Here is a 144,179-nt window from a genome sequence, read left to right as displayed (position 1 = left end):
AAAAGATATTCTGGGTGTGATGATGCATGCCTGTAATCCCATAGTTGGGAGGCTGAGACAGAAGGATCACAGTTTGAGGCCAGTCTCAGCAATGTAGTGAGACTCTTAAAAACTTAGCAAACCTCTATCTCAAAATTAAAAAAAAATTTTTTTAGAAAGGGCTGGGGATATAGTTCAGAAGCAGAATATCCCTGGGTATTAAAAAAAGAAGAAGAAGAAGAAGAAGCCGGGCGTGGTGGCACATGCTTGTAATCCCAGCATTCAGGAGGCTGAGACCTGAGGATCGCAGTTTGCCTCAGCTACTTAGTGAGGCTCTCTGCAACTCAGTGAGACCCAGTTTCAAAATAAAGAATAAAAAATAGGGCAGGGGGTGTAGCTCGGAGGTCGAATGCCCCTGGGTTCCATCCCCAGACCTGCAAAAAAAAAAAAAAAAAAAAAAAAGAGCAAAACGTATTCTGAAAGCTGAAGTAGATGCATTGCTTGAGTCCAGAGGTTTGAGGCCAGGCTGGACAACATAGTGAGACTCTGTATCAAAATAAATAAAAAGCAAAAAGGAAAGAAAACCATACCTTATATTTATTTTAAAAAATCAAGCAAATGTGGCAGAAGATTAGTACCTGTGACACATGTATGCTTAGGACAAAAGGTTTTCTAAAAGATATACTTGGCCTTAATAGTTTCAGTGGAATGAAACAAACCATAAACTTCCCTGTATTTGCCCGCCTTTCTTTCTTTCCCTCTTTCCTTCTTTCTCCTTTCTTTCCCTCTTTCCTTCTTCTTTCTTTCCTTCTCTTTCTCTCCCCTCCCTTTCTTTCTTTCTTCCTTCCTTTCTTCCTTCCTTCCTTCCTTCCTTCCTTCCTTCCTTCCTTTCTTTCTTTCTTTCTTTCTTTCTTTCTTTCTTTCTTTCTTTCTTTCTTTCTTTCTTTCTTTCTTTCTTTCTTTTGGAACTAGAGATTGAACCCAGGGGTATTCTACCTCCAAGCTATGCTCCCAGCCCTAATTTTTATTCTTCATTTTGAAACAAGGTCTTACTAAGTTGTGGAGACCTCACTATGTAGCTGGTAGCTGAGGTTGGCTGAGAACTGTGATTCTCCTCTCTCAATCTCCTAAATACTGGGATTACAAGTGTGTGCCATCATTCCTGGCTTTATTCTTTATTTTTAAATTTTATTTATTTATTTATCTATTTATTGATTGATTGGTTTGTGGCACTGAGTATTGAACTCAGAGACATTCTGCCTCTGAGCTATACTTCCAGCCCTTTTTATTTATTGTATTATTTGGAAACAGGGTTTCAACTAAATTACTGACAGCTCCACTAAGTTGATGAGGCTGGCTTCTAACTTTTGATCCTCTGGTCTCCGCCTCTTGAGTACTGGGAATTATAAGCATGCACCACCATGCCCAGCTCTTTATTTATTTTTAGTTAAGTGTGTGTGTGTGTGTGTGTGTGTGTGTGTGTGTGTGTGTGTGTGTGTGTTGTTTCTGGGCACTGGACCCAGGGGCATTCTACCTCTGAGCTTTACCTCCAGCCCTATTTAATTAATTAATTTACTTTTATTTTGAAACAGGGTCTAAGTTGCAGAGGGCCTCACTAAGTTGCTGAGGCTGGCAGTGATCCTGTGATCCTCCTGTCTCAGCTTCCCAAATACCGGGATTAGCATGTGTAACCATACCACCCTTTTTTGTTTGCTTGTTATTTAAAGAAAGAAAATATAAATCTCTCTGTGTTATATATTGAAGCTGTTACATTGTGAATAACACAGATATTGAGTAAATGTTCTGACAATCAAAAAGTATTATTTAGCCAAGTATGGTGGCACATACTTGTATTCCAAGTACTTGAGAGACTGAGACAGGAGGATCACAAGTTCAAAGCCAGCCTCAGCAAACTTAGCAAGGCTCTCAGCAAACTAGTGAAACCCTGTTTCCAAATGAGAAATAAAAATTGGGCAGGGCGTTTAACTATTTAACTTGGAGATAGAATGCCCATGGGTTCAAGCCCCAGTACCACAAAACAAACAAACAAAACAAAACAAAACAAAACAAAGTAGTATTCAATCTAATGAAGAATTTTATTACATTATTATTGAAAGAATGAAGTTTTCTTATGTCTTAGTTGTTTTACTTTCATTTTATCCCTTAACAAAAATATCAAGCAACATTTATGGAATTATATTCACTCATCCATTATAAACATATGTTGCTATGAATACAAAAATTCAGAAAAATTTTATAAAAAGTATTCTGTGACAATCTACTGGCTATGTAGGATTTACAATAGGGAACATCTTACTCTTAACATTTTTATAATACACAAGAATTCTTTAAATCAGCAACACACAGACACTGGCAGATAGACAAATAATGACTGGAAATACTGAAAAGTGGTGTGTTATAAAAAATCTAGAATAAATGGTCCATGAGGAGTGCGGAGAAAGTGGCATGTCAGCTCAGCTAGGACAGGGAATCCAGGCTGGAGAGCATGAGGACACAAACATGGGCAACAGCCTTAGAATAAGAGAGGTTTACCCGATTTCAAGAGAGCACCATTTGACCTCTGGACTGCAGACGACTAGTCCCTCGACTGCCCATGGATCCTGGAGGACAACTACTCACGCAGGTCCCTGGCTTCCAGGTGAAATATCAGCTGTCCTTCATGTTTGATTTCAATCCACGGCTCTTCTTTTTCCTTCTCTACACCTCTAGTTCTCCGCAGATGACCCTCCTTCTCCTGCACACCCAGCCCAGTCAGTCGCCAAATCTTGGAAGCCACCTCCAAGCCACCTCTCCTCCTCTGTTCCCCCACAACACTGCCTCCATTCAAATTCTTACCTCTTCTCACCGAGATGTATATAACGGCCTCACAATCTGTTGTCTCCCCTTATCCTCTACCCTGTTGCTGGAGTGATCTTTCTACATCTTAACACGTCACACTTCTGTTTAAAATTATTTCAAGGGTCTCTGGTTTTCAGGGTCAAGTTTAGATCCTTTCCTTAGCACATTCCTGCCTGTCTCTGTAGCCTCAACCTTTCACAATCTGCCTACTGATATTCTCATTAAGCGCACACTGAAATTGTCCTGACTTTGCTGTTACTTCAAGCACTTTCTGTTCCTCTGTCTAGAATCCCCTTCCCATGTTACCCAACTTCTCCTTTCCCTTCAAGATTCAAGCCCAACCTGAATCTTATTTTTGGAAACCTCCCCGGGATCCTCCCTCCCTGCCCCTATTTTGTGGTACTGGAGATGGAATCTTGGTGGTAACCACCTCTGGGCTACGTCCCAGCCCTATTTTATTTTTTAAATTTTGAAAAAAAAACAGGGTTTCACTAAATTGTTCTTGCTAAGTTGCTGAGGCAGGCTTTGAAAACCATAAAAATCCTGTCTCAGTCTCCCAAATACTGGGATTACAGGCGTGTGCCACTACACTGTGGTACCTTTCTATGTGCTCCCGGGGATTAACTCAGCCTCTGCCCCGATACAGTTTATGTTGTGAATGCCTTTTACTTGTCTGAGTCTGTGTCATGCAAAGTCTGTGTCATACATTCATTTGTTTATCTTCTGTGCCAAGTGTGGAACCTGCCCGCGCCCCCCGCCCCACCCAAGCAGGCCTCATAAGTACTTGTTGAAATAATTTAATTTTTGTAGTTTTTGGAGTTGAGCCACAAGGTTTAGTGGGCCTCCGGAGGGAGAGATCAAAAGATGTGTCCGGGGCTCTGTCTTAGAGAGGAGAGCGATTTTGTGGTTTTGGACATGAGCAAGGAGGAGACAAAAGTTGCTCCACCAGCCTCACTTTTAGCTCACAGACCTAGCAGGCCCTTGGGGCAGAAAGGAGGAGAAAACTACATTTCCCGGCATGCCCTAGGCCCCGCGCCCTTTGCCCCCGCCTCTTCCTCACGGAAATGAGAGGAGCACTTCCGGGTCCGTCAGTCTCCGGGGCCGGCGGCGTTGGTTCGGCCCTTTCGGGCCCTGGTGGGAAGCTCCGCCTTCGCCTCGTTCTTTCTGGAAAGCGCGCTTTGATCTCGGCGGAGGGGGACAGGTACTTCCCGGGTGTTGGGGGCGCCGGCCGCACCTGAGCCGGGAGCCTCCTCCCTCTGGAGGCGGGGAGCCGCGGCGGGCGCGCCCGGCCCTCGGCGCTGGGCAGGGGAAGCCGGTTACCCGGGTGGTGGCCCCCGCGCCGACGTTTTGTCTCTTTTTTCTCCGATTGCAGCGTCCCCGGCGCCTGTGTGTCTCCATGGCCGACACGACCCCAAACGGCCCCCAAGGGGCGGGCGCGGTGGTAAGTGAGCCGGCTGGGGCGTCCTGGCGGCTGTGCCAGAGTTGGGAGGGAGCAGGAAGTGTGTGGCGAGGTCCCGAGGTGTTCCAGCAGCTCCGAGCTTTCTGGCCTGATATTATGAGTGGAAGTTGGGGTCGAGAGGGGAGAACGTAAGAAAAGCTACCGAGGGTGCTACAGGTTTGTTTCTGGCCGTCCCGGAGCAGGTGGCCTCACCTGCGTGCAGTGGAAATGGGACCACTGGCGTTTGCCAACGCCAGGTGTCCGATTGTCCTAGGGCCCAAGGTTGAAGATACCATCCGAGGTCGTACCTGGCCTCGCGGTGCACACGCGTGGCGGCGGGGAACCTTTGCGCCTACTGTATGCCATTACATTGAAATGACGCAAAGGAGAAAGCAGTCTGCTGTTGCTGCTTCTTCATTTTGTCTTTTATGAAGCTAAATACTGTGCTTTTATGATTTAAAATATTGTTTTTAAAGATGCCTAGCTGCAGCTTACTAATTCTTTGTACCCAAAGCGTAATTGTCCTCTAGTTTCAAATCTTAAGTGTGTGAATTGGATGAGTGATTTATTTATTTATTTTTTGGTGGTTCTGGGGGTGGAACCCAGAGGCTTTCTACCTCCAGGTTATACTTCCAGACCTATTTTATATTTTATTTGGAAACGGTCTCACTAAGTAGTTGAGGCTGGCTTTGAACCTGTGCGATCCTCCGGTCTCAGGCTCCCAAGCGAGGGGATTACAAGCGTGCCCTGCGGATGAGTTACTTTTTAAAAAACATTTTGCCAAAAAAAAAAAAAAAATCTATAAACACTTATTTTGCTGATTCATTTGAGAGTGTTTTTTATTAACCCACCAATACTTTTGTTATTCTTCCACTTGACCACAAAACAGTTACCACACTCGGGAAATTGGACATTGATACATGTTTTCAACTAATGTAAAATTCATGTTCTAATTTCCTTAATTATTCTCTAAAGCTCAGTCTCCTGAAGTCAGCCAGAAAGCATGCATTGCACTTCTTGGTCATATCTTATTAGTGTCTTTTAATCCAGCAGAGTTCTGTTGTCGTCTGCCCTTTTTTGTCTTTCAAGACAGTTCTCCAGAGTCCAGACCACTGGTTTAGCACAGTGTTCCTCAAACTGGAGTTACATGAGTGATTATCCTGTCCTTCTCAGTACATTATGTTTTTCTTTTTCTTTTTTTCTTTTTCTTTAATGCGGTACTGAGGATGGAACCCAGGGGCATTCTACCTCCGAGCGACACCTCCAGCCCTATTTTTTATTCTTTATTTTTTTGAAACAGAGTCTCACTGAGTTGCAAAGGGCCTTACTAAGTAGTGGATGCTGGCTGGGAACCGCGATCCTTCAGTCTCAGCCTCCCAGAAGCTGGATTACAAGCATGTGCCACCATGCCCGGCTTAGTACATTATATTTCAGGAAGCCTTTCATTTGATTCTGCCTTGTCACTGCCGAATTTTGAATTTGATTATATGATTAGGATGATGCCCACCAGATTCTTCATGGTAAAGGTACCTTTTTTCCCCTTTTGTGATGAAAAGATATTCTATGGCATGGTACCTAACTTAAATAATGTTAATGCAGACATCTAATACAAGCACACATGAGTGTATAACATGAAACAACAGCTTCAGCCAGGCATGGTGGTACAGGCTTATAATCTCAGTATTTAGGAGGTTGAGACCGGAGGAGCCATGGTGAATATCTTGCTCATAAACAGTTTTTTGCTTAAAGATCCATTAATGTATTTTGCCTGAACTATATATTACTGGTATGGTGGTTGGATGCGATATTCCTTTTGGCTGTTGTTTTGAAATGGGGTCTCATTTATGTCACCAGGTTGGTCTTGAACTCACAATGGGCTTAAGTTATTCTCCTGCCTCAGCCTCCCAAGTTACAGTGCCTACAGATGCATGCCACTAGGGCAGACCACTCTTAAAAATCTAAACTGCTATATTCAAGTATATAAGATGAAATGCATAGTTCAGTGATTTACCATAAAATGAACACTCTACACAAATAAACTTAAAAGAATATTCTAAATTTTAAACTGTGATATAGAATTGAGGTATTTGTAGAGAAACTGAGCACAGTAAACTAGATTAAATGATTCACGGCAGTCTAGCCCTTCTGTTTGACTGCCGTGAATCATTTAAATTTAGGGGAGTTGTTCTGGATGGAACCATAGGCATTTTTATATTTCTGAAATTACCTTCATATGATTAAAAAGGCTTGCAATAAAATGCCCTTGAATTTTACAGTATTTGCATTTCCCCCCCCCTTTTTGTGGGTCTGGGGATGGAACCCAGGGGCATTTGACCTCCAAGCTACACCCCCTGCTCTATTTTTTATTCTTTATTTTGAAACGGGATCTCACTAAGTTGCAGAGGGCTTCACTAAGTAGCTGAGGCTGTCTGCAAACCACGATTCTCCAGTTTCAGCCTCTCAAATGCTGGGATTACAAGTGTGAGCCACCACGCCAGCTGGTGTATTTGCATTTATCTTTAAAATTTTTTTTATGATTTTTCCTCCTGAGAGATAATGAAATTAAATTACTTAAAAAACATTGTAAACTTCAAATAGAACTGATCTTGAATTTTGAAATTAGTTTTATGAAAGTACCTTTTTTCTTTTTTTTTCTTTTTGGCACTTGGGATTGACTCAGGGGCATTCTACCTATGAGCTATACAACCAGCCTTATTTGTTTGTTTGTTTGTTTATTTGTTTATTTATTTATTTATTTATTTATTTATTTATTTACGGTGGCTAGAGCCCAGGGCCATTCTATATCTGAGCTACACCCCAGTGTAGTTTTATTCTTTTATTTTGAAACAGGGTCTCACTATGTAGCTGAGGCTGGCCACAAGCCTGCATCCTCCTGTCTCAACCTCCCAAGTACTAGGATTACAAGCCTGGCTGAAGATTTTGTTTATGTTATATACTCAGGTGTATTGATGTCTGCATTAACATTGTTTATGTATATGGTAGTGGAAAAATGTAAAAGCTTGTTCAGAATTTGAATATAAAGCACATTTAATAATAAAATAGTGTTTAAGTTCTTGGTTTAGTGGTAATGGATGTAAGCAGTAAAAGAAAGACAGAATGAGAAGAAAATGGTTATGGAAGTTTGCCATTTAGAAACTAGAGTAAGACTTATGGGGAAACTTTCAGAGGGCACAAGAGTCATATAATCAGGGGAGCAGGTACCATTTAATACCTGATAGCTATGTTTTGAACACCTATAGCTTGCTAGGCCCCTGTGTACCTAGGCAAATCATCCACACACTAACAAGTTCAATAGTAACTGTTAACACAATTTGACCTTTTATCCTTTCAAAGGTTTATTTAATCCAAACTGGATTTGTGTGAGACCTTTTTACGCAGCCCTGAGACCTACCTATTTGGGTTTGAGATTTTTCTAAGAATAGCCATTATGGTTCTCTTGAGAGCAATTAGTTCTTATTTAATGTTCTTTTAAAATAGAAGAAGCCAGTATTACAATGTTAAAGAAGATTAAGACAATTGTTAAATTTCTGTCTGGATTTCTTTTCCTAACTAGTCTTTTATTTTTGTTTTTTAATTTTTATTTTTTTATTTATTTTTTTTTAATTTTATTTTATTGGTGCACTGTATTCATACATCATAGTGGGATACAAACTTTTGTAGACATACATGCACACATCGCCCAGTCAGCCCCCACCCGATCCCCACCCCATTCTCTCCCCATCCCTCCCTCCCATGCTTGGCTTAGTGGTTGACATCTAGTATTATAGCAATTTATCCAAAATTACAAATGATAATCTCACATAACAGTTTCATTTGTCTGATACCAAGCTTTTGATGACTTAAAGATAACATTTCAATATTTCTTTTTGCTTTCTTTCTTACCAGAGAATATTTTTTTCTTTTTTTTAGGTGAAACTATCATATATTTATTTTTCAGAAAAAAATCTATCCTGATATGGAATATTGACTCTAGATACCCAAAACAATCTCGAAGCAAAAACAAAGCTAGAAGATGTATATTTTCTGATTTCAAACCATATAAAGCTACAATAATTGAAACAGTGTAGTACTCTTCTAAAGGCAGATATATAGACCATTGGAGTTAAATACAAGCCTAGAGCTAACTTCTTCCCTATATTGTCAAGTTATTTTTGACAAGGTTTCCACGAAGATTTGGTGGTGGAAATAATAATCTTTTAACTAAATATTGTTGAAAAATAATAATTACATGGAAAAGAATAAAATTGGACCCTTACCTAATCCCACATACAAGTATTAACTCAAACTAGATAAAAGACCTAAATATAAATCATAAGACTATAAACTTTTAGGAGAAAATCTGGGTCATAAAACCTCACAACATTGAAATTGGCAGTGATTTCTTGGATATGATTTCAATGGCACAGGCAACAGAAGAATATACAAACTCCCTAAAAAATAAAAGAAAATATTGTATATCCAAAGACAATGTAAACAGAGTTAAAAGTTACTAATAGAATTGGATAAAATATTTCCAAATGCTATATCTGAAGGTATATTAATATTCCAACTAGAAATCCTAAAAATTAACAACAATAAAGGCAAACAATACAATTTAGAGATAGGTAAAAGACTAACATAAATAATGAATCTCCACAGATAACCAATCTTAGTTGTCTGTTGGATGGAAACTCTTGTTTCTCTGGTTCTGGTGAGTGTTACCTATTTCTTCTTTGTAGTTAATCTCTTTGAGTATTTTCTCTAGCGCTGGTTTTGAAGACATAAATTCCTTCAGTTTCTGTTTGTCATGGAAGCTTCTTATTTCTCCATCTAATTTGATAGAAAGTTTTGCTGGATAGGAAATTTTTGGCTGGAAGTTGTTTTCTTTCAGAGTTTGGAATATGTTACTCCAAGCCCTTCTGGCTCTCATGACTTGGTTTGGGAAGTCTGGAGTGATTCTAATTGGTTTGCCTCTGAATGTCACTTGGCCCTTTGTTTTTGTTGCCTTTAAGATTCTCTGCCTGGCTTCCACATTGGTCATTTTGACAATTATATGGCGTGGGGATCCTCTTCTCCGATCCTGTCTAAAGGGAGTTCTATAAGTTTCCTGGATCTGTGTATCAACCTCTTGCTCTATATTTGGAAAATTTTCTGCTATTACTTCTTTGAAGAGATTGTTGATCCCTTTGGTATCACTTTCTTTTCCCTCCTCTATTCCAATTATTCTTAGGTTAGCTCTCTTAAGATGGGCCCATATTTCTTCAATGTCAGATTCCTGCTGTTGGATATCTTTTTCTAGATTAGAAACTATGCATTCATTTTTGGATTGCTCATCTTCTAAGAGCGAGATTCTGTTCTCCATGTGGTCTAATCGGTTGTTTGTGCTTTGAATTGAGGCCTTTACTTCATTAATTGCATCCTTTATCTCTTTTTGGCTCTCTCTGAGTTCTTTTCGAAGCACCTCTATTATTTCTACAGTTATTTTCCTGATTTGATCTTCTAGAAATCTCTGATTTTCTGTTTTATCAGGTTCTGATGTTGTGGGGTTGTGCACATTCATTACTTCAGTGTTATTCCTCTTTCCCATGATTTCAGAGGTTTGTGCCTTCTCTGGGTTCTTCCCTTGGGTCACTATGGCTTCACTTAAGGTGCTCTGGATCTCGAGTCTGTATTATCTCAGACCCTACTACTCCTTTACTGGGTTGTATCACAGAGTCTCCGACCCAGGGAGTCAATAGAGGCTGCTTTAAACTATGGGGGGGTGCCAGGTTGCATGCTCTCCTATGGTGTGATATCTCTGCCACCACCACTCCCTCACTGGGTCAAGTCCCAGGAGGCACAATACTGGGATTTCTCCTCTGTGGCCCGCAATTTGACTCACTGTTCTTGAGTACGTAGATGTAGCTGTACTGGACTCCGTGAATTCACTGCTGCTACCGCCGCCGGTGGCAATATGGCGCCTCTGCCACGCCCTCGGCCATGAGGCTGGCGTATTTTTTCTTCTCTGGTTTTGATTTCCACTCTGAATCCCTGCAGCGTGTGCTGAGCTCAGCCACTGGGAGCTTTAAATGCTGTCTGCGCCGAAAGATCCCGCCTGGCTGTTCCGCATCGGCTCACCTCGGCTTGCTGTAGCCGTCCGCTGAGTTCGCCGCTGCCGCCGGCAGTATGGCACTACTGCCGCGTCCTTGGGCGCGTGTGTCTCCTCTGTGGCCCTGAGCTCTGTTCTCAGTTCGCTTTCTCTCTGGAGCCTGGTGGTTTTTTTGTTTTTCTGGTGATGGTGTTTTCTGGCTATGAGAGGCGCTCTTTTTGTGGTAATGGAGCTATTTTTTTATTTTTTTTGATGCTGGGGATTGAACCAGGGATATTTTACCTCTGAGCTACATCTTCGGCCTTTTTTATTTTGAAACGTAAATATTTATTTCTAATTAGGGCCTTGTTAAGTTGCTGAGGCTAGCTTTGAACCTATGATCCTCCTGTCTCAACCTTCCAAGTACTCTTAGATTACCGACATGCACCACCACACACAGCTAGTCATTTTTATTTTTATTGTTAACTGGTACTTTTCTACTTATTTCTCTTTATTTAAGTACTTTCTGTGCTTTCCACATCAGTACTATAAAGGTAAGGTGTTTGGACTGGTCACTGAGCGTGTAGGTTTTCACTCAGTCTAAGAAACAAATGTTATGAAGTTGTTCAGATATTTTGTATAGGAATAAGTACATACTCTTCATACTTGATAATATCCTTAATTTGCAGACTTAGCTTACTCTGATATTTTTCTTTTTAAATCTAGCAATTCATGATGACCAATAAACTGGACACAGCAATGTGGCTTTCTCGCTTGTTCACAGTTTACTGCTCTGCTCTGTTTGTTTTGCCTCTTCTTGGGTATGTATTATACATACTTTTGACATTGATAGTTATTCAGTTTTTATAAAATGCCGTTTAGATGTAAGAATTGTTCAATTGTAAGAGTTTGGGAACAAATAAAGCAAATTCCATCTTAAGTCATTAGTCACCTAACTGTTAATTGGAGGGATCTCAGGATTTGTGAAACTAAATAAGCAAAGTGAAAAATCTAAGGAAAAATGGATGAATGGGATTGAGATAAGTTCATGGTTTTTATATTTTTTACATGTTTTTAACTTGATAGGAAAAATCACTGCTTTATGAAATTCAGTTGGTTATGTATACAAAGTGATGCTTCTAAGAAGGTAGTACAGGTTCAAGAAAATTTTTTCGATTGGCAATTAAGTGATTTAGGTGTTGTGCAATTATGATGCAATTCACTAAGGAGGAAGAGACATGGTAGCTGTTTATGTCTCATGATAACTTCTCCTGTGGTAATTTGCAGGTTGCATGAAGCAGCAAGCTTTTATCAACGTGCTTTGCTGGCAAATGCTCTTACCAGTGCTCTGAGGCTGCATCAAAGATTACCGCACTTCCAGTTAAGCAGAGCATTCCTGGCCCAGGCTTTGTTAGAGGACAGCTGCCACTACCTGTTGTATTCACTCATCTTTGTCAATTCCTACCCTGTTACGAGTATCCTTTTCTACTTTTTTCACAGTGAAATTAACAACTTAAACCTGTAGGTGATCTCTTGATTAGCTTTTTTCTTATAGGAAGGATGACAAAGGCATTCCATGAAGCTTTGGTTTGTTTGGTTTTTGGCACTTCATTTATATGAAGAAGATAGGTTTGTTGTAAGAATTTTTGACCGTAAAATTTGAAATATAAATTTGGAAGAGCTGATTTGGGTATTTTAAACTTTTGTCTATCAGTGTCCTAACCTCTGGAAGCTTCTCTATTAGCAGTGAATGTTGTGAGATTCAAATTCGAAGCACAAGCTTATGCACTTCGGAGGCTGAGACAGGAGGATCGTGCAGGTTCCAAGCCAGCCGCGCTGGCTTAAGAGACCCTGTTTCAAAAAAAAAAAAAAAGTATAAAATAGGTCTGGGAGTGTAGACCAGAGGTAGAAGGATTTCCAGGAACCCCAGTACCTCCTCCCAAAAATAAAAATTCTTGCCATTTTGAAATGCCATGGGAAGATACATACAAGGGTTCTTAGTTATGCTTTTTAGTAGCTTAAAATTTCTTTGAGGGGAGAAATAAAAATGAAAGAAACTATATTCCAGGTAATTAATATAGAGCAAATTGAACACATTGATCTTTTTTTTTTATTATTTCCTTGTGGTACTAGGACTTCGAGCTACACCCAGCCCTAGTTTTTATTCTCACTAAGTTGTGGAGGCCCTCACTAAGTAGCTGAGGCTGGCTGCAAACCTGTGATCTTCCTGTCTCAGCCTCCCAAGTACTGGGATTACAAGCGTGGGCCACCACGGATGGTGAACACACTGATTCTGAACTCTAAAACAATGCCTGGCAAAGGTCAGGCGCTCAGTTAAGTTTTGTTGAGTGAATTCTGAGGTTATATCAAATGAAACTTGAGTCTGTGAAGACAACCTTTCTGCTTTTCTGTGCACTTGTTTATTTGCTAAGCCCATTTCTCATGGTAATAGTAAAGTCTAAGGATTTCATATTCCTTATTTCACATTATTATGGGAGGGGGAGAGGGTAGTGAGCACTAGAATTAACATAAGCTAGTAATTGACAAGAAATGAGTCTTGATTCCTAAGGAAGTGGGTATTATGGTAATAAGGAAAGGTGGCCCAAAGTAATACCAGAAGCATTCAGAACTTTCTTCTTAAAAGAGTGGCCTTTGTTCTTACAAAAATGGCCTTGTATCAATAGCAGGTACTTAGGGTTAAAATTATAGACTTTTCACCCTTTATCTTTTCTAAATAGTTTAAAAATGTCAATTTCTTACTAAGAATTTCTTGCTGTGCCATACTCTTATAATCCCAGCTACTCAGGAAGTAGGATTGCAAGTTGGAAACCAGGTTGGGCAACTTATGAAGACTGTGTGTGTGTTTCCCTCCCCTTCTCTCTATATATATAGGTATTAAAAGGGCTGGGGATGTGGTACATCACTCCTGTGTTGGAATCCCAGTACTGCAAAAAAAAAAAAAAAAAAAAAAAATAGTGAATGAGCTGTAGAATGTTAGTAGTAAAAGACTCATTAGAAATCTCTAGGTTTGATTTCCACACAGTCATGTGATAAAAGCTGAGAATACCTCATAAGCTGAAGTTTTTGACAGAGCTAGGACTAGAACCCAGACATTTTGATTCCCATTTCAGGGTTCTGTTTTCAATACCTGATACTGCCTTTGTTGTTGAATTCGTCTTCAAGTCTGGAAATGCATCAGAGTTTAAATTGAGTTTAAGCCAAAACAGAGTTCCACAGTGGCTTTAAAGAGAGAATTGTCAGTTTCAAAGGGAGGCTGTGATTTAGTAAAAAATTTTTAAACTGTGTCCATGCGTGATATTCGGTAAATTGGCATTTTAATTTTTGTGAATGGCAGGAAAGAATTGCTCAGGATATATTAATTTGGAGAACTATATAATTAGAGAATTAGAGTTCTTTTAATTTAGGTATAGGTGGTCACCAGTTGGAAATTAGAAAAGGGTTCTAAATGAGTTATATAACAATGGATTTGGTACTCAGATTATATTATAGCAGTCACCATTTCCCCTCCATGCCAGGCCTTCAGCTAGTATAGAAAAGTAAAATGATTTGTTTCTTAGAAACTGCTAGTAATTTTAGGGCTAGTGTTTTGCTGTTCGTGATTGATTAACACAGTCTATATGATTTCCTTGAAATACTTGATAAGTTTTTGTTGCTGTTACCAACCTGGCAAATCTTAAGTTGGACAATGAGGTTTTTTGAACAATTTTTATTTTTCAGAAAGTTGCATGATGTATTTATCCATGGCATAGAGCCAGACTATTGGACTTAAGTATAAGGCTTAGGTCTGTAATTAAACTGATGAGACTTTCAGTGAATTATATACAAATCCAGATAAACACTGTCTTTTTAATTTTTACAAATTGACAACATGATTATAATAGTAGTTTGGGTACAGGTGGTACAGAATCTAAAAATAATGGAGTCTTTGTAGAAAAGAAATAACAAAAAGTCTTTAGTGGAGGGAAATTTGGGAATTATTCTTAAATCATTCTTAATGCTCCCATGGCTGTGAGGTATGTGAAATCACTGTACAGACTGTCTCTGAAGGCTATCGCTTGACGTTCCCAGGGTCAGAAGAATAGGGTTAATTCTTTGAGAGAGTCTGCATTCTAGTTACTTTAACAAATGTTGGCAGTGTTTTAACCAGTAGAAATAAGTAAAAACTTTTGGCCATTAATCTTCATAAAAATAATGGTAAGCTTTAGAAAGTGAAAATTTACTTCTTTATAATTAAGAACTTTGATTCAGAGTATATCAGTAAAACAAAAGCCATTCCACTGAACTCATTTTGCAAGAGTTTCAGATCTGTATATTTGAATATAATACAAAGCCTGTTTTGCAAAGGACTTTATAATTTTTAAATGTTTTCCTTAATTTTCTTCAGTGAGTATTTTCCCAGTCTTATTATTCTCTTTGCTTCATGCGGCTACATACACGAAAAAGGTCCTTGACGTAAGTAAAACAACTCCTGGATTATAGATAGTTGCCATGAATCTGAGTTTAAAACATTTCATCTGTAAAAGAAAATTGTTCTGTTGCTTACAAAAACTTGTTATGGATTATTGAGTGATTTGAAAGTCCTGAGTTTGAAAGTTTTTATTGCTGAAATGTTACAAATTAATATATTTTTTTAAAAGAATTGTACTTAAAATTAAGCCTCAGTTCCCAGAGGAATTTGTAAAATTCTAAATAGATCTCTTTATTTTTTAAAACTTGTATCTTCAGCCGGGAGTAGTGGTGCACACTTGTAATCCTTGCGCTTGGGAGGCGGAGACAGGAGGATCACGCTGGTTGAAAGCCAGCCTCGCTGGCTTAAGATACCCCGTTTCCAAATTTAAAAAAATATAAAAATAGGTCTGGGAGTGTAACCTGTAGGTAGAAGGGTTTCCAGGAACCCCAGTACCACCATCACTACCAACAACAAAAAGAAACAGAAAAAAACTTGTATCTTCTCAGTTTGATGAGTTGCCAGAGATCTTTTGTTTTGTGAATATGTAATTCTGACATATCAGAGAGATACTAAATATTTTATACTAAGAATTGCTTCTTTCTTGAAATTTAATACTGGCTAGAACATTAAGCCCAATAGAAGTATGCCAGGTATATTTACTGCATGTACACTGAAATTTGAATTAATATATCTAAATTTGTGCCTTGGATTGGACTCTGATCACAACAGCAATTAGGAGTCCATAATTTCTACTGTTAAGGAGTCACAGATAATTTTAACTGTGTTATTGGTTTGTTTGTTTGTTTGTGTTATTGGATAGATTTTGCTATGATCGGAGAGAAATAACATACCATTAGATAATTGGCTTTTGTTATATTACTGTTGAATATACTGCTTATCTAAAGAAAGCGAATACAATAGACCCTTGGTGTCCCTGGGTTCGAAATTGGCAAATTTAACTGATTGCAGATCAAAAAATTTTGGGAAAAAATATCTGTAATGACCATGCATAGACTCTTCTTTTTCTTATTTGTGATATGGGAGATTGAACCCAGGGGCATTCTACCTCTGAGCTATACCCCTAGGCCTTTTGAAAAAATTAATTTAATTTCTTTATTTTTGTGGTATTGGGGACTGAACCGAAGGGAATTCGACCTCTGAGCTATACCTTCAGTCCGTTTTATTTTTTATTTTGAAACAGGGTCTTGCTAAGCTAACACACACTGTTCTCCAACCTGTGATCCTCCTGTCTCAGCCTCCCAAGTACTGGGATTATAGGCATCCCTTGCCTGGCTAGATTTTTATCTTTAAAGAATACGGTACAATAACTATTTGTATGCTGTTTACACTATATTAGGAATTATAAGCAATCTAGAGATGATAAGTGTTAAGAGAGAATATGTTAGGTTACATGCAAATACTGTGCCATTTTAGATAAGGATTTTGAAAATCTGCAAATTTGGGGATCTGATAGGTGGCCCAGAACCATTCCCACAGGGATACTGAGTTACCAAAAAGAGTTTGTTATTTCTAATGTTTCTTTTTTGTTTGTTTGTTTTAGGCAAAGGGTTCAAGTAGTTTACCTCTCTTGAGATCTGTCCTGGATAAATTAAGTGCTAATCAACAAAATATTCTGAAATTCATTGCTTGTAATGAAATTTTCTTGATGCCCGCTACAGTTTTTATGCTTTTTAGGTAAGAATAAAAATATATTTCTTTTGGAGAATCTTTGACTAAATGAACATAATAAGGGTGCTAATTCAAATTTCATCTTTGCTTGAATTTGGAGTGTATCAAGATGCAGATCTAGATGTATCTTAACAATCACTTTAGTATAGTATTTCTTTTGAAATACCATTTAACATTTTAAAAATTACTTTCTAAATTACTGCTTTTTAAAGAGTCTTGGGAACCCTATTGTAGTCCATTCTTACCATTACTATGATGCTTTTACTTAAGCTAAAGAAAAATCTTTTAAAATGATTGGTCTTATAGTGATAGTTGTCTATTATTGTCTCCTTATTTTGTTTGTCTCTTTGGTATAGAAGTAATGCATGAATAAAGAAAGCTTTCCTTTTGAAAGTTGCAACACTAAAATAGATCTCTTCCTTTGAGTTTTAAAATAGTATACCTTTCTACCAGGATGACTACTTTTTCAATTTTTAATTTTATACCAACATTATAGATAAAAGCTAAAATATCATTTGATTATGAATCTTCATTGCAATTCTGTCCTCTCCTCAAAGGCAAGAAGTTTGATAATGTGTATATGTTTTTAATTCTTTAAAAATACTTGTGTAGCTGGGCGTGGTGGCGCACGCTTGTAATCCCCGCGCTTGGGAGGCAGAGACAGAAGGATTGCGCAGGTTCGAAGCCAGCCGCGCGCGCTGGCTTAGGAGACCCTGTTTCCAAATAAAAATGTAAAAATAGGTCTGGGAGTGTAGCCCGGAGGTAGAAGGGCTTCCAGGAACCCCAGTACCACCAAAAAAAAAAAAAAAAAAAAAATACTTGTGTAAATCTGTAGAAAATAGGTATTATTGTGGGTATTAGGTTTATTAATTTTTATTTTATATCACAAGTTTTATCATTTTGTTTATCTTGCTTTTGTGGTGCTGGGGATTAAACTGAGGGGCATTCTATCTCTGAGCTCCCCAGCCCTATTTTATTTAGAAACAGGGTCTCACCAAGTTGTGGAGGCTGTCTCCCAACCTGTGATTCTCCTGTTTTGGCCTACCAAGTACTAGGATTACAGGTGTGTGCCACTGTGCCCAGCTACAAGTATTATCATTTAGTAGTTGTCTGCACTTTGCTTTGTTTTCACTTATGTTTTTGTGAGCTGTTTGTTTGGCATATATGTCTGGTTTGTTTGTTTAATGATTGTAGTGAGTGTGCTATATTTTATTGCTCATACCCATGATGATGGACATTTGCTTCCAAATTATCTTCTTTTCCAATTATTGATACAGTTTACCTGATTATACTTAGGAGTTAGTTTTTTTTTTTCTAACACATATCAGAATTGATTTTGCTCTATGTAAGCTAAGTTCACTTTATGTTTAATAGACCATGTCAAAATGGCTTTTTAAAATCTGTATACCAATTTTTTATAATCTTGTTAATTTGTATAAACTGTTATGATCATAATATTATATTTTATGATTTTTAATATTTATTGCCTTAATTAACTAATGAGGTATTTATATACCTGACAGTTACTTTTCTGTATGTGTGTTTCTAGTTGGACCTAAGTATGCTCTACAGCTGAGCTATATTCCCAGCCATTTTTGTTTTTATTTTTTTGAAACTTGGTAAGTTGTTGAGACTGATCTTGATTTTGTAATCTTTATGTCTCAGCATCTCAAGTACTGGCATTATAGGCATGTATCACTGCACATGGCTAGTTACTCATTTCTTTAGCAGTCTCTTTTCAAACTTTTTGTAGATTTCCTTATGAATACATGTCTTCCATTCTTTTAAGTAATACTTTCCTCCAGAGAACTCTAGGCTTACTAAATGTTACTTAAACTGTGGGATCACAACTAGATTTTTTTTTTTCCTGCAGTACTGGGGATGGAACCTAGGGACATTCTACCTCCAAACTACACCCTAGCCCAATTTTTTATTCTTTATTTTGAAACAGGGTCTCACTAGTTGCAAAGGCCCTTACTAAGTAGCTGAGACTATTCACGAACCCAGATTCTCCTGTCTCAGACTCCCAAATGCTGGGATTACAAGCGTGCACCACCATGCCTGGCTAGATAACATCTTTTTTTGGGAAACCATCTGGTCCTGGGCTTTTTGTGATGGTAAGCTCTTTATTACTGTTTCAGTCTCTTTGATTGTTTTTGGTTTGTTTAAGTGTTCTATATCTTCTTGACTCCGTTTAGGAAGGTTGTATTTATCTAGAAAGTTGTCAATTTCCTCCAGACTTTCCATTTTGTTGGAGTATAGTTTTTCAAAGTAGTTTCTGATAATCCTCTGGATTCCTACACTATCAGTAGTAATTTCTCCTTTTTCATCCCTTAGCTTCATAATTTGGGTTGATTCTCTCTTTTTTTTTTAGTTAGGTTGGCTAGTGGTTTATCTATCTTGTTAATTTTTTCAAGAAACCAGCTTTTGGTTTTGTTGATTTTCTGTGTTGTTTTTTAATTCTCTATTTTGTTAATTTCTGCTCTAATTTTAATAATTTCCTGTCTTCTACTGGCTTTGGGGTTCAATTGTCCCTGCTTTTCAAGGGCTTTGAGTTGTGTTGTTAGGTTATTTATTTGAAGATTTTCTGTTTTTCTTATGTGAGCACTCAGTGTGATAAATTTTCCTCTTAATACTGCCTTCAAAGTGTCCCAGAGGTTTTGATATGTTGTATCTTTATTTTCATTTGTTTCTAGAAATTTCTTGATTTCATCTCTTACATCTTCTATGACCCATTCTTCATTCAGGAGTGTGGTGTTCAGTCTCCACATGTTTATGTTGTTTCTCTGGGTCTTCTCACAATTGATTTCTAGTTTGAAATGACACTGGGAAGTATGTAACATTTTTTAAATTTGCTAGTGCTCATTTTGTGTCCCAGGATGTGATCTGTTTTGGAGAAGGTTCCATGAGCAGCTGAGAAAAATGTAAACTCCGCTGTAGTTAGGTGAAATATTCTATATGTGTCCAACAGGTCCATTTGGTTAATGGTGTTCTTTAGTTCTGAGGCATCTTCACTGACCCTTTGTCTGGAAGATCGGTCTAGTGTTGTGAGAGGTGTGTTAAAGTCTCCCAGTATTATTGTATTGGGATTTATGTGTGACTTCATGTCACAAAGAGTTTGATTTATGAAAGTAGCTGCATCTATGTTTGGGGCATAGATGTTGATTATTGTTATTTCCTCTTGCTGGATTATTCCTTTTACCAGTAAAATATGACCTTCTTTGTCTCTTCTAATAAGTTTGGGTTTAAAGTCTAATTTGTCTGATATCATAGTTGCTACTCCTGCTTGTCTTCGAGTTCCATTGGCATGGATTACCTTTCTCCAGCCCTTTACCTTTAGTTTGTTCCTATCTTTACCTGTAAGGTGTGTTTCTTGTAAGCAGCAGATGGATGGATTCTGGTTTTTAATCCATTTTGCCACTTTATGTCTTTTTATTGGGGAGTTGAGGCCATTTACATTCAGTGTGATTATAGTGAGATAATTTTTAATTTCCAACATGTTAGGATTTTATTTCTGTTTGAGATACTGTTTATTCTTCTTTGCTTAGTTGTCTGCTGGATGGGAAATCTTGTTTCTCTGGTTCTGGCATGTATTACCTATTTTTTCTTTGCAGTTAATCCCCTTGAGTATTTTTTCTAGCGCTGGTTTTGAAGACATAAATTCCTTCAGTTTCTGTTTGTCATGGAAGCTTCTTATTTTCCCATCTAATTTGATAGATAGTTTTGCTGGGTAGGAAATTTTTGGCTGGAAGTTGTTTTCTTTCAGAGTTTGGAATATGTTACTCTACGCCCTTCTGGCTTTCATGGCTTGGTTTGGGAAGTCTGGAGTGATTCTAATTGGTTTGCCTCTCAATATCACTTTTTTGGCCTTTTGTTTTTGTTGCCTTTAAGATTCTCTCCTTGGCTTCCACATTAGTTATTTTGACAATTATGTGGTGTGGCGATCCTCTTCTCTGATCCTGTCTAAAGGGAGTTCTATAAGTTTCCTGGACCTGTGTATCGACCTCTTGCTCTATGGAAAATTTTCTGCTATCACTTCCTTGAAGAGATTATTGATCTCTTTGACCTTCTTTTCCCTCCTCTATTCCAATTATTCTTAGGTTAGTTCTCTTAAAATGGGCCCATATTTCTTCAATGTCAAATTCCTGCTGTTGGATTTTTTTTTTTCTAAATTAGAGACTATGCGTTCATTTTTAGAATGATCATCTTCTAGGAGCGAGATTCTATTCTCCATGTGGTCTAATCTGTTGTTTATACTTTGAATTGAGGCCTTTACTTCAATGATTGCATCCTTTATCTCTTTTAGACTCTCTGAATTCTTTTAGAAAGTCTTCTATTATTTCTACAGTTATTTTCCTGATTTGATCTTCTAGAGATCTCTGAATTTCTGTGTTATCAGGTTCTGATGTTGTGGGGTTGTGGGCATTCATTGCTCCATTGTTATTCCTCTTTTCCATGATTTCGGAAGTTTGTGCCTTCTCTGGGTTCTTCCCTTGGGTCACTACGACTTCATTTAAGGTGCTCTGGATTTCGAGTCTGTGGTATCTCAGTCACCACTACTCCTTTACTGGGTTGTATCGCAAAGTCTCATACTCAGGGAATCAATTGAAGCTGCTTTAGACCATGGGGGGCGCCAGGCTGGGCGTTCTCCCATGGGGAGCTGCAACTATGGTGTGATATCTCTGCCGCCGCCACTCCTCCACTGGGTTGGACTGTAAAAATCTCCAACCCAGGGAGACTATCTATGTAAGTCCCTGGGAGTGCAGTACTGAGATTTCTCCTTTAGGGGCTGCAATTTGACTCACGGTTGTTGAGTGCACTGATGGAGCTATAGTGGACTCGGTGAACTGGCTGCTGCTGCTGCTGGCAATATGACACCACTGCCACACCCTCGGCTGTGAGGCTGGTGTATTTCTTCTCTGGTTTTGAGCTCTACTCCGAGTCCCTGCAGGGTGTGATTAGCCCGGCCCCTGGGAGCTTTAGACGCTCCTTGCGCTAAAAAAAACTCCTGGAACCCACCCGGCTGTTCCGCAGCTGCTCACCTCAGCTCACTGTCTACCCCTCCTCTCTGGAGCCTGGTGGTTTGTTGAGTGTGCTGATCTGGAGCCGTCCGATGAATTCGCCACTGCTGCCGGCAGTATGGTGCTGCTGTTGCGTCCTCAGCCGTGAGGCCGGCGTATCTCCTCTCTGGTTTTGAGCTCCGTTCTGAGTCCTCCCTCCTCTTTGGAGCCTGGTGCTGCGGAGCAGCACTGCAGGCTGGTTTCTTTTTTGGTGTCTGGTTGTACTTCCAGCTCCCTTTTTCTTTGTCCCTTGTATTTACAGTTTTTATTTCTCTGCTGATGGTGTCTTCTGGCTATGAAAGGCGCTGATTTTGTGGTAATAGAGATCGATTGTTAGTGGGACTCGTAAACACCACTTTTCTCCGTTTCCATTTTCCCGGAAGTCGTGAATATTTTAATCCAGATTATTTTTTTAGGGAATTTTATATTTGGAGTTTCATAAGTCTTAATCTTTGGAGTATTATAATTGTGCTTTTAAACCTACCTAGTTAGTGTAGGCTATGTAAATTTGTTTGTCAGCCAGTATAGTTTTGAGTGTTTGTATGTAAAATTCTCACTTTTTTTTTTTTTTTTTTTTTTTGGTGGAACCCAGGGGCTATCTACCTCTGGGCTACACTCCCAGACCTGTTTTTATATTTTATTAGAAATAGGGTCTCACTAAGTTGCTGATATCCTCACTCACTCAGTAGTTGAGACTGGCTTCGAACCTGTATGATCTTCCTGTCTCAGCCTCCCAAGCGCTGGGATTCCAAACGTGCGCACCACACCCGGCTCCAATTACCCACTTTTTTTTTTTTTTTTTTTTGGTACTGGGGATGGAACCCTTCTACCTCCGGGCTACACTTCCAGACCTATTTTTTTTATATTTTTATTTGGAAACAGGATCTCTTAAGCCAGCACGGCTGGCTTTGAACCTGTGTGATCCTCCTGTCTCTGCCTCCCAAGCGTGAGGATTCTAAGTGTGCGCCACCATACCCAGCAATTACCCACCTTTTGAATATAAAGTTTTAATACTTTCTTTTATTAACTATAGTAATTTTGGAGGCATTATGCTTTTCTGACTTGTTTAATATATATATATATATATATATATATATATTTTTTTTTTTTTTTTTTTTTTTTTTTTTTTTTTGGTGGTACTGGGGTTGTAATCCATTCTACCTCCGGGCTATACTCCCAGACATATTTTATACTTTTTTATATTTGGAAACAGGGTCTCTTAAGCCAGCGCGGCTGGCTTCGAACCTGCTCAATCCTCCTGTCTCTGCCTCTCAAGTGTGGGGATGACAAGCGTGCGCCACCACGCCTCGCGATTTGTTTAGTATTTTAAAGTTTAAAAAGAAGTAGATAAAACTTAATAACATTTTACTTTTACCAATCATCTACATTCTTTTCTTAAGAATAACTTCAACCAAGCGTGTTGATGTATACCTGTAATCCTAGTACTTGGGAAGGTGAGACAGGAAGATCACAGATTTGAGAACAGCCTTAGCAACTTAGTGATGCCCTCTGCAACTTAGTGAGACTTTATTTATTTATTTATTTATTTATTTATTTATTTATTTATTTATTTTTGCAGTACTGAGGATTGAACCCGGGGGCATTCTACCTCCAAGCTACACCCCCAGCCCTATTTTTTATTCTTTACTTTGAAACAGGGTGTCATTGAGTTGCAAAGGGCCTCACTAAGTAACTGAGGCTGTCATTGAATCACAATCCTCTGGTCCCAGCCTCCGGAATGCTGGAATTACAAGCATTCACCACCACGCCCAGCTGTGAGACCCTGTTTTAAAATAAAAAATAAAATAGGGCTGGGTATGTAGCTCAGAAGCAGAATGTTCCTGGCTTCAGTCTCAGGTACCATTTTTAAAAAAGAATAACTTGGATTTAGATATAATAGATACTAATGACCATTTGATGAATGAAGACATACACATATTCTCCACTTGAACTGCCTATGAGTTTTGAGAGTATGCATATGATTTGGTAATATATATGTATATTTGTCACCTTATATTTGTTTATTTCAGTGGCCAAGGAAGTTTGCTCCAGCCTTTTATATATTACAGATTTCTAACTCTTCGATACTCTTCTAGAAGAAATCCATATTGTCGGTAAGTCAATGATTAGTTTAAATGTTTTAAGTATTGTTGAAATACAGTATTTGTACCTCTTCGAGCATATTTTAGCTAACAAAATTCAGAAGGAAAAAACGTTTTTACAAAATTAATTTCTAGGTCTTAGAATTTGCTGGGGTTATTGAGGAAGTGGTTAAATGCTGTGATTATAGTGGAGTCATGTCCTAATAAATCCATCATAAGTTGAAATATCACTAAGTTGAAAATGCATTTAATATCATGTTTAAGTGACTGACTGGTGGTTTTGGTTTCCTGCCATTGCACAGCATCACAAAATATTTGAGTATATTGCTAGCTTTGGAGATTAAAAAGACTAAAATATAGTTTCTAAAGAATGGGTATTGTTATTCCAGCATAAAATTGAAAAATTACAAGTCAAACTGCTATGAGTCTGGAAATCTCTCTTTAGAAATGGAGACCAGAGCTGGGTGTGGTGGCTCATGCTTGTAATCCCAGCACTTGGGAGGTTTGCAGCCAACTTCAGCTACTTAGTGAGGCCCTGTTTGAAAATAAAGAATAAAAAATATGGCTGAGGGTATAGCTTAGAGGTAGAATGCCTCTAGGTTCAGTCCTAGTATCTCAAAAAGAAAAAAAAGAAAAAATGAACCGGGCATGGTGGCTCACGCAGCATTCAGGAGGCGTAGAACAGAGGATTGTGGTTCACCTCACTGATAGCCTCAGCTACTTAGTGATGCCCTTTGCAACTCAATGAGACCCTGTCCCAAATTAAAGAATAAAGAATAGGGCTGAGGGTATAACCTGGAGGTAGAATGCCCCCTGGGTTCCATCTTCAGTTCTGCAAAAGAAAGAAAGGAAATGGAGACTAGAGTTATGTTGACCACTACCCTTGAGGAATTTGAAGATGTGTCCGACAAAAGTCCAGTTCTCAAGGAGCCTTCCTAGTTGAAGAAACAAAAACACATGTCAAATAATAATTTTAAAAAAGTAGTCCAGGTGGGGCGTGGTGGTTCACACTTGTAATCCCAGCATTCTGGAGGCGAAGGCTGGAGCATCCCAGTTCGTGGACAGCCTCAGCTACTTAGTGAGGCCCTCCAAAACTTAGTGAGACCCTTTTTCAAATTTAAGAATAAAGGCCGGGTGTGGTGGTGCACACTTGTAATCCCCGCGCTTGGGAGGCGGAGACAGGAGGATCACACTGGTTTGAAGCCAGCCTTGCTGGCTTAAAAGACCTTGTTTCCAAATAAAAATATTTAAAAAAAAAATAGGTCTGGGAGTGTAGCCCGGAGGTCGGGTTTCCAGGAACTCCAGTACCACAAAAAAAAAAAAAAAATTAAGAATAAAGCCTGATGTGGTGGCACACAATTGTAATCCCAGCACTTGCACTCGGGAGGCTGAAATAGGAGGATCGCAGTTTGAGAACCACCTCAGCTGCTTAGGCCCTTTGCAACTCATTGAGACCTTTTTTCAAAATAAAGAATGAATAAATTGGGCTGGGGGTATAGCTTGAAGGTAGAATGCCCCTGGGTTTCATTCCCAGTACTGCAAAAAAAAGTAAAAAAATAAAGAAAGAATATAAAATGGGGCCAGGGGTGTAGCTCAGATAGAATACCCTGGGTTCCATCCCCAGACCCCCCCCCCCGACACACACACAAGGAGTAGTTCAGGTAAAAGTATTCATAAGCCAATTTACAGTAATCCCCCTTACTGTAGTTATTCTTTGTGGTTTCAGTTACATGTGGTCAAAAATTACTAAGTGGGAAATTTCATAAGTAGTCAGTGTATAAGTTTTCAATGGCTTGCAGATCTGAGTAGGGTGATGAAATAATGTGCTATGTCCTATTGCCTCCTACCTTGGATGTGAATTATCTCTTTTTCCACTATATCATACTGTGCAATGCCTAATTTATAAATTAAGCTTTATTACAGGTGCATTTATAGAAAAAAAATACATAGGGTTCAGTACTAGCTGCGGTTTCAGGCATCTAGTGTAAGTCATGGAACATATCTCACTTGGAAAAGGGAGAACACTATATAAAGAATGAGTTCCCATATGTTTACTTTATCATATTACTATATGTAATCTATAGAAGGACAAGTCATAGGTAGACAAGGCTAGGAAAATTTCTCCAAATAGGTATTTAAATTTGTTCTGGAAGGATGAAAACCTTTGAATAGATAAAATGAGGGGGAAAGCATTTTAAGAAGAGAGAGATTAGGAGGGTAAGTTCAGAGGCAAGAAAGTACAAGCCATGTTTGGATGGGCATTGAGTTGATCCGTTTGACTAATGGAGATTCAGAATGGTGGCGTTGCTGAAACAGATTAAACAGGTATATTGGAGCCGTATAATAAAACTTCTAGGATTTCAGGATAAGTTTGGAATCTTTTAGTTTTTTATTGGTAAAAGGGAAAACCTTTTCTTGAGAGTGAAATGAAGTATTATTATTATTATTATTATTATTATTATTATTATTATTATATTTTCTGTGGGTCTGGGGATGGGACCCAGAGGCATTCAACCTCCGAGCTACACCTCCTGCCCTATTTTTTATTCATTATTTTGAAACAGGGTCTCACTAAGTTGCAGAGGGCCTCACTAAGTAAATGAGACTGACTGTGAACCGTGAAGCTCCCATCTCAGCCTCCCAAATACTGGGATTACAAGTGTACACCACCACACCTGGGCTTGAAGTATTATTTTTAAAGTACTTTAGACTATACTGGCATTTGATACATGCCTACCATCCTAGTTATTCAAGAAAGCTGATGAGGCAGGAGGGTCCTATGAGGCCATTAATTCAGAGCAAGCTTGAGTAACATATTGAGACCTTGCCTCTAAAAAACTATAAGCATTTAGACTCGATTAAATCTGTGAGATTATTAATAAGATCATTTATTATTTTATCTGGTTCTTTTGGGGGATTTTTATGCTATTTTGGGATAAAATATATTTTGGGATAAAATATTTTTGCAGTGTTTTCTGAAATAGAATTTACTTATTTTAGACATAGGTTCTTTTTTTCTTCTTGTGATACTGGGATTGTACTCAGGGATATTCTACCACTGACCTACACCCCAAAAAGACACTGGTGATGATTTTGAGGATTTCAGAGAGAGAGAGAGGAGAGGGAGAGGGAGAGGGAATGTATGTGTCAGAGAGAGAGAGAGAGGGAGAGGGGGAGGGGGAGGGAGGGAGGGAGGAAATGTGTCTGTTTTGTTATGTTATGTGCTATTATGTTATCTTAGAGACGGGTCTTATTACGTTGCCCAGGCTGGTCTCAAACTCCTGGGCTCAAGTGATCCTCCTGCTTCTGTTTCCTCTTAGCCTCCCAGGTGCTGGCACTACAGGTTCATGCTGCCTGCCCTGTCTTACTGTGGGTATATTTGGAGTCTTCCCTACAGTGCATTCTAGATTGATCTTTTCTTCAAATTCTTTATCGGCTGGGGTAAATTCCTTCATCAGTATTAGGTAGCATTATATTATTTTTTCTTTGTGTTTCTGAAAGAAAACTATTTTATCTTGCAGGAACTTGTTTAACGAACTGAGGATTGTTGTTGAACACATAATAATGAAGCCTGCCTGCCCACTGTTCGTGAGAAGACTTTGTCTCCAGAGCATTGCCTTTATAAGCAGACTGGCACCAACAGTTGCGTAGTTTAACTTCTAGTTAAGCTATGTATATAATATATGCATTATAGCAGCTGGGTATCTGATAGGGTATCCTAAATTCCAGTTGGTACACTGACCTCAATTCAGTTTACATAATTTACATCAATACATCTCTATAGAAAAATAACCATTTTCCTGGCATGTCAAATCAAGCCTTTTTAAATGTTTCTGAGAAAATTTTAATTGTGCTCTATTGCTAATAGTTAGAGAAATTTGTATGTAGTGAAAAATGTACCAAATATTTTAGATGCTGCTGTGCCTGTATCATGAAGTACATTTATTTCTTATAAAAACAGATGTGAAATTTCAAGCCAATCAGTAACCTGAATTTATATCTGGCATGAGTTCATTATGGTAATAGCATATGTGAATTTAGTATATTTTGAGACAGTATTCTTTTACCAGTCATTAATTCTGGTTGATTTTAATAAAAGCACTTCCCACTCTAATTTCAAATTGTTACTGATTTTGTGCTGCTTTACTAGGACAGATTTATTTTGGATGTAACATTATAAGAGGCATTTTATATGTGTCTTATTCTGTGACTTAAAATTTTATTTACATGTAAATTTTATTTACTTGTGTGGCTTTGAAATTTTTTTTTAGGGTTCCACTGTAAGCTGTTAGCCAATTGGATAAATATTTGGGGCGTGTGACTTTTTTACATAAGGAAGTGATAGTGATAGCCTTCCTTTCAGAGACCCATTGAGTAATGTTTCTTAACTAGGAAATCCTTTTACAAACATATGCAGATAGGCTTTTGTTATTATAGTCTGTAGAATTACTAAGTTCATATTCTTGACTTCAGTTTTCTTGGTTTCTTAGGCTTGAATTTTCCTAGACAATTGCAGCAGTCAAATGCCTTTTGAAAGGAATGTAACTGAAGATCGAGCATATGACTATACTCATATCTGTTCTGAAATAATAATGAAGAATATCTCGTAGATTACATGTTTACCCATCAAATCTGGTTTAAAAAGTTAAATGGAAAGGTTTATAGGTAAGGTCATCGGGAATGGGACTGGGAGGAGTTGTGGGGGAATAGTGTGCATTTCAGTCTTGTAATGCATAGATAAATTTGGAAGAATTGAATTGAACTATGATTTTTGGGTTGTGTGATGTATTAAATCCTGTTTCTTGAGCTCCCATCAGCTCCTTTCATTCTGATCTTTATTACTGTTGCATGATTGGAAATGTTAAAACATTGCACATTTTTAGTATAATGTAATGGTTTTTGTGACCAATTTTCTTCTGTCTGCATGTAATTTGGATTTCTCAAATATATTTGTTAGTAACTCATCAGTAACACCAGTTTTCCTTTTGTTCAACTTCCTAATCTATAGAAAGGTGATATTAAGATAGGTTGCCAGAAAACTTCTACTTGATAGTTTAATTGTAACCAGCTATTTTTCTATTTTTGTAATATTTATCCACTATGTTGGAGAAGCAACCTCATAATATACAGTTGAGAGAGAGAGAGAGAGAGAGAGAGAGAGAGAGAGAGAGAGAGAATGTGTGTGTGTGTGTGTGTGTGTGTGTGTGTGTGTGTGTGTGTGTGTGTTTAGCCTTATCACTATATATGTAATCTGATGGTTTTAAAAATTAAACTTTCTAGAGCAATAAAGTGACTAATGTTAAGTAAACACTGATTTCTAATGATGTCTAAGATATCTGTAATTATACTGAAATTTTGGCAGCTGAAGCCATATTTATTTTGAAGTGCTTTTTTTCTGCAGCTTTCTTTTTATCTTGAGATAATTTTAGATTTATAGAGGAGTTTCAAAAATAGTCCTGAGAGTTCTTGTCCTCTACTCAGCTTCCTCTAATGCTGACATCTTATGTAACTGGTAGAACATTTATCCACAGTAAAGTATTAACCCTGAAACATTATTATAAACTAAAATGCAAAACTTACTTGGATTTCAGCAGTTTTTCCATTTGTTTTGTGTGTGCACACTTATCTTAACCTCAATTTTCTTAAATACATTTCTGTTCTGAGTTTTACTTTATATTTTTAAATTACTACTGGTCAAAAAGATTTCTTTAAAGGAAACGATCCTTGTTGATTTTAATAAAAGTAATTTTAACTTTAAAACCATTATAATTTCAAATACTTTGATTTAAGTTGAGGCTTTTAAATCACATTGCAGGATTATGCTATTTCTGATATGCTCATGTTTAAATGGAAATATAATCCTTACAGGAGGGCATAATATGTAAATACTGTTAAATTCATGAAAAAGTAAATTTTACAACTTCAGCATTACTAGATGTTTAGTTTGCATGAAATTGTAGCTAAAAATTCTGCATCATGAATATGTAAAAGTAGTTGATTTGGCACCTGAAATTATCATGTTACATGTACACCTGTCAAATTTAAGGAAATATAATAGCAGTATAGAAAATGAAATGCAGTAGGAGAAATTAACTTTCTGCATAACTTATTTTTTCTTATAGACATAAAAGAAGTCAACATGCAGAGTATCTTAATTTTTTAGAAAGTGGTGTAGTGCCATTGTTTAGTAGACCCTGTTGGACAGACAGGTGGAAGCTCTATAAAAAACCTACATCATTCTAACAAGCATTCTATATTTCTTCTACCTACTTGATTAATTTAAACCATATTTAGCATTCAGCGCAGAGAAATGTCTTAAGTACAATTTGTATTTACATTTTCTTGGAATAAAATTTGCCAAGGTAGTTGGTCCTGGAAGAAAGCAAGAAAACAAGCTAACTCTTTAAAAAGTTAGTTTAGATATTTTAAAATATCCCTTACAGAGAATATCAAGGCAAACTAATAAATCAAGTTATAAAAGATTACTATGTTCTTTTAGATAAGATTTGCAAAGTTGTTAGTACTTATTTTTCTCTTAAAGGTCAGGATAAAAAATTCAGACTAGGTTTATAATTTGGGACATGAATATTACTTATCCTGGAAAGGATAATGAGTTTATAGGTAGTGGGACAATAGGACTGAGAGACACAATTTTTTGAAACATTTCAGGTGAGAGTGTGTGGAATTGATTTTGAGGGATTTTGGTACCCTTCTAATACTAAGGAATTTATTTTGATTAATAGTTATTTTAAAGCCTTCCTTCTGCCCTTTTGCTAACCTCAAAAGTCACCCAAACTTGATACTCAGAAATGAAAATCTCAAGGGAGAAAGTAACCACATACAAGTTATGTTTATAATCAGTAGGTGTCGCTTTCCTCAAGCCCTCCTCCCATTTTCACGCTGTGTGGGAAGGTTAAATGCCAATGCTGCTGGAAGAGCTGCGGCATCCATAAGAGGAAGGATCTGAATCCCTGTATTCACTAATGAACAAACACCTAGTTTGCATGTTTTATTTAGGGATGGGGGGGTGCTGGAGATTGAATCCAGGACCTCACTTTACCAGTGAGCCCATGCATACATTCTAAAAAGTATTGAAATGATCAAAAAAAAAGTACCCTGTCAATATGTGCTTTCTAGGAAAACAGTAACATAGACCACAAGTGGGAATGGCAGACAAATTATGGTCTCTTTGTTTTTCTCTCTCCATCCCAAGTGCCTAAATCACATAAACACATAAATTATGAAAGTGTTCCTTTTCCTTTGTTTTCAGATGTGTAAAAAAATTGTACTTAAGGTTTTTTCATCATTTTGTAGGTACACTAGACATAGTCAGTTTAACCTCTTAGATTTACACTTTTCATTTATTAAAATATCAAAATCTTAGCCGGGTATGGTGGCGTAAGCCTGTAATCTCAACATTCGGGAGGCTGAGACTAGAGGATCGCAGTTTGCGGACAACCTCAGCTACTTAGTGAGGTCCTCCGCAACTTAGTGAGATCCTGTTTCAAAATAAAGAATAAAAAATAGGGCAGGGGGTGTAGCTTGGAGGTTGAATGCCCCTGGGTTCCATCTCAAGACCTGCAAAAAAAAAAAAAAAAATCAAAATCTTTAGATATTATATCAGGATTGGTACCTAGATTTGGAAATTAAGTGAGGGTTGTATAAACAACTAGTTTTTCTTAGCACTGATTTTGGAATTCTTAGGGTCAAGAGAATTCCACAGAATCAATGATAGTATAGCTTAAAATATAGTATACCAAAGGCATAACTAAAAATCCAGGAATTATTTCCAGAGATTGTTTCAATGAGTAGTCCTCTTATATTCTGGGGGGAAAGTTATTGTTGGATCTGGTATTAAGAATAGGAGCTGCTAAAAGTTTTGAGGTTTCCGGTGGTAATTAATCTAGAAAATGTTTATGCTCTAAGGTGATACTCAGGTGGTTTATTTAGAAGGACCATGTTCCTGTGGGGGACTTTTTTAGAGTAGTAACTTTCCTTTTTTGTGCAGTACATGCAGGAAAACTGATCTACATTGAGTCTGAGGTGGCATGATAAAGGAAAAGTACAGTTTTTTTTTTTAATATATAATGCAGATTCTTTTTCTTAGGAAAAATTATAGATATCTTTGCTGGATTCTGATAATTAACTCATAACTTAAGAAGGGCCCAAGAATCATTTCACTTTCTTTTTCATAACCTTCTAAAGCTAATTTTTTTGATAGGCTCAGCACTTTGAAACTAATCTTTTTTCCTTGATCCATGACTATAGTTCCAAACTTTTACTACTTTTCTTCTTAACTTTAGGATACAACAATTCCTTTTGACATTGATTTTTGCCTATGTGTATTTGTAAGTTGAGACCAAATGAGCAAAACAGGTAACATATACATGTATGTATTGGAACAAATGTAAAAGGGTCACAAAGATTAGAAATAGTCATAAAAATCTGCTTGGTTTATAAATGCATTACTTCTGGTGCTCTACGTAATGGGATCCATTGAACTAAAACATCTGTATATACAGTATGTCAGCATTTCTTAGTAACTTCTCTTAAATCATTTTTAATAGCTAATATTGTATGGGTTGGGGAGTTACACTCTTCAGGCCAATACTATCCAGACTATATAAATTTCTAAAATAAATTGAAAAATTCATCATTCTCTTGTATTCGGGACCAAAGCACACATGCTAATGTAAGGCTCAGAGGGGAAATATAGTTTTCTTACATATTTGAGAAAATGTGAAGTCCTTTCAAGAAAATCTAATAAACATCATAATCATAGCCTGCTGACACTAAGGAAAAAGGACCCCATTCGCTTTTCTTTTATGCAGCGATTTACCAGTCCCTACTGATTTCCAAATTGGATCACTGCAGTAAATTATCCATGCTGGTACCTGTGAAAATAAGCCCTGGGATCCATATTTGTTTTGTGTTCTGCTTAAATCAGCAGGAATGATAAATTTGATGGTGTGAAATTGGAGGTATCAAGGGCTTTCTTCTGTGATTGAACAAAGTAATGTCTCCACTTGTAATTTATTGTGACCCTTTTTCACTGTATATGCTTTGTATGTCTAATATTTATTTCAATACAAATTAAATTGTATCTTCATCTATATTGTAATATCTGGGATTTTATTGATGTAAAAATCCAATTGTATAATAAAAATCTCTCTGGATTTAAGCAGATTTTAAAATGTTATGTTGCAAAAGCACATTTACAGTTAGAATTCACCTTTCCTTTGAGTCTTAATTGCCTTATTGTTAGAATAAGGTAAATTTGGATACTTCTTTTGTCCTCAGCCCAAAAAGAAGTGCTGTGATTTTGAAGTCTAATGTGAAACTGGAAAAATGTGGTATAAGGTGAAACAGAAAAAAGAAAAACTATATTGGGTAGTATCTTAGCTGTTTGCTTCCTCTATACTTTTGTCTAATGAAATTTATACCCTAGTGGATGAGTTATTTAAAACTCTAAAATGATTCACAATATATAGAATATCTAAAATCATTAGTCAGTAGGATAACATAGAGGAATATATTTCTCTTCCACAGTTTCGAATTGACATATTTATTTACTATGGCAAACGAGCTGGTACTAGTAATAACATTGTGCAAACGAGTTACACAAATCCTTGTCCATTTGGAAATTATAATGTAAAAGGCATTAAAGAAGTAATTATATAAAGGAAGTTCTTATGGCTGAAAAAATACTGAATTAACCAGTAAATAAATTATTTACTTGAGGGGAAAAATATTCAGCAGTCTGAGAAGTAGCCCTGTGTGGAGACCTGGGTTCAATCCCCAGCACTTGAAAAAAAAATTTTCCCCTAAGGATATTATAGAGAAAGGTCTAAGGAACATATACAATGTCAATTCATAGTACATTTCCTTTAGCATACAGGAATGTTTGGAGCAGTTTATAACATAATTCTGAACTTCAGGAAGGGGAAGATCATCTCGTTCTTTGAGGCTGGGTGGAAAGACAAAAGAAGTGGTCTGCTGAGGTCCTTCAGAGTAGGTGATGTCTCAACAAAGGTCTTTTTAAAGCTTGTAATCCCTATATTACTACTCTCAGAGGAAGACCCACAGCTCCACCCTCTTGGGCAAGATAGAGAAAAGGAGATTTTACTTTAATTCTCCTGTAGGAGATAATGTACCCAACTCTTCTTTTCTGAAAATATATGAGAGTGTGGGATTTTGATTGACATTCTCACCAGAAATAGAATAAATGGCAAATTTTCTTTCTGCAAATGAGGTGTTTTTTTTTTTTTAAGCAAAAGGGGTAATTTGGGGTTCTGCCATTAAACTAAGGATTTAATATTAGAATCATTGTCCTCATTAAATATTTTCAAATGATTAGATTGTGGGAATTAGTTGGATTTATTTCTGATTTTATTTTTAAACTTCTTTTTTTAAAAGACCAGTAAATTGTAGAATCTTTGAATTCTTGAGGTTAGCACAGGGTGTGATGGCACATGCTTGTAATCTCAGCATTTGGGAGGCTTTGCAACTCAGTGAGACACTGTTTCAAAGTAAAAAAAAAAAAAAAAAAATTGAAGTTTGAAGTGCTAAAACCATTATCTTGAGTCATAATATTTTGTTTAGGTTACACACTAAAAAACCCTAAGGATAAAACTGGCAGTGATCTAGAATAAAGTAGGGGTTTTTTTGTTGTTTTTTGTTGGTTTTTTTTGGTGGTGGTACTGGGGTTCCTGGAAACCCTTCTACCTCCGGGCTATGCTCCCAGACACCTATTTTTTATATTTTTATTTGGAAACAGGGTCTCTTAAGCCAGCAAGGCTGGCTTCAAACCTGTGATATCCTCCTGTCTCCACCTCCCAAGCACGGGGATTACAAGCGTGCCCCACAACGCCCGGCTAGGTATGTCTTTTTACATCATTAACTCCAAAAGATATAATCATATGTTTAGGTTTCTCTGAACTGAACTGAAATGAACTAATAGTTCTTAAACTCTGAACAATCGGATTCACATTTAGCAGTTCATTTTATAACAGTAATAAACACAGCATTTACTAACTCATTTCTTAAAAGAGTTTAAAGATTACCATATTATGTAGATGGCTAAGTTCCCTTTTTAGACTTTAGTACTAACTGAACTAATGATTTTTGTATGAACTTTATATTTCCTTTTCCAAAGGATAGTTCTTGGTAAAAAAAATAAAAAGCAAAGTAAACATTTGTTAAAGAAATATAGGAACAATTTTTAGGAAGATTATTTTAATCTGGCTCTTTTATATTTTTAGTTATGTGGCTATAATTACTAGAAACAATTTTTAAAAGTAAATATGTTTTTTCTTTGCATATTAATGTAATTGCAACAGTCAGAATCTATAAGGAAACTTTTTATGACTTTTAAATGTTCATTATACTTGCTCTAAAATGGTTTTGTGGCAGCCATAATTATATGCATATTTATGTTACTGATATGTTTTCAGTAATATTAAAATTTTTTGATCTTTTGAGATTAAAATACACAAATAACCTTGAAGCAGGCTTATAAAATCATTGTCTCTTTTGTGTATACTAATACGTATTTCATTTCAAAATTTTAGAACATTAGAGATTTAATTGTAAGCAGTCTGCCTCCTGGTGGTGAGATTTCTGAAAAATAAATCTAATAGCTCTCATTTTAACAAGTAATAAAAAACATTGGAAGGGGGGAAAAGACACATGGGTTGGCATGATTTAATCACCAGTCTGCACTGAGTAACCTAATATTAAGTGTTTCTTTACTCATGATTTCAGCCTATCAATAACATTAAAAGTTTCTAAATCAGTTATCTTTTGCTAATGATTAGTTTTGAAGATGCCTAAGTGAGCTAATGAGTTTTTTCTTATATGTCAAGCACAGGGACTTTTTTTTTTTAATCTCAGTGTAAGAACAAGAAACCAAAAATCTACAGATAAGTCAGTAGGAATTTTTGACTAATAATTGTAAAGGAAAAACGACTCATTAGAACTTTCATTCAGATTATATTCACTGAGTAAGTGCCCAGTTTTATATGCTAAGTGACATTCTCAGAAAACAGCCCATGGATGTTCTTTGGGTTAACATAATTTAGATATTCACGTGATTACTTTTGTGTAGATATTCACGTGATTACGTGTGTGTGTGTGTATATATATATAATCTTTGGTGGTACTGGGAATGGAACCCAGGGGCCTTCTACCTCTGGGCTACACTCCCAGACCTATTTTTCTATTTTATTTGGAAACAGGGTCTCTTAAGCCAGCTGAGGCTGGCTTCGAAATTGTGTGATACTCCTGTCTCAGCCTCCCAAGCCCAGGGATTACAAGCATGCACCACGCCTGGGTGGCTTTTTTTTTTTTTTTTTTTTTTTAAGGTGGTACTGGGATTGAACTCACCAGCATTCTGCCCCCATCTGAGCTATACCCTCAGACCTATTTTATTTTTTGAAACAGGTTTCACCAAGTTGTGGAGGGCCTCAATAATGGCTGAGGCTGTCCTTAAATCTGTGATCCTCCTATCTTCTCTTTATATGGATGTCTTAACTATGCCGGGACAAAAAATGTTTACCCATTACATCAAATACTCTTATTTTATTTTAATACAGTACTGACATCAGTAGAACTTAAAACTACTTAATTATTTTAGTTTCATTTCTGTATTGCTTTTAATTGACAGATTTTTCTAGCCCATTCATCTCTTTTACCTTTTAGTCCTATCATTAAGTAGAATATATAAAAAGCCTTTTGAAGGATGCAAAACAAGTTTGGATTACCATTATTAACCACTTAATAAATCAAGTTTAAGTCAAGGTACAAAGTCACATAATTTTTTGAGGATTTTTTTTCTTCATTTTTAAACAAGACTCTTAAAAAGAAACAAATGTCCAGGTGTTCATCTAGATATTTACTGTTATCCAGAAAAAATAAATACAAAGAACGTGTCACACATACAGATGAATTTAGGGGCCCTACCAAAAAATAGATTGGCCAAAGATAGGAATATTACAAGTAGTAGGAAGAAACCGTGGGCTTTAGTACATGGTTAACATGAAATCATTCAGGGATATGTGTGTGTGTGTTAATTATTGGGGATTGAACCCAGGGACATCCTACCTCTGAGCTTTATCCCCAGCATTATTATTATTTTTTAAACAGGTTCTCATTAAGTTATGGGGGAATTCACTAACTTGCTGGCACTGGCTGTGAACCTGCAATCCTGTTTCATCCTCCAGAGTACTGGGATTACAGGTGTGGGCCACCACACCTTGCTAAAATTATTTAAAAAACCAATTTAGAGCTGGGGATACAGAAATACGCCAGCTCAGTGGTAATAGTGCATGCTTAGTCTGCACAAGACAATTGGTTCCCAGCACCAAGTTTTGTTTTTTTTAAAAAATTGCCAATCGCACACTGTGGACCTAATATTACAACCAAATGTTAACATTATCAAGGAGTTACAAATACATAGAACATCAGGAGTAATGTTGGGAAGCCCACAAGTGGCTATTTCAACCTTTGAATATTCTTAGTTTCCCTGGACCTCAATTTCCTCATTTCTAAAATGTAGCTAATAGTGAATTACTTTAAGAATCATTTGAGATAGTGTATGTGAAAGAATTTGTATACTGCAAAGATTTATAGTAGTTAAATTAATTTTGTTACACATCTCATTTTACTCTTAGCTATAATGGATTCTTGGAATTTAAAGGACTGTCCCCTAAGTTACACTTGATAAGTCTGTGTGGGTTAAACTTTGTGACACCATGTTTTAAGTCAATACCATGCTATCCAAAAATAAAACTTTGAGGGCTGTGGTGTACCTCAGCATTTGTAAGGCCCTGTGTCCAGTCTCTGGCACTAAATAAATACACTTTGGACCTGTTAAGGGAACTTATTTTCTCCTATTAAAGTGCAAAGTCTATGTCAATATTCGGGGTTTTTTCCCCCTAGGCTCAAAATTCCAGAGCTTACACTAGAGATTAAAAACTAAACGTGCTAACGAAGGGTGCTATTACTTAGTAAAACAGGTCCACTTCTGTTAAGTTTAAGCACTCTTTCCAGAAGTACATCTTCAAAATCAGTAAATGACTAATAGGCCTCTCCAGAATGTACTCTTTTTTAACTATCCCCAAGTTAATACATAAAGATGCAAAAATAGTCCATGAAATGCTCGAAGCTCCATTTATCTGTAGTGTGTAGAGAAAACGATTCAGTTAGAATTCTATCTGTGTTAGGGATATGCTGAAATCCAGTTACTTGATTCCTAAGTGAGGGAAGCCCTCAGGAAGGAGCGCAGATAAGACCCTCGCTTACCACTGCAAGGCAGTGGTGGAACCTGGCCTGATCTCTAGAGCTTTGAAGTCTGATAGGCCTGGTTTCTGTCGCATTTTAGCTGTGTAGCCTCTCTTCTCTGTAAGATGGTATATTAGTACCCCATATTTTTGAGATGATAAAATGAGCTAAGATAGTGTTTAGCAGAGTGCTTCACATCTAAGGATCCAGTAAATTTTGGCAGTCATCATCACCAATCATCTGTAATTTAGAACAGTTCTGCCCCATTGACTAAACTGAGTGGCATAATTCCCCATGTACTCATCCCAAACAAAATAACTGTGATTATTCCTCAGATACTATATAATAATAATAATAATTTATATTTGTAATGATGGCCATTCACTGTTGTACACCCTATCCAGGAGGTGTAAATTTTTTTTAATTTTTTTTTTATTGGCGTATGTTGTTGAGTGCACTGATGGAGCTGTAGTGGTCTCAGTGAATTTGCTGTTGCTGCCGCCAATGGCAATATGGCAACACTGTCACGCCCTCGGCCGTGAGGCTGGCGTATTTCTTTTCTGTTTTTGAGCTCCACTCTGAGTCCCTGCAGGGTGTGCTGAGCCCAGCCCCTGGGAGCTTTAGATGCTCCCTGCGCTGAAAAGTCTGCCGAATTCCTCCCGGCTGATCCGCAGCCGCTCACCTCAGCTCGCTGTCCACCACTCCTTTCTGGAGCCTGGTGGGCTGTTGAGTGCTTTGGTCTGGAGCCGTCCGATGAATTTGCCGCTGCCACCGGCAGTATGGCGCTGCTGCTGCATCCTCGACCGTGAGGCTGGCATATCTCCTCTCTGGCTCACAGACCTAGATAAAGTAGTTACTAGTGAAGCCTGAGTTCTGAACACTTTTTTTTTTTTTTTTCGGTACTATGGATCGAACCCAGGGGCATTCTACCCCCAATCTACACCCCCAGCCCAATTTGTTATTCCTTATTTTGAAACAAGGTTTCACTACATTGAAGAGGACCTCAGTAAGTAGCTGAGGCTGGCCTCATCCTCCTGTCTCAGCCTCCCAAGTACTGGGATTACAAGCATGCAACACCACGCCTTGCCTGACACTTAAAGCTCCGTTCTGAGTCCCCCTCCTCTCTGGGGCCTGGTGCTGCAAAGGAAGATGGCGCCCGCGTCGCTCCGCGCCCCGGCTCCAGCTGCAGCTCTGCTGTCTGGTTTCTTTCTGGTGTCTCGTTTTTCTAGCCCTCTTTTTCTCTGTCCCTTGTATTTACATTTTTTTTGTTTCTCTGCTGATGGTGTTTTCTGGCTATGAAAGGAGCTGATTTTGTGGTAATAGAGATTGGTTGTTAGCGGGGCTTGTAAGCCCCGCTTTTCTCCGTCGCCATCTTCCCGGAAGTCTCTAAAATTTTGAATTGTTAGAGAAAGCCTAAATTTTGGAAGTTTAGTGGATCGTGGTGGTGCACACCTGTAATCTAGCGCTTGTGAGGCTGAGGAGGATCAGATCACAGGTTCAAGGACAGCTGAGCAACCTAGAGAGATCCTGTTTCAAAACAAAAAGCAAAAAAAGATGGCTGGGGGTATAGCTTAGAGGTAGAACACCCCTGGGTTCAATCCCCAAAACAAAAAAAAAATGTTTTTGGAAGTTACATGATACTGTGATATATCAAATTTTTAAGTGTCAGGTCGGGCATGGTGTTGCATGCTTGTAATCCCAGTGCTTGGGAGGCTGAGACAGGAGGATGAGGCCAGCCTCAGCTACTTAGTGAGGTCCTCTTCAGTGTAGTGAAACCTTGTTTCAAAATAAGGAATAACAAATTGGGCTGGGGGTGTAGCTTGGGGGTAGAATGCCCCTGGGTTCGATCCCTAGTATAAAAAAAAAAATAGTGTTCAGAACTCAGGGTTCACTAGTAACTACTTTATCTAGGTCTATGACCTTGGGTAACACATGTATCCATCATAAATACCTGTTTTCCCTTGGGAAATAGGAAGAGTAGTGCAGGACCTGAGTCATTAATGTATGTCTGATGGGATGCTTACTACTCCCTTCTGTTTTCCTAAGTTGATTGCTGCATCTCTAAAGGATACTTTAATAGAAAGGTAGTTTTTAAATGTTACCTAAGGTAATAAAGGAGAAAAATGTCAGTGCAATGAGAGATCTAATTGCATTTGATATTTTATCTAGAGGTCCATCCCCATGAGGACTTTCCCCTCTGCCTTATTCACACTGAAGTTCTAAAACCTGCCCACTGTCAACATTAGAGCCAGTTGGAACAGAGAAAGATTTATAGCTCCTTCTGAGACAGGACCCAAGGAGAGTAACAGTTGGCATATTAAGGAAAGAGTATAATAAAAGGAGAGAGAGAAGGGGTGAGGGGACACTGTCCAGTATAACTATAATGCAGCACAAATGCCAGCCAAATATGTAATTCTAACTTTTTTGGATCCACATTAAAATCAGTAAAAGGGGTTGGCGATGCTCAATGGTAAAGCATATGCTTAGCGTGCACAAGGACCAGGGTTCAGTTCCCATCACCACAACAAAACAAAGTGCCCTAAACTGAAAGAAACAGTTGAAACTTATAAGATGCCTTATTTAATTCAATATCCAAAATTCCACTTTAATAGCAATTAACATACAAATTAATACATTTCATTCTTTTTCTCCATACGGTTAGAAATGTGTATATTTTATTCTTACATCACATCTGAAGGGGGTCATTGGAGATTCTCTGGTGACTATGATATCACTACATGTTGCTCCCCAGAGCTTAGGACTAAGACCTCAGTGTCTCTGAATGGAACATAGGGACAAAAGACTGGATAAAAGCAGTAAACTGACTTCACTAGCTGGTGGACTTTGTGTGGTTTGATCCATGTAACCTGAAAATGAAATTGTGATTGGACGTTCTTGGGATTTTGTGTATATATTTAATTGTCTGATATTAAGACTGTTTTGCTGTAAACTATCTCTTCTATAATGTGGTACATTATTCTGCTTGGGTTATCATAACAAAATCCCATAGGCTGGGTGGCTTAAACAACAGAAAATTATTTTCCCCCAGTTCTGGAGCCTGAGAAGTCCAAGATCAATATGCTGGCAAGCTAGGTATATTTTGAGGCCTCTTGCTCTTGGTTTGCAGAATCTCAACATTGGCCTTTCCTTAGTGCGTGTATATGCAAGAGAACTGCTTTCTCTTTCAATGCCACCAGTCCTATTGGCTTAGGACACTGTTATAACCCCAATAAACCTTAATTATTTACTAAAAGCTCTTATCTCCAAATACAGTCCTATTGAGGGATAGGGCTTCAACATAAAAATTGGTGGGGGAACATAAGTCAGACCATAGTATCTGAGCCTTGTGGTAAGAATACATATGTAGAAAGTATGTTATGTGTGTGGGGGCACTGGTGATTAAACCCAGGACCACTCTTAATCACTGAGGTACACTCCCAACCCTTTGTATTTTTTATTTTGAGACAGGGTTTCACTAAATTGCTCAGACTAGTCTCGAACTTGGGATTTTCCTGCTTTAGCCTCCGAAGAAGTTGGGATTATAGGCATGTGCCATCACTCCCAGCTTGTTGAAAGTTTGTTTTTTTTTTTTTTTTTTTTGGTTTTGATACTGGGGGTTGAACCCAGAGGCATTCTACCTCTGAACTATACCCCCAGCCAGGTTTTTTTTTTTTTTCTCACTGAATTGCAAAGGGTCTCACTAAGTAGCTGAGGCTGTCCGTGAACTGTGATCCTCCTATCTCAGCCTCCCAAATGCTGGGATTACAAGCGTGTGCCACCACACCCAGCCCCTACTTTTTATTCTTTATTTTGAAATAGGGTCTCACTAAGTTGCAGAGGGCCTCACTAAGTAGCTGAGGCTGGCTGCAAACCTGCTATACTCCTGTGTCAGTCTCTCAAGAACTGGAATTGCAAGTGTGTGCCACCATGCCCAGCCTAGAAAGTATTTTACAAAAATAAAAGTAAAACCAGGCCTGGTGGCGCACGCTTGTAATCCCAGCATTTGGGAGGCTGAGACCTGGAGGATCGTGGTTCGCAGACAGCCTCAGCTACTTAGTTGAGGCCCTCTGCAACTCAGTGAGACCCGGTTTCAAAATAAAGAATAAAAAATAGGGGAAGGGGTGTGGCTCGGAGGTCAAATGCCCCTGGGTTCCATCCCCAGACCCGCAAAAAATAAATAAATGATGCAATGCAACTTGAGAGTATATCTGTGATGCAGCACTTTGGCCTGAGTTAAAGGATCTGGTGGTTTGATAGGGTGACTCTTCTGGTTATTGACAGGTAAGCTGAGACAAGTCACTGTTCTTCTAGTTTAGTCTTATCTATAAAAGAGATAATACTTTGGTCAGGGTTGTGTGTTAAAAACAATGGTTAATAAAATGACTTGTAAATTCTAGTGCTATTTAAAATGTTTGGAGTCACCAGGTTACCATGATTCACACATAGTAGGCACTGAATATTTTTATTTATTTATGTATTTATTGTGTTGTTGGGATTGAACCCAGGGACGTCTGCAGCTCTTTTTTATTTATTTGGAAACAGAGTCTCAGTAAGTTGCTTAGGGCCTAAGTTGCTGAGGTTGGCCCTAAACCTGTGATCCTTCTGTCTTAGTGTCCCAAGTACTGGAATTACAGGCCAGTGCTGCCATGTCCAGCCACTGAATATTTTTAAATAATGGTATATTTTTAGGTGATGTTACGTTTTTCATATGCACCAAATAGTGTAAACCTAAAACTCTCAATATGAGGGGCTTATATCATTTTTGAAAACGCATTAAACCATGTACATGTATGCTAATCCAGTTGTTAGAAGTATTACATCATCAGAATGTCTCAGAACCAATCTGTCAACAAACTATCAGTTATCCCTTTGAAATATATTCTGCATCAAGACTATCTTTACCAGCTTCATTTACCACCACAGACCATACCACCTTCATCTGTCACCTAGATTATTAAACTGTCTTACTCACTTTTCTACTTTTGCCACTTCCTTCCCCAGTTGATATAGCCAGACGTGGTGGCGCACGCTTGTAATCCCAGCATTCCAGAGGCTGAACCAGCGGACAGCCTCAGCTATCTAGTGAGGCTCTCTGCAACTTAGTGAGACCCTGTTTCAAATTAAAACTAGGGTAAGGGGTGTAGCTTGGAGGTTGAATACATATATATATATTGTGTATACACACACACACACACACACACACACACACACACACACACATTCTTTATTTTGAAACAATGTTTCACTAAGTGGCTGAACACCTCACTAAGTAGCTGAGGCTGTCTGTCCTCGAACCATGATCCTTTTGTCTCAGCGATCCTTTTGTCTCAGCCTCCTAAATGCTGGAATTACAACAAGCATGCACTACCATGCCCAGCTCCAGTTTATATTTTTGATGTAGTAACTGCAATGATCTCTTAAATGATACATCAGAACCTGTCTCCTCTGAAAAAAACTTTCAGTGGCCCCTACCCTCAGAGCCCTTGCAATGGCCTACAAATTTTTCCCCTGTGCTGGGGATCAAAACCATGACAGTACACATGATAGGAACGCACCACTCTGCTACATCCCCAGTCCCACAAGCACCACTTGATCATTTACCCCCTTGGTCCTCATCCTCATTTTCTACTTCCCACCCTCATTTACTGTGTTACTTCCTTGCTCCTTTTTTTTTTGGGGGGGGGTCTGGGGATGGAACCCAGGGGCATTTGACATCCAACCTACACCCGCTGCCCAATTTCTTTTTTTTTTTTATTTTATTGGTGCACTGTATTCATACGTCATAGTGGGATACAAACTTTTGTAGACATACATGCACACATCGCCCAGTCAGCCCCCACCAGATCTCTACCCCATTCTCTCCCCATCCCTCCTTCCCATGCTTGGCTTAGTGGTTGACATCTAGTATTATAGCAATTTATCCAAAATTAAAAATGATAATCTCACATAACAGTTTCATTTGTCTGATACCAAGCTTTTGATGACTTAAATATAACATTTCAATATTTCTTTTTGCTTTCTTTCTTACCAGAGAATATTTTTTTCTATTTTTTTAAGGTGGAACTATCATATATTTACATACTTATTTTTCAGGAAAAAAAATCTATCCTAATATGGAATATGGACTCTAGATACCAAAAACGATCTTGAAAAAGAACAAAGCTAGAAGATATATATTTTCTGATTTCAAACCATATAAAGCTACAATAATTGAAACAGTGTAGTAACTGTTCTAAAGGCAGATATATAAACCACTGGAGTTAAATAAAAGCCTAGAGCTAAATTCTTCCCTATATTGTCAAGTTATTTTTGACAAGGTTTCCACGAACATTTGGTGGTGGAAATAATAATCTTTTAACTAAATATTGTTGAAAATAATAATTACATAGAAAAGAATAAAATTGGACCCTTACCTAATCCCATATACAAATATTAACTCAAAATAGATATAAGACCTAAATATAAATCTTAAGACTATAAACTTTTAGAAGAAAATCTGGGTCATAAAACCTCACAACAATGAAATTGGCTGTGATTTCTCAGATATGATTTCAATGGCACAGGCAACAGAAGAGTGTACAAACTCCCTAAAAAATAAAAAAAAAATTGTATATCCAAAGACAATGTAAACAGAGTTAAGTTACTAATAGAATTGGATAAAATATTTCCAAATGCTATATCTGAAGGTATATTAATATTCCAACTAGAAATCCTAAAAATTAACAACAATAAAGGCAAACAATACCCTTTAGAGATAGGTAAAAGACTAACATATATAATGAATCTCCACAGATAACCAATCTTAGTTGTCTGTTGGATGGAAGATCTTCTTTCTCTGGTTCTGGTGTGTGTTACCTATTCTTTGTAGTTAATCTCTTTGAGTATTTTCTCTAGCGCTGGTTTTGAAGACAAATTCCTTCAGTTTCTGTTTGTCATGGGAGCTTCTTATTTCTCCATCTAATTTGATAGAAAGTTTTGCTGGGTAGGAAATTTTTGGCTGGAAGTTGTTTTCTTTCAGAGTTTGGAATATGTTACTCCAAGCCCTTCTGGCTCTCATGACTTGGTTTGGGAAGTCTGGAGTGATTCTAATTGGTTTGCCTCTGAATGTCACTTGGCCCTTTGTTTTTGTTGCCTTTAAGATTCTCTGCTTGGCTTCCACATTGGTCATTTTGACAATTATGTGGGGATCCTCTTCTCCGATCCTGTCTAAAGGGAGTTCTATAAGTTTCTTGGACCTGTGTATCGACCTCTTGCTCTATGTTTGGAAAATTTTCTGCTATCACTTCCTTGAAGAGATTATTGATCTCTTTGGTTTTACCTTCTTTTCCCTCCTCTATTCCAATTATTCTTAGGTTAGCTCTCTTAAAATGGGCCCATATTTCTTCAATGTCAAATTCCTGCTGCTGGATTATTTTTTTCTAAATTAGAGACTATATTTTTGGAATGATCATCTTCTAAGAGCGAGATTCTGTTCTCCATGTGGTCTAATCAGTTGTTTGTGCTTTGAATTGAGGCCTTTGCTTCATTAATTGCATCCTTTATCTCTTTTTGGCTCTCTCTGAATTCTTTTCGAAGCACCTCTATTATTTCTACAGTTATTTTCCTGATTTGATCTTCTAGAAATCTCTGATTTTCTGTTTTATCGGGTTCTGATGTTGTGGGGTTATGGGCATTCATTGCTCCAGTGTTATTCGTCTTTCCCATGATTTCGGAAGTTTGTGCCTTCTCTGGGTTCTTCGCTTGGGTCACTATGACTTCACTTAAGGTGCTTTGGATCTTGAGTCTGTAGTATCTCAGACCCCACTACTCCTTTACTGGGTTGTATCACAGAGTCTCCGACCCAGGGATTCGATAGAGGCTGCTTTAAACTATGGGGGGTGCCAGGTTGCACGTTCTCCTATGGTGTGATATCTCTGCCACCGCCACTCCTCCACTGGGTCAAGTCCCAGGGAGTACAGTACTGGGATTTCTCCTCTTTGGCCTGCAATTTGACTCACTGTTCTTGAGTAGGCAGATGTAGCTGTACTGGACTCAGTGAATTCGCTGCTGCTGCCGCCAGTGGCAATATGGTGCCGCTGACCTGCCCTCGGCTGTGAGGCTGGCGTATTTCTTCTTGGTTTTGATTTCCACTCTGAGTCCCTGCAGCGTGTGCTGAGCTCAGCCACTGGGAGCTTTAGATGCTCCCTGCGCCGAAAATTCCCGCCTGGCTGTTCCGCAGCAGCTCACCTCGGCTTGCTGTCGCCATCCGGTGAACTTGCCGCTGCTGCCGGCAGTAAAGCGCTGCTGCTGCGTCCTCAGGCGTGAGGCCGGTGTATCTCCTCTGTGGCTCTGAGCTCTGTTCTCAGTCCGCTTTCTCTCTGGAGCCTGGTGATTTTTTTGTTTCTCTGGTGATGGTGTTTTCTGGCTATGAAAGGCGCTGATTTTGTGGTAATGGAGATTAGTTGTTAGCGGGGCTCTTAAGCCCCGCTTTTCTCGGTCTCCATCTTCCCGGAAGTCCCCAATTTCTTATTCTTAATTTTGAAACGGTCTCAGTTGCGGAGTGCCTAAGTAGCTGAGGCTGTCCATGAACCGCGATCCTCCGGTCTCGGCCTCCCGAATGCTGGGATTACAAGCATGCACACCACGCCCGGCTTCCTTGCTCTTCTTGAATGAGCCAAGTTCACTCCTAGTCTGAGAACATAGTTACTGTTACCTCAAATGCTGTCCTTGATACCAGTTGATTCCTTCCTTTATCTCCTTCAGATCTTTATTCAAAGATCACCTTGGTAAGTTGTTCTAGCCTTCTACCTTAGGAAGCAGATTCACAAAGTAGGAAATTCCCCAGACTCTCTGAAAGTATGTTCAAAGTATGCTGGGCAGGCTAACCTGTTTAAACCCCACCTCTGCACTGGCATTTCATTCTTGCTTTATTTTTTCTCTGTAGTACTTACCATTGTCTTAAGTGTTTATCTTATAGCACATAGCATTGTTATACATGTTTACTTTTATCATGTCTCCCCCACCAGAGTACAATCTTCATTGCTAAAAGCCAGTCCTGGAACACAGTGGTCACTAAACATGCTGATTGTGTGTGTGTGTGTGTGTGTGGGGGGGGTGGTATTGGAGATTGACTCCTGGGGCATTCTACCTCTGAGCTATACCCCCAGCCCTATTTTATTTTTTATTTCAAAACAGGGTTTCATGAAATTGCTGAGGCTGGCCACAAACCTGCAGTCCTGTCTCAGCTTTCCAAATGCAAGCATGTGCCATCATGCCCAGCTGATAAATGTTTGAAACAGGAGTTTTTAGAAAGATACCAAGTAGTCAGAAGCTGGAAGGGGTGGTGAATCAGGATACACTTCCCTGGATTCTGTCCTTACTACCTCTGAAAACTGGATGGATTTTGCCACACTCCTCTTCCTTTATGGGAGCATAGTCTGTGAGATACCTTGCTTTGCTCATTACTTTCAAATTGTGGCCTCTCACAGATGTTCTGATGGATAGTAGGGCCTCTGTCACATGCTTGGGCCCTAGCTGCAAAGGAGACTGGAAAGTAAGTTCCAGCCTTCTACCTTAGGAAGCAGATTCATAAAGTAGGAAATTCCCCAGACTCTCTGAAAGTATGTTCAAAGTATGCTGGGCAGGCACAAGATATCATGACTGTCCTTCAGTGGTTCTGATTTCAATCATTAAAAAAAAAAAAAAAAACTCAGGAGAACTAAATATAGTTAGAAACTTTAATTCAGAATTTGTTTCCAGTAGCAACTATTAGTCTGTCTTTTTTGTTTTTCTTTGAGAGGGGTGTTAGTCTCTTATGTTGCCCAGGTAGGCCTCCTGCTTGTCTTCCCCACCACACCAAGTAGGTAAAACTGCAAGTGCTTGCTACTGAACACAGCTCCTCTCTGCCTTCAGATTTTTCTTCATTCTGGACCTTGTTTCTAAGCTCTAACAACTACATATTTTCCTTTGAACACTGAGTAAATATTAGTGCAAACCCACTGCCTAGAATATTGTTTGTAACTGTAAGTCCTTGACTAGGAATAGAGTGAACAAACACTTTCTTCTTGGGAAAGGATTAAGAATGTGAGTCCCTTCTCAGGAAAAGTGACAAGTGTGTAAAATATTGGGCTGTCATCTTAGGGTTCCTCACTACATTCAGCAGCTAGGCTAGTGGGAAGCCTGCTGCCCAGGTCCAGTGGCATATTGAGTTCTATGAAGTCTGATATTAGTTCACCATTTTTTCCCTGTAAGTCATCTATTTTTTTGTCTTTTGGCAAGTAGGAAGCAGGAATCAGTTTAGTTACTGAATTTGAAGCTTAGAATTCACTGTCATTACTGCAAAAGTCAGTTGCTGAAATAACAAGTAGCAGTTGCTATGGTGCCATTAGTAAATAATTCTTTTTGTACTCTGGCCTGTGATTGCAACTCATTTGCCACAGACATGTGGGTTTAATTATTTTTTTGAATCTTTGGTTTTTAGGTGTGTGTGTAGGGGTACTGGGAATGGAACCCAGGGGCATTCTACCTCCAAGTCTGCAGACTACGATCCTTCTGTCTCAGCCTCCAAAATCCTCGGATTACGTGCCTGGCTGTTTTTTAGCTTTTGAAAAAGCATTTTGCTCCTAATTTTTTAAATTTCCTTTTGTCTGGTTCTTTTCTGTTAAATTTTTCCATTTATTTCAGTTCCTTTGTAAAGGCTAATCACTCTTTAGTTTACTTCTGTTGTGCTTAGGAATGTGAAATACTTCAACTGATTTATCCCTTATAGTAACTAAGCCAAAGACTTGTCCAGGCCTTTTTACCATTTTACAGGCAGAGTGGAATCCTCCACTTATTTTTAGCCCTTTACAATCCATACCTTGGACCCCCTTCTCCAAGGTCTGCTGCTTCCTAGCCAGGAAACAAAGCAGGGACAACATTTTCTTGCCATTCCATTTTCTCTATAGCTGCTTGTGTCCAAAAGTAGATATGGTTATGGTCCCAGTCCTTGGGAGGCTGAAACAGGAGAATCACAGGCTCAAGGCCAGCCTTAGCAATTTTGTAAGCCCCTGTTCCTAAATAAAAAAGGGCTGGAGGTATGGAAGTTGTTACATGCCTTGGATCCAATTCCCTATATCCCCCACCCCCACCACCAAAAAGTAGATATGGCATACCTAAAATTAATACCAGAATTGACTCAATTCAGTGTCTGTTTTGAAAAGAACAAATGCTAAAAAAGTAAGGGCCTGGATATTTTGAGAGAGCAAATAATTTGTGTAAAATTTCACAGAAATGTATTTTGATTGATGTCAGGCAAAATGTTTCTAGCAAGCTACCCAAAGATAAGAAAAGGAATGTTGAAGGTGGTAGGAAAAAATGTACAAAATATGGAAACAAAGAAGCTATAGTGAAGTGTGTGTTCATGCCCTTGAAATAAGATGTCTTTGTAAAAGGTTGAAAATAGACTCAGAACTTAGCATTTGCCTTATCTTTTTTACCTTCCTATTCCCCTTTGTATATATGTAAGGCAAAAGATGAGGGATATTTTTGCCCCTTATTTCTTTCTATCTGATTCCCAATAGTGATGCAGTTGTGGGGATGTGGCTTTAGATGTGGAAAGAGTTGGTGTATAGGGAAAACTGTCAGTAATAAGATACATGTGTGAATAAGGTGACCTGAGGGGACAGGAGGGGGGAAGAGGGTGCACATGACGTACTTTAACAAACATAGCAAAGTCAATCACTAAGCCAAACATGGGAAGGAGGGAGGGGGATGGAGTATGTTGAGAACTGGGTAAGGGCTAATTGGGTGATGTGTGCATATATGCCTCCACCATCTTGTATCCCATTAAGATTTATGACTACAGTGCACCAATAAAAAATTTTAAAAAGAATAAAGAATAAAGGGATAAATGAAACATTTAGACTGCTTTACTGTTAAAATAAATATCATTGCCAGCGATGTCACAAATACTAAGAGAATAAAAAGTTTTTAAATGTAAAAAAATTAGACACGTGTGGAAATTTAAAATCTAAAAAATATACATACACATATTTGGTGGAAGCTGGTGAGCTTTGCTTTTAATATGTAGTGCTGAACTGTTCTTTTTCTCAACAGCAGTCTTCTTGACATCTGGGGGAGATAGTGTTCTCTTTTTGTGAGATTTTCCTGTGCATTGTAGGATTAGCAGCATCTCCAGACTCTACCCTGGAGATGCCAGTAACATACAGTTCTAACAACCAAAACTGTTTCCAGACAATGCCAAGAGCCGCCCCTGACTGACAACCACATTGCAAAGGTGACCTGTGACTGGGTAGGGAAATATAGGGCCCTGAGGTGGGGCAGGCAGGACAATAAGCCCTTAAGGGCAAAAGTACAAGGTTATATGAGTATATGGATAAAATGGAGGAGACGAGGAAAGCTGAGTGGAATCTTTGGGACAGAACATACTGATTCCTAAAAAAGAAGGAAAGGATCTTAGAGGCTGAGAGGGTCTTAGGAATGTAGGTCAAAAGTTGGTCACCTTGCTCCTAGAAATTTAATTTTGTTTATTTAGAGGGAAGGAGAGTTGATCAGAAAAAGAAGTAGAAATGCATTGAAAAGCTCTTAATAGGGCAGAAATTGGGTGGTTTGCACAGAAATAGCTCCCCCCCTTTTTTTGGACTGGGGATTGAACCCAGGGGCATTCTACCTCTGAGCTACACCCCCAGCCCTATTTTTTATTCTTTATTTTTGAAACAGGGCCTAAGTTGCAGAGGGCCTCAGTAGCTGAGGCTGGCTGACAACCTACAATCCTCTGGTGTCCACCTTCCAAGTATCACAAGCAGGGGCTGGGATTACGAGCATGAGTTGTCACGCCTGTCTTAGCCTTAATCCCTTACCCCATTCCTATTCCTCCCAATGAAGGAGCCTAGGGGCTAGAGGAGAATGAAAACAGGGGATTTGTAGGGTTTCATTCCTTCATTCCCTCACATCCATCCTGTGTTCCATGTCTTCTAATATACACTTAATACTAAGGACAAAAAGATGAAGCAGCAGGTGGATCACAGGTGTGAAGTCACCTGGGCAAGCTTAGCAAGGCTCTCAGCAACTCTGCGAGAGGCTCTCCAAATAAAAGATAAAATAGGGCTGGGGTGTAGCTCAAAAGTAGAATGCCTCTGAGTTCAATCCCTACCCCCTCCCTCCCCATCTCTCTCTCTCTCTCTCTCTCTCTCTCACACACACACACACACATACACACACTCTGTCTAAAGATATTCACAGATGATTAGGCAAAACAAATGAAACCAGTTTGAGACTCTCAGTTCAAAAGCCTCCTATTTTCTATACTTGGTACTTTTACAAACTTCAGTCCCTTCAGGTATCAGCCTCTTTAGTTTAGTTTGTTTGTTTTGTTTTATTTTTGTGGTACTGAGGATGGAACCCAGGGGCAATCTACCTCCAAGCTACACCTCCAGCCCTATTTTTTTATTTTTTTATTTTGAAACAGGGCCTCACTGAGTTGCAAAGGGCTTTACTAGGTCGTAGCTGAGGCTGTCCTCGAACTGTGATTCTCTTGTCTCAGCCTCCAAATGCTGGGATTACAACCATGCGTCACCATGCTCGGCTGCCTCTTTAGTTTTCATAAGTTTCATGCCAGGCATTGAGATTAGTCATTTAAAACAAGTTCGCCGGACGTGGTGGCGCACGCTTGTAATCCCCGCGCTTGGGAGGCAGAGACAGGAGGATCACGCAGGTTTGAAGCCAGCCGCGCGCGCTGGCTTAGGAGACCCTGTTTAAAAAAAAAAAAAAAAATGTAAAAATAGGTCTGGGAGTGGGAGTGTAGCCCGGAGGTAGAAGGGCTTCCAGGAACCCCAGTACCATAAAAAAAAAAAAGAAGAAAAGAAAAGAAAAGAAAAGAAAGAAAGAAAGAAAGAAAGAAAGAGTAAGTTCAACTTTAGTTCAAAAACACACTACCCTTTGGGGCAAACTAGGATTGTTCAGACACCCCAACCCATGTGCCTTGTCTTATAATGGTGAGGTTAGGAGGATCAAGAAGGAAAACAGGAAATACCCTTAAGTGGCTGGCTGGTAAGGTTGCTGTCCCCTTTCTGCAGGTCACTGTGGCTTATGCAGATCTTCGTTAATGGGGAGGCATGGGGATCCCAACAGGTCCCACTGGGGGAAAACTCAACCTCAGGCCGCCCTCTGTGCTTTAATAAAGCCCTTGCAAGATCTACAGTCAGCTGACTCACTGCTGGCAGCATTGAACACTAATCTTCTGACACATACATACCTCTTGTTCCATGTTGTGTTCCACAGCAAGACTACATGCCTCAATCTCATTGCATACCCAGCACTGCAGAAATAAAAGACTACACAGAATAAGAGCTATTTGTGATATATATATACACACACATATATATATATACACATATATATGTATATATACACATATGTGTTTATATATATATATATATATCCAACAAAGATTTTGTTTTTAGACTATGTAAATAGCGTACAGAAATCAGTAAGAAAAGAGGCACCTAAAAGAAGGTAAGAGTTTTGAATAGGATACGAAGAGGAGATCTAAATGGCCAGTACAATTTTTTCAAAAGGTGTCCAACCTCATTTATTGTCAAGGAAATGAAAATTAAAATTGCAATGCCAAGCCACTCCATACTCACACAGTGATTAAAGTAAAAAGAGTAACAAATGATTGTACACTTGTGAGCAAACAAAATTTTCAAACAGTGCTCTTGGGAGGGTACTTTGGAAAACTACTAATAACTGCTAATGCTGGAAGTGTGCGTACTTTGTAAACCAGTCATTTTGGTCCTAGGAATACATCCTTCAGAAATGCATACGTTTATGCTGGGAGTGATGGTACATGTTTGCAATGCCAGTACTCGGGAGGCTGAGACAGGAGCATCGCAGGTTTCAGACTAGACTCGTCAGTTTAGCAAGGCCCTTCGCAACTTAGCCCCTGTTTCAAAATAGGGCTGGGGATGTAACTCAGAGGTGGAACATTCCTGGGTTCAATCCCCAGTACCCACCCCCCCAATGCATACACGTATCCAACATAATTTATTTGATAGCCCCAAACTAGAAGCTACATACATGCTCATAGACAGTAGGATAAATTGAGAGATATTAATACCATGGAATCCTGTCTAGCAACTAGAAAGAACATAAAATAGATGAGTCTCAGAAACACAAGGTTGAGATAAAGAAGCTGAGCCAAAGGAGTTTGCAGTGTGTAAGTCATGCTTACACAGTCCCCAGACAGGCAGAGTCTATGTTGTTAGAAGGAGAATTAATGGTATACTTTCAGGGCAGGAGAGTAACTAGAAGAGAGGATTCTGGGAAGCTGGCCATGCTGGGTCTGTTTTGTTTACTAGTGGAAATTCTTAAAGTTGTGCCTTTAAGAGTTATATCTTCAGCTGAGCGTGGTGGTACTCCAGCCGAGCGTGGTGGTGCACACCGCACTTGGGAGGCGGAGACAGGAGGATCACGCTGGTTCGAAGCCAGCCCCGCTGGCTTCAGAGACCCTGTTTCCAAAAATAAAAAAGTATAAAATAGGTCTGGAGCCGGGCGTGGTGGCGCACACTTGTAATCCTAGCATTCGGAAGGCTGAGACCAGAGGATCGCGGTTCGCGGACAGCCTCAGCTACTTAGTGAGGCCCTCTGCAACTCAGTGAGACCCGGTTTCAAAATAAAGAATAAAAAAATAGGGCAGGGGCTGTAGCTCGGAGGTCAAATGCCCCTGGGTTCCATCCCCAGACCCGCAAAAAATAAAAAATAAATAAAATAATAATTTAAAAAAAAAAAAAAGGTCTGAAAGTTTAGCCCGGAGATAAAAGGACTTCCAGGAACCCTAGTACCACCAGGAAAAAAAAAAAAAAAAAAAAAAAAAAAAAAAAAAAAAAAAGAGTTGTATCTTCTATGTGTACTTAAAAAAAAAACTTAAAAACTTGATGAGAATTTCTTTTGGTATTCTACTTATGGCTTTGGGGAGGGAACCGACTCTTCCTTCAAATGCTGTCCTCTCTAAAAGTACCAAAATTGGGCTGGGGATATAGCTCAGTGGTAGAATATGTGTGTAGCATGTGTGAGGCCCTGAGTTTAACCTCCATTACCACAATAAATAAAGATAGGTAAGTAAGTAAATAAATAATAAATAAATGTACCAAATCTCCCTTTGTCCTCAGCTTATTTTGCTCAAGGACAAATATTATCCAACAGTTCAGTCTCTCTTGCCCTCGGGATTGTTTAGTAATAACTCCATTTTCCCCACTGTAATCCCAGTGTTATTCACTAGCCTCTAAGAAAAGTGTGTGTGTTAGGAAGAAATAAAGTGTATATAAGTGTGTGTGTGTGTGTGTGTGTGTGTGTGTGTGTGTGTGTGTGTGTTTACCCTATCTTCCAGGGGTTATTAGAAAAGCTAAGAGTTGAATAAGACCCAGGAGTATGGTGATCATTGGAGAAATCATCCTTTTATTCCTAGTATGGAAAAGAGTGAACCTAAGTTTAATGGTGGTAAAGTATTATATGATTATTTCACAGAATAAACAAACCAGAGAAACCCACAAGCAACTTCAAAGGTAATGTCCAGGGTAGAGGGAACCCATAAGAACTACCCAACCTTTTCTTTCCTCCTTATAAACACTCACTCAAGCACATAGATTTGGGGCCAGAGAAACTGATCCCATGTTTCATCCCATTCTTGTTGAATGAAATGGGGGGGCGGGGACTCCTCTCTGAAAAATGGAGATTGGCAATCTGGTCTGAAACCATGTCAACTCCAAATTTCACTTATTTTGTTTAGGCAGGAGAAGTTCGCCTATATGTGCAAAGTGTCTGTGTAGATCAATTTTACCTCTGACTGGTTATATAGCAGAAAGTGATACCCTTGAGTATGACCAGATAATTCTCCTTTTTGTCTATGTGTAAGCCTTGTCTTAAAGTGTTTCCTGCAGGCAAAAGGAACAGGATGTCAACAAATGTATTTTTGTTAAAATTAATCCTATGTTCTTGGTAAGCCTCAGGATAAAGCCACTCACTTTATTTTCTAGTGGATTATCTAAATCAGTTTTCCACATAACCAGCCAAGTCTGTCTCAAGATATGAATCATTTTTGTCAAAGCTATAGATGGGATGAAACCAAGGAATAGTTGGCTCAATTTTTTTTTATTTTTTATTTTTTGTTGGTACTGGGGTTCCTGGAAACCCTTCTACCTCTGGGCTACACTCCCAGACCTATTTTTTTATACTTTTTATTTTGGAAACAGGGTCTTTTAAGCCAGTGTGACTGGCTTCGAACCTGCGTAGTCCTCCTGTCTCCACCTCCCAAGCGCGGGGATTACAAGCGTGTGCCACCACGCCTGGCTAGTTGGCTCAATTTTAGAAGCAAGTTTCTGAAAAATGATAGAACTTCAGACTTAATGGAATACCCAGTAGGAATTATAGTGTATGGAAGTAAAAATGACACTTGTAATTCATGTTTACAAAGTCCCCAAATAAGCAAAATCTATGTTGTTAGAGGGAGAATTAATGGTGTACTTCTATTTTCATCTCTCTGACCTAATAGTTCCCTGTATTTAAGGATTTATTATATCACAAATCCTCATGAAACTCAACAATATAAAATCATGTTGTTCACACATAAAATGATGTTTAAAAATATAGGGAAATGCTCATTTTATTTATTTATTTATTTATTTATTTATTTATTTATTTATTTATTGTGGTACTGGGTGTGGAACCCAGGGGCTTTTCAACCTCCGGGCTATACTCCCAGACCTATTTTATACTTTATTTGGAAACAGGGTCTCACTAAGTAGCTGAGGCTGGGAAATGCTCATTCTTGACCTACATAACAGAAAACAAGGAGAGAACATACTGTCCTTCACAGCTTTTGAAATACATGTTTTCTTCAAAGGATAAATACCCACTGACTTCTAAAGTAAAAATCAGTGCTTAAAAAGCACTTAATTTCTTCATCTAGAACTTGTTAATGAATGGGATAATGCACACAGAGGGTCTGCTATCAGCAAATGTTACTACTGGTGCTATCACTAGCTGAAATGACCTATGTGATTATTTTTAAATTTTCTGTAACCTCCAATAGAAAATGAGCTCTATGATTCTGGGTTCTTACCTATTCAATACATATAGACAGCTGCTGAATATGTCTCATGGAACATATAAGTAAAATCTCTTAGTAAGGATTGGATTTCTCAAAGAATTCAGAATCGGGAAATTCCCCTAAGCAACTCTCAAAATTGACATTACCTTAATCTTTAGATTTAGGGAGGAAATTTTCATTTATTTGTTTTTTGGTGTTTGAAATTGAGTCTAGGGGTATTCACCAACCTATGAGCTATATCCCCCGCCTTATTTTGAAACAGGGTCTTGCTAAATTGCTGAGGCTTTTAATCCAAGTATTTTAATCCAAGTCTGTTGAGACATTATTATGTGAAACAGCATTGTGGAGTGTTAAAATAGCAGCATAACCCATTTTATTCAGACTTATTTGGTTAATCAAAGCTACTGGAGGTTTATAAAAATTATATGTCTAAATCAAGTTACACTGCAACTATACCATGACAAAGGAGGGTAGGGAAAAAACTTACTACCATCATGGCTGTTATTGAAATTATTTTAACAACCACTCCAGTTTTTTTGTTTGTTTGTTTATAGCCGGGTATTAAGCCCAGGGGCATTCTACTTACAAGCTACATCCCCAACCCTTTTTCTTTTTTTCTTTTGAAACAGGGTCTCACTAAATTTGCTGAAGCTGGCCTTCAACCTGTAATCTCCTGTTTTAGCCTCCCGAGTATTGAAATTACAGGCTTATGCCACTGCACCCAGCTCACATGTATTTTAAAATGTTTATCACAAAAGGATGTATATTACTCTGAGATTTCAAAATAGACTTAAAGTGAAATAAAAATCCTACTGCACAAAATAAAAACAAAAAGCAAGGCCAGGCGTGGTAGTACATGCCTGTACTCCCAGTACTTGGGAGGCTGAGACAAGAGGATAGTAGGTTTGAGGTCAGTCTCAGCAATTTAGCCAGACCCTCAGCAACTTAGACCCTGTTCCAAACAATTTTCTTTTGTGTGGTACTGTGGATGGAACCCAGGGGCCTTCTACCTCTGGTCTCTGCCCCACCCTATTGTATTTTTTATCTGGAAACTGAATCCCTAAATTGCTGAGACCTTCACTAAGTTGCTAAGGCTGACTTCTTTCAAACCTGCGATCCTCCTATCTCAGCCTCCCAAGTACTAGGATTATAGATGTGTGCACCACACCTGGCTCCAAAATTGTAAAAATGTAATAAAATGGGGCTGGGGGTCTAGCTAAGATGTAGACTGCCTAGGTTCAATTCCAAGTACCAAAAAACCACCACCAACAACAATGAAAGAAACAAAAACCTGAACCTAAGCAACTTTGCTCAATCTCAATTAAAATGACAGTTGGAACCAGGCAGGACCACATTAAGAATTCAAAGCGTTAGGTTAATTTTGTTCAGAAAGAATTATTCATAAAGGTTAATAGTTTACATGCATTTACTATAAAGTTACAGAGACAAATTTTTATGCATTTTTATCATAAAGATGAATTTATTAAACTTGCTGATTACCAGTCTTGTGGTAATTTATTGACTTCATTTGTCTGAATATATATATATATATATAACATACATATGATTCTTTTAAAATTAGGAACATACTGATTAATTTTCCCTTGAAATAGTTATTTTGTAGTTATATGATTAAGCCACTCAAGAGTAACCTTATTTATTTTTGTGGCACTGGGGATGAAACCCAGGGGCCTTCTACTTCCGAGCTATGCTCCCAGACCTATTTTAGACTTTATTTCAAACCAGGATCTCACTAAGTTACTGAGAGCCTCACTAAGTAGCTGAGGCTGGCTTCAAACCTGCCATATCCTCCTGTCTTAGCCTCCCAAGTACTGGGATTACAAGGGTGCACCACCAAACTGGGTGATCAGACTAACTTTTAAACAAAACATCATGTATTCTATTCAATTTGTTTATGTCAGTATTTGTTTATCCCTTTGGACAAAGTAATAGAGAAATAGGATTCTTGCATCACGTTCATAATTTTCTATGAGACAGAAAGCAAAGTAATAATTTTAAACACTGCTAACTGGACGGTGGCACATGCTTTTAATCCCAGTACTTGGGAGATTGAGACAAGAGGATCGCAGGTTCGAGGCCAGCCTCAGCAATTTAGACCTTGTTTTCAAGTAAAATAAGGGCTGAGTTTGTAGAACAGAGGCAGAACACCCCTGGGTTAAATACTTATACTCTATTGGGGCGGGGGCGGTAAAAGGTTTGAAGAAAAGTACACATGGCAACGAGATTAAAAAAAAAAAAAGTCCATGCTAATTATAATGTGGTCAAAGGCTACTCTTGAAATTGAACTAAGACCTGAAAGTGAATGTCAGTGTTCGGATTTCTTTCTCACTAGGATCAGAAACCTCTACAGTTTCGTTTGCCTCACGAACATACAGTTTTATCCCGTTCACAAATAAAGCGAGTTAAGTGACTCCGAAGTGTATACTTGCATTCATGGCCCTGGTTACACAAGGATGTAGGGAGGAAAACATTGCGCGGTGGAGTTTATCTCTCGGGGGAATGATTCGGGGAACCTTTCTTTTTCCTTCGCACCTTTCTTCCCAGTTTCAACACCAGGCTTCGGAGCCAAGTAAAAGAAAAGTAGGCGACACTCCCCTAGCTGTCACTTCTCCCAGGTAATTTGCAAACAATCCGCACGAAGACTTGCAGGCAAGCGCAAGTTCGTGCGGAAGAGCACCGCGCAAACGCCACCATCGAGGTCACGCCCCACCTGGGCCGGGGAGGCCCGCGATTCGCCGCCGCCGCCGCTTACGTCACTTCCGCTGCCTCTCGGGCGGGCGTCGCTAAAAGACATTGCAACTTCCGGGTCGCGGAGGCCGCCGGCGGCGGCGCAGACGTCCGCGTTCGCCGCTGTCCGGTCTATGGAGTCAGTTGGTGCCGGCGGCGGCGCGGAGGCAGGAGGCGGTGTCCGCGTAGGGGCCTCTGCCCCGCCAGGATGTTACCGGGCTTGGCCGCCGCCGTCGCGGCCCACAGATGTAGCTGGTCGTCCCTGCGCCGGCTCCAGCTGCGCTGCAGGGCTGCGGCCCGCAGCTCCGGCCACCGCCAGGGTGAGTGTCCTCCGCTGCCCACAGGGCCCAGCGGGTCGTGGCGCTCGGGCCTCGCCCCGGGCAGTCGCTGTCCGGCCCTCTCCCCACCCGAGTCCTCCATTCGGGCCTCCGCCTGTCCGGGTCAGCCTGCCCATCCTCAAGGATCCCGACAGGTCACCGGATCCTGGCCCTGCGCGCTGCCCGCAGCCTGGCTCGGCCCCCGAGGGCGGGGTTACACCGCCGAAGCCGACCACTGTGTACCAAACAAATGTGACGTGCGCGTCGCGGTGTCTGGGGACGATCCATCTAGTCAGTGGGTAATGGCGGATTCTGCAAAGTTCCGGGGTCTCTTGCACGCGCGAACTCACCTGCATTTAACACTTTGGCGGAGGTGTTCTTTCGCTGCTCTTTTCTTTTACTCAGTCTCCTTTTTTTTAATACTTTAAATGAAAAATGGGGGGGGGCGTCACACGGATTACAGATCTTTAGCAAGTATGGGGTGCTCCCCACCACCATCAGTCATTGAACAATCCCGGCTTTGGAAACGCAAAACAACTCGTCAGTTCCTGTGAGCAGTCGTTTTTGTTGAGAAAGTGTCTGCTGGAACTGTAACTCCAAAAAGAGGTGGTTGATGAGAGTTTTTGTCACCTTCAGTGTTCTTCTCTGATTCAAATTTAAGTTGTTCGAGACGTCTCGAAATGATACCTTCGTTTGAGTTGTGTCTTGTCACCGAGAACCAATAGGAACCCCGAGGTAGAAGACAGAACTAAATTCGCCCCGATCTAATCCCCCAGATTCTTGGCAATATAGAGAGTATTTACAGAAACATTTCTCAAGACTTCGTGTTTAAAAAACTTGTGCCTTGTTTGTGACTTCCCAATAAAAAACAAGTTGCTGTCATTTAAGTTTTTAAGTGGTACAAGCTATATGCTGTGCAAGTTAATTTAAATATTTACCTGTCTTTTGTTTTCAATAAATGTAAAAACCAGCTCATAACATACCAAGTGGATTTAACAGTAGCGTTCTTGATGCCTTTTGGCACTTAAGAGAAAAAACTGTTGAGTTTTACCAGAATGGACATAATACCTAATTGTCTCCCCGCCCCAATTGTTTTTCGAATAGAATGAGTCACCTGGTTATATACTGTACTCCAAATTCCAAGTAAAATTTCCAAATACCTGATTGTCTCATGAGAGGAATGAGTCACCTGGTCATATACTGTACTCCAAAATCCCAAGTAAAATTTCTAATATAATTGCTTCTTTTGACCAAGCAGTTTTTGGTATTTTACACTGACATTGCATACAGTGGCTGTTAAATTTATTCTAAACTTTCCTTTAAGTGTTGGCCGAAGAAGTTGAAATAGTATAATTTGTAATCCCTGTTGTCTTTAGCTGTCATCATATTGAGAATTGTATGCTATGTCTCATCCATCTGTGAAACACAGATAATAATTACCTATTTAACCAGTCAGAATGACTTTGCAAAGTTCTTTGGAATGCTATTACTACAGAAAATTAAAATGCGTTTTCACACCTAAAAAACACCTACTAGATTTTTAAAATAGCCTTGTTAGTGGATATTTAATACTGAAATGCGAAAGGGCAGCTATAATTATAGTAAAATTAACATTTAGAAAAAGTACTGAATTGAATGCATATGAGAAGAAAAGCCTATTTGAACAGCTTTGGGGGGAAAAATCTAAAAACATGTTTGAAAACAAGTTTTGTGTTTTGCTTCTAAAGTGCTTATGTGGCTGAGAAAGGCTTCTAGAAAACGAGAGAGGATATTTTGAGGGAAGCAGTTGCTTGGCTTGCATAAAATGAGAAGCCCCTCTTAAGGGCAAAAAAGAAACCAGTATTCAAGCGCAGTGATGTCCAAAAGAAATGGTAAACCTATTTAAATAATCAAAAATAGATGATATATTCAAAATATTTCAATGTATAATCATAAAGATTATTGAGCTGTTTTACCTTCTCTTTTTGTATTAAGTCTTTAATATACAGTTGGAGGGTAGTGATGGGGGTTGACCCAGGTGTATTTTAATTCTGAGCTACACTCCCAGCCTTTTTTATTTTTAAATAGGATCGTGCTAATCCAGAGTGTGTTTTATGTTTACAATACATCTCTGTTTGCACTAACCTTACTTCATGTGCTCAGTGCCCAGAGGCTACTGGATAGCGTTGTAATAGAGTTAGTATCCCTAATTTATAAAGAATTTTTGCAAAATAATGTATTTTCCAGTAAAGAAATAGAGAGTCCAAAAACAGTTCCAGTGGCCAATAGAAATGCACAAATGTAGCCAGGTGTGGTGGTACACACATGTAATCCCAATACTTGGGAGGCTGAGTCAGGAGAATCACAGGTTCATGGCCAGCCTCAGCTACTTAGTGAGGTCTTCCCCAACTTAGTGAGACCTTATATTAAAATAAAAAAAAAAAATAGGGCTGGGGATGTAGCTCAGGTAGAATGCCTCTGGGTTCAATCCCCAATACTGCAAAAAAAAAAAAAATGTACAAATGTTCCATAGTCATAGATAGGTGTTTAAAGAACTTACTCCTCATTGCCTGTCTTGTTTTGGCTGTTTTTTTTTATAATGATAGTACTCCATAATGAGGATGCAGGAAGAGAGGAGCTCTCTTAATACTGAATTTAGAACATATAGTTGAACAGTATTTTGGGAGGTTGGTTTTTTTTTTTTTTTATGTTTTTGTGGTACAAGGGATTCAATCTAGAGGCATTCTACCTCTGAGCTACACCCCCAGCCCTATTTTATTTTTTATTTTGAAACAAGTTCTAAGTACCAGAGCGCCTCACTAAGTAGCTGAGGCTGGCCATGAACCTGCAATCCTCCTCTCAGCCTCTCAAGTACTAGGATTACAAGGATTACAAGCATGCACCACCACACTGGACTGTAATTCTTTGTATAAAAAATAACTTAAAAAATTTACACCCTCCAACTTAACAATTTCATTTAAAAGAATTTACCTTTTTAAGAATTAGATATGTATTAAAAATTCTTCTGTACAGAGAACTTCAAGAATCAGATACATTAAAGTATGTACACAAAATACTTAATGTATTAGTAGGTAAAACTGTAGAAAAATATAGTAAAAATGTTTATTGTGATATTAACCATAGGTTTCTCTAAAAATACTTTTCATTATCTTTGTGTTTTTCATATGATCTACAGTAAACATATACTAATAAAAATGTTAGTGTCTATATTAAGTACATACTTTTTAAAAGAAAACTTCCTTTGGTATTACGTAAAGTACATATTTATTTTTTCATTTATTTATACCTTGCCTCATTTAACTAAATTTGAGATAGGAAGATGCTTCGCTAAATACTGTGTGCCACAAAGTTGTAGTGAGGTCAAAGAAAATCTGATCTTCTCTGCCATAGTGGGGTGACTATAGTTAATAATTGTGTATTTTATATTTCAGTGTAGCTAAAAGGATTTTGAATATTATCACAGCATAAACATGATTCGTGTTTGAGGTGAGAGATATGCTAATTACCTTGCTTTTACCATCACACAATGTATATGTGTATCAAAACATCATTTTGTACCCAATGATATGTACAATTATGTGTCAATTAAAAAGAAATTAAACTTAATAATAGTTAAAAATACTACGTGCCAAGTTAATAGATACATGATTTTTTTAAATCTGAGATTAATAAAAGTATAGTATAATGCTAAGTAAAAAAATTAAAGAAATTAAACCTTTGTATATTATTTCTATCTGTAATATTTATTATCATAAGAAAAGTAGACTGAGAACTTAGCTTTTATTCCCAGCAGAAATCCCTTACTCCCAACCTCTTTAAATAACTGAGAACGTTTATAGTTATAAAAGACCATTTAACAGGCTGACAGCATGATTCTGTGTAGAACAAGTTGATACTAGAATTTCTTATACTTCCCTGTAAAGTGAAGCTAACTATACTATGTACCTCATAGGGTTTTTGTGAGTGAGGCTCATTCAGCAAAAATGTCAGGCATTGTCACTGTGATAATATGTGCTGAACGAGGTGCTGAACGAGGTAGACAGTTTCCAGCTGTAATTAAGAAAGCATATCTAAAGTGCTATAAAGAAAAGAAAAAATGAGTGATGGGCTAAAAATTAGCTGGGGAGGGGGGCATTTCATTACCTGTGCTGGCCTAGGACTCCAGCTTTTCTAGGGGGTGAGCCAGGGTATGAAAGAAGAAAGCGAAAAGCCAGGGGAACAGCCATTCAGACAGAGTGAAAGAGGAACCATGAGCAGTATTTTGGAACTGAAAGAGACCCATTGTGCCTGGGAATAAGGTGTTTGGGATGAAATGAAGTTTGAGAGTTGTTAGAGCCTTTTAAGCCACAAGCTTAAAAACAAAAAGCAGGGTTTTACTGTGGATAATGGATTGGAAAAGATAAAGTGTGGCTAAGGAAATCATTAGGAGGCTAATTACAGTTTTCAAGACAAGCAAGGTTGTTATAGGGCCATGGTAGTTAGCGATGGAGATGGAGAAAAATAGGTAGATTTGAGAGAGGTTTGGGGGTATAAAATTGAAAATATGTAAAGCCTTTAGCACAATATGTGGTACTTGATAAGCCCTCAGTATGTTAAATGTTTTTACTTTTTCTAAGCAAATGTCAAATAGAATTAAGATAGTAGGGATGCATGCCAAGATGCAATATGGAAAATTAATTTTCTTACCCCCCAAAAAAGGATGACTTGTTCCTTACTCTGTTCTGAAAAAAGCCCACATCAGCCATAGTCCTCTAGCCTGAACTACTTGGTCTGTATCCTGAGTGGATCAATAGGCAGGATTTCTCTGTAGTTTTGGTTGGCTGAAAGATATAAGTAATCTAGAGATAGTGTGTTGGTATTGTATTGACTGTAACACAAGACATAATGATGATATTAAGAAGGCCTTGAAGTCCCAGATAATTTAGCAGTGGATATATTTTTACTTTCTTCTTCATGCTGACATGTTTATTTTTTCCCAAGGTCACAAAGGCTTATGCCTATGTTTAATTTTAAGAATTTGATGAATTTTTTATTTTTACAAATGTCTTTCATACATTAAATGATGTATATATTTTATTTATTTATTTATTTATTTATTTATTTATTTATTTATTTATTTATTTATTGTGTGTCTGGGGATGGAACCCAGGGGCATTCGACCTCCGAGCTACACCCCCTGCCCTATTTTTTATTCTTTATTTTGAAACCGGGTCTCACTGAGTTGCAGAGGGCCTCACTAAGTAGCTGAGGCTGTCTGCAAACCACGATCCTCTGGTCTCAGCCTCCCAAATGCTGGGATTACAAGTGTGCACCACCAAGCCTGGCTATAAATGATGTATATATTTTAGATGTATAACATGGTATTTTTTATTTTTTCTTTGTATTGGTGCATTACAGTCATGCCTCTTAATGGGGTACAAGATGGTGGAGGCATACATGCACACATCACTCAGCCCTTACCCAATTCCCACCCCATTCCCTTCCTTGGTATGTTTGTGAATGTACATAGGGAATTTCCTTCTTTCCTCTGCAAATCCTCCTCAGTTGGGTCTCCTTATTTGCTCATCTATAGTTTCTCCTTTTTTGTCCAGAATTCCTCCTATGACCCATTTTCTCCTTAGGTTTGATATATTAGGTAGAGCGTCTAATTTTTTATTTTTTGTGACTGACTAATCTCACTTAGCATAATGTTCTCCAGTTCTATCCATTTCCCTGAAAATGATGCAATTTTGTTCTTTATGGCTGAGTAAAATTCCATTGTGTACATATCCCATAGTTTTGTAATCCATTCATCTGTTGATGGACATCTTGGCTGATTCCATAGTTTGGCAATGGTGAATTGTGCGGCTATGAACATAGATACACATGCATTAGTTTGGTAGTTGGGTTTCCTTTCTTTTAGGTAGATACCTAGAATTGGTATTGCTGGGTCATATGGTAGGTTCGTTTCCATTCTTCTGAGGATCCTCTATACTGTTTTCTGAAGTGGTTGCACTAATTTGCAATCCCACCAATAATGTAGAGTTCCCACTTCTCCACATCCTCTCCAGCATTTGTTGTTTGTGTTTAGAATGATTGCCATTCTAATTGGAGTTAGGTGAAATCTCAGGGTAGTTTTGATTTGCATCTCTCTTGCTAGTGATGTTGAACATTTTTTTTTTATTGGCCATTTGAATTTCTTCTTTTGTGAAGTGTCTATTTAGTTCACTTACCCATTTTTTGATTGAGTTGTTTGTTTTCTTAGTGCTGAGTTTCTTGAGTTCTCTGTATATTCTAGGAATTAGTCCTCTATTGGAGGAATAGTTGGCAAAAATTTTCTCCCATTCTGTTGGCTCTGTTGAGGTTCTTGGTAGTTTCCTTTGCTTCACAGAAGCTCTTCAGTTTAATGCAATCATATGTATTGATCCGCCATTTAGTTTCTTGTGCCTTTGGGGTCTTGTTGAGAAAGTTTTTACTTGTGCCTGTGTGTTGCAGTGTTAGACCTATGTCCTCTTCAAGGAGCTTCAAGGTCTCTGGTCTAATTTCTAAGTCTTCGATCCATTTTGAATTGACTCTTGTGCAGGATGAGAAAGTGGGGTTTATTTCCATTTTTCTACATATGGTTAACCAGTTTTGCCAACACCATTTCTTGAAGAGGCTGTCTCAGTGTAGGTTTTTAGCCCCTTTGTAAAAAATCAATGGTCTATAAGTGTGCGGATTTGTTTGAGTCTTTTATTCTGCTCCATTGATCTATGCATCTGTTTTGTGTGCCAATACTGTGCTGTTTTTATTACTATGGCTTTGTAGTATGGTTTAACTCAGGTATTGTGATTCTTCCTGCTTGGTTTTTGTTGGTGAGAACTACTTTGGCTATGCTGAGTTTTTTGTTTCAAATGAATTTAAGGATTGATTTTTCTATGTCTGTGAGGAATGACCTTTGTAATTTAATGGGTTTTGTGTTGAATCTGTAGATCACTTTTTGTAAGTATGGCCATTTCAGTGATATTTATTCTGTCTATCCAAGAACAACGGAGATCTTTCCATTATCTAAGGTCTTCTTCATTTTCTTTTTTTAATGTTTTATAATTTTTTTTAGAAGTCTTTTACCTTCTTGGTTAAGTTTATTTCTTTTTTTATTGTAGTACTAGGATGGAACCCAGGGGCATTCTACCTCCGAGCTGCATCCCAGCCCGCCCGCCCGCCCTTCCTTTCTTTCTTTCTTTCTTTCTTTCTTTCTTTCTTTTCTTTCTTTCTTTTTTTTTTTTTTTGTGGTACTGGAGGTGCAACTCAGGGGCTTTTCTACTTCCAGGCTATACTCCCAGACTTATTTTATATTTTATTTGGAAATGGTCTCACCAAGTTGTTGAGAGCCTAAATAGCTGAGGCTATCTTCAAACCTGTGTGATACTCCTGTCTGAGTCTCACAAGTGCTGGGATTACAAGCGTGTGCCACCATGCCCGGCTTTTATTCTTTATTTTGAAACAGGGTCTTAATGAGTTTCAAAGGGCCTCACTAAGTAGCTGAGGCTATCCATGAACCCAGATCCTCCTGTCTCAGCCTCCCAAATGCTAGGATTACAAGCATTTGCCACCACGCCTGGCTGGTTAAGTTTATTTCTAAGTATTTTAATTTTTTTGTGGATATCCTGAGTGGAAGTGTTTTCTGAATTTTTTTTTCCAGTGGGTTTATGATTGGAATACAGAAAAGCTTCTGATTTTTTAAGATTGATTTTGTATCCCATATAACCCCATGCTGAATTTGTTGATCAGCTGTATAAGCCTTTTGATTGAGTTTGTTGGGTCTTCTTAGTATCATATCATCTGCAAATAGCAAAAGTTTGAGTTCTTTTTTTCCTGTCTGTACTCCTTTGATTTCCTTTTCTTGCCTTATTGCTCTAACTAGAGTCTCAACTACTATATTGAAAAGAAGTGGTGATAATGGACATCTTTGTCTTGTTCCTGTTTTTAGGGGGAATTCTCAAAGGTTTTTTCTTCCCATTTAATATGATGTTGGCTGTGGGTCTATTGTAGATGATGTCCAAGTACATTCCTTCTATTCTGATTCTCTGCAGTGCTTTTATCATATATGGATGTTGGATTTTGTCATATGCTTTTTCAGCATGTATTGAAATGATCATGTGATTTTTTTTCTTTGGTTCTGTAAATAAAAATTATGTAAAATCCAGATATTTTACTAGTTACATTTTTAATTGTTGAAATAATACTATATTAGTCTTCGGCTTTTTTTTTTTTTTTGGTGGTACTGGGGTTCCTGGAAGCCCTTCTACCTCCAGGCTACACTCCCAGACCTATTTTTTTACATTTTTGAAACAGGGTCTCCTAAGCCAGCACGTGCGGCTGGCTTCGAACCTGCGTGATCCTCCTGTCTGTGCCTCCCAAGCGCAGGGATTACAAGCATGCGCCACCACGCCGGGCCAGTCTTTGGCTTTTTTATGTAACATTATAATATATGTGCATTTCTCTTCTACTAAAAGCTTTTAATGAGTGCATAATGAAAATATAGAAATCTGCCATAACTTAAGCATTTTTCTGTCAGAAACCATTTAAGCTGTTTTTTTTTCCTGTGAATAGTCTGTTATATACATTGTGTATTGTATATTGTGACCTCCTTTAAAAATAAGTATAATATAGGTGTATAGCACACTCTTGTTATCTCAGTACTTGGGAGGCTGAGACAGGAGGATCACAGATTCCAGGCCAGCCTCAGCAACTTAGCTTCTTAGTGAGACTCTGTTTTAAAATAAAATAGGGCTGGGGGTACAATTCAGAGGTAGAATGCCCCTGAGTTGAATCCCCAATATAAAAAATGAAAACAAAAACAAGTACCACACATACCAAGATAAAGAGTATAACAGTTACTTATTTTTTATATGTTAGTGCTTTAGAAATTTTTTTGGGGAAAATTAATGAAATAGCATGGTCCTGAATTTAGCCAGAAATAAACTCAAACTGTAAGAAATCTGTTTGTATTTAGCTATTATTGCAGAACCAACATGAACAGTAGACTGGCTTGGCAGTTTGCATGAGAGAAAACTGCTGTTTCCATGAAGGCCAGATTTTCTCTGAAAGCCAGAGTAAGTAGTAGGTGACAAACTAGGGAGAGGACAAGTGGTGGTGAGTACCAGTGGTCATTAGGAGCTGCAGAGGTGATAACAGTAAAATAATAGCAGAGCATTGTGACTAGACCAGTGATTTTTGTCACTAGAGTGATAAGGTACCAGTACCTCTGCAGTCTTGATGAAAAACAGCCCTTGTACATCAGCAGTAAGAAAGACCTTGTCCAGGTCAGTAGAAGAGTAAGTGCCAAACTAAAGACTAATATTCTATATGTGGCATTTTTCATTTATTTATACATATTTTGGTACTGAGGATTGAACCCAGGGGTATCCTACCTCTGAGCTACCCCCAGCCCTTTTGTTTTTTTTGTTTTGAAACAAGTTCACTAAGTTGCTGAGACAGGCCTCTAACTGCAGTCCTTGTGTCTGCCTCCCAAGTCCTGGGATAACAGATGTGCACCATCGAACCCAGCTTGTGTGTCCTATTTTAGACATCACCTTGAAGAAAGGGTATTAATAAGGGGTAAATTATTTTTACTCTATTCCTGCCAGCTTTCAACAAATGGTTGTGTTTCTGCTGCTATGTGTGCTATGTGGTAGATGTTAATGTTTCATCGCATCAAATCTGGTCTTGTATAGCTTTTTAGTATATGAACAGGTTTCAATCTGGTATTAATGTCAAATTTATACATTTTTTTGATACTAGAGATTGAACCCAGGCGTGTTCTACCTCTGAGCTACGTACCCAGCCCTGGTTTTGTTTTGAAACAGGGTCTCACTAAATTGCTAAGGACCTCACTAAATTGCTGAGGCTGTTTTTGAACCTGGGATCCTTCTGTCTCAGCCTCCTAAGTACTGGGATTACAGACATATGCTACTATACCTAGTGTGGTGTATTTTTTTTTTTTTTTTGTAGGTCTGGGGATGGAACCCAGGGGCATTTGGCCTCCCGAGCTACACCCCCTGCCCAATATTTTAGTCTTTATTTTGAAACAGGGTCTCACTGAGTTGCAGAGGGCCTCACTAAGTAGCTGAGGCTGTCCGTGAACCACGATCTACTGGTCTTGGCCTCCCAAATGCTGGGATTACAAGCGTGCGCCACCATGCCCAGCCTGGTTTATTCTTTTAAAGTTGCTGATGTATACTTTTAAAAGTTGCTGATACGCTTGTAATTCCTGGGCTTGTGAGGAGGAGACAGGAGGATCACGCAGGTTCAATGGAAACGGCTTAAGAGACCCTGTTTCCAAATAAAAAGTATAAAATAGGTCTGGGAATGTAGCCTGGAGATAGAAGGGTTTCCAGGAACCCCAGTACCACCAAGAAGAAGGAGAAGGAGAAGGAGGGAGAGGGGGAGGAGGAATTACTGAAGTTAAAAATTAAAGACTTTTCACAATAGCTAGCAAGTGAACTAATATTACTCCAATAGTGTCAGCAGGATTTGAAGAGACCCCCTACTGGCCAAAAATGGGGCAATTTGAGTCTGATTTAGAATAACTGAAATAGATTGAGCTAATGAATTCTCTGAGCTATTAAAACAAGATTTTTCTTGATTTCAGAAGGCACACACATGCACATACATGAATGAGATTTTTGAAGGATCATTATTAAGTAGTTAGAAAACCTTCAACTCTTACTCAATCTTCCATTCTTGGAAAAATTAGATTATTTATGATTAAATGATTTTATTATTTCACCTAGAAGTTTAGAAAATATAAATTGTATCTAGGCAGAGATTTTTGAGCCCTTTAAAAACAATAAACAAGAAAATAGTTCACAGGAGAATAAAGACATTTACTTTTCTTCTGCTTCAGTGCATTTGTGGAATATATTTTCCTCTAGTGTTTTAGCCTTTAAAGCCTATAGTCAACCCAGATGCAGTGGCTGAAGTGCTTTGTAATTAGTCTTTTATTTTTCCCTTAATAAAAGTTTCCTTATACTGAAGCATTTCACTAAATGCTGATCTAATTATCTGATTAAAAATTAGTAACAAGCCGGGCATGGTGGTGCATGCTTGTAATCCCAGCATTCGGGAGACTGAGACCAGAGTATCGCGGTTCGCCGACAGCCTCAGCTACTTAGTGAGACCCTCTGCAACTCAGTGAGACCCTGTTTCAAAATAAAGAATAATAAAATAGGGCAGGGGCTGTAGCTCGGAGGTTGAATTCCCCTGAGTTCCATCCCAGACCCGGGGGGGAAAAAATTAGTGACAATATGAATGACTGATTAATGTAATTCACTTGTTGATTGAAAAATGCATCTCTAGCTAGTAAAAAGAGAATGAGATAATTGTGAGTAGTAAACCTTACTGACCTATCCTTAGTCCTCTATTCTGGAAAATACATTATGCCAACCTTTTTTTTTTTTTTTTTTTTACACAATACTGTGGATTGAACCCAGGGGCATTCTACCCTGTTTTTTATTCTTTGTTTTTTATACAGGGACTACTAAGTTGCAGAGGGCCTCACTAAAGCCCTCTGAGGTTGGGCGCAAACCTATGATCTTCTTGTTTCAGCCTCCCAAGTACTAGGATTACAGGCATGTGCCACTATGCCCGGCTTTTCTGCCAACCTTTTTTTTAAGCATGTAATTGCCAACAAAATAGAGTATCTATTACATACTGGATACTTTTCAGAAGAAAAACTGAAAAGCTGTCTGTAGTTTTTCTTTACAAAATGTTGTCTTTGTATATCTAGGGAGATACCACCAGAGGAGAAGGTAGCTTATTAATTGTGCACCTGGGAGTCAGTTTAAAACTAAAATATTTTCTTTTTCTTTTAGAATGGCAGAATTTAGTGACAGCTGGAAGCTTTGCATACATGGTTCCATATAGTCATCCACATATTTGTGTTCTTGGTCAAGTGAAGTTGTATTCTACAAATGTTCAAAAAGAAGGACAGGGATCACAGACGCCTCTCAGAGTGGAAAAAGTACCATCATTTGATGAAACAGGTATGTGTAAACTTTAAAATACTGTTTTTCTATATTCTTGGATATAATTATATCTTTCTTAAATGCTTGTTAGAATTTGTAAAACTAGCTAGACTAATGTTTTCTTTGTGGGAACTATTAAACTGCTGATTTAATTTCTTTTATTACTTAATTTTTTATTCAATTACATTTTTTCTAGGAATTTATCCACTTAAACTAAATTTTTAACATTTTGATAAAAGTTTATATATTGTTTATTCATAGTTGCATCTGTAGGCATGTCCTTTTTTCATTTCAAATGATTTTTGTCTTTTTCAATTGTCTCAGAGCTTTCTTTTATTTTTTAAGTGTTTTTTTTACTTTGAATCATTGTAGTTGTGTGTTTATTTTATTTTTATTTTTAATGTGCGGTACTGGGGATGGAACCCAGGAGCATTCTACCTCTGAGCTACACCCCCAAGCCCTATTTTTTATTCTTTATTTTGAAACAGGGTCTCACTAAGTTGCAGAGGGCCTCACTAAGTAGCTGAGGCTGTCCGCAAACCACAATTCTCTGTTTTAGCCTCCTGAATGCTGGGATTACAAGTGTGCGCCACCATGCCTGGCTATAATTGTATGTTTATTTCTTGTTTCATACTTTTTACTCTAATTATAGCCTCCTTTCTGCTTTATGTTCTTATCCTGCTTGTGTGTGTGTGTGTGTGTGTGTGTGTTAATGGGAATTGAATGCAGGGGCATTCTTTCACTGAGCTAAACCCACAGCCCTTTTTAATTTTTTTAATTTTTTAATTAAATTTTTTTTGTGTGTGTGTGGTACTGGGGGTGGAACCCAGGGGCTTTTCTATCTCTGGGCTATACTCCCAGACCTATTTTATACTTTATTTGGAAAAAGGGTCTCACTAAGTAGCTGAGGCTGGCATCGAACCTGTGTGATCCTCCTGTCTTAGCTTTCCAAGTGCAGGGATTACAAGCGTGCAGCACCATGCCTGGCCTTTTTTTTTTTTTTTTGGGAAACAGTCTTGCTGGGTTGCTGAAGTCTAGTTACTCTCTGAGGCTATACTCGAACTTGCAATCCTCCTATCTTGGCCTTTCAGCTACTGGTATTATAGGCATGTGCCACCATGCCTGGCTTGTTATTTTACCTGTCAGTTAAAAAATTTGCTCAGTAATATTGAGCCTTTCTTTTCTGAACTAGGCAATTTTACTATGATAACACATCCCACAAGTCATGCATTTTTATTATTTGTGGTTCTAAACACTATTTCTATTGTGCTTTTTTTTACTTTTTAGCTTTTAAATTATGATTTTAAAATTCCAGGTGGAAGGAATTTTTCTAGCTATCTTTTATATTAAACTTAATTGAATTGTTACAAAATGTGGTTTGTGTGAGTCACTCTTAAATTTGTTGATAACTTTTTTTTTTTTTTTTTGGTACTGATAGTAGTGTTAAAAGCACAGGAGGTTGCCAGGCGTGGTGGTACATGTTTGTAATCTCAGCATTTGGGAGGCTGAGACAGGAAGATGGCGGTTTGAGGACAGCCTCAACTACTACTTAGGCCCTTTGCAACTCAGTGAGACCCTGTTTTTAAAGAAAGAGTAAAAGATAGAGCTAGGGGTGTAGCTCGGAGGTAGAATGTTCCTGGGTTCCATCCCAGTACTGCAAAAAAAAAAAAAATAAAAAATAAAAAAGTACAGGAGGTGGAACAGTAGGCAGGCCAAGCGTCTGTTTAGGAATTTTCACTGTGTTTTATAGGCAGTGAATGTATTGGTGTATTTTAATTAGGGGAAGTACTTGGTAAGATTTAAGATTTTAGGTAGATAACTAATTACATAGTGGTAAACATTGCAAAGATGGGATACTAAAAGCAGAGGTACAACTGAGAGGTAGGCTATGCTAATAGCAGTTTTTAAAGGAGTAGATGAAATGAGATTTAGGAGCTGAATAATTAGGACTTGGTGATTGGATTTAGGGAATGAGGGGACAGTCGAGTGAAAGATATGCTTGATTACTGTTGGACTACTTTGGTGCACACTGTATAAATGATTTAAGAAATTAAAATAAAAATGAGAGAATATTTTAATGAGACGATGATGATTTGGTTTTGGACATCTGAATTGTAGGTGGCTATGGCACATTTTAACAGAAGCAGGGACCCGTTGGTGGTCAGGTATTGAAAAATCCCAGGTATCACCCATCCTGTTACGCTGTTGTGAGACATTATTGCTCTGGCTGGATTACTGCAGTAGTCTTCTTTCTGGGTTCCTGCTTCCACTCTTGTTCTTTTTAATCCTTATTTTCTGTGGTCTTTCTAAAAATAGGTCATGTTACTTCCTTGATTAAAACTTTTCATTGGCTTTTAGTTACCCACAGAAAAAAGTCTAGACTGCTAAAATAAAATTAAAATTCATTAACCCGGCTCTCAGTTCTCCCTTGCTGTTCTGGCCCCATTATTCAGTTCTGTTTTCTTTTTCTACCCTCTTACTTGCTCATTATGTTGCAGCCTAACCAGTCTCCTTTTGGTTCTTAGAAAATACCAAACGTATTCTAGTTATACAGCTTTGGCTGTAGTTGCTTTCTTTTCTCAAGGTGCCCCTCTTCGCGTGGCTGACCACTCTGGTCATTCACATCTGAGGTTAAATGTCAGCTCTGCACAGAGTTGGATTTTAATCATTTAGTCTAAAGTCCCACCCATCCATATTGGTATTGCCATTTATTTATTTATTTATCTATCTATCTATTTATTTATTTATTTATTTGAGGGGGTAATTGAGGATTGAGCCCAGGACTTTCTATTCTGAATTATACCCCCCAGCCCCTTTTGGGTTTTCTTTTGAAACAAGGTTTCAAAAGAAAGTTTCTGAGCCTGGCCTTGAACCAGTGATCCTCCTGTCTCAGCTCCCCAAGTACTAAAATTATAGGGGTTTGCATTGACGCCCAGCTAATATTACCCTAATTAAATAGTCTACATAGGTAACACTCCTGATTGATATTGTCAGCATTTTATTTATTTATTTCTCTTCCACTTGTTACAGGTCTCATGACATCAGGAATCTCAGTACAGTGATTTACACACATCGAGGGCTTATTAAATATGTGTAAATCAGTGAATGTTGGAGTTCTGACCTGGAGATAAAGATTTGGAGTTGTTAGCTCCAGACAGATAATAACTGAAACCATGGGCATGTGTTTGAGACACACCATGAATAGGTAGAGTGAAAAGATAAGATCTTTTAGTACAAAATCCCCCAAACAAGTGGGGCCGGTGGAGCCCACAGAAGAGACTTAAGAGATGGCTGGAGGAAAACCAAGGAGTATGTGGTATGAGTGAAGAGGGGTTGAAAATAATAAACATTCCAAGACTAACTTTCCCATAGTTGGAAGTCTTTCACAGAAGATTTTATTGACTCAGTGAGAAACTGGGTTCATGTTAAAAAAGTCTTTTTTTTTTTTTTTTTTACTTTTTTCTTAAGTTTGGGTTTAAGTACTCAGCTATTTTCTTCTGTTTTGATGGAGAATTGCTTGTTTATATACTGATTGAGCGTTAGATATAGGATAATGAAATGAAGAGTATAGTGAGTCCTTATGTTCTAGAATTAAGGGTGCTTTTAGAACAGAGCAAAAAAAGAAGAAACATGATGAAATAATAAAATTAAAGGTAAAATATAATGATGTTCTTAGGTAAACAGATAAGCAAAAATACTCAATGTTGGTTTTACGATGCAGAATCTTTAAATTTGACATCCATGACTAGGCTTCTTTTTTTTCTGTTCACTGTTAGTCTATTTTCTTATATTTGAAATACAATGTTTATTGACAGTTTTATTTTGGGCTCTATTTTTCAAGATTTGCTTAGGCCAAATTAAACCTTGTTAGCCATCACATAGATACCAAGTAATTGCTTGATTGAAAGGTAATTTGTGTACTTAAGGGTTTGAGATTGACTTTTGAATAATTCAAATCACATGGTAGTCAGAAATAGCTCATTAGGAAGCAGAGACTTGCTAAGGCATCTTAAAATTTTAAGGAGCATTCAGATGTTTTAAATTTTAGTGAAATTAGTTGTAATTTTCCTAATGACAGCAGATGTGTGGCAAACGGCCAGAATTTGGGATTAAAACAAATACCTGGAGATATTCATGGATAGAATATCTGGTTACCTATTGAAACCATAATGATTTTGTTCCAGTGGTACAGTGTGAGTTTATTAAGATGGTGGTGTGCAAAATAAGTATTCAAAAATGTGTTTGGGCCATTTACTAACATTCTTGTTTGTGCTTCATAGCACTATATTTAGTAACATCTAGACAGTTTGTAACAAGAAGAATATTCAGAAGTATCCGGCTTAGAGCAACTCATGTGATTTGTTTTGATGATCATTGTGGAAATAACTGCTGTTTCTGAAGATTTTGACAGTAAATTTCAGTTTTTCAAATACTATATGGTGAAACATTATTCTTTTACCCCTTTCACTCCATTTTTGCAAAATTTTAAAATATTGGTTGTAGGTTTTATAAATGAAGATGCTTTAGAATTTCCTACTTTGTAGTAGTAATAGTAGTCACATAATTCCTTAACTCCTCAATGTCCGGTGTTACAGGCTGTAGTTATTCTGTAAGTAGAAATGCTTTTAAACCTATCTTTGATGAACTAATATGCCATCATAACCTGCTTAGGATTTGGTTTAGTAGTTAAAGTCTTGAGGTTTTTGTATAGCTGTAGTAGTTGAAATATACTGTATAAAGCCATTTTCCCACTAGTTTTCACTGAAAAAAATTGCCAAGAAATATACTAAAACTTACATGTAAAGGCCTTTTTTTCTTGTTATTTCAAAGAGAATTTTGACTTTGTTAGTGCCTAGCATGTTGGTGTTCAATTTCTTCATATAAGGCTGTACAGAAGGAGGCCAGTGAATAGATAAAACTTAGATGTCACTGTGAATACATGGCTTAAGGCATCTATAGTATTTCACACTACAATGATAGATAAAATATAAAAGTAGAAATTAAAGACAGAGGTAGGCTAAATGAAGAAACATACCCATGTCATATCCAAGAAACGGAACAGAGACATGTTGGCTCTTGGTCTGTGAGCAGCATTGGCAGCTAGGAGTTTGTTTAATGCAAAGGATCTACGAGTGCTGTGTAAATAGCCAGGTAGTTTGAAGTCAGGCTCACTATTTGAACTTACCCACCCATCCTCATCCAAGGAAGCTGGGCACTACCAGGGGCTGTGGCTTATAGGAAGTTATAGGCCTAGGGAGGCAAGGAGACTAGTAACTGAAACCTGCTGTGTGCTAGCTTGGAGACTGGATTGAGGGTTGGAATTTATTTTCTATTATTTAATAATTTTTGCAGTGCTGTGGATCAAAGCCGGAGTGCTCTACCACTGGGTTCCCCACTCCTGTCCCAGGAGTAGGAATTTCAAACTGGCAATATGAGAACTGGTTCCAGAGAGGGATTAGACTGAGCTCTGAGCATGACGGCATGAAGAGGGGTGAAAGGATATATTTTATTCAAAGTAAGATTGCAAATTCTGAAATTTAAAAATAGATAAGGAGTCCTAATTCTAAGAAAGCCAAGAAAACCAACAAATACTGTCATGAAATGAAAATAGTGGCTTGAGTTGCATTAAAATAAGTTTAGTATCCTCGTGATGAGTAAGAGAATTTGAAACCCAAACTAGTGGAAATAAAATCAAAACAAATAAATATGAAAAGGAGACTACTAGAATTATTAGGAACGAAGCATAGTCACTAAAATACAATTTTAGTAGGTTAAATGATTATAGTTGTAGGAGAACTCGTAAATTGAAATGCATTTTGAAGGCACCTAGGAAAGCAAAAAGGTTTTCAAAAAAAAATGACATTTAAGAGGCTTGAAGCTCTAGCTTATTTGTAATAGTCATTTCATAGAGAGGAGGATAGAGAAATGGTAGAGAAGCAATATACTGGAAGATGATGGATGAGAATTGTTGTGAATTTGAAAAAAACAGGGCTCTTCAATCACAAGTACATTTTGAAAAATCTACCCTAGACACCTTGTAGAAAAGCTACAGATAGAAATAAATATCCAGAAAACCCAATTTATAGGGCGACCAGAGTGGTGTGTGTCTAGTTGTTTTGTTTTGTTTCAGCTGTTGCTGTTTTGAAGTAGACTTTTATTTGTAATTGCACACAGAAAACAAAAAGAACAGTGCTTTCAAGTATTATCTGTGAAAAAGAGCATGAAGAAAAATAAATGCTAACCTAAGGCCAGGCGTGGTGGCCCTGAACTTGGGAGGCGGAGACAGGAGGATCGCGCAGGTTCGAAGCCAGCCTCACTGGTTTAAGAGACCCTGTTTCCAAATAAAAAAATATAAAAATAGGTCTGGGAGTGTAGCCCGGAGGTAGAAGGGTTCCATCCCCAGTACCACCAAAAATAAATAAGTAAACAAATAAATGCTAACCTAGAATTTATACTGATGTAGATTATCATTCTAAAGTAAAAGCAAGAATCAACACAATATCTCACCTGTAAAGATGTCGCTAACCAACCCATCCACATTATAAAAGAAAACTATTAAAGCATATATTTTTGTAAGATACAGAATAACCCCAGGGGGAAGAACAAAGTGATAAGATATAAAAGAGACAATGAAGAACAAGAAATGGAAAAGTTGTGTTGCTAAAATTAATTGTTGGTAATAGAAATAATAAAAATATTTAATATCAAAATTTCAATCAAAGAGTAGTAGGATGAAAGATTTTAAGTTTTTTTCCTTATTCTAGAGGAATATAGGTAATGATAACTTTATAGATATTAGATTTACAGAAATGTAGATGTTAGAAATATAACTGTATACATTCCAAACCAGCAATTGAGGAATGTTGTGAGAGGAGGATTTTGAAAATTTGATCAGTCTAACAGAAGGTGAAATAAAAATAAAAGCAAAGAAAAAAGAATGGCAAAATGAAAACAGTAAGGTGACAGAAGTCCAAATTGTACCACAATCCAGTGGTTAGACTTGATGCGTTCCATGTCACTTAAATGCACTCATGTTGTAAACATGTGGAAACAGTTAGCTTTTATTTTATTCTGTGCTCTCTCTTGCAATTTACCACTCGACTTAAATCTTTTCTGTCCTCCCTATTTTTGGTACTAGGAATTGAACCCAGGGGCTCTCTATCTCTAAGCTATACTGTCACCAAGTTTCTGAGGGTTTTCCTAAGAACCTGTGATCCTTTTGTCTTCACCTCCCAAGTACTGGCATTACAGGTGTGCAAACACTGTGCTGGGCTTGAACTTTTCCTTCTTCCTTCTTCTTCTTTTCAGTACTGGGGATTGAACCCAGGGGCATTCTACCTCTAAGCTACACCCCCACCTCTATTTTAAAAAAGTTTTTTTGGGGGGGTACTAGGGATGGGACCTCTTAGCTACCTCTTGGCTACACCCCCATCCCTATTTTTTATTCTTTATTTTGAAACAGGGTCTAACTGAGTTGCAAAGGGCCTCGCTAAGTAGCTGAAGCTGTCAACGAACTGCAGTCCTCCTGTCTCAGCCTCCCAGATGCTGGGATTACAAGCATACACCACCAACAGGGGACTTAATGTGATTTATTTATGTATTCTTTTGCTGATGGACATTAGAATTGTTTCCAATGTGTAGCAACAACAGAATGTTGCCCTAACATTCATGTACCTCTCTTCTTGTGCCCTTGTACAAGTATTTCCTGAAGCCACATATTTTTACCTAGACAAATTTCGGGGTCTAGTTATGCTTTCTATGTTTTCATTTTGTTTCTTACATTATAGTAATAAATTTAAACTTTCACCATTCAATACAGTGTTTGTTGAAAGTTTGTTTTCATTCTAAAGAAATTCCTTTTATTCTAATTTTCTAAAAGGGTTAAACATCTGCATAGACATTGAGTTTTACTAAATGCTTTTTCTTTAGCTCCTGAAATGACTCCATAGTTGTTTTTTTAAATTTGTTAATGAGGGGAAGAAATAGTTTTTGTACTGTTTAACTGCTCTTGCATTTTTAGGATGAATCTAGTATAGTCCATGATGTATTTTCTTATACATTGCTAGATTAAGTTGGCTAGTAGTTAAAGTTTATAGATTTGTATGAAAACCTTTAATGTAAACTTGTTTTAATAACCTTTACAGCAGAAAATATAGGTGCAGAACTCAAAGCCCCACTTAAGCAAGAACCTCTCCAAGTAAGAGGTAAATATATTTTATTCTGGTTTTTATTATACTGGTGATTTGAATTAAATGTATATAACATCTTTTATGGAGCTCTATATGTTATTCTAAGGATATAGTTTTATTTTGTGTTTATTTAAAAAGATAAACCATAAGAATCTATACAAGCTATAAGCTAATTTTCTACTGAAGTTTATTTTGCATTTCAGTGACAAATACCTTTAAAGAATACAGAAACAAAATCAAGATTGATTTATCATTTTTAGAAAACTATATGGTTAAAGAACAAAAGCACAACATCTTTAGCTACATCATATTCAAGTTCTGGTAGAGTCTAACTCTCTTTACTAAGAATCATTACCAACGTGCTTCTGCTTGCAGTCTGTTCTGTGTAACAAACTGGTTCCTAACACCAAAGCAGAGGTTTTGTGGAGGTAGTAAGTCCATGTGATTAGGAGCACATGGCTTTGGTGTGAGACAAAACTGGGTTCAGTTTGTGGCTTTTGGGCTTGTTAGCTGTCTGACTTCGGGCAATTTATTTGACTTATCTTGGCCTTAGTTTTCTCCCTATGAGATGGTGCTAAAAATGAGATCTTTTTTCTGGGGTAGTTTAGAAGGACATGGTCACAATTAAGTCTTGGGACAGCAGTCATCATTATCATCAATATTCTGGGCTAGGATTGGCTAATATAGGAATTTCTAGCTATTTTGAAGGAATTTTTAAAACAACAAATCTTTTTAAAGAGAGATGGGATTTTCCTCTGACCTTCAGAGTTCATCTGGATCTTGAGATTGAGAGTTACTGGAGTAAGACAGATTGGAGACCTGAAACTCTTAAAAAAGAAATTGGAACTCCCTTATACACCTTTTTCAAATATGGTTTTGGTTGTACTGAACTTTATTTTAAAAATATTTTCATTAAGTAATATTTGTACATTTAACTTTAGTGGTTAATCTGTTATAACAGGAGTGTTTTAACCCACTAACATGATAGATAGTTTTTAGGCATAATTTTGCTCTTTCAATTTGGAAGTAGAATAGAAAACTTTAATTAATAGAAACATAGAATCTGAAGTCAATAGAAGACAATTTGAAACAGAACACATTAGTTTTTGTTATTTTGCTCTTGTTCTTCAGATGTTTGCTTAAGTTATTTATCTATGGTATGTATCCAAAAGTCTCACTTGGTAAGAATTTATTAAGATAAAGCAATAACTTTTAACTCATAAACTACATATAAATGCTAAAATTTTATCTTGTTGGTGTCTTCAGCATTTTTTTTCTTTTTATGAGCAGTTTGATAACTGACAGGAAAATTATTTAATAGGAGACAATGTTTGCCTATAATCAGTAAAAATTAGAGGAAGTTTTTTCCTTCCTCTAATTTTTAATCAATAAAATTACTCTTTACTTTAGTTTTGTTACATTATTTGAAGTAGTCCAGTGGCTTTAAACTTTTTTGACCACAAGCCATAAGGAATAGTACTTAATAATTTAGAAGACATATAGGCTATAATGTATAAAAATAAAATAATCCACAAAAATAGTTATTCTTAATTTTTCTGAGTATTTTGATTACTTTCTATTTTGACTTTTAAAAGATGTTGGTTTGGCCCCTCAGTATGAAAAACACAAAACTGGACTGTAATTTTTATTAAAATTTTGTTTTCAGTTAGACCATAAGCAAGCTAAATTGTTTTAATGATCTAGAGACAGAGTAGCAATACAAAGTGTCTATTAAACAAAAGAGAGACATGCTAGCATTAGTTACGATGAACTATGGAAATACAAGCTTGGTGGCTACAGATTTCATCCAATTCTGCACTTGGAAGAGAAAATGTCCTGCTGCCTTTTGGTACATCAGGAAAAAATGGCTTTTGTATGGAGTTCACTAGTGAACCCACTTCTGTACCAACATGTATTCCTCTTCAGATATGATTTACAATGTCATACCTACTTGTTTTCCTATGTTTTTGGTTTAGTCAAAGCAGTCCTTAAGAAAAGGGAGTATGGAACAAAATACACTCAGAATAATTTCATCACTGGAGTCAGAGCAATAAATGAGTTCTGCCTTAAATCCAGGTACAGTAATTTTTAATATAGTTTTATGTCCTATCTTAATAATGTAGCCATTTATTTCTTAGGATGTGTTATCTGCTACCATCCATATGTAGAAAATTTCCCAGTGGTTTCTTCCTAAATTGAAGAAGTATTTTTGTTCAGTAAAAAATTTTTGAATTGTTAGCTAACTAAATTAAATTCTTAGTGAAGTATGATGGTACAAGGCCTGTAACCCTAGTATAAAAAGCTGAGACAGGAGAATCACAGGTTCAAGGCCAGCCTCAGCAACTTCAAGTGACCCTTTTTCAAAATAAACAAGGTTAGAGAAGTAGCACAGAGACAGAATAGCCCCCGAGTTCAGTTTCTAGTACCAAACAACAGACTGACTTCTGCTCCAGCATGAGCAATTTCACTCTAGCTTCTTAAGTTCACAATATCAAGTTTTTCTAAACCTCAGTATCACTTGGGACTATTAGGAGTTCTATTGTTATGATAGTGGTATATGACAGAATTATCAGTAAGGTTATGTGCATATTTGTATTATTTGACATTTTAAAGTTGTTATTTTTGGCTAACAGAAACTGAATACTTAATTTAGTGAGTTACATTATTATTCAAACTCTTCTTTCTTTCTCTCTCTCTCTCTCTCTTTTTTTTTTTTTTTTTTTTTTGTGGGTCTGGGAATGGAACCCAGGGGCATTCTACCTTTGAACCAGACCATCAGCCCTATTTTCTATTCTTTATTTTGAAACAGAATCTTGCTGGCTGCGAACCAAGATTCTCCCCTCTCAGCCTCCCAAGTACCAGGATTACAAGCGTGTGCCATCATGCTCGGCTCCTTGTTTCTTTTGAGTATACATTATTTTTACTTCTCTCTGATATCTTTTGCTCTAAGTTTTTAAACAGTCATAGAGATTTATTGCAATTGTATTTGCCATAAATTTCAACTTTTCTCCCTCCTTTGTGGGTCAATTAGAGAAACCCTCCCTCATGGTCATATCCTCTATGCTATAGTGTTAAGAAATGAGTATTCCTGTAATAAATTTTGTCTTTCATAACAACTGATTATAACATTAATGAGAAACTATTCTTTTTCACATAGAGAACCTCATTTTGTTCTCACAAAATTTTGTAAATTAATTAGTGCAGTTATATCTATCTCCACAGTATATGCCAGGAAACATAATACAAGATTTTAGTGACTTGACCCAGCTCATTTGGTGAGTCAGTGACAAAGTGGGAATTAGAACCCCATATGCTGGTCCCAAATTTTTTACTAATATGTAATAGCTACTAATATTTTTTAAATCTAGATTTAATTTCTAGAGTTTAATGACATTTGATAGTCACCAAATTTTACAGGTCTTTCTGTTGCTCCAAGTTTTCCTTATGCAAATGAATGATTAAATATAAAATAATTTTATTTAGCAGTGATATGATGAGTATATAAACCTTTCAAAATGAAAGAAAAATAAATAGCATGTTATTGACACATAAACTTCATGACTTGACATCTTTGAATATTGCAACATAGTATTAACCTAAATGTAAACAAATATGACTTGTAAATTTTTATTTAAATTTGTAAACAGAAGAGGGATACTCTAATCCATATTTTTTCTACTTTTCATACATTAAAGATAGCAGTGATATGCCCACAGCAGATAAAGTACAATAAGGGAATTTAATTTCAATATATTATGTTATGATGTATATATTGAACACAATAATTTTTTCCACTGTCTCTAGGCCTTTTTTGGGGGAGATACACAGAAAAGCCATCTCTAAACTAGTTTTTAGAAGTGTACAGAGCTCTGTGTGCTGGCAGACAGCCTCAGCAACTTAGTGAGACCCTATTTTAAAATAAAAAGTAGAAAGGGCTGAGTTATAGCTTGGTGGTAGAACGCCCCTGGGTTCAATCCCCAGTACCAAAATAGTCATACAGATACATTCTTTTAAGATGAGGAGCAATGTCTGCCCTTGCTAATCCTTCTGATTTCTAAACTGTGCGCACTTTAAATAAATCCAGCATGCTTCTTTCCCCAGTGATCTAGAACAACTCCGAAAAATCAGACGACGAAGTCCCCATGAAGATACTGAGTCCTTTACTGTATACTTGAGATCAGATGTGGAAGCAAAGTAAGAACATAGTTCTATTAGTATAAAAGTACAAGCCAAACTTTGGATAAATAAGCATATTTCAGACAGGTTCAGAGTTTTTTAAATGATATATTTTAAAAACATAATAATTTTGTATTTGCAAAATTTATCTGTACTGTATGTACTAGAACTAAGTATATGTCAGAATTTCTGAGAAAATTTACTGTTGAGTTTAACGTTATTGCTTAGATAAATAGAGATAATATAGAAAAGTTCCTCAAGTACATATTTTCTGGAAAGAAGTTATGATTTTTTGTAAAATTCTCATCTTAGTTATATATAGTTCTTTTAGATTTAAATATAATTATAGTAAAGTACTTAAAATTATTCGTTGGTTATGAGAGGGACTTCAGATAATGGAGGAGGAACTTCAGTGGAGCCAGCGAGGTGGTCTAGGGGAATAGGAGGGGGGAGAGGTACAGCCAGTGGAGGAATCACTTCCATCGACATTCTCTACCTATGTGAGAACACCAGTGTCAGTCTCCATATTCTGTATAGGGAAGGGCGGGAAGGGGAGGGACCTGGGGGAAAGCCTACCAAGTGCTGTGCGCATGTATGTCACTATCACTATGATTTACATTATGATGTGAGACTATAATGTACCAATAAAAGTATATAAAAATAAACTGTATATGTGTATTGGGATTACACACTTGTAATCCCAATACTTGGGAGGTTGAGACAGGAGGATCTGGGTTTGAGGACAGCCTCAGCTACTTAGCGAGGCCCTCCACAACTCAGTAAGATCCTGTTTCAAAATAAAGAATAAAAAATTGGGCTGGGGGTTTAGCTCGGAGGTAGTATGACCCTGGGTTCAATCCCTAGTACCATGAATGAATTAGTGAACGAATGACTTGGGGCATGAAGAAAATTTTTCATTGCTGATGACCATATATGTATGTATACAGATCTTTGGAAGTGTGGGGAAGCCCGGAAGCTCTTGCCAGAGAGAAGAAATTGCGTAAGGAAGCAGAAATAGAATACAGAGAACGTAAGTATATTCAACTTAAAGCTACATTAGTTGAAAAATAACTTGTAGGTAACAGTAGTGCTTGTAATAACTGCACTCTCGTGCTTGTGTAATTCATGGCTTTGACTTTGTTCTAATAAATACTAGTTTTCATTTGGGGATTTACTTATTTTATAAAATACAGACCTATTTTTTTGTTTTTTTTCTTGACACCTTGTTTTGTTTTGTGGTACTGGAGATTGAACTCAGGAGCAGTCCATCTCCAAGTATACCTCTCGGCCTTATTTTATTTTTTATTTTGAAATAGTTTTGATAAGTGGTTTGGGCTGGCCTTGAACCTGTAATCCTGTCTTTGTCAAGCACTGGGATTACAGGCTTGAGCCACCAACCCTGGTTCCTTAATGGCTCCCTTTTACCTCCCGGCTACACTCCCAGACCTTTTTTTTTTTTTAAAAAAAAAAAATATATATATATTTATTTATTTTTATTATGTCAACAGGGTCTCTTAAGCCAGCGTGGCTGGCTTCAAACCTGCGCGTTCCTCCTGTCTCTGCCTCCCAAGCCCAGGGATTACAAGCATGTGCCACCATGCCCAGCCTCCTTAATGGCTTTTTAAGGATGATGGGAGGAAGAAGAGCGACACCTTGGAGTTTCTATAAGACACAGAACTGTTAAAACTTATCATCCAATTTAAAGATTATACTTGTTTTGTGTGTGTGTGTGTGTGTGTGTGTGTGTGTGTGTGTGTGTGACAGAACAGACAGTACTTTCTTTCTTACAGAAAGATCTATTAATTCAGCTACCACAACATCATAGTAGATATTTATCAGATACCCACTATGAATAAAAAGCTGTGTTGTTGCTTGCAGATCAGACTCTCAGGTTACTTAACAATAAAGTTGTTTAGTGACAAAGTAACCTTAGAATTTAGATTTAGAAGAATATAAAATATATTTTAGAGGATTGTTTGAATTATATAGTATGCATTCATAAATGAAAAAAGTAATATATGCTTATTAAAATACAGAAATACAAAGAATGCAGGGTCACCTTTCATTTCTTGTAATATTGTTTTATTTTTCCCTTCTAGAGATAAATGTTATTGACATTTTGAAGTATGTATTTTCAGAATATTTCCAATGCATTTTTAAATTTACATACATTTTTTTTTACTTAAATATGTTTGTTCATCTTGTTCTTTGTGGATAACAGTGTAATCATCTCCAGCCCCTGTTTTGTTTTGTTTTGTTCTTGCTTTGCTTTCTTTCTTAACACATGAGATTACTGTTTTTATAAGTGATATTGGGCTAATATGGGATATTACTAAATATTGTTTGATATTGGGAACAAAATTCAATACTTTATTTAAAAACAAGGCAGATAAATGACTTTGAGAGTTTTCATTGGCTCTTAAGTTACTTAGTTTTTGTTATTTGAAAAAATATCTTTATGAATGGGCTGTGTAGGACTACGGCAATATTTTCAAAGACTTGAGACTGCTAATTTAGTAAACCTGAAGTAGTTTCTACTAAGATGTATGTAGCTGATGTTGGTAAAAATAAGTGTGAAACAGGAAAAGCCTTAGTTGGGCAAATTTACACAGCTTGTGAAAATGTAAGGACATTAAAGCCTACCATTGGATTCTTTGTGTAAAATACATTTATCAGTAGGTACTTCGTAGGAAATGCCTAAATCCGTCATTTGTTATTGAACTAGCAGAATCAATAGCAAACGTCATTCGTTCTTGAGCCATTGTCAATATTCTGTTAATTCTTTGTGAGAGACGGAAGCTTATCATTCTGACTTACCTGTGGTACACACAATTAATGGTTTAGCAGATTAACTCGAATTTGTTGGGCTCAGATTTTAAATATATAGCTGTTAATGCTTAAATATGAAATTTCTTAGTAAGAAAGTAATTTCACAAAAGATTCATTGTTTGAATCACAAGTAATGTTAATTTGCTCTATTTGCTTCCTATACTGTTAAAAGTGAATTGGTGGTGCACATTTGTAATCCCAGCATTCGGGAGGCTGAGACAGGAGGATCTAGGTTCGCAGACAGTCTCAGCTATTGAGTGAAGCCCTTTGCAACTCAGTGAGACCCTGTTTCAAAATAGAGAATAAAAAATAAAATAGGGCTGGTGGTGTAGCTCAGAGGTAGAATGCCCCTGGGGTTCTATCTGCAGTACCACACACACACAAAAGAAAAAAAAGAAAAAGAAAAGTTAATTGGAAGAAATCAGCAGTTAAATTTTCTAAACTCAACCTGTAGTTCCAGAAGTATTCTTTAGTTCTTTTTGCAGAGAAGATTTAAATATTTCAGAATGTATTGGAGTGTACATTTGACGTGTTTCCACCTAGCCTTTAATTAGAAGTCATTAATCTGCTACATAATTACATGTTAATTAGCAAATGTAAAAATAATTTAATAAAATTCTATAAATGCTTTCAAAGCAATGAATATGCTCATTTGAAAGCATATGCTCAAAGAGGGCTTCTGTCATGATTGGCACATGTAGGGCACTTCAGTTACTCCATGCAGAATCACATCAAGAGATTTGGAAGCATAATATTTTGGTAGTTGGGAAGCTGGTGATGGTTGGTTAAAAAATAGATAAATCTTGTGCTCGTGAATTGGTATCAGTATTTGTCAGTACATATCAGAAAATTTTCAAATATGAAATAGGTAAATTCTCAGATCACCACTAACATGTGAACATCTGTAATCATTTTTGATGATAAGGAACACTTTTAAAACCATTTTTGTTGTTGTTGTTGCTGGGCGTGGTGGTGTACATTTGAAATCCCAGCATTTGGGAGGCTGAGACAGGAGGATCACAAGTTCACGGACAGCCTCAGCTACTTAGTGAAGCCCTCTGCAACTCAGTGACACCCTGTTTCAAAGTAAAGATTTAAAAATAGGGCTGGGGGTATAGCTCAGAAGGAGAATGCTCCTGGGTTCTATCCCCAGCACCACACACACACAAAAATAATTATCTTTTTTTTTGTGTGTGTGTGGGGGGTGGGGGGTACCAGGGTTCTTGGAAGTCCTTCTACCTCTACCTCCAGGCTACACTCCCAGACCTATTTTATACTTTTTATCTGGAAACAGCACGGCTGGCTTCGAACCTGCATGATCCTCCTGTCTCTTCCTCCCAAGTGCAGGGATTACAAGCGTGCGCCACCACGCCCAGCTTTTTTTATACCTTTATTTATGCATTAGTCTTACATCATAATGTAGTTCATAGTGATGGTGACATACATGCACACATCTTTTATTAGCATAGTTAAAATTATATACTTGGCTTTTTGTTTTTTCTATAATGTGTATATACACAGGCAACATTATAATTTTCAAAATAACTATTATTTCTCGGTGGTTTAAGTTTATTTTGCATTTAAAAATTTTTATTATGTGTCCCACTAATAATTATATAGTCAAATTTCTGTGTTTCAAAGTTACCATGCTGGGTGTGGTGGTGCATGCTTATAATCCCAGTACTTGCAAGGTTACAACAGAGGCATACTGGTTCAAGACCAGCCTCAGCAACTTAGACTTTCAGCAACTTAGTGAGACCTACCCTGTTTCAAAATGAAAATTAAGAAGGGCTGGGGGTATAGTTAAGAGATAGAATATCCCTGGTTTCCATCCCTAGTACCACCACACACACACAAAAAAAAACCCTATACATACACACATTCACATACATAAAATTTATCATTTTAACCATATTAAAAATATAGGTTCAGAAGTGTTGAATATATTCACATTGTTGTGAAATGTTTCTAGAGCTTTTTCATCTTGCAGATCTTAAACTCTCTACCCATTAAACAATTAACTATTCCTTTTCCTTCCTCCAAGCTCAAATGACAATCATTCTACTTTCTGTTTCTATATATTTGACTACTATTAGATACTTGACATAAGTGGAATGCAATGTTTGTCCTTTTGTGGCTGGCTTCTTTCTTTTTTTTCTTTTTTCTTTTTTTCTTTTCTTTTTTTGGTGGTACTGGGGTTCCTGGAAACCCTTCTACTTCTAGGCTACACTCACAGACCTATGGAAACAGGGTCTCTTAAGCCACAAGGCTGGCTTCAAACCTGCACGATCCTCCTGTCTCCGCCTCCCAAGCATGGGAATTACAAGCGTGTGCCTCATGCCCAGCCTCACTTTTATTTTATTTTCCTTATGGTTCATATTATAGCGTGTGAGATTTCTTTCTTTTTTTTTTTAAATTTTATTTTATTGGTGCACTGTATTCATACATCATAGTGGGATACAAACTTTTGTAGACATACATGCACACATCGCCCAGTCAGCCCCCACCCGATCCCCACCCCATTCTCTCCCCATCCCTCCTTCCCATGCTTGGCTTAGTGGTTGACATCTAGTATTATAGCAATCTATCCAAAATTAAAAATGATAATCTCACATAACAGTTTCATTTGTCTGATACCAAGTGTTTGATGATTTAAAGATAGCATTTCAATATTTCTTTTTGCTTTCTTTCTTACTAGAGCATATTTTTTTCTGTTTTTTTAGGTGAAACTATCCTATATTTATATATTTATTTTTCAGAAAAAAATCTATCCTAATATGGAATATGAATTCTAGATACCCAAAACGATCTTGAAAAAGAACAAAGCTAGCAGATATATATTTTCTGATTTCAAACCATATAAAGCTACAATAATTGAAACAGTGTAGTACTGTTCTAAAGGCAGATATATAGACCATTGGAGTTAAATACAAGCCTAGAGCTAAATTCTTCCCTATATTGTCAAGTTATTTTTGACAAGGTTTCCACGAACATTTGGTGGTGGAAATAATACTCTTTTAACTAAATATTGTTGAAAAATAATAATTACATGGAAAAGAATAAAATTGGACCTTTACCTAATCCCATATACAAGTATTAACTCAAAATAGATAAAAGACCTAAATATAAATCTTAAGACTATAAACTTTTAGGAGAAAATCTGGGTCATAAAACCTCACAACATTGAAATTGGCAGTGATTTCTCAGATATGATTTCAATGGCACAGGCAACAGAAGAATATACAAACTCCCTAAAAAATAAAAGAAAATATTGTATATCCAAAGACAATGTAAACAGAGTTAAAAGTTACTAATAGAATTGGATAAAATATTTCCAAATGCTATATCTGAAGGTATATTAATATTCCAACTAGAAATCCTAAAAATTAACAACAATAAAGGCAAACAATACAACTTAGAGATAGGTAAAAGACTAACATAAATAATGAATCTCCACAGATAACCAATCTTAGTTGTCTGTTGGATGGAAACTCTTGTTTCTCTGGTTCTGGTGAGTGTTACCTATTTCTTCTTTGTAGTTAATCTCTTTGAGTATTTTCTCTAGCGCTGGTTTTGAAGACATAAATTCCTTCAGTTTCTGTTTGTCATGGAAGCTTCTTATTTCTCCATCTAATTTGATAGAAAGTTTTGCTGGATAGGAAATTTTTGGCTGGAAGTTGTTTTCTTTCAGAGTTTGGAATATGTTACTCCAAGCCCTCTGGCTCTCATGACTTGGTTTGGGAAGTCTGGAGTGATTCTAATTGGTTTGCCTCTGAATGTCAGTTGGCCCTTTGTTTTTGTTGCCTTTAAGATTCTCTGCTTGGCTTCCACATTGGTCATTTTGACAATTATATGGCGTGGGGATCCTCTTCTCCGATCCTGTCTAAAGGGAGTTCTATAAGTTTCCTGGATCTGTGTATCAACCTCTTGCTCTATATTTGGAAAATTTTCTGCTATTACTTCCTTGAAGAGATTGTTGATCCCTTTGGTATCACTTTCTTTTCCCTCCTCTATTCCAATTATTCTTAGGTTAGCTCTCTTAAGATGGGCCCATATTTCTTCAATGTCAGATTCCTGCTGTTGGATATTTTTTTCTAGATTAGAAACTATGCGTTCATTTTTGGATTGCTCATCTTCTAAGAGTGAGATTCTGTTCTCCATTTGGTCTAATCGGTTGTTTGTGCTTTGAATTGAGGCCTTTACTTCATTAATTGCATCCTTTATCTCTTTTTGGCTCTCTCTGAGTTCTTTTCGAAGCACCTCTATTATTTCTACAGTTATTTTCCTGATTTGATCTTCTAGAAATCTCTGATTTTCTGTTTTATCAGGTTCTGATGTTGTGGGGTTGTGCACATTCATTACTCCAGTGTTATTCCTCTTTCCCATGATTTCGGAGGTTTGTGCCTTCTCTGGGTTCTTCCCTTGGGTCACTATGGCTTCACTTAAGGTGCTCTGGATCTCGAGTCTGTATTATCTCAGACCCCACTACTCCTTTACTGGGTTGTATCACAGAGTCTCCGACCCAGGGAGTCGATAGAGGCTGCTTTAAACTATGGGGGGTGCCAGGTTGCACGTTCTCCTATGGTGTGATATCTCTGCCACCACCACTCCCTCACTGGGTCAAGTCCCAGGAGGCCCAATACTGCGATTTCTCCTCTGTGGCCCGCAATTTGACTCACTGTTCTTGAGTACGCAGATGTAGCTGTACTGGATTCGGTGAATTCACTGTTGCTGCCGCTGCCGGTGGCAATATGGTGCCTCTGCCACGCCCTCGGCCATGAGGCTGGCGTATTTTTTCTTCTCTGGTTTTGATTTCCACTCTGAATCCCTGTAGCGTGTGCTGAGCTCAGCCACTGGGAGCTTTAAATGCTGTCTGCGCCGAAAGATCCCGCCTGGCTGTTCCGCAGCGGCTCACCTGGCTTGCTGTAGCCGTCCGTTGAGTTCGCCGCTGCCGCCGGCAGTATGGCGCTGCTGCCGCGTCCTCAGGCGCGTGTGTCTCCTCTGTGGCCCTGAGCTCTGTTCTCAGTCCGCTTTCTCTCTGGAGCCTGGTGGTTTTTTTTGTTTTTCTGGTGATGGTGTTTTCTGGCTATGAAAGGCGCTCTTTTTGTGGTAATGGAGATTGGTTGTTAGCGGGACTCTTAAGCCCCGCTTTTCTCGGTCGCCATCTTCCCGGAAGTCGATTTCTTTCCTTTTTAACACTAAATACTATTCCATTGTATGTATATGTCACATTTCCTTTATTCATTCTTTCTCCCTTTGATAATTATGAATAGTGTACTGTTATGAACGTTCGTGTGAGCCAGGCATGGTGGTACATGCTTGTAATATCAGTACTTGGGAGGCTGAGACAAGAGGATCACAGGTTCAAGGACAGCCTCAGCAAGTAGTGAGACTCTCATAAACCTAGTGAGCCCTGTTTCCATATAAAAATAAAACAGGGCTGGGGGTATGGCTTGGAGGTACAAGGCCCCTGGATTCATTCAATCTCCAGTGCCACAGAAATGAAAAATAAATGAATATGAGTGTGTAAACAGTTCCTCAAGTTTCTGCTTACTAGCATTTTGTATATATCCCCAGAGGTAGGCCTGCTGGATTATATGATAATTCTATTTTTAACTCTCTTAGGAACTTCCATATTGTTTTCCAGAATAGTTATACTATCTTACATACCCACCAACAGTGTCCTAAAGGTTACCATTTCTCCACTTCCTTACCAGTATTTGTTATTTTCTGGGCTTATTAAAATAGTTTTCATCCTAATGGATATGTAATATCTCATTGTGGTTTTCATTTGAATTTCTCTGATGATTAGTGATATTGGATATCTTTCATGCTTGTTTGCTATTTGTAAGATTTTTTTTTTTTTAGAAATGTCTGCTAAAGTCCTTTGCCCAATTTTTATCAGGCTATATATCTATATTTCTTATAATAACTTGATATTTTTGTTGATAGCTAGTAGAACACTTTTAACATAGTCTTAAAAAGCATAGCTGTGTCCATCTGAACTGAACAGTAAGAATATGGATGACCTAAATTTATTTTCTAATTTTTGTAGGACTATTTAGAAATCAAAAAACATTAAGAGAATATAGAGACTTCTTGGGAAACACCAAGGTAAGAATATCTTTCCAATAATATATGTTACACAACAAAATCCTAATACCAGTCTATTTTGAAATTTTAACACGTCTATAATTTTAATCCAAGATTTTCTTGAGCACATGGTGATTTTTTAAATTACTGTCTTCATTTCTGTCTGATCTTCAAATTAAAGAAAAATTAGTTGGAGCATAGGCTAAGTATTTAGATATAGACAGAAGAGAACTTCATTAAGTATTAGCAATATTTACATCTCTCATATGCTTCTTTAATTTCTTTTATCCTCTCTCCTTGTGTTCAGTTCTGGCTAAACATTGAGACTGCCAACTTTCTGCTTTTGCCCAAGAAACTCAGCCCTGGGCAAAATACACAGCCAGTCCGATTGTTCTCTCTTTGCTATTTGGCCGTGCACAAATCAAAGGACACTCAATATTATTTGACTTCCATTGTACATTCACTGTCCCACTATATACAATAGCTGTTGTGGTCCCTTTTTCTCTCTTCCCAAACTTTGTATAGCTTCACTTCACTCCTCAGCTGTTAACTGTGCTTCTTACTTTATTGAGAAAAATAACTGGTTCTTGACATAAAATGGTTCGATTTACAATTTGCTGACTTTACGATGGTGCAGAAGCATAACCAGTGACATTCTGCTTTTTGCTTGCAGTACAGTATTCAATAAATTAAGTGAGATACTGCCCCAGTGTGGTGGCATATACCTGTATTCCCAGTACTTGGGAGACTGAGACAGAAAGATAATAGGTTTGATAAACAAAAGTCTGGGGCTGTGATTCATTGGTAGCCCCTGGGTTCAATTCTCAGTACCTTAGAAAAATTAAAGGGAAAGAAATTTTTATGAGATATCTAAACTTCACTGCAAAATAGTTTTTATGTTAGATAATGTTGTCCAATTGTAAGTTAATGTTGGTGGTCTGAATACACTTAAGGTAGGCTAGGATAGCTTAAGGTAGGCTAGGATAGGCAGTAATATTGAGTAGATTAGATATATTAACTTCATTTTGGTGGGCATGGTGGCACACACTTGTATTCCTAGTACTTGGGAGGCTGAGACAGGATTGCAGGTTCAAAACCAGCCTTGGCAACTTAGTGAGACCTTGTTTCCAAATAAAAGAATAAAATAGGTCTGGGGGTGTAGCTCAGAGATAGAATGCCCCTGGGTTGTATCCCAGTACTGCTAATAATAATAATAATAATAAATTAGTTAATTCAGTCATTCATTTTGACTTAGAATATTTTAAATTTGCATTGGATTTATCAGGACTTAACTCTATCATATGTCAAAGAATATCTGTAATTTGATAAAAGTTCTATATTTTTTATAATTTGATAAAGGTTGCTTATTTTTAAATTTGCTGACTTATCTGCACCTATGCCAAAATACTAAGCTTTCCTTCCTATTAGAGGGGATATTGGCACAGATGTACAGAGTTTGCCTGAATTGTCCCTCTTCCTCTCTCCTGAACCCAGTCCATCTGAGCTTTCACCAGTACTCTTGAATGGCTCTTACCAGTGTCACAGCACCTCCAAGATGACCAAGCTTCCAGAATTGTTTCCATTTAAACTTGGCTGGAAGGAAATCTTCCATCAAGAAGTTAACGCCAGATCTGGGGGAAAGGTTGCCTGTCCAAATTGCCCTGTCTCAGGGTTGCATTTGAGACACTGCTCCCTTTTTGCAAAGTTTACAATTTGGCATTGATGGCAGCTCTAGTTAAATCTTACTTGATTTGCTTTTCTTTCTCAGTCATTAAATTCAAGACCTCTTAACTCCCCTTTTCCCTTTGAACCCTCTTTCTGGTACTCTAGCGCTATACTGAAGCTCAGGTTTTTATTTTTAGTGATAGAGCCTTCAAGTGCCTTGGGAGCCAGCATTGGCATTCTTGTGCTACAAGAATACCACCACTCCTTCCTGTGCATAACTTGAGCCAGACCCCTGCCTCCTGGGAAGTGACTCTGAGCCCTTATATCTGTTTCATGTGGATGGTCATCCCCTCCAGATTTTTCAGTAGAAGCTGTTGACTTCTGAAAGCTGTCACTAGAGTCCTACTCCAGATTTTGAATAGAATTTCTGTTATCCTCCCCACTTTGTGTGTGGTAATTCAATAAAACTAGTATTATTTTTGCCATTACTATTCCCCTGTTCCTTTTAGGAATGCTTGATCTCCCACCAAAGGTGTTTGAGTTTCCTTTCTAAAATATACCAGGTTAGCTCAGCTTGCTAGAATTTAAATGTCTTCTTCACACTTTTTATTTCTGACCTAGACGCTTCTTTTTCCATTATATTCTTTTTTTGTCTCACAAGATCTCCAGGAATGAGATATGTGAAGTCACAGTGTCCTGGGTCTGCCAAAAGCATTCTGTCATCAGAGCAGTAACTAACGCTCTGATAATCTAATTTTACATTGTCCTCTGAATACAATTTTTCGTGTGTGTGTGTGTGTGTGTGTGTGTGTGTGTGTGTGTGTGTATGGTACTGGGAATGAAACCCAGAGGCTTTCTACCTCTGAGCTACACTTCCAGACCTATTTTATATTTTATTTGGAAACAGGGTATCGCTAAGTTGGAAAGCCTCTCACTAAGTAGCTGAGGCTGGCTTTGAACCTGTGGGATCTTCCTTCATCTTCCTGGGTGAAACTTAGATGGCTGACAGCATTCCAGGAAGAGGAAAAAGTATAAGAAAAACATAACATATTTAAGGAATAGCAAAAGAAAATTCAGCTCAAGAAAATATTTCCCCTAGATTTTTCTCTGCTTGTTTTGTTCCCCTTCTTTTGGCTGTCCTGGAATTAAATACACTTGTTTTCACTTGAATTCTTTTGTCTTGAAACAACAGTGAGGGAGTAAAACTAAAAGCAGCAAACTCATTGGTGTTAGTTTTTTTTTTTTTTTTTTTTTTTTTTTGGTGGACTGGGGATGGAACCTTTAACCCTTCTACCTATGGGCTACACTCCCAGACCTATTTTATATTTTATTTGGAAACAGGGTCCCTTAAGCAAGCAAAGCTGGCTTTCGAACCTGCGCGATCCTCCTGTCTCCACCTCCCAAGCGCAGGGATTACAAGCTTGAGCCACCACGCCCGGTTGGCTCTTTGTTTTTTAAGTTAAGAATTTGCCCAAAGAAAGAAGAATCTTTAGAGTATATGGATTTCACTTCAATATATTTGTATTGCTTTATTACTAGTTTAATATTAATTACAAGTATTAATAGACTTGTTCAACTTTCTCTTAAAACGATAAAAGCCTATGTAACCTTCTCAGATCCTTTCTGGAAGTAGGCAGGACATGAATTACAATGAAACATAAAAGGTACTTTTCCATACATATTTCAATTTCCATCTGTCCACTTTTGAAGAGAAAATTCTGGAGACAAATAAGCCAGGCATGGTAGCACACGCTTGTAATCCCAGTACTTGGGAGGCTGAGGCTGGAGGATCACAGGTTTGCAGACAGCGAACAGGGCCTCGGCTACTTAGTGAGGCCCTTTGCAACTTAGTGAGACCCTGTTTCAAAATAAAGAATAAAAAATAGGGCGGGGTGTAGCTTGAAGGTAGAATGCCCCTGGGTTTCATCCCCAGTACCGGGGGGTGGGTGGGGGGGATTAAATAAGTAGACCTAGTTGTTCAGAGGTTTTAATAGAGAGACGTTTTCTGGCGTGTCAGAGTCACCAGTTTGTTGTGCTTCTCTGGGAGATGTTGAAGGTTTTTTGCTTTTGTTTTTTATAGCCACGATCCAGAACAGCATCAGTGTTTCTTAAGGGACCAGGAAAAGTGGTGATGGTTGCCATTTGCATGTAAGTACTGAGAAATAAGCTTTTTAAAATGTAAATATATTCTTTTTAATGTGTATATCTTTGAATATATAAATGTATTATTGGTAGCTAGCTACAGAGCTAAGGCTTTTATTGTTTTAAGAGAAAGTTGAACAAGTCTGTTATTGTTAGTAAAGCAGTGGAGGAAGAGTGTGCTTCCACATAGACACTCATGCTGTGCTCTCTGTATGTCTGCTGTGCTTAAGATCCAAGTTCCTACCTAGAGATCCCCTCTTATTTTTGTTGGAGTTGATGGGATTTTTTTAAATAGATACATTGGCCAAGGTTATTTTTAGAGTAAACCAGCCTTTTCCCCCCACTTACCTTGGAAGAATTATTTTTGCTTCCCTTTTTTCTGTCTTGAGTCTTACTATTTTGTTTACATTTTATCTGTTTTGCTGATCAATCTACTTAGGCTGTATAAAAGCATTAATTCTATAATTCATTTTAAAAATATGTATGAGATATTGTGCTAGAGCCTCAAAATTTAAAGATATTTGGGAAGGTATCTTGGGTTGGAGGGGCACTAAAGTAGAGAAAGACATTTAAAATAACAGCCAAGGGATAATGATGTCTCACTTAGAATAGTGGTTGGGCCAGGCGTGGTGGTCCACACTTGTAATCCCAACATTTGGGAGGCTGAGACAAGAGGATCCGGGTTTGCAGCCGGCCTCAGCTACTTAGGCCCTTTGCAACTCAGACCCTGTTTCAAAATAAAGAATAAAAAATAGGGCTGGGGGTGTAGCTCAGGTAGAAAGCTCTCAAAGGAATAGTGGTTGCTGCAGGTAGAGAAGCAAGGACACATTCAAGAAGTATTTATTTATTTATTTATTTATTTGTTTATTTATTTATGTATGTATGTATTGTGGGTCCAGGGATGGAACCCAGGGGCATTCTACCTCCGAGCTATGCACCCTGCCATATTTTTTATTTTGAAACAGGGTCTAACTTAGTTGCTGAGAGCCTCACTAAGTAACTGAGGCTGGCTTTGAACCTGTGCAATCCTCCTGTCTCAGCCTCCCAAGAGCGTGCACCACCATGCCCTGCTCAAGAATTATTTAGAAGTCATGGTCAAGGATGGTACCCAGCTATCCAGTTGCATAAATATTGCCCTATTCCTGAGAGAAACTCTGGAAGGAGGGGCAGAGTAGGAGCAGAGGAAAGTTTTTAGTATGAGGTTGCCTGTAGGCCACTCAGAGTGGGGTAGCCAACAGGATTAAATTTTTTTGTCAGTAAAATAAGGATACTAGTTTTAGCTCTCCTCTTTGGAGGAATATGTGTAATACAGATAACACAGTGCCTGGTGCATAATATATGTTTACTAAGTGTTATTACCATATACTGGTCTGAAGCTTGGGAGGGAGATCTAGGTTAGGTGTTTAGAGTTAAAGAATTATTAGTGTACAGATGATCAATAAAGCCATAGGAATACTTAAGACCAAACAAGGGATAGTATATATACAGTGTGAGGAAGAAAAAGCCTTCAGGAAAAAACCTTGAAGAATGCTAACATTCAAGAAGTGGGTAAAAGGAAAAAGATCGTGCACAGGAGACGGAGGAGCAGTAAGGAGCCGGCAGGAAGAGAGCCAGCAGTGTAATCAAAGCCAAGGTAGATGGCGTTAAGAAAACGGTGACAAATGCTTCTGATAGGTTAAGGAGATGTCCTGGGTTAAAATGTTTCCAGGAATTTAATAGCACAGAATAGTTGGTCATGTTGACAAGAACACCTTAATGGGGTGTCGAAGGCAGGAGACATTGTTTAGTGGATTGAACACTTAGTACAAAGTGAGGGAAATTGCGACCGCAGGAATAGATGAGACTTTTTCCAAGAAGTTTTCTGAAGTGGAGAAAAGGGAAAAGAGTAACTGGAAGGAAATCCATAGTTTCTTTTTTTATAAAATAGGGCTGTAAATATTTGTATAACAGAGTTGTAATGTAACATAATAGAGTTGTAATATAATGTGTTAAGTGATTAAGTGATTAGCCTAGTGATTAGCTGGAGAAGAATCATGCTTGTCACTGCTGCAGGAGTGAAACAGCCAGCTTTTCCTGAACTAACTATGTGTATTTTCGTATCAGGATCTTCTAGTTTCATCCCAAGACTGCTTGCTCTAAGTTTGTCCTCACTTCTGATATCTGCCTACTTAAGTAAACAGACCCTCACCAAAGCCTCTCCTTTGACACTGGCCTACTGGACAGCATCAAGTGCAGATCCTCCTTTACCTCCTAAAACACTGAATTTCTATTTAAAATTTTATGTTATCCAAATATGGAACATCCTTTCTCACCTGTTTCCAAAATACTCTTGAGTACTTTGCTTACACCTAGAATGCCTCTTCACATGAGTACTTAATGGTACTATAATCTATATTTTTCAAATTTGTACTCTTGTTACCTAAATAGTAACAATTTCTTTTTAATTCATTTTTAGCAGGATCTAGTATAGAGGTGTATAAGTCAAATAAACTTTTGGTGGAAATTTTTAATTCAAATCTATGCATAATTTTTTCTCTCCTAGCAATGGTTTAAATTGCTTCTTTAAATTTCTTGCTTGGATTTATACGGGTTCAGCAAGTATGTTCTCAGAAGCTATACACTCATTATCCGATACTTGTAACCAGGTAAGGATACAAGCTTTTTCCTTAATAATTGTAATTTGTTCTAGACTCTAGTCCGACAGTTGATCTATTTAAAAACTTAGTGATTTCTATAGTTGGCTTGTGGTACAAAATGAAAACTGTCTTACTTTTTAGGATTTTAGTACAGTTAGTCCCTTTATCTGTGGTTCTACATCTGTGGGTTTTGCATGTTTGATTCAAATTTAACCATGGGTCAAAAATACTCAGAAAAAAGCAGGCTTGGTGGCGCACGCTTGTAATCCCAGCATTCGGGAGGTTGAGACCAGAGGATTGCAGTGCATGAACAGCCTCAGCTACTTAGTGAGGACCCCCGCAACTTAGTGAGACCCTGTTTCAAAATAAAGAATAAAAAATAGGGCAAGGGGTGTAGATCAGAGGTCAAATGCCCCTGGGTTTCCTCCCCAGACCCTCAAAATAACTTTTTTCAGAAAAATATTTTGTCTGTACTGAGCATGTATTTCCTAAACAATACAGTTTAACAACTGTATAATTGGCATTTACATTGTATTAGGCATGACAAATAATATAGAGATGATTTAAAATATGTGAGCACGCTGGGCGTGGTGGCGCACGCTTGTAATCCCCGCGCTTGGGAGGCGGAGACAGGAGGATCGCGCAGGTTCGAAGCCAGCCGTGCTGGCGTAAGAGACCCTGTTTCAAAAATATAAAATAGGTCTGGGAGTGTAACCCGGAGGAAGGAGGGCTTCCAGGAACCCCAGTACCACCAAAAAAAAAAAAAAAAAAAAAATGTGAGCAAAAATGTGAGCATATTTTACAGGTTATTTGCAAATATTACACTTTTATTTATTTATATTTTGGCGGTACTGGGGGTGGAACCCAGAGGCTTTTCTACCTCTGGGCCATACTCCCAGACCTATTTTATATTTTATTTGGAAACAGGGTCACACTAAGTTGCTGAGAGCCTCACTACGTAGCTGAGGCTGGCTTCGAAACTGTGCGATCCTCCTGTCTCAGCCTCCCAAGTGTGGGGATTACAAGCGTATGCCACTATGCCTGGCTATTACAACACTTTTATATAAGGGACTTGTGCATCCAAGGTCTTTTTTTCTTTTTCTTTTTCTTTTTATGGTGGTGGTACTGGGGTTCCTGGAAGCCCTTCTACTTCCGGGCTACACTCCCAAGACCTATTTTATTTTTGGAAACAGGGTCTCTTAAGCCAGCGCGGCTGGCTTTGAACCTGCGCGATCCTCCTGTCTCTGCCTCCCAAGTGCGGGGATTACAAGTGTGCACCACCACGCCTGGCATCCAAGGTCTTTTATATCTTTGAGAGTTCTGAAACTAATCTCGACAATGATACTATTAGACAGTGATAATAATGGTTATGAGGAAATATAGTATTTTAAAGCCGGTTGTTATGTTTTAAGAGCCTCCAACAGCTGGATGCAGTAGCATACTCCTGTAATCCCAGCTACTTGGTGTCTGAGGCAGGAGAATCTCAAGTTTGATGCCAGCCTGTCTTAACATAAAAAATAGAGGGGATGCAGCTCAGTGGTAAAGCACCCCTGGACTCATTCCCCGTAAAACACACACACACACACACACACACACACACACACACACACACACACACACACATTTCTATCATGGAATCTGAAGCATAAGATTATCAGATACTGTTTGGTTACAGTCTTTTGTAGAAGAGATTCTTACATTGAGTAGAAATTTGGTTTTTAAATATGAGTTCTCAGTGACTAAGAGTCAATAAATTTGAGTTTTTTAAATAAAGATAGAAAATGATGACATGATTTTAAAAATGCTTTCACGTTAGACTAGTAGCTTGGATTACTTTCTTTAAACTTGCAAATTAAGAGAATTTTTTAAAGATTAAGATGCCCCTGGTTTCCCCTTTGACCTAAAAATGTAAATATTAGAAACCCAGCCTTTTTAAAGAATACAATAACACTTTTTACTTGTGTATCATTTCTTATTCTAAAGGATGTAGTATATTAAAAGAATAGCTTTTTAGTGTTTACTTATTTATGTTCCTGTTTTGTTGGAATAGATTGGGGAAGATTCACAGTGAAGGTTATAGGTATAGGAATATTTAAGACTGGGGCTTAATCTAGCATGTATGAGAGCCCTGGGTTTGATCCCTAGCACTACTAAGAAACTAATAAGAATATTAAAAATGAGCTTAAAAGGCATAATAAGCTGATATACTTTTGTAATCCCAGTACTTGGAAAGCTGAGACAGGAGGATAACAGATTCATGGCCAACCTCAGCTACTTAAGTAGAGAGGCCCTCTGCAACTTAGTGAGACCCTATTTCAAAATAAAGAATAAAAATTAAGGCTAGAGATATAGTTCAGAGGTAGAATCCCCCTGGGTTGGATCTCTAGTACCACAAAGAAAGAGTAATAAGAATAATAAAATGATAAGGAACAAGGAGAGCAACATTAATTAAAAATTAAACCTGAGAAGCCGGGTGTGGTGGCGCATGCTTGTAATCCCAGCATTCGGGAGGCTGAAACCGGAGGTTTGCAGTTCGTGGACACCCTCAGCTACCCAGTGAGGCCCCTGCAACTCAGTGAGACCCGGTTTCAAAATAAAGAATAAAAAATGGGGCAGGGGGTGTAGCTCGGAGGTCGAATGCCCTTGGGTTCCATCCCCAGACCCACAAAAAAAAAAAAAAAAATTAAACCTGAGAATTCGGCTCACTGTCAAATGGATTAAACCCTTTGTAAACTAAGGAAAGAAAATAATCATTTGCCATTAGTATTAACAAACTTCACTTTTTGTGAGAGAGATACTTAAACACACACACATACATACATACATACATACATACATACATACATACATACATACATTAAATCCGTTGAACTAGGGGGATTCTACCTCTGAACTATACCTCAGCCCTATTTATTTTAAATTTGGAAACAAGTTATTGCTAAGTTGCTAAGGCTGGTTTTATAAACCTGAAATCCTCCTGTCTTGGCCTCCCAAGTACTGGGATTATAGGCGTGCACCACCATGCCTGGCTTAATCTTTACTTTTGAATTTAATTTTTAAACTCAGAAAATAATAACTATTATCTGTTTAATATTTTACCAGTCAGTCATGGTGTGAGGAAAGAGGAGAAAGGGATAGGGAGCTGTATGTAACAAATTCTTTTTTTTTTTTTTTTTTTTTTTTTTTTTGGTGATACTAGGGGTGGAACCCAGAGGCTTTCTACCTCCGGATTATACTCCCAGACCCATTTTATATTTTATTTGGAAACAGGGTCTCACTAAGTTGCTGAGAGCCTCACTAAGCAGCTGAGGCTGACTTCGAACCTGCGCGATCCTCCTGTCTCAGCCTCCCAAGCGCGGAGATTACAAGCATGTGCCACCATGCCCGGCTCAACAAATTCTATTTTTGTAAAAAAGTTATTCAAAGATAGGAAAATTGAAATGTAGAAGAATTTGTACTTATGGGCAGGGAATTTATATGAGATTACTGGTTTTAATATTAGTTATTTAAAACATTAAAGATAATTTAAAGTGTCCATTCTCTAAAATTACTCCAGGCTTAAAATTAAGAACCTGGTAGGTAGCTATGAACTAAAATCATGATACATTGAATAAAAAGGTCATGTTTAAAAATATTATGTATAGAACTTCTACTTTCAGGCAAGATGGACTAACAGGAACTGAACTTAGTCTTTTGCTAGGCAAACAGCTTAAAAAACAGAGAAATGAGTGTTTTCCGACTTTGGACAATAACAGGCCGTGATCCCTGAGAGATGAGAAACATTTTTTATTTCTCTGACCTTTTGTCTGGAGATATACTTGGGATAGTGGGAAATAACAATGTCACTGAGTTAGACCCTGTTTCAAAATAAAGAATAAAAAACTGGGTCTGGCAGTGGTAGCTCAGAGGTTGAATGCCCCTGGGTTCAGTCCCCAGTACCACAAAAAACAACAACAACAAAATAATTTAAAATTTTTTAAGTGGTTACTTATGTGGGGCTTTTTAGAATGATAGAAAGGTCTGTCTTGATCGGAATATGTTACACAGGTGAGTGCATTTTGTTGTACATGAATTCTACCTCAAAAATAAAAACTTTCATAGATGGAAATGTCATTATTGAGATAATATTTAATAATGTTAAATATTAGCATTAGAATTCATATTAACTTTAGAAGTATGATATATTCTTGTGACTTATTTCCTAAAAGGCCTAGGTGGTTTTAGAGATTTATCCAAAGTAATTAAAGATGAAATGACATGATACTTAGAATTTACTTCAAAACATTTATGAAGGAATATGTGTGGATTAAAGTAGATCTAGTTGTATATTTATAATTGTTGACACTTAGTGATTTATGAGTTTATTGAAATGGTCTGTCAGGTTTTTTGCATTGTTTTATCCATTTATCTCTAGGTTAGAAAATTCCCATAAGATAAAGTGCAAAAAGATAATATATTTTAACATGTATGCCTACTCTAAAATCTGGCACAAATATTCTCACAAAAGCAACATTAAAAACTATATACAGATATTAGCCAGGCATGGTGGCGCACGCTTGTAATCCCCACTCTTGGGAGGTGGAGACAGGAGGATCACGCAGGTTCGAAGCCAGCCGTGCTGGCTTAAGAGACCCTGTTTCCAAAAATAAAAAAAAAGTATAAAATAGGTCTGGGAGTGTAACCCAGAGGAAGAAGGGCTTCCAGGAACCCCAGTACCACCACACACACACACACACACAAACTATATACAGATATTGTGAAATATACACCAGACTCTTGAATAGTCCCCTCTCCTATATTGCTTGAATTTCTTTATAATGAGCATGTATTAGTTTTGTAATCCGAAAAAAATGAATTTTTATAAAGAATTAATACAAGATGTAAGTAAAAACTGAAGACCATGTGATAGCAAAGGCTTGGAGAACTCCTGAGTGAGGAGTATGCGTAGAGTCTTCAGAAAGGCTTTTTTTTTGGGGGGGGGGGGTTGGGGATGGAACCCAGGGGCATTCTACCTCTGATCTATACCCCAGCCCTATTTTTCATTCTTCATTTTGAAACAGGGTCTTACTAAGTTACAGAGGGCCTCACTAAGTTGCTAAGGCTGGCTGTGAACCTGCGATCCTCCTGTTTCGGCTCCCAAATGCTGAGATTACAGGTGTGCACCACCATGCCTAGCTCAGAAAGGCTTTGATGGAAAAGATTTTAACTTGACCTCATTTAGGGTAATCTATTTCTCACGTTCTTTTGGATATTGTTTCTTTTAAATGTAACATTTAAAAATATGTAATTCATTGCAATGTTTTATGCCATAATATTTTTTCTTCACTTCTTGAGAAATGAGAACACCTCCTACTTTTAAATTAGACTTGCATCTTAAATGAAAATTTAGTTCCCAGTTCTGTGACAGTACATTTTGGAAAGCTTTTCTGCTAAGTAATAGGCCACACATCATTTAATATTAACTCACCTGAATTCATTGAATACTTGAGTTTGCAGTATAGTGTTTAGAAACAGTTGTTTCTCTGTGCACTCATAAAATAGCTAGAAATTATATAATATGCTGATGATTATTTACATTTTTTTCTTTCTTCTCCATAGGGGTTACTAGCATTGGGCATCAGTAAATCAGTTCAGACACCAGATCCTTCTCATCCGTAAGGATATTGCTTTTATTTTGTGTTTTTTGGTGACAAGTCACTGAAATCAAAACAACTGCATTTCTGAAATCTGCAATTTATCTATCTGCACATTTTGAGAAATTTGGTCATTTCTTTCACTGTAGTATCTAAAATGCAATCACTGCTGTGTCAGAGTAAATTTGAGATATTATTTAAAAATGGAGTTTAAATTATTTTTACACTTTGTAATAGCATGGAGAACTTGTCTCCATAATAAAAAAAAAAAAGCACATATTTTGATCTTCGAGTTCAGTTTTATTTTGAACCAAGAAAGCATATATTTTAGATTTGGAAGAATGGGCTGTCCAGTCTAATTTTGAGATGATTTCATTAAATAAATACTTATTTTAATCCTTTTATTGTAATTTAGAAATAATGTCCTGTTAACATTTCAGAATTACGTATTTGTAAAATTAATATATTTTTAGAGTGTTATCTTGAATCATATCAGTTAGTCAATAGATTTTTTTCCTGTTGCTTCCACTAGCAACCATCTAAAGTGAAGTTCATAATCATTATTACATTAACTAGCTTCATTAGTAGAATTTATTTGATCAATCTTTAAGGAAAAAATGCACTCTTATTTCAGTGAAGGTATCAATTTTTAAGCTTTATAAACAACTTTCCTTATTTGAAATGAAGGCACTCCTGTTATAGATTGTTAACGTTTTGGATATTCTATAAATATCAATAAGCTAGTATGGAGAACAAGTGGTTCTTTAATCTGCTAAGTATACATCATTACAATGTTGTACTCTTCTAAGAGAAAAAATTCTGACCATTTTCTCTGAACCAAAGATGTAAAAATCAGAGGATTAAAATTTTAAGTTTTGGGTTGGTTGTGAAGATCTCTTCTTAAGGCATTTTCATAATTTGCTTTAGTGGTGCCCAATAGAATATCCTGCAATAATCGAAACATTTTTTTATCTGTCCAGTATGGGAGCCACTGACTACTATGTGGCTCTTGACGCTGGAAACAGAGTGAATAACCAACCAAATTTTAATCTATATTTTGTTTTAATGAAGTTAAATTTGATTAGTGATGTGGTATAATGGACAGTGCAAATCTACATGGTAAAATTAAGAGCCTACAAATTTCTTGAAAATACCTAAAATGAAAGTAATGTCCTTTTTTTTCTTCTTCTTCTTCTTCTTTGTAGTACTAGGGATTGAATCCAGGGCATTATACTCCCAGTCCTACTTTTATTCTTTTCATTTTGAAATAGAGTCTCACTAAGTTGGGTGGGGCATTGCTAAATTGCTGAGATTGTCTTGGGGTATTTGTTGTTGTTGTTGTTGTTGTTGTTGTTGTTGGGTTTTTTTTTTTTTTGTTTTTTTTTTGGTGGTACTGGGGCTCCTGGAAGCCCTTCTACTACCGGGCTATACTCTCAGACACCTGTTTTATACTTTTTAATTTGGAAGCAGGGTCTCTTAAGCCAGCGAGGCTGGCTTCGAATCTGCATGATCCTCCTGTCTCCGCCTCCCAAGCGTGGGGATTACAAGCGTGCGCCACCATACCTGGCTTGAGATTGCTTTTGAACCTGCAGTCGTTCTGTCTCAGCCTCTCCAGTACTGGGATTACAGGCATATGCCACCATGCCCAGCTGAAAGTAATGCCTTTTAATTTAGATTCTAATTATCTTAAACAAATGCACATCTGTATTGCTTTCTGGGGAAACTTGAGAAGAAAATAAATTTTTAAAAAATCAATCTAGTTAAATATTAAATCTATAAACTGGGAATTTTCTATGGCAAGATTATGTCTTTGCACAAAGAATTCAAGTAGCAGTTTTGTTTAAGAATTCTTGTTTGAATTTGCATTTGCTTCAAGTTACAGTGAAGTTTAGACTTGGAAGTAAATTTACCAAGAATCATTTTAATGATAAAGTGGTTCTTTTTCTTTTACAGCATATCTTATTTTTAAACTGCTTTAATAGTATTATATTGAAACTTATACAAATTAATGCACCTTTTGACTAAATATGCTCGAAAAATCATTTATATTTTAAGAAATTAGTTAGGGAGCCGGGCTTGGTGGTGCACATTTGTAATCCCCGCGCTTGGGAGGTGGAGACTGGAGGATCGCACAGGTTCAAAGCCAGCTGCCCTGGCTTAAGGGACCCTGTTTCCAAATAAAAAGTATAAAAATAGGTCTGGGAGTGTAGCCCAGAGATAGAACGGTTTCCAGAAACCCCAGTACCACCAAAAAAAAAAAAAAATTAACTAGGGAAACACCCAGAAAACTGAAGCTCTTGGTTCTAATAGTAGTTGGCAGTTGCTATGTAGTAAATCTGTTTAGAACTGGCAATAAATTATTTGTGCTCATTTGTTCAGTATTGAATATCAAATTATAGGTGATATAAATCATAGACGACTGTACCACAAGACCAAAATATTCAATTAAAAGATTCATTACAAGGAAAGTTGAATGCCATCCCATTCATTAAACATCTGAATTTTTTTGTTGTTGTTTCTGTGGGTTTGGGGATGGAACCCAGGGGCATTTGACCTCCAAGCTACATCCCCTGCCCCATTTTTTATTCTTTATTTTGAAACTGGGTCTCACTGAGTTGCAGAGGGCCTCACTAAGTAGCTGAGGCTGTCCACGAACCACGATCCTCCGGTCTCAGCCTCCCGAATGCTGGGATTACAAGCATGTGCCACCACACCAGGCTGAATGTATTTTTTAAGATTAATTTTACCAACATCTAGGGAACAACATAATAGTACAAAAGCTCTCCTACATCAAAAAATACCATATGGAAAAGGGATTAGAAAATACCGAATTAAACGATAGTTATTTTTATATATTTTCAAATATCTTGCAGCTTGTTCCACTTTGTATATTGATTTTTTTTCTAATTAAATGTCAGTTTGGCACCCTAAATAGCTGGGAGCAGTGTTGCATACCTGTAATCCAGTACTTGAAAGGCTAACACAGGAGGATCAAGGCTAGCCTCAGCAATTTAGTGAGACCCTGTTTAAAAAAAAAAACAAAAAACAAATGTTGTTGTAGCTCTAAGGTACAGTGCCCATGGGTTCAATCCCCAGTACCATAATCCTAACAGTAATAGTAGTAATAATAATAATAAAACTGTAACATCTTAATATTCTAAGAATTATTTTCTTTTTTATCAACTATTAAGCATATAATTTAAAATGAACCCATTTTGTTTCTGCAAATTATATTCTTTTCATTTTTCAGGTATGGATTCTCAAATATGCGCTACATTGCTTCACTAATTAGTGGTGTTGGTATTTTCATGATGGGCGCAGGACTCTCTTGGTATCATGGCGTAATGGGATTGCTTCATCCTCAACCAATTGAATCTTTCCTATGGGTAATCTTTATTGCTCCCCTCCCCCAGTTTTGAAATATCAGGACATAATGATTGAACATAGTAGAATGCCTTTGTCATATTGGTATTGAAGACAAAGAAGAGCATACGTTCTTGACTATATAATATGGGGTTATATATCTCCAGTTGTGTTTTTTAGAACATGGTTGGACATGACCTCTAAATTCATACAATATTCATATAAACCATATAAATTGATGGTTTTGAACAGGAGTATCTCTCTAGGCACAAATTTTAAGCCTGACCTCCTTGATTAAAATCACGAGCTTTTTTTTTTTTTAAATTTCTTCAGTTACTGTTGAACGAAAGGACCTCTATTCACTTTTAGTTCCAAAAATTGTTTCATATTAGTAATTAAGATGTCCAGTCCCGTGTTACTAGTCATAAGTTGAACTACTTTTTTTTTTTTTTTTTTTCAGTACTAGGGATGGAACCCAGGGGCATTCTACCTCCAAGCTACACCTCCATCCCTTTCTTTCTTATTCTTTATTTTGAAACAAAATCTCACTGAGTTGCAGAGGGCTTCACTAAGTAGCCAGAGGCTATCCTCAAACCTAAATCCTCCTGTCTCAGCCTCCCATGTACTAGGATTACAAGTGTATGCCACCATGCCTGCTGTATTTAAAGTTAAAATATCTACTTTTCTCATCCTGGAGCCCTTTCAGTAGGAAGCTTGCACTGGGGAATTTGGAAGATGGGAGGAAGGATACCTCCGTATTTCCCTGTCGAAGGCTTCTTCTTCTCCTCTCCCTGTAGGCAGTGTCCAGGTTGAGATAGGGAACAAAAAAGTACTGACACTGCACTGTTATTTTATTATGGTTTTCTATGGCTTGTGTACATATTTAAAGCTGCCTTTTTATTGTATGGCCACTTCCTGGAGATTATACTGCTTGGCTACTCTGAATAACTCCCTTAACGAGCACAAATTGGTCACTTGTACCCCTCTTACTTTCTGTATCTCATGGTATCATGCCAGACATATTTGAGCTTGTCCTGTACTTGGCAAGAATATCTTAGGACAATTGATCTCTTTTCCAACACCAGGCTCCATCTGAGACCTATTATGTTAGGCATCTTTTAGTACACTTGCTGTGAGTATGCAGGTGTTTTCCCAAATACAGTCACCTTCTCCGCTGACGACCAGTTTTAGTCAGTAGCCTTGTCTACAGATTTCTTATTCAGGTATGCATCAGACACAATTTGCTTATGATCTCCAAAATACTGAGGTCATACATCAAGCTTTCTGAGTAATCTCAACAGCTCAACAGCTTTCACCAAAGAAGTCTTCATTTTTGGTATCCTTAACCCTCAGCACTTCTTAAATGGTTTAGTGAGTGTACAGCTATGGTATAGTCTCGTTGATAAAAGCCCCAGGCTGGGGCTACCTTCTGTGGCTCCACCTTGTCCTAAATAGATGCTGCAGTACCTTATTTTGGAATATAGGGGTATTTGTAACCTATTTGGGGTCATAGAACTGAACAGAACCATTCTCATTTTAACATCTTGTTATACCATAAAAATCTGTGCCATAACAATCTCATTAAACTAGGCTTGTTTGCATGTTATTGAGTTTCCTACAAATTTCTTATTATCCAGTTTCTGTAATAAAAAATAGCTAGTTTTCTATACTAAAGCATTTTATATAGTTATACATATAAAGTGACTTCTTCCATTCTGAAAAGGTTCGTCCACTTTATACTGTAGTGCCTCATTGTCCTAACATTCACCTAATTTGTACCTCACTTTACAGAGGCAGAATAGCTTCTGAACTTAGATATTATTACTTAAATTTTCAGTTGCATGTAAGCTTTAAAGCTTCTAGTAGTTCCGGTGTCTCTTAGTAATCAAATAGGGTTTCATTAGACTATCGACTTTGTTAAATAGATCCAACACATCATAAACCAGTTTACCAGGTATTATTTTGGAATCTTTATTTCTGACATGTTACACGTTCTCCTTTTATTGCATGATAAATCCATCTTAAATCAGAAACAAGGTGAAATGTTTTTAAAAAATAAGTTATTGGATCCAGGCATGGTAGTGCACTCCTGTAATCCTAATACTTGGGAGGCTGAGACAGGAGGACTGCAGGTTCGAAACCAACCACCACAATTTAGTGAGGTCCTCCACAACTTAGTGAGACCGTGTTTCAGTATGAAAAACAGATTTGTGCATAGTAGCACACTCCTGTAATTCTAGTACTTGGGAGGCTGGGACAGAAGAATCACAGGTTTGAAACCTGCCTCAGCAACTTAGTGAGACCCTGTTTCAAAAAAAAAAAAAAAAAAATTAGGCTGGGTGTGCAACCCAGAGATAGAATGTCCCTGAATTCATTCACCAGTACCACTACCACCACCACTACAAAAAAAAAGTTATTTGAAAATTTAACTATAATTTTAATTATAGTAGTAGAAATAATTAATTTCAGATTTGCAGTAAGATTCAGTTGAAAGAGCCTAGAACAAAGACTGGCAAGCCTGTATTCTAGTCTTTCCTCTGCCATCATTTGTATGTACTCAGTCACATCACTTAACTGTAGAATGTCTCAGCTTCTTTGAAAGATTTGAGTTTTGGACTCTCTTTCAAGAAAGCCTAGATTTCCAGAAAGGTAAGTTGAAAGTTTTATAGGTATTGGTTGGAACATCATTTGAATTTTTAAGGAAATTTGTGTCCCTAGATGAACTGTTTTGTTGTACGCCGTGGACTAAAGCCTTTTTGCCATTTTATTTATTATTCAATTGAAGTATTGTTCTGGGAGTTTAAGGGAGTGGTGATACCAAAGGAAATAAGTGATTTTTGTTTATAACCTTGGTTTTCTAAGTCAGGACTTTCTTTATACTGGGCATTCAGACAAAATCTAGAAGTTATTGAAGAGTGTGGATCTTAACTGCAGCTAATTCCACAGGTTCCTGATGTCTGTGTTCATAGGTCATTGTCCTCATTTAACTGGTTTCCCATCAAGATCCTTATCATCACTAGGCTCGGGAGTGCACACCTGTAATCCCAGTACTGCTTGGAGGATCACTGGTTTAAGGACAGCCTCAGCAAGTAGCGAGATGCTCAGCATCCTAGCAAGACCTTGTTTCAAAATAAAAAATAAAAAGGGCAAGGGGTATAGCTGGGAGGTAGAATGTCCCTGGGTTCAGTCCCCAGTACCAGAAAAGAAGACAACAACACAAAAAAGATCTTTATCATCTAGCTTGAATTTGAATTTGTTTCTGTTTTGGACATTGCAAACTTTACACATGAAGAGTTGTGATTCTTTTATCTTTTTTTTAGGCATATTGTATTTTAGCAGGATCATTGGTATCTGAAGGAGGTATGTGCCATCACAAATATTTCTTCTCAATTTAGTGATATGTATTCAGCAGTACATTATTATATTTGTTAAATTCTATTAAATTTTTTATTAGAAACTTTGGAATAGGGATGTTTATTTTGTCTACCTTTAGAGAGGAAAGTCTTTGTATAATGTACTATGATTGTATCAGTAGTATATGAGGTCAAGGGAAAAAGTATGTTTGTCCTTGAGTTTCATACAATGCTTAGAACATTGGAAATAGATCATAATTACACTGAGATTTAAAATTGGGCTTTAGTAGTGTTAATCAGGAAAACCTGCATGTGGTTGCACAGGCCTATAATCCTTGTACTTGGGAGGCTGAGACAAGAGGTTTGCAGATTCAAGGCCAGCTTCAGCAACTTAGCGGGACCCTGTTCCAGAGGCTGGGGGATGTAACTTAGAGGTGAAACACCCCTGGATCTAATCCCTAGTGCCAAAAAGAAAAAGAAAAAGTTATCATTTTGGAATATAAGAATATTTCAAATTTTCTGAAATACATAGCTATAGCAGAATTATGACAGAGACTGCTAATATCAAGTCAAACTACCTAAGTCAGTGCTTTACTTAAAGTTTGTTTACCCCTGACACATGGTTGTTTTCTATGTATGGTAGTTCCTTCATCTGTTTTTTAAATTAATATAATTTTTACTTGAGATCATAATTACATATACTTCTGGGATCCTTCATCTTTGATTGTAAAAGAGTGATACTACTACCTGTCTCTAAAGGTTGAGAGGACCAAAAATGATTGTGCTTAGTGTGGTGTCTGCCAAATAGTGGTTGTTGAATAAACTAAGGCTGTTGTTTAAATAATTATATATATTAAGGTTTAAAATATATGACTTGTTTAGTATAATGATTAATTAGATTCTTGATAATGACAGGACAAAACTTTTTCTTATTGCCAGTCCTGGCATTAAAGTGTTGTACTAACTTACTCATCTTTCAAGGTGCTATCTTTAAAGCTCTGGGGACATGAGGTTTCTCCCTTTCTGATATGAATGCTTTTCTTTTAGCAACACTTCTTGTTGCCATAAATGAACTTCGTAGGAGTGCGCAGGCCAAAGGAATGTCATTTTATAAGTATGGTATGTATTTTAGAAGCCAGATTTTAATTTTCCCCCTGTTATTTGCTTAAAATAAGCTAGAATTAGCCAGGCGTGGTGACACATGCTTATAATCCCAGCATTTGGGAAGCTGAGACAGGAAGATTGCAGTTCGAGGATGGTCTTAGCTACTACTTAGTGAGGCTCTTTACAACTCAGTGAGACCCTGTTTCAAAATAAAGAGGAAAAAATAGGGCTGGGCGTATAGCTCGAAGGTAGAGTGCCTTTGAGTTCCATCCTCAGTATCAAAAAAAAAAAAAGCTAGAATTATTGCTTTTTTCCTATTAGGTGGATATAAGATATATCTCAGTGTCTTTCCTATGTGGCTTTTAATGAATATATCAATATGTAGGGTCTTTTAAAAAGAGAAATGTTGTGCAATTTAAGCTCATGGATATTTTCTGTTTGGATTTGACTTCAGTGAGCTACTCTATTTCTATGTATGCTTGTATAACTTGAAAAAATAATTTGACTTTATAACTATTGTTGACATGTAAGCCAAGAAATAGTGTGTGTGTATTAAACAGGGTTTTTTAAATTATCTGTCATACATTTTATCTTAATTTATAGTTTAATTTATCTTAATGTCTTCTGAAGATTTCAGAAATTTTCTTTTTCTCTCTCTCCCCCAATGATTAAGTAATGGAAAGTCGTGATCCTAGTACAAATGTTATATTATTGGAGGATACTGCAGCAGTCTTAGGAGTGACAATAGCAGCCACTTGCATGGGTCTTACTTCTTTAACAGGTAAGTATTTCTTAAGTTGCAAGTGTTTTATTTGTACTGTTTAATTCTACAATATATGGGATTGTTTTTATATCATTGAAAACTTTTAAACAAATAGATTGTTTTACTTGTGTAAGATATTTGGGTAGAAGCCCGGCATGGTGGTGCATGCTTCTAATCCCGGCATTCGGGAAGCTGAGACAGGAAGATTGTAGTTCACAGATAACCTCAATTACTTAGGTCCTTTGCAGCTCAGTGAGACCCTGTCTCAAAATAAAAAAATTAAAAAGTAGGGCTAGCAGTATAACTCAGAAGTAGAATGCCTCTGGGTTTCATCCCTAGTACTGCCAAAAAAAAAAAAAAAACGTGTGTGTGTGTGTGTGTGTGTGTGTGTGTGTGTGTGTGTATGTATAGATGTGCAATAAAAATATTTAGGCTTCTCTGAATTACAATTTTCTCTAAATTAGAAATAAGGTATTTGTAGAAGAGTTCTGTAATATTCTAAACCTTTCTGGCTGTTGCTTAAATTTTATAATCACTCTGAACTTTCAAGTTCTTATAAAAATATAGATATATTTGTCTTAGTAATTTTATAGGTATGTTAAGGTAATGTGAGAGAGAACTTTAATAAGCTCAACATTGCTAGTAAATATATATTGTAGCTCTTTTTCATTTGTCTATTTCATTGCCTTTATATTTCCTTAACTCTTTTTAAATTGGTTTCATCTTCATTTTGGGAGTTAGTTAATAATGATTATTTCTTTCAACTTCTGATTTTACAATAATTTTGTCAATCTGGAATAAAGTACCATTAACATATCTAAAAGAAATTGACTCTTCATTATGTCATTAATATGTACGGTATCTCATCTGAAAATGTTCTGAATCCTCACTTATGTAATGACAAGAAACAAGAAGCTGATCCTAAATAATTAATAATATATTCTCTTATATAATAATAATATATAAAATACTCTTATAGAATATGGAGCAAGTTGTACTGTGAACATTTTGTAGTGTAATCGAAGGAGGTAACTAAAAGAATTAGGAATGAACTTTTAAGTCCCTCGATTATTCCTGGTTGTTTGCTCTCTAATGCTCATTGAAATAATAAAACATGTTGATTCACCGATTTCATATGTGCTTTTTTTAGGCAATCCACTGTATGACAGCCTGGGTTCTCTGGGTGTGGGCACCTTACTAGGCCTGGTCTCAGCCTTTCTCATCTACACTAACACAGAGGCACTTCTAGGAAGATCCATCCAACCAGAACAAGTTCAGCGGCTTACTGAACTCCTGGAGAATGACCCATCAGTAAGGTCAGCCTTATTCTAGTGATGCTGTTAGGACTTGCAAAAACATATTGGAAAACAGAAATGTTTGATTTATAATACTTCCAGGGGAAGTTGTAGGTTTCTTTGGAACTTTTTAATTTATTTTCAGAATTATAATCTTGGAAGGAAGCAAGTACACTTGGGAAATTTCTTATCTTTAACTTCTAGACTAGAACTTATTTAGATAATATAATGAGAATAGAAATTTGTGAAATATTGAATCCTTAATATGGAACCACTTAACATTAGACCTTGATATTTACCTTTATATATAGATAACGTATATAAGGATATATATGTATAAAGGTATATATGCCCTATATTTGTATTGTAATAAATTGGATATGTTAAATGTTAATTTTTATTCATGAGGAAATATTTATTAAAGTAAATTAATTTATATTGACTTTGAAATAGATTTTAGTTTATTTTAATTTTTTCCTTATACTCTCTTTTTCTTTTTGTTGTTGTTTTTGCAGTGCTAGGTATCAAACTCAGAGCCTCACACATGCTAGGCAAGTGCTCTACCTCTGAGCTGCACCCCACCCCCACCCGCATCTTTTAAGTTGTATAAAACTAAGAACTGAAGACTGTATCAAGAGAGGAGATAGTTTGTGTGTGTGTGTGTGTGTGTGTGTGTGTGTGTGTGTGTGTGTGTGTGTGGCATTAGGAATTGAACTCATAGGCATTTTAGCTGGGGCTCTGAGTTAAACCCCCAGCCCAATTTTATTTCTTATTTGGAAACAGGGTCTCACGAAGTTGCAGAGGGCCTGGCTAAGTTGTCAAGGCTTACTTTGACCCTGTGATCCTCCTCTCTCAAGCCTCCTAAATTACAGGGATTACAAGCATGTGCCACCATGCCTGGCAAAAGGTACAGAATTTTAATAGTGCCTTTAAGTGAAATTTAGCAGTGGTATGGTTGTAAGATGAAGTGAAAGAGAAAACCTTTAAAATACAAATTTAAGCTGGGTGTGGTGGCACACACTTGTAATCCCAATATTTGGGAGGCTGAGACAGGAGAATCATGGTTCGGGGACAGCCTCAGCTACTTAGTGAGGCCCTTTGTAACTTAGTAAGACCCTGTTTATATTCTACACCCTCTATGTTTAATATTGAAAAATAATTACTTAGTTGGATCAAAATTAGAAATCAAGCATTCTTAGAATTAAACTTAATAACTGAATGTGAGATAATGCATATTATTACCTTTTCCTTGGAATACTGGTCTCACATAATGAGTTGGGAAGTGTTCCTTCTTAACTCTTGGAAGAATTTGTTAATTTCTTCTTTATATCTATTTGATAGAATTTAGCAATGAAGCCATCTAGAGGTGGGCCTTCTGTATAGGTGGTTTTTTTGATTGCTAGTTCCATCACTTATTTTGGACTTTCAGATGGTTTGTTTCTTATTTAGTCAGTTTTGATAGTTTGTATCTTTCTAGAAAGTGTCCATTTCTTCTGAATTATCTGATTTGTTGGTATACAACTCTTCAAAGTATTCCTTTGAAATCATTTTTGTATCTTATTATTTCTGATTGTATTGAGTCTTCTTTGCCCTTCCCCCTTTTTTTTGCGGTACTGAAGATGGAACCCAGGGACATTCCACCTCCAAGCTACTCCCCCAGCCCTATTTTTTATTCTTTATTTTGAAACAGGCTCTTATGGAGTTGTAAAGGTCCTCACTAAGTAGTAGCTGAGGCTGTCTGTGAACCGTGATCTCCTGTCTCAGCCTCCCGAATGCTGAGATTACAAGTGTGTGTCACCACGCCTGGCTCCTTACCAATTTTAAATGCTAAAAATTTGTCAGTTTGATTTCAGACAACCTGCTGAGCCAACCTTGACAACCAGGAGCATTTTGCCTCTGTGCTATACTTCCAGCCCTATTTTTTTATTCTTTATTTTGAAACAGGGTCTCACTGAGTTGCAAAGGGCCTCACTAAGTAGTAGCTGAGGTTGTCCTTGTACACAGATCCTCCTGTCTCAGTTTTTTAAATGCTGGGATTACAAGGTTACATCACCACGCCTGGCTTGAATCATTGAATATTGTTTCAAAGTATTTTTTAGTTTCTCTTTTAAATTTTAACTTTCCTTAATATATGTATTTTTACTTTTAATTGACACATAATTGTGTATTTATGAAATATAGTACGATATTTTATTACACACATACATAATATAATGAATTATTTGTTTCTCCCTGGTTTCTGTCAGTATTTGTTGGAATACCCATCTCTTCATTTTTCATTTTTGGGGGGTTGGGAACATTCAAAATCCTTTCTACAAGCTACTGTGAATTATAAATTGTTAGTATCCGTGAATAGCCTACTGCACTGTAGAATATTAGAAGTTATTCTGTCAGCACTCTACGTATTGACCATCCTCTCTCCATCACTCCCCTCCATTCTCTCTTCCCAGCTTCTACTAATCAATATTGTCCTCTCTGTTTATATGAAATCAACTTTTAGCTTCCACATATAAATGAAAATGTGGTATTTGTCTTTCTGTGATGAACTTATTTTCTTAACATAATGTGCTTATTCCTGTTCCCATGAATGACATTGGTTTTTATAGATGAATAACATTCCATTGTACGTGTATGTGTGTTTGTATGTGTATACATATGTTGCTAGGGATTGAACCCAGGTACATTCTACCTCTAAGCTACTCTAGTCCTTTTTATTTCTTATCTGGAAATGGTCTCACCGAGTTTCTGAGCCCAGCTTCAAACCTGCAATCCTCCTCTTTCAGCCTTTGAAGTACTGAGATTACAGGCATACACCACCATGCCCAGCATACCATAATTTCTTTATCCATTTACCCACTGATTGATGCCTACATTGATTTCATATCTTAACTATCTTGACTATTGTAAATATTGCCCCAAAAAAGTAGGAGTGCAGCTGTCTCTTTAACATACTGCTGTGTGTGTGTGTGTGTGTGTGTGTGTGTGTGTGTGTGTGTGTGTGTGTGTAGAGATGCATTATTTAATTCTTGAATATTTGTTAGTTTCCCAACATTTCTGTTACCAATTTCCTATTTCATTCCATCGTGGTAGGAGAATATACTTCATATTAATTTTTTCCTTTTAAATTTACTGAGATTTATTTTATGGCCCAGCATTTAGTCTGTCTTGGATAGTATCTCATGTTTACATGAAAAGAAAAATGTTCTGTTATATATGGAGTTTTCTCTTGATGTTTATTAGGTTTGGTTGGTTGTGTGTTCAGGATTTCAGTTACCTGTTGATCTTCTTGCTTTGTCATTCTCTCCAGTTACTGGAGAATTGCTAGTAGGGAATTGAAGTTGTTGAATTATTTTTTTCTCTCTGTTTTCTGTCAGTTTTTGTTTCATGTAGTTTGATACCCTATTGGTTTTTGTTTGATGCATATATGCTTATAATTTTGATATTTCTAATTAATGTCTGAAAAGGAGCTATAAACTGAAAAATTGGCAAGTCTGAAGTTTTTTGCAAAAAGGGTATAGATAAAATTGTTGGAAAAAATAGAAGTAATCCAGAAAATGCATGCAGGTTTCAAAACAGCATATTAGTTACCTAGTGCTCTGTGACAAATTAGCCCAAAACTTAGTGGTTTAAACAACATTTATTATCTAACAGTTTTTGTGAGTTAGGACTCCAGGCACCACTTACACAGGTCTCCTACTTCAGGCCTTTCTCACTGACTATAATCAAAGTATCATGTCCTGGGAAAGGAACTGCTTCTTAGCTTACTCATATAGTTGTTGGCAGGATTAAATTTCTTGCCACTTGGGCCTCTCCAACATGGCAGTTTGTTTAATCAAAGCATGCAGGCTAAAATGGCAGTAGGGGTTGAATATGAACAAGAAAAATGTCACAGATTAGTTATCTGTTAGTGGAAACAATATCTTAACACTGCTATATTCTCTTGGTTAGAAGCAAGTCACTAGATCTAGCTCACAGTCAGGAGAGATCAAACAGATTACAGGAGGCAGGATTGGATCATTGGGAGCCTGTCCACATTTTCTATCTGTAGTTAGTTATAAATGAGAACATAGGGAAAGAACACACACACGCACGCACACGCACACACACCCCACAGTGATTAGTATACTCTAAAGTACTGTTATCAACAACAAAAAAATTTTTGTTAAGTAGTATTTAGGAAATGGGGTAAGTACATCTATGGAAAAAGGGTTTATAAGTTAGCATGACAACTTCTAGAACAACTTAGAGTTGAAGTTTTTAATACACAGGCTTTAAGTCATATGGATACGAACTGCCCTAAAATATATGTTCAGTTTGTACTTTTGTATGGCATTATGCAAAAAAACCTAAGTGTGGGTAGTGAAACTTAGAACATGGTAGGTGGATCCTAATGGTGAGTACTCTGAAGCCATCTTAGTTCATATTCATCACTGATGGGGAAAAACAGGAATTCTGGACTTCATACATTAGAGTACATATGTATGTACATATAAATTTATATGCACTCTTATTGATTACAGGGCAATTCATGATGTTAAAGCCACAGATATGGGATTAGGTAAAGTAAGATTTAAGGCAGAAGTAGATTTTGATGGACGAGTTGTTACAAGATCGTATTTGGAAAAACAAGATTTTGACCAGCTACTACAAGTAAGTTTATGTATTTATAGTTTGCTTATGTATCATATGGTACAAAAATACTTTGTACATAAATAAAACTACTTCTTTTACAGGTCTTAAAGTCACTGCAGCTATCTACTTCTTAGATTCTAAAATTAGATAGAGAACCTTTTATTTACTACAGAGTGGATTGGAGGAGAGGGCAGGAAAGCAAACTTACAAAGTTGTTGATGCTTGTCATGTGCCAGACATTTATATATTTTACCTAATTTGCTCTCAGAAACATCATGAGGTAAAGAAATAACATTTTCATTTTAAAATATAGGCAAATAAAAGCGTATAATGAAAGTGGCACACACTTGTGTGGGAGGGTGAGGCAGGAGGATCACAGGTTCCAGGACAGCCTCAGCAAGTAGTGAGATTCTCATCAGTTTATTGAGGCTCTGTTTCAAAATGAAAATAAAATAGGGTTTAATCCCCAGTACCAAATAAATAAAATATAGGCAAACAAAGATTAAGTATCCTAAAGTTTCACAGCCATACAGCCATATATATAGAGTCAGGCATGAATTTATATCCTCTGACTAACCGACAAATTTTTACTAAGAATATAGCCCCCCTCACTCCCCCCCCACATCTCTTATTTGCAGTTTTACTTTTCTTTCTTTCTTTCTTTCTTTCTTTCTTTCTTTCTTTCTTTCTTTCTTTCTTTCTTTCTTTCTTTTTTCTTTCTTTTTTTTTTCAGTACTAGGGATGAAACCCAGGGGCATTGTACCCCTGAGTTACACCCCCAGCCTTATTTTTTAGTCTTTTTATTTTTGAAAAAGGGTCTCACTGAATTGTGAAGGGCCTCACTAAGTAGCTGAGGCTGTCTACAAACCACAATCCTCCTGTCTCAGCCTCCTGAATGCTGGGATTACAAGTGTACGTCACCACGCGTAGCCTGCTGTTTCACTTTACATGGTTTCAGTCACCCTCAATCAACCTCAGTTCAAAAATATTAAATGGTAAATTTCAGAAATAAACAGTTCACATAAGCTTTAAATTGATATTCTGAGTGGCTTCATAATACCTTGTGCTGCCCCCTCAAGGCATGAATCATCCCTGTATCCAGCACATCCAGTGGTATGTATTCTCCCTGTAATCCCAGTATAGTTTGAGACAGGAGGACCACAGGTTTGAGGCCAGCCTCAGGAACTTATTGAGATCCTATTTCAAAATAAAAGTTAAACTAAGGCTGGGGGTATAGCTCAGAGATAGAATTCCCCTGGTTCAATTCCAGTACCACACATAAAAAAGAAGAAGAAAATAGATGAAGGCCAGCAGAGCATGGTGGTGCACACATGTAATCTCAGTACTTCAGTAGCTGAGACAGAAGTATTGCAGGTTCTACCCTGCCAGTACATGATAACTAAGTGAAACCCGGTTTCAAAATAAAAAATACATAGAACTAGAGGTATAGATCAGAAACAGAATGCCCCTGGTTCAATCCCAAGTACCACAAAAAAGAAGTAAGTAAAATAGATGAAGACTAGATGTTGCCAAATCATATTCCATGGTATTTCATTTTCACCATCAGCATATCATCGTGTCTATTGCTTCATAATCTTCCATATGCTATATTTGAGTGTCTTAGGGCTGGGGATGCAGCTCAGTGGTAGAGTGTAAGCCTAGTATACACAAGGCACCGTATTCTATATCCACAGTACTGCGAGGAAGGGAGGGAAGGGGAAGGGATTGCAGCAGTGAGGTTAATGAACATTAAAATTAATTTGTCCTGGAGATTCCTCTACATTGCTTCCTGTAGTTTTGTTTATTTGTAGTTAATTCGTACTATTCTGATAGAATTTGTAAACATTTTCTTTTTAATATGGTGGATACTAATCCTTCAATTGTATGTGTACAAGTATCTTTCTTTAGTTTGTAGTAAGAAGATTCAAAATGGTCTTTAATTTTAAAATCAAATTTGTGCTCTTTCCCTTTATGCTTTTGATCTTATATGAAAAAAAAATCCTTCCTTATCTCATTATCACAAAAATACAATTTTCGCTTGAATAGTTTTGTGGAGTTTTTATCCTTAAGTCTTTAATCCATGTGGAGTTCCTTATTTAATGGACTAGAGTACAGATTTGATTTTCTTTAAAAAAATAATTGTCTCAACACTGTTTTATGGATATCTTTTTGCCACTAATTTTGTAGTGACATCTCTGTTTAGCATTATACTTAATTTTCTTGAGCTGAATTTTTTAAAATAAATGGTTCATTGCCTATGCCTGAAATTTTTTCTTACTAAACCTAATGATGTTTATTATAAAATTTTTAAAGGAATTATCAAGTGTACTACTATAGTTTTTAAAACCTTGTTTTCCTGATTTTGTTTTTTTATAGGAAATCCAAGAAGTGAAAACATCTGAAGAATTAGAGACCTTTATGCTTAAACATGGAGAAAATATTATCGATACTTTAGGAGCTGAGGTGGATAGACTTGAGAAGGAACTCAAAGTAAGATACATTCATAAAAAATAATGTAATGATAAATGAGAACTAACTTTAGAGTACTTCCTCTTCATCAGACTCTATGTGAAGTATATCATATGCATACGCTTATTCCCTCAGTAACCCTATAATGTGTTGGCATTTCTGGATTAGAGAAGTTGGATAACTTGACCAAGGAGTAGGAAAATTGTTATTTTTGACCTATTGTTCAGTTCCAAATTCTGTACTTTTAACCACTGTACTGTCTGCTTAGTTTATAAAGTAACCAGTTTTTTCCTTTGATTTTAAATCAGAAGCATTTATAAGTTCCTGGAGAAAGGCTAAAAGGGAATTTTAGAGTCTGATCAAAAGTTAGCAAAAAGCCGGACACGATGGTGCATGCTTGTAATCCCAGCATTCGGGAGGCTGAGACCAGAGGATCGTAGTTTGCGGACAGCCTCAGCTACTTAGTGAGGCCCTCTGCAACTCATTGAGACCCGGTTTCAAAATAAATAATAAAAATATATAGGGCAGGGGGTGGTGCTCAGAGGTCGAATGCTCCTGGGTTCCATCCCCAGACTCGCAAGAAAAAAAAAAAAAGTTAGCAAAAGAGCCAAGAGTGGTGGTGCACACTTGTAATTCCAGCATTTGGGAGGCTGAGACAGGAGTATCACAGGTTCGTGGTCAGCTTCAGCTACTTAGTGAGGTCCTCTACAACTTAGTGAGACCCTTTCTCAAAATAAAGAATAAGCCGGGCATGGTGGCGCACACTTGTAATCCCCGCACTTGGGAGGCAGAGACAGGAGGATCGCGCAGGTTCGAAGCCAGTTGCTCTGGCTTAAGAGACCCTGTTTCCACATAAAAAAGTATAAAAATAGGTCTGGGAGTGTAGTTCGTGGGAGTGTAGCCGGAGGTAGAAGGGCTTCCAGGAACCCCAGTACCACACATACCAAAAAAAAAGAATAAAAGGGCTGGGAGTGTAGCTTGAGGTAGAATGCCCTTGGGTTCAATCTCCAGTACTACCAAAAAAAAAAAAAAGAAAAAAATAGAAAGTGACTTTAAATATACACACATGTATCTTCCTTTTAGTCCAGCTGTCATCATTTTATATTTTTATTTGTTTCTATTCAGTTAGAGATTATTACAACTATTATTTAATATTACTGCACTATTATCTAATTAGGTTGCCTTTAAAAATATCCATTCCCTCTGGGCATTGTGGCGCACGCTTGTAATCCCAGCATTTGAGAGTCTGAGACAAGAGGATCACAGTTCACAGACAACCTCAACTACTTAGGACCTTTGCCACTCAGTGAGACCCTATTTCAAAAATAAGGAGTAAAAAATAGGGCTAGGGGTGTAGCTCAAAGGTAGATTGCTCCTGGGTTCCATCCCCAGTATCGCAAAAACAAACAAAAAAAATCTGTTCTCCAATTGCCATTTATTGGCATTTGAATTTTATTCATTTGCTACACATAAAAACTTGTATATGATCTTCAACATATATAGTTTGTTGAAGATAATCAGTTGATGTGGCCACTTTTTACTTTTGTTAAAAAGGGAAGGGAAACAAGAACAAAACTATCTTTGCTTTACTGTCTTTGAGAATCCAGATATCTGACATTAATGGAAGCACCTAAAATAGGATGATTTTGTCAATGTTTATATTATAGTTCACAAGCTTTATCTGATATAATTATTGAGGTTTGTAGATGAACACCTCACATATTTTGGTTTTAGGAATCTTTATTCTTAAAAATTATTGAGAACCCCCAAAGACCTTTTATTTATTTGAGTTATTAGTATTTACAAAATCATAAATAACAATAGAAATGTAATAATATCTATTCATTTTTTTAAACTATTTAAATGAAAAATAACTATATTTTCCAAAACACAAAGAAAAGTAGGCAGGCATGTGGCCCACACCTGTAATCATAGGGCTTGGGAGATTGAGACCAGTAGTATTCCAAGTTCAAGGCCAGTCTTGGCATCTTAGCCAGAGCCTGTCTCAAAATAAAAAAAAGGAATGGGGTTGGAGCTGAGTGGTAGAATGCCCTAGGTTCAGTCCTAATTACTCCCACACACATACACACACACTATAACAGTGGTATTCTATCACATTTTTGCAAAAAAAAAATTCAATTCCCATATCTGCATTCTCTATAGTGATTTTACTGTTTTGGTTGAAAAATATTTTAAAAGGTGGGGAGTATTTCTACGGCCTTCTCAGATAATTCTAATGCTCTCTTTTGATGCTGTACCTAAACCTGACAGCCTCTGAAAGCTTAGTTGCAAGGAGGAATGTGAAACGGTGTCGAAGAATTTCTCATAAGCTATTAAGTGAGGGGACACAGTCTTACACCTGCCCTTCTAGATACCAATCGTAAGTTTAGGGGTGTCCCAGGCCTACCCTCGGGCTTGATAATTCACTAGGAGCCACAGAACTCACTAAATGATATCCTCATGGCTATGAGTTTTTGTTGCTGCTGTTTTGGCGGTGCTGGCGATGGAACCCAGGGCCTGGTGCATCTAGGCAAGCACTCTACCTCTGAGGTCCAACCCAGCCCCATGGGTAAAGGATATCGTAGGGAAAGGATACAGATTAAAACCAGTCAAGGGAAGCAGGACATACAGGAGAATCCAGGGAAGCTCCACACAAGGAGCTTCAGTTGCCCCCTCCCGTAAAGTCATGGACATTACTTTTCTGGTGATGAAGTGTGACAGTAAGAAAGAATTGCCAACCGGGCCAGCTCACCCGAACTCGCTGTCCTGGGTGTTCCCTGGGCTCCACAGATGACTGCGCGGCTGGCCTCTGTCTCTGGCCCTCCACAGACAGAGCAGATACTGCGTGACCAAAACCCTCATAATAAGTCTTACTGTTAAACTACATGGTGGCCAGCGCTCCCCCAGGTAAAGAAAGACGCTACTAGGCAGGATATTTCATTGCTGTAGAAACCACCTTCCAGTAACTGAGGGCAAGGCCAGGCCTTTCTTTGGGCTAATTATCTGTTACTCATTAACATATTAAAATCCATCAGTCTTGTCTTTGTATTCTAAGTGGATCTTTTACCCATGCATGATTTGATAGCATTATAATTTGACATTTTGGAAAATATTGGTTCATTAGCTTATTCATATCTTTCAGATGATGTTCTGATTTTTAAACAGTTCTTATTCAATGCCTGTAACCCCAGTACGTAAGACACTAAGACAGACACTAATGAGACTCTCAGCAACCTAGTGAGACCCTGATTCAAAATAAAAAGGGCGTGGTGGCGCACGCTTGTAATCCCAGCATTGGGAGGCTGAGACCGGAGGATCACGGTTCGCGGCCAGCCTCAGCTGCTTAGTGAGGCTCCGCAACTCAGTGAGACGCAGTTTCAAAATAAAGAATAGAAAATAGGTCGGGGGTGTACTGCAGAGGTCGAGTGCCCTGGGTCCCACCCCAGACCCACAGAATAAAAAAAGAATAAAAAATAGAAAGGGCTGAGGTACAACTTGGATGGAGAGCGTCCCTAGGCTCAATCCCCGGTAGCACAAAAATAGTGGTTATTTGCCTCACAACTGAAGCAGTCACAGGAAGTTTTCCTTTGATAGCGTGCCTTTTATACTTCTCATTTTATCACAGTATTTTTTAAACTAGATCCAACTTTTGTGGTTTAATAATGACACATTTTTCCAGGCATGGGGGTGCATGCCTGTAATCCCAGTACTTGGGAGGCTAAGACAGGAGGATCGCAGGTTTGAGGCCAGCCTCAGCAACTTAGTAAGACCTTATTTCAAAATAAAAAATAAAATGGGACTAGGGATGTAACTGGAAGGTAGAATGCCTCTGGGTTCAACCTCCAGTACCCAAAAAAATTAATAATAATGGTGATTCATTTTACTACTTTGTGAAGAACATTCAAAAGTGAAATTGGCTTTTTTTTTCCTTTTATTTGTTGAGAAAGTACCAGTAAAGGAGCACCGTGACTAATACAGTCGGCTTGCATTTGCTTTAGATTACAGAAAGGTGCCAGCACTTTTACCCGCCTTCATTCTTATGCCGTCAGAGCATAGTGAAGAAGTCAAATAGCACCGTAGTGACTATTTCCTGTGCCATAGCTGTGCTGCTAGAGCTCCTCCACAAAGGTCTCCAAAGGACTGCAGCGGTCCTCGGGCCTGAGAAGCCGCTCTCACAGGACATGATGGCTGTCGTTTAGCCGGGTGACACAAGTTTTAGTTCCCTAGCAAGAAAAACAATGAGCTAAATTTTTATTCTTTGTATTTTGTAATAGAAATAAGAAGGCAGAAGGCAGATTTAAGAATAGTTAGCAGACCATTCTCAACTATATTTATTATTATCATAATCAGATAAGCTTGTTTTTGCTTAGCTAATTGTAGTTTAATTATATGCCATTAAATCATTTGTAGCATTTTTGAATTGTGTAAGTCTTTTATATCAGGGAGCTATTTAACCCATACATTCAGGTGGAAACATCCTTGGCTACAGTAATATAGCCTGATTTGGGGTGGGCAGGATATACTGAGGTTGAACCCAGGGGTTTTCTACCTCTGAGCTACACCCCCAGCCCTTTTTATTTTTTATTTTAAAGCAGGGTCTCATTAAGTTGCTAAGGTTGGATTTAAACTTATTTTAAATTTTTTTTTTTTTTTTTTTTTTGCAGTAGTGCGGATTGAACCCAGGGGCATTCTGCCTCTGACATACACCCCCAGCCCTGATTTTTATTCTTGATTTTGAAAGAGGGTCTCACTAAGTTGCAGGGGGCCTCACTAAGTAGCTGAGGTTGGCCGTGAACCTGCGATCCTCCGGTCTCAGCCCACCAGGTACTGGGATTACAGGCGTGGGCCACTGTGCCTGGCCTTTACGTCCCGATTAATCTTAAGTAATAGATTTCTTCAGTTGAGGTCTCAGCTCCAAACGGAATGTGTAAATGTAATTCTCCCTAGTCATGAAAATAAACGATTTTCTTTTGAAAACTAAAACTTCAGAGTATTCCCTCATTTTTAGTATCTCATGGTTACCTTCTAAGTTTATTAATAATTTACTTAATATTATTGAATAATTAATCATTATTGATGAGTGGCTTTCTCTGTCGGACTGCATGGGGAGGGACAGCTGAAGCTCCTGAAGCTCCATGTTTGGAACTTAAGGAGCACTTTTCTTTATTAATATAATTTTACAGCCAGGCCTGGTGGTATACACTTGTAATCTCAGTATTTGGGAGACTGAGACAAGAGGATTGCAGATTTGAGGCCAGCCTTGGTAACTTAGTGAGTCCCTCCACAACTTAATGAGACCCTGTTTCAAAAATAAAAAATAAATAGGGCTGGGAGCATAGCATGGAGGTAGAATGCCCCTGGGTTCAGTTCCCAGTAACACACACACACACGCACATACACACACACAGTGTGTAAACATACATATACATATGTATGTATGTATGTATGTATGTATGTATGTATGTATGCTGTCAGTACTTGGGAGGCTGAGACAGGAGGATTGCAGGTCCAGTGCCTTAGCACCTCAGCTACTTAGGCCCTCCACAACTTCGTGAGATCCTGTTTAAAAAAATAAAGAATAGCCAGCTGTGGTGGCACATGCTTGTTATCCCAGCATTCGGGAGGCTGAGACAGGAGGATCCCAGTTCGTGGCCAGCCACAGCTACTTTGTGAGACCCTCTGCAACTCCGTGAGACCCTGTTTCAAAATAAAGAGTAAAACAATAGGACTGGAGGTGTAGCAAGGACGTAGAATTCTGGATTCCATCCCCAGTACCACAAAAAAATAAAATAAAATAAAAAATAGGGCTGGAGGTATAGCTCAGAGGTAGAATGTCCCTGTGTTCAGTCTCCAGTAATACAAGCAAATAAATACATAAATAAAAAAAATTATTTTTACTTGAGAGGCAGAGACAGGAGGATCGCACCGGTTTGAAGCCAGCCGCGTGCACTGGCTTAGGAGACCCTGTTTTCAAATTTTAAAAAATGTAAAAATAGGTCTGGGAGTGTAGCCTGGAGGTAGAAGGACTTCCAGGAACCCCAGTATCACCAAAAAAAAAAAAAAAAATTCTAGAACTTGCATAGTTTTATGTAAAGATATTAAAAGTAATAAAGGGATAATTAGTAATAATTCCAATACCACAAAATGGGTGGTATAAAATGATTATAAACTTGTTAAATATATCTTATTTCAAAGTTATTAACATTGTTAATTTTAGTTTTCTTTTGTCCTACCTCTATATTTTAATGGCTTTTCTTCTGTCCCTGCCTGCATTTATGTGTGTGAAGTGAAGCAGTCCTGTTGGCAGTCAGTGGGGCGGAGGCCCCGGGACAGTTGCGGATTTCTTTCGAGGAGCGTCCAGCAAAGCGCGCCGCCCTTGACCTTGTCTCTGCTTCTCTAGATGCTTCCTCCTCGTGGCATTTGCTTGAGTCTGCAGAGTTGCAAAATAAGTCACAGTTTGGGTTTTATCTTTTTATAAGTGTTGGAATAAAATCTGTCTGGGCTGGGTAAAATAGTCCAGTTCACATAGAGTAGTGCATGGAGATAAAGTAGATTCAAAAGTATTTGCTGGACAAAGGAATGAAATTATAAGTTGGTTACCAGTTTTGGGGTGTTTGTTTGTTTGTTTGTTTTTGTGGGTCTGGGGATGGAACCCAGGGGCATTTGACCTCCGAGCTACACCCCCTGCCCTATTTTTTATTCTTTTTATTTTGAAACCGGGTCCCACTGAATTGCAGATTGCCTCACTAAGTAGCTGAGGCTGTCCGCGAACCGCGATCCTATGGTCTCAGCCTCCTGGATGCTGGGATTACAAGCGTGCGCCACCACGCCCAGCAGTTGCCAGTTATTTTTCAGTTATGTGTAACAAATACCAGTTTCTATCAATGCTGTGTCTTCCATTCATTCAGCAAACATGAGTGTGTCTGCTTGGTATTGTACACCATGTCTTACAAATTTGATTAGTTTTCTATCTGAAAACTTGGTTTTAATATTAGTGTGAATTAACTTTTTTGAGATAATTTTTGTTAGCATATGTTTATTATACAGCGCTTTTTAGATAGAATAATACCAGTCTTAAGCCGGGCGTGGTGGCGCACGCTTGTAATCCCAGCATTCGAAAGGCTGAGACCTGGAGGATCGCGGTTCGAGGACAGCCTCAGCTACTTAGTGAGGCCCTCTGCAACTCAGTGAGACCCAGTTTCAAAATAAACAATAAAAAATAGGGCAGGGGGTGTAGCTCGGAGGTCGAATGCCCCTGGGTTCCATCCCCAGACCTGCAAAAAAAAAAAAAAAGAATAATACCAGTCTTCTCAATGAACAGCTAAAGTTCTCTGGTTATATTGGGCTAAGCAAGGACGTGTGTGTGTGTGTGTGTGTGCGTTTACTGGGGATGGAACCCAGCATTCTAACTCCAGACTACACCCCCAATCAAAATTTTTTTTAATTTTGAAACTGGATTTCTCTGCATTGTTAGGGTGTTGCTAAGCTGCTGAGACTGGCCTCGAACTTGTAATTCTCCTGTCTCAGCCTCTCAAGTACTGGGATTACAAGTGTGCGCCCCTATACTCAGCTAGGAGAAATACTTGATTTTTATACTGTATTGAATTAAAGGAGTTCTGGGGTCAGGAAATCATGTCAGATAAAGAAAAACTTAAGACAAAAGTATGTGCTTCATTTTTTCTCGGGGTCTCTGGTCACTCTGACAGTGGGACTCAAGAGGAAGGTGCCTCCAGGAGCATTCAACAATGCTGGTTACAAGAAAAAGTCTTAGGTACACTCTGTAGAACTCTGTAGTGGAGCTAACCTTTATAACTGGATCCCTTAAATATATGTAATATACACATGATCCTAGAACATTTTTTAAGCTAAAAATTAGTAATCCTGATTATCAGGCTGACTTAAAGCAGCTTTTCTCTTCTTCCTGATTTAGTTTTACAGTTCCTGTCAAGTAATTCCCAGCTTTTTAAAGTCAAACAGAACTGAAAAGCTTGTAACAGAAATGTCACCTGCCTCATTCCCACTCCTCAATTCTACTTCTCAAAGATAATCATATTTAGTATTTCTTTCTACTTACCTGCCATATTTCTACATAAGTCATACACTGCTTCTCTTATTTTGATTTTTAGTATTTCTTCTTTGTTAGCTGTGTATTTAGTTCTTTTATACACTCCTTTCTGTCATGTGTTTTCACAATATTATTATATGACATTTAATTTCTCCCAAATCGAATTAGGTGTCCTTCCTTTGTGTATTCATTGGAGAAAGAAACCCCAGACCTTTACTTTGCTCTGGAGGAGCAGCTATTGTAATTGCCTGCTATACTTATCAGGTTCCCCTCTCTAAACATAAGTCCGTTGAAGACAAATGCTGTTTGTTGTTACTGAATGGAGGTTTTTAATCTAGCATATGGGATTTTTAACTCTGGTTCCTGCCTGTCTTCTCGCCTCTTTACTGACACGGCCCTTTTTGTGTTGTCTGCACCAACTCTACCATAATATCATAATAGCCAGTGCCTACCTTTGGGCCGTCTGCTTTGGCGCATGATGTTTTTTCTGCAAAGGCAGTCTTCCTTATCTATCTGGAAGACTTGCCATCCTCAATCCCTAATACCGCAAAAAAACAAACAAAAATAATTTTACTTCATTATCATAACTTTACTTTCTAGCACAGAGCCTAACCCAAGACTGTCTGGATTATTATTAAAATATATAAAATGAGTAGTTATGAATTAATTAATTTATTTATTTATTTGCAGTACTGGGGATGGAATTCAAGGGCATTCTACCTTCGAGCTACACCCCCAGCCTTATTTTTTATTCTTTATTTTGAAACAGATCTCACTGAGTTGCAAAGAGCCTCACTAAGTAGCTGAGACTGGCCACAAACTGTGATCCTCCCATCTCAGCTCCCAAATGCTGGGATTAAAAGCGTGCGCCACTACGCCCAGCTTGAATTTGTTTCTGATAGTATTCTTTTACAAGAAATTTTCTTTTGGTCACAAAAAAGAGCATATTTCTACTGTTTGAAATGCCTGGCATGTTCTAGATCTTTAATGCATTTTGAATTAATGAACACATAAACCAGTTCAGGGAGGCGGGACTACTGTTTATAGTGATCTTTTTTCCATATCCAGATACTTCTCCTGCTACTATGCTACAGGGAAGTAGTTTGACCAGATGTTTTCTCAGTGACTATAGTTGTCAGAAGAAATAAAGGAAAAGAGACAGAGGATTTTATTTGCTTTGAATAATGTGGTGATTTTTCTTTCCAGAAACGAAATCCTGAAGTTCGGCATGTAGATTTGGAGATACTGTAACTGATGGAATGAAATCACCTTGGCGGGGCCATGGGAACAAGCCACCTAAAAGCCTGTTTCTTACTTTTCCCCACTCTGAAGGAATCAGACCATTCAGAAGCCATTTTTTGTCAAGATGGAGGAAATACTTCAAAGAACAACCGAACAGGCTACAGAACTAAACGACTTCTTCTAATCATGTTTTTATGCTCTAATAGGAACATTCTGGCTACTTCTGTTCATAGTTTCACTTCAGTCTTGCAGTGTATATTATAGCCCACAATCATGTTTCCTTTCTTTACATTGGTAAATAAGTGGTATACATAAGGTTATCACTTTCAGTTTTGTTTCTACTGGAGATTTTATTCCATCAAAACCTGTCAGTCTTGAATGTTTTGGCTAATCTTGGTATGTGGTTTATAAACAGTCACTTGGTTTCCAAGTCAGCCTTCCCTTCTACATTGTGAAAAGGATTTCTACACACCTTGTGATTTTGACCTGAGCACTAAGAATCCTACTCTCCCAGCCTCCTTATCCACCAGTGTTCATTCCAGAAATGGCTTCGGTACTGAATCCAATGAAGACTGTTCAGTACTCTCTTTTAGATCATAGTAGTGGCCATTTTATAAAATTTACTTCTCTCACTTTTTTCCTTATTTGGTTTAATTTTTCCAGTGTTAAGAGATTTAAAATAACCTTAGTCGTTTCCATGGGCCAGTTTGAATACTTTTTCTTTTTTTCTTTTTCTTTCTTTCTTTTTTGTAAATGGGCTTTAGTGCCATTAGGTTTATTTGCTAGGAGATAATGCATTTGTAAGCATTTAATATTCTGTAAAATGGACTAGAAATATTTATAATTTTATAAGACAGGACCGCATTTAACTTTTAATTTATTTAAGTGAAGGCACTACTTCTGTAAATTTGAACTGAGATATTTCTTGCTTTAAGAGAGAAGTAAATCTCTTACACTCAAACTTGTGTCATGATTTTGTACAAATATAGTCAACAGTGTGTCTGAGTTTTTTGCAGTTACAAATGGGTCTTTATCATAATATATTGGCTATACCATGTTCTGTAAGGAAATAGTATTCTAATGGCCACAAGGTATTAAGGTGAGAAAACATGCAATTTGGTCATTGGTAATTTAGTGAACAACTTCAGCTGTCTCCATCAAAACATGCATAGACACTTTGAAATGTCCAGGTAGCAGCAAGCATAGTTCATGCAAAAGTGGTGGCTGCCACTCTCTTTGTGGGGTGAGACATGCAGACTTACTGCCTTTGTGAGGTTAGTGTCTTCAACTTACCAAGATGTTTATGAATTACAGCAAATTGTAAGACTGGAAACAAAAAATTTAACAAAAAATAAATCTTTGATTAAAGGGCTTGTTATGGTCATTTTTAATCCAAGAATGTCATTTATTGGAAAATTGTGAGGATTTATATTGCTGTACTTTTTTTTTTTTTTTTACAGTATTGGGGATAGAACCCAGAGCCATTCTACCTCCGAGCTGCACCTCCTGCCCTAATTTTTATTCTTTAATTTGAAATAGGGTCTCACTAAGTTGCAGAGGGCCTCACTAAGTAGCTGAGGCTGTCCAAGAACCACAATCCTCCGGTCTCAGCCTCCCAGATGCTGGAATTGCAAGCAAGCGCCACCACGCCAGGTGATGCTGTGCTTTTCTTATGATCGTGTATATTTTAATTGAATAACATTCTGGCTTTAAGATATAAAATCATTGCCCTTGGTATGTAGCTCAGTGGTAGAACACTTGCCTAGCATTCAAAAGATCTAGTTTTGATCCTCAGAACCCCCCCACACACATGAGTGTGTGTGTATGTGTGTGTGTGTGTGTGTGTGTACATTTGAATTTATAGTTCCAGATTCCTCATCTCTACTTTAAGAAAAAATAAATAAATAACCACTGCTCTTTCCTCCTGTGATTCACTGCTGTGCCCCTCCTTTCTCTCTCCCCTTTCCCACTTGATGTTTGTTACTACTCTGGTCCATGGCATTTGAGCATTTAAACATATAAATGATAGCCAGGCGTGGCGACACACACTTGTAATCCCAGCATTTGGGAGGCTGAGACAGGAGGATTGTGTTTCGCAGACAGCCTCAGCTACTTAGGCCCTTTGCAACTCAGTGAGACCCCGCTTCAAAATAAAGAATAAGAAATAGGGCTGGGGGTGTAGCTTGGAGGTAGAATGCCCCTGGGTTCCATCTCCTGTACGACAATAAATAAATAAATAAATAAGCATAAATTTCAATATTTTTGAGGAAAATATTTTTTGCTAGAGAATACTCAGAAAAGTAAGGTTGAATAGGAAGGAGGAATGTTCCATTCAAGGGTCTGTGATCCCTACTTGTTCTAAGCTATCATCTAGGAACTATCAAAGGTGCGATGTGCCTGTTTTCAGCTTTGGCTGTGGATGGATTTCTAAACTATATATATATATATATATATATATATATATATATATATATATATATATATACTGTATGTGTATATATATATACTGTATGTGTATATATATATGTGTGTGTATGTATGTGTATATACATATATATACATACATATACATATATATACATATATATATACTGGGCTTATTTTTAGACTGACAGTGGGAAGTACTGTGTACAACTGGGAACCTAATTTTAAGTGGACCATCCAATGGTAACATCAGATCTCAAGGAGGTAGGTTCCTGAACATACACTTAACAAACCTATGAGTTAGAATCAGACTGAAGTTTAAAATTTTTTATAAACAAAATTAATGTTTGTACACATACTCTGTAAACAAGTTGGCCCCAAATCACCCAGAATAATACTCGAGTTATAAGACTCAAGTTTTTGGTATTCCTTTAATTGTCTCATAATTTGGTTAATGCTTTTGCTAACATTACACCATCTAAAGAAAGGCCTCACTATTTTTTATTTATTTTTTTTTATTTTGTGGGTCTGGGGATGGAACCCAGAGGCATTTGACCTCCGAGCTACACACCCTGCCCAATTTTTTATTCTTTATGTTGAAACCGGGTCTCACTGAGTTGCAGAGGGCCTCACTACGTAGCTGAGGCTGTCCGCGAACCGCGATCCTCTGGTCTCAGCCTCCCGAATGCTGGGATGACAAGCGTGCGCCACCACGCCCGGCTATAGGCCTCACTTTTAAATCTGATAACTTTTTTAGGTAGATTGCTGGGAACTATAGAAAACTGCACTGGCATTTGGAATTTTTATCATCTTAGATTGCATTTGTCAAGCCTTGGCAGCATTTCTTTTACATGTGATGACCCCCAATTTGCCCAACTGTCAGAAGTCAGTGAAGCAAAGAATTGAAGGTAAAACGTTGATTCAGAGACGGTCTTCCTAAATCCCTCGTCCCTGCCTCTGAAACGGAACTTTGTAAGGCAATGATGAAGAAGATTGCTCTGACAGCCTTTATATTTGCATTTTGTTTTACCTGCATCCCTGGATATGGGTTTTATGGAAAAAGAAAATTTTCACTTCTGTTACATTGTGTTTCATCTGTCTATGATTTCACTGGCAGATTAAGATGGGCCTTGCCCCTCAGGATGCTTTTTTCCTTACTAAACATGATATGTAAATAAGAGTAACTCACTTATTAGTTTGGCATTTCTCTCCCTGATAAAGGAATGTTTGTTCAACATGAGGTAAGTGCTTCTTTACCTCATGCGCTAAAATCTAATTCAGCCTATTGTTTTTAGAGAAATTTTAGAATGCTTGTTAGTTTGTAAGTTTTTCCTGTTTTATAGAAGCACACTGTGGTTACTAACACACTGCTAAAATATCACATGTTTGGTGAAACACCAATCTAAACAGTTATGTCCCGTAGTGATGTATATTATTGTACAATTTGACAAAACCCGATTACTTAAATCTTTTAACTAGGCACCTCTGTGTGGGTGTGTGTGGTGCTGATGAATGCATGGCCTCAGCACGTGCTAAGCAAGTGCGCCCCTGAGCCGCGTCTGCAGCCCAGTTATTTCTTTTGAGATTTATCTGTATAGTATATATATAACTCCCCAAAGCAACAATCTAGAGGCAGCCTCTACAGCAGACTGAATTCTACTTGAATCCTGTGGGAATTATATTTTTGTGAAAAATTAAATGTATTATTTAATATATTTGCTACAGTTCACCGACAGCCTCAGCTACTTAGACCCTTTGCAGCTCAGTGAGACCCTGTTTCAAAATAATAACAAATAGGGCTGGGGGTGTAGCTCAGAATGCCCCTGGGTTCCATCCTCAGGACTGCAAAAATGATAATATATTTGGGGAGGGCATAATTTCCTTTCCAGATTCAAGCCCTATTGATAGTTGAAACACAGTTTGAAATTTTCATAGCAAAATACAGACTCCTTTGTGTTGTCTTTAAAGGCTTATGAGTGTTTGTTTTGCAGTACTGGGCATCCAACCCAGCGGTTTTCTACCTCTGAGCTATACCTCCAGCACTATTTTGTATTCTTTATTTGGAAACAAGGTCTCACTAATTTGTGGGGGGACCTCACTAAGTAGCTGAGGCTGGCCTAGGACCCGTGTTCCTCCTGTCTCAGCCTCCCAAGTACTGGGATTACAAAAGTGCACCACCACACCTGGCTAGGCTTACAAGGTTTTAAAATAGATTTTGGTAGAAACATATCAGTTTATATCATAACTATCAATTGGATAATTTTGGGCCTTTTTGCCAGGTCCTATGGATTAACATATTTAGTCCTCACAGAGCCAATGGAGTAAGGACTATTAGAGTTTGGGCAAAAACAGATACAGTCATTTGTGGCTGAGGTCACTGAGGTAAGACACAAGTCAGGATTTGAACTCGTGGCTCTCATGCCCCGAGGCATTTGAAGCAGTTTAGCTGTCCAAGGGGAGTTTGGATGGGGTGGTGGCATGGGGGCAGTAGGGAGTGGAACATTAAGGTGAGTTGAGGCGTTCATAGCCTGTCGCTTAGGAAGTTTAGTCTTAAGCATTTTTTACAGGCCATCTCAGAGAACATTGTCAGAAAATATTTAGTTGAACTCTCATTGATTTGAAATATGAAGAAAGAAATCTAGGGAAAGCATAGTGAAAAGCAATTGGGTGGTTTTGCTTTGCGGTGCTGAGGATCAATTTCAGGGTCCCGTATGCTGGGCAAGTATTCTGCCCTGAACTGCATCCTCAGTCCTCTTGTTATCTAAAAGGTACACAGCCTATTTCCGGTTTTGCATTCACTTTACATTACTAAGTTTTTAAGGTGATGTGTATTAGAATGCTATGCTTTGCTCTATGGCAGCCACAACCAACTTTTATATATATTTTTGTTTGTTTTTCAGTACTGGGGATTGAACCCAGGGGAATTCTATTTCAGCACTACATCCCCTGCCCTATTATTCATTCATTCATTCATTCATTTATTCATTCATGCAGTTCTGGGGATGGACCCAGGGGCATTCGACCTCTGAGCTACACCCGTGCCCTATTTTTTTTATTCTTTATTTTGAAACAGCGTCTCACTGAGTTGCGAAGGGCCTCACTAAGTAGCTGAGGCTGTCTGCGAACCGTGATCCTCCAGTTTCAGCCTCCCAAATGCTGGGATTACAAGCATGCGCCACCATGCCCGGCCTTTATTCTTTATTTTGAAATAGAGTCTTACTAAGTTACAGAGGGCCTCACTAAGTAGCTGAGGCTGGTTGCAAACCTGGGATCCTCCTCTTTGTTTCTCAACTACTGGGATTACAAATGTGCACAACCATGCCCAGCTCATGCTATTATATTAAACAAAACTAAAAATCCAGCTTGTGAGTTGCATGGGCCACGATTTCACATGCTCAGCAGCCATATAAGGCCACTGACTACTGTGTTGGATGGTGCGCAGATACAGAACATTTCTGTAATCAGGAAATTCTTTTGGACTGCTTTGATGTGAATTAAAGTAATTCTAACCTTAATATTTGAGAGCATTTTTATAGTATACAACAATATATTACCTAGATTTTTTAGGGGAATCAGGAGAGGAAAATATAGTTTAGCTCTTAAGAATGTATTTGATAGTAATAATTAGCTTTTGGAGTCTATAACTTAAGTACCAACTGGTTAATGTTATTTTGAACAAGTAAATCTCTCATCTTGAAAATGAAATATTTGGATTTGACTTACACATAATCAACATTCTGACTATTAAGGAACAAGTCAACCTTTCAAAAGTGTTTAGCCATCAAAAACTCTTACCCAGGTTGATAAATTTTGTGATCTGAATATTCATTTTAGTTGATCAAGCAATAGGCTAAATAAACATGAAATCATTAATCACCAGAAGGCTTCAAAGAGGAGAATTTGGACTTGGTGGGCCCAACATTGTGAGAAAAGAATTTTAGGTTTGCCACAAAAAATAAATTCTTAGATCTTAGGTAAGTTAGGTATTTCTTTTTTTTTTTTTTTTTTTTTTTTTTTTTTTTTTTTTTTTTGGTGGTACTGGGGGGGGGTTCCTGGAAGCCCTTCTATCTCCGGACTACACTCCCAGACCTATTTTTACATTTTTTTTTTTTTTGAAACAGGATCTCCTAAGCTAGCGCGCGCGCGGCTGGCTTCAAACCTGCGCGATCCTCCTGTCTCTGCCTCCCAAGCGCGGGGATTACAAGCGTGCGCCACCACGCCCGGCTAAGTTAGGTATTTCTAAATCTGTGTTTTTAACATAAGAGAACCAGGCATGGTGGCACACACCTGTAATTGTAGTACTTGGGCTGAGGCAGGAGGATCACAGGTTCAAGGACAGCCTCAGCCAAGTAGTGAGACTCAGACCTTGTTTCAAAAAAAAATAAAAGAGCTGGGGGTATATCTAGGAGGTAGAATGCCCCTGGGTTCAATCCCTGGTACCAAAATAAATAAGTGAGTGACTCACAAAAGAAATCCTTCTGCCCTGAAGACCACCTGTTTAAAACGAGTAGAGTCTAGGTTACTCCTGGAACTCTGGTAGATAGGTGGCAGTGGGGAGAGCATTAAGGAACTGGGTGATAGATGACCGAACATCAACACTATTTGCAGTTTCAAGGAATTACTCATATTGATCCAATCTTCTTGCAACACTGTGTACATGTCAAAATATGTTGAAAACTTAGAGCAGCCATGGTGGACTGGGGCACCAGCTGGACTTCTCTAGAAGCAGCATGTGGTGGCAGTGTTGCTAGCTAGGTAAAATGCAGTGTTCCTGATGGTCAAGGGCGGTGAGTGTCCCATCCTGATCAGCCCCCACATCCACCACGCAGGACCACAGCGTTACTACACACGGCTGTGGCCTCTGGCCTTGGGAGCATCGCTACGGCCAAGCAATTGTTAACCCATCATAGACCAGAGATGACCAGGCTATTTCTAGCACAGAGAATGTTGGGGTCCTAATTTGAGCGCACTTAATGGGAGTTATCCTGGACAATGCCCGTAAAGAACGCATTTGTGTTGCATTTTCCAGGTTCACTTAAGCGTCTTTACTGATGTTAATAGTGTATGAAATTGTAACAGAATTTCTGGATTTTAATAAACATGCTATTATTTTTCCCATCTAGACAAACAGACTGAAACAACACCCCATCCCAATTAGCCAAGCCTACCATAAAAAATCCTTCAAAGTAAACTTTGAAAAATCTTTGTGTCCCATGTTTCTGTCCCTTCACAGCCAAACTCTGAAACGCTGTCTGTGCTTTGGCGCCTCTCCTCCTTGTTCACTTTCTCTGAAGCCCACTCCAGTCTGGCCTTTGTCGGAATCTCTCCGCTAACCTGTCCTTGACCTCCGTGCTGCCTGATACAATGGTCAATATTAAAATCTCATCGGACCTATTGGCGTCTAACATAGTGAATTTCTGGCTTCTAGACGTTTGCTTTCTGGGTCCACCCACCTCTCTGCTGTTCCTTTTCAGTCTCCTGAAGGGTCCTCATCCTCCCGACACTGGGTGTCCCGGTGCCATGATCTCTTCCTCTTTGTCTGTATTCATCCTCTACCTTGAATCTTGGGCTCATAGATCCAGTTGCCTACTTGACATCTCCACTTGGGTGATGTGTGATAGTATGTGATCGTTCCCAACCATCCACTGTCCTTATGTAAAAATACACTGTTGTATAAACACCCTATTGCTATATGACTTGTAGGTAAATCCTTGTGAGAAAATAAACTTCATCTCATTGGCATTATGTTCAGTCCTTCAACAGATTTAGACCAATAGCACGTGATCGTATGTGACCTGTCTGCACAGATGTTTAAGAAGCTGGTGTACAATTCTACCATAGGTGTTTTCTAAAAACCAAAAATCCCAATTCCTTCCCTTCCCTTTCCAAGACACCTCTTTCTGCTATCTTTTTCTTCTTAATAAATGGGATCTTCAGCCGGGCATGGTGGTGCACACTAGTGATCCCAGTACTTGGGAGGCTGAGACAGGAGGATCACAGGTTCACGGCCAGCCTCAGCTACTTAGTGGGTCCCTGTTTCACCTTTTTTTTTTTTTTTTTTTTTTTTTGACAGTACTAGGGATGGAACCCAGGGGTATTCTACCTCCGAGCGACACCCCCAGCCCTATTTTTTATTCTTTATTTTGAAACAGGGGTCTCACTAAGTTGCAAAGGACCTCACTAAGTAACTGAGGCTGTCTGCAAACTGCGATCCTCCTGTCTCAGCCTCCCAAATGCTGGGATTACAAGCGTGCGCCATCACACCTGGCTACGGGTTCCTGTTTAAAAATAAAGAATAAAACATAGGGCTGGGGTAGAGCTCGGAGGTAGAATGCTCCTGGGTTCTACTACAAAAAGGAAAGGAAAGGAAAGGAAAGGAAAGGAAAGGAAAGGAAAGGAAAGGAAAGGAAGGAAGGAAGGAAGGAAGGAAAAGAAAGAAAAAGAAAAACAGTATATACAGGATCTGTATTATCTGAGGTTTCAGGAATTCACTGGGGGTCACAGAACATGCCTCATGCTATGAGGGAGGACTATTATATAAGGTAGTCTTTGGAAGCAATTATTACAGTTATTATTCTTATTTTGCAGAATACTTAATATGGAAAAGTGCTTATGATGGAGAAGAATGTAAGAATACTCATTTTGTAGTTCAAGTTGTTACAGCTAAGGTTTGATATAGGAGTGGGACACTAAAATAAAATTTTCTGATACTGGGGATTGAACCCAGGGACACTCTACCAGTCCTTGTTTTTTTGTCCTGAAACAGGGTCTCTGTAAGTTGGTGAGGCTGTCTTCAAACCTTCCATCCTCCTGTCTCAGCCTCCCAAGTTGTGGGATTACAGGTATGAGCCACCACACCTGGCTCCAAAAAAATATTTCTTATGAACAGGTATTGTTTTTTCGTTTTATTTGTTTGCTTATTTGTTTGTTTGTTTGTTTTGTGGTACCAGGGGCATTCTACTTCCAAGCCACAACCTCAGCCCTTTTTTCTTTTGAAACAGGATCTTGCTAAGTTGCTAAGAGCCTCACTATGTCGCTGGGGCTGGCCTCCAACCCAAGAGTCTCCTGTCTCAGCCTGCAATTATTGGGATGTGCCACCACGCCTTACCTTTTTTTATTTTAAAAAAATGCTTATGGTTTACTTTTTAGTAAAAGTTTAGAAAGAAGATTCATTACTAAATTCAGAATAATCGTGTGTACAAGAAAAAAGGATGGAAAGGAAATCTACTAAATATTAACAATGCTCATACATAGGAAATTTTTCTCTCTCTCGATACATAATTTACAGATTTTCTGTGATGAAATTTTTTTATAATAAGCTAATTTATTTATTTATTTGCGGGTCTGGGGATGGAACCCAGGGGCATTCGACCTCTGAGCTACACCCCCTGCCCTATTTTTTTTTTCCTTTATTTTGAAACCAGGTCTCACTGAGTTGCAGAGGGCCTCACTAAGTACTGAGGCTGTCCGCAAGCCGCGATCCTCCGGTCTCAGCCTCCCAATGCTGGGATTACAAGCGTGTGCCACCACGCCCGGCTATAAAAAGCTAATTTAAAAGGACAGACAATTCTTCAATCTTGAGGTCATTAAGAAAATTAAAGTGTCATAAAACTAAGGTGTGAGGACTCTTAAATTAGAACCTTAATTTTTACATCCTTTCACCTGGACTTAAAGGGAAAAGTAGAACAGCTCTCCTTAATGTACTTTAAAATTCATGTTACACCATTACACTTGAAAGTCCCCTGTGGTGATTTCCAACCCTAGCAACAGGGTCATATATTGTTGGAATTTGGCATAGTCCTTTGCATAACTGTTTAGATAATCTGAATTGACCTTGGGTCTCACTGTGACTCATCATAAAAACAAATGAATCCATATGTCAGAGACAGCTGTCCTAGTAAATTGCAAAACTGAAAAATAAAATTTAAAAACAGGCAAGCCAGGTGTGGTGGTGCATGCTTATAATCCCAGCATTTGGGAGGCTGAGACAGGAAGATCATGGTCCGAGACAGCCTCAGCTACTTAGGCCCTTTGCAGCTTAGTGAGATCCTGTTTCAAAATAAAGAATAAAAAATAGGACTGGGGGTGTAGCTCGGAGGTAGAATGCCTCTGCATTCCATCCCCAGTACAACAAAAATAAAGAGGAAGAGAGAAAGAAAGGAAAGAAGAAAGAAAGAAAGAAAGAAAGAAAGAAAGAAAGAAGAAAGAAAAAAAAGAAAGAAGGAAAGAAAGAAAGACTGACTTGAATTACTACATTCACTTAAATATTTGTGAGTACCTCCTCATGGCTCATTTGGAAAGGAAGTCGTCTTGGAGAAGCGTTCTTTTTAGCCAGGCACAGGGCAAGAGGTGGGAGGTGGAGAATGTTTGAGGCAATAGGGGCAGTGTAAGGGGAAAGCTGTGGCTGCTGATTTTCAATTGACAGCATGTCAATGTAGGCTGATAGAATCTTCCGCTACCAAAAGTATCAGAGTCCACTTTCATTCCAAGGACCCTTTGCCTTTGTGTTAAGTAAGACAAATTGTCTCCAGCCTTCAATATAAAATAAATTCCATTTTGCTATATTTCTGTTGGATCTGAAGAATCGCAGTGGAGAAGAGTCTAGTGCCCATTTGGAGACGGTATCTACACAGTGTCTCAGGTGGCTCAGTGCATTTAACTTGTTTCCTTCCAAGTGTGGCTTCAAGATGCTGTTTCTTGCTGGAGCTCTGAATTGTGATTTATCCATCCTCCGTAGAAGTATTAAATAAATCTGAGACAACTCTAAAACCCATTTTTATTGTAATTTTTCTTATTGAATTTTAGATGAAGCTTTAAGACAATTTGGTAAGAGATGAAAGGTAGCTCTTAAACTCAATGGAGGCAATTTAAACTTTTACAGGCAGTTGTATTTGCTAAAGGATTTCTCAGCTTATTCTCGAGTGAAAGAAGTTTGGATCTCGAAGAAAAGAAACAGATGTCAGGGCTGTTTCCCAGGGGGCTCCAGCTTCCCGGGCTTGCAAGTTCCCTCCGGCCCTCCGGCTGCCTCCACTCCCCTGAGGCCTGGGCCTGTGTGTCCTAGTGGGCCTAGTGCAGGAGAGCCTCTCTGGGCCTGGCAGAGGCTCCGAGGAGAGTTCAACTTGCTTCGTTTATTATTTCCTTTTTTCTTCCTTTTCTTTTGTCTTTTTATTCTTCTTTTTTGTGGCACTGGGCATTGAATCTAGGGACATTCTACTTTTAAGATATACTTCCAGCCCTTTTGTTTGTTTTGAAGCAGGGTCTCCCAAAATTGCTGAAGCTGGTCTTAAACCTGTGATCTTCCTGTCTCAGCCGCCTAACTCTCAAGTACTGGGATTAGTCTTCGTTGGCGAGTGGCTTTGTCAGGGGCAGGTTTGCTGCTTCAGGTGCCTCGATGTGACTGAGTCTTTTATTTTCCTGTGGCCTCTTTGCCTTGAATAACAGGTCAAAATGCAAATCTTCATGAAGACCCTGACTGGCAAGACCATCACCCTGGGGTGGAGCCCAGCGATACCATCGAAAACGTGAAGGCCAAGATCCAGGATAAGGAAGGCATCCCCCCTGACCAGCAGAGGCTGATCTTTGCAGGCAAGCAGCTGGAAGATGGCCACTCTTTCCGACTACAGCATCCAGAAGAAGTCCACCCTGCACCTGGTCCTGCGCCTGAGGGGTGTCCGTTAATTCTTCAGTCTTCATTCATAGTGCCCAGTGATGGTGCCCTGCGCTATAGCCATTTGCCCCAATTTAAGATTAGAAATAACCAGTATCAGTAATCGCTGAACCTGTTCAAATTGTTAAATAAAGTTCTGTTGCATGGTAAAAAAAAATAAAATAAAATACTGGGATTAGAAACCTGCATAATTTAATGTGTGTGTGTGTGTGTGTGTGTGTGTGTGTGTGTGTGTGTGGTGGCTGGAAATTTAACCTGGGGCATTCTACCTCTAAGATATACCCCCAGTACTATTTTATTTTTTGTGTGTGGCAGTGAGGATGGAACCCAGGGGCATCCTATCTCCGAGCTACACCCCCAGCCCTATTTTCTATTCTTTATTTTGAAACAGGGTCTCACTGGGTTGCAAAGGGCCTCGCTAAGTAGCAGCTGAGGCTGACCTCGAACTGCGATCATCCCATCTCAGCCTCCCAAATGCTAGGATTACAAGAGTGTGCCAGCATACCCCGCTCCCCAGGGCTATTATTCATTCTTTATTTTTTGAAACAGGATCTCACTAAATTGCAGAGGGCCTCATTAAGTAGCTGAGGCTGTCTGTGAACCTCCATCCTGTCTCAGCCTCCCAAGTACTGGTATTATAAGCATGAGCCACCATGCCTGGCTAGTTTCTGGGTTTTGTTGTTGTTTGGTTCTCTCTCTTCTTCCTTCCTTCCTTCCTTTTTTCTTTATTTCTGTCTTTCTTCCTTCCTTTCTTCTTTCTGTCTCTTTCTTTCTCTCTCTTTCATTCTCCTTTTTTTGTGTGTGTGGTACTTGGAAAGGAACCCAGGGGCATTCTATCCCCATGCTACATGCCCAGTCCTATTTTTTATTTTTTATTTTGAAACAGGATCTCACTAAGTTGTGGAGGGCCTATGTTGCTGAGGCTGGCTTGCGCCACCATGCCTGGCTTTTTCCATGGCACTAGAGTGAACCCTGGGGCATTCTACTCTGAGCTATACCCTCAGCCCCCCCCCCCCTATTTTTTTAAATTTAGAAATGGTCTTGCTAAGTTGCTGAGAGTCTTGCTAAATTGCCAAGACTGGCTTCAAACCTACAATCCTCCTGTCTCAGCCTCCCAAGTACAGGGATTATAGTTGTGTGCCACCACACCAGCTCCAACTTAATTTCTTGATATCCATCTCAACTTTGGCCAATCTTCTTTTTTCTCTTGGGGGAAGGCACTGTAAGGCTTGAACCCAGAGGCATTCTACCTCTGAGGTATGGCCCCAGCCCTATTTTATATTTCATTTTGAAAGTCCCACTAAGTTGAAGAGGGCCTCGCCAAATTGCTGATCCCTTTCTGTCTCAGCCTCCCAAG

At 37.9% G+C, this 144,179-nt stretch overlaps 2 protein-coding genes across 2 annotated transcripts; both read left to right on the top strand.

Annotated features, from left to right (window-relative positions):
* Positions 1 to 4,234: 4,234 nt before the first annotated feature.
* On the top strand, positions 4,235 to 27,316 carry TMEM33 (transmembrane protein 33; the record flags this gene model as incomplete). The annotated part of the gene is made up of 7 exons (XM_080697930.1): positions 4,235 to 4,279; positions 11,070 to 11,164; positions 11,631 to 11,818; positions 14,749 to 14,816; positions 16,376 to 16,509; positions 23,594 to 23,677; positions 27,187 to 27,316. The coding sequence occupies 7 exons, from the start codon at positions 4,235 to 4,237 to the stop codon at positions 27,314 to 27,316; spliced, it is 744 nt and encodes a 247-aa protein (XP_080554056.1).
* Positions 27,317 to 58,986: 31,670 nt separating this feature from the next.
* On the top strand, positions 58,987 to 130,740 carry SLC30A9 (solute carrier family 30 member 9; the record flags this gene model as incomplete). Its single annotated transcript, XM_080698036.1, has 18 exons — positions 58,987 to 59,098; positions 70,930 to 71,100; positions 79,227 to 79,286; positions 81,248 to 81,347; positions 83,373 to 83,465; positions 84,395 to 84,477; positions 92,332 to 92,390; positions 96,115 to 96,182; positions 98,719 to 98,821; positions 104,411 to 104,466; positions 107,696 to 107,831; positions 111,129 to 111,168; positions 112,209 to 112,280; positions 112,939 to 113,046; positions 114,179 to 114,344; positions 118,844 to 118,973; positions 121,332 to 121,445; positions 130,696 to 130,740. 18 exons carry the CDS (start codon positions 58,987 to 58,989, stop codon positions 130,738 to 130,740), a joined length of 1,716 nt encoding a protein of 571 aa, XP_080554162.1.
* Between the last annotated feature and the right edge of the window lie 13,439 nt (positions 130,741 to 144,179).

This window comes from Muscardinus avellanarius (assembly GCF_963383645.1).
Source record: "Muscardinus avellanarius genome assembly, chromosome: 6".
NCBI lineage: Eukaryota > Metazoa > Chordata > Mammalia > Rodentia > Gliridae > Muscardinus > Muscardinus avellanarius.
The sequence above is the reverse complement of the archived record's forward strand: the minus strand, read 5'-3'. Positions and strand labels throughout refer to the sequence as shown.